Here is a 124,180-nt window from a genome sequence, read left to right on the forward strand (position 1 = left end):
TCAATCTTCTTAAGGATTGGCCCCTTATATTCAATTTTGCCTAAAATGACATACCCAAATCTATCTGCTTGTAGCTCAGGCCCTGAAGCAAGGGTATGCATATTCTTGGTACCGTTTGAAAGGAAACACGTTGCAGTTTGTGGAAATGTGAAAGGTAGGAGAATGTAACAAAGAACCATTGCATTTCTGTTAAAAATGTTGTACCAAGACTGCCCAAATGTGCCTAATTTGTTTATCAATAACTTTTCATGTTCAAAACTGTGCACTTTCCTCAAACAATAGCATGTTATTCTTTCACTGTAATAGCTACTGGAAATTGGACAGTGCAATTATATTTACAAGAATTTACGTTTTCTGCCAATATCGGAAATGTTCTTGTTACTTAGAACCTAATGCTAATCGCATTAGCCTGTTAGCTCAACCGTCCCACAATCCTGGAGAAGTTAAATAGCCATCACTAGCCAGCCACTACCCAGTTACTCAGCCCTGCACCTCAGAAGCGGCTTCCCTATATACATAGACATGGAATCACTGGTCACTTTAATAATTGAACACTAGTCACTTTAGTAATATTTGCATACTGCTTTACTCATTTCATATGTGTATACTCTATTCTACTGTATTTTAGTCAATGCCACTCCAACATTGCTCGTCCCAATATTTATAAACTCCATTATTTTACTTTAGATTTGTGTGTATTGTTGTGAATTGTTTGATATTACTGCACTGTTGGAGCTAGGTGTCACGGCTGGCTGAAGGACTGGACCAAGGTGCAGCATGGTAAGCGTACATTTTCTCTTTATTAAAAAATAACGCCTACAAAACGAAGAACAAAAACCAAACCTTGAAGCTTTGGGCCATGTGCCCTGAACAAAGACAAAGTTAACTTCCCACAAAACAGGTGGGGGAAAATGGTACCTAAGTATGGTTCTCAATCAGAGACAACGATAGACAGCTGCCTCTGATTGAGAACCACACCCAGCCAAAATCATAGAATATAGACTGCCCACCCAAATCACACCCTGACCAATCCAAAATAGAGACATAAACCGCTCTCTACGGTCAGGGCGTGACACTAGGAACACAAACATTTCGCTACACCAACAATAACATCTGCTAAATGTGTATGTGACCAATCAAATTTTATTTCATTTGAAGGTATGCATGGCTGACTAGTCTGAAATTCAAGATGGGGAACTATTGGACAACGTCGCATAATACTGGAGTTCCCGAGCTTTCTGTGAATGCAGGGAAGAGGAGCAGAAACAACCCAGAGAGAGGGTCACCCCACTCAAACATCAAGAGACCCAGATGAACTGAGGTGAACTTCCTGCCATGCTTCCTGAGAGGGAAAACCCAGAGTCTCTCAAGCAGCTTAGACAGCAAAAAAAGTAAATTTAAAAAAAATAAAAATACAAGTTTCAAAGACGGAGAGAAACCTTCCATTTATTGAAAAACTGATACAGATGACTTTTGCCATTCGACCAAAGCGCAGTGTGAATACATACATACACTAAACTAACAAAATAACAAAATAACAAAATAACAAAATAACAAAATAACAAAATAACAAAATAACAAAATAACAAAATAACAAAATAACAAAATAACAAAATAACAAAATAACAAAATAACAAAATAACAAGACGACCGTGACCGCTATCAAAACTGAGTGCAAACATGCAACATCACAGACAATAACCCACAAAATACCCAAAGAAGATGGCTGCCTAAATATGGTTCCCAATCAGAGACAACGATAAACAGCTGCCTCTAATTGAGAACCAATCTAGGCAACTATAGACATACATAAACACCTAGATGGTAAACAACCCCATAAACATACAAAACCCCTAGACAGTACAAAAACACATACATCACCCATGTCACACCCTGACCTAACCAAAATATATAAAGAACACAAAGAATACTCAGGTCAGGGCGTGACACGTGAACACTAGGCGCATTGCTGCCCTTCGTGGTCTCCCCATCTACCTTTGTGAGGAAACCACTGGATACCTCAAGACCTGAAATGTAAGTATTTCCTGCATACAGTCTTAACCTTAACATCTTAAATTTGTTCACTTGTATGGTAAAACACTTACATTTATACATTTATATATATATATTCAGGTGGAGGAAACTGAAGAGCCGGACATTACGGACACACCTGTCGCTCTCCTCACAGTCGTCAGCGACACCTCAACGGATCATGTCCAGTTCAAACCAGCGAGGACTGCTGATGAGCTAGAAGGTGACATTGAAATTGCTGATCTCTCCAGGTTGGCTGATGCAATTATGCTGTTATTTGGTTTGATTTACGCCTTGCACATTGTCCGATCATTGTCTTGTTAATCGCAGTATAGCCTCACACAGACAATGTTTCCAATAGAAAACCCTACCTTCTTTAGAAGTTGTACATTTTTTTCTTTAATTGTCATTGATGTTGGACGTCAACCATGTCCTGTTGGTGTTATTTTTGATCACACAAATATTTTTGCTCTCCTGCCCTTCAATAGAAACAGAGATGGCTCTTTCTGTACGGCTGCTCTCAGTCAGCTGTAAACAATGTGGAGTGCTTGATCAGATATGCGAGGGTTGAGATTTGATATCCACTCAAAATGAAGTTGTAACATACAGTATGTTCTGAAAAATGTAATGGAATTAAGCGAGAGTTCATATGCACTAAAATAAAGCTGCAACATATTTTCTAAAATGTATGTATTACAACGGTTATAAGAGTTAATGGTTTTGATCATGGCTGCAGCTTTAATATGTGGCTCCTTGTTTTCTCGTTATTGTCTAATTGCTGCAGCCTCATATACGGACAATGTTTACAATAGAAAATTCAGTGACACTTTATTTGGATAGTCCATCTGTAGATGGTCCACATATGTTAAATTAACTATCAACACATTTTAAATGACTATCAACTAACCCTAACATATCAGCAGAGATGCTGTTGACCTTTTCTTACTTTCCTGATAGTTTGAGCAACTACGGGGGACTATCCAAGTAGTGTTACCGAAAATTCTAAATTCTTTAGAAGTTCAAAATGTTTTAGCCAGGTTTCCATCCAACCAGAGAACGTTTTTTCTTGGACAACGTCCTAAAAATGTTTTCAGGGAACAAGCTGGGAACTAAAAAAAAACCTCCAGGGGACAATGACAGAATGTTATACGTTTTAAGTCTTGAACACAGGAATTATCCTAGCTCTCAGACAACTGGACACATGAATGTTCTCACATCAGATGTTGGTTAAGGGCGCCGACAGAGATGGCCGCCTCGCTTCGCGTTCCTAGGAAACAATGCAGTTTTTTGGGGTTTTTTTACGTGTTATTTCTTACATTGGTACCCCAGGTCATCTTAGGTTTCATTACATACAGTCGAGAAGAACTACTGAATATAAGAGCAGCGTCAAATCACCATCAGTACGACCAAGAATATGACTTTCGCGAAGCGGATCCTGTGTTCTGCCTTTCACCCAGGACAACGGAATGGATCCCAGCCGGCGACCCAAAAATACGACTTCGTAAAAGGGGGAAACGAAGCGGTCTTCTGGTCAGGATCCGGAGACGGGCACATCGCGCGCCACTCCCTAGCATTCTACTTGCCAATGTCCAGTCTCTTGACAACAAGGTTGATGAAATCCTAGCAAGGGTAGCATTCCAGAGGGACATCAGAGACTGTAACGTTCTTTGCTTCACGGAAACATGGCTCACTGGAGAGACGCTATCGGAGTTGGTGCAGCCAGCTGGTTTCTCCACGCATCGCGCCGACAGAAACAAACATCTTTCTGGTAAGAAGAGGAGTGGGGGCGTATGCCTCATGGTTAACGAGACGTGGTGTGGCCACAACAACATACAGGAACTCAAGTCCTTCTGTTCACCTGATTTAGAATTCCTCACAATCAAATGTCGACCGCATTATCTACCAAGGGAATTCCCTTTGATTATAATCACAACCGTATATATTCCCCCCCAAGCAGACACATCGATGGTTCTGAACTAACTTTATTTGACTCTTTGCAAACTGGAATCCATATATCCTGTGGCTGCATTCATTGTAGCTGGGGATTTTAACAAGGCTAATCTGAAAACAAGACTCCCTAAATTGTATCAGCATATCGATTGCGCAACCAGGGCTGGAAAAACCTTGGATCATTGCTATTCTAACTTCCGCGACGCATATATATAAGGCCCTGCCCCGCTCTCCTTTCGGAAAAGCTGACCACGACTCCATTTTCTTGATCCCTGCCTACAGACAGAAACTAAAACAAGAAGCTCCCGCGCTGAGGTCTGTTCAACGCAGGTCCGACCAATCTGATTCCACACTCCAAGACTGCTTCCATCACGTGGACTGGGATATGTTTCGTATTGCATCAAACAACAACATTGACGAATACGCTGATTCGGTGAGCGAGTTCATTAGAACGTGCATTGAAGATGTCGTTCCCATAGCAACGATTAAAACATTCCCAAACCAGAAACCGTGGATTGATGGCAGCATTCGCGTGAAACTGAAAGCGCGAACCACTGCTTTTAATCAGGGCAAGGTGACCGGAAACATGACCGAATACAAACAGTGTAGCTATTCCCTCCGCAAGGCAATCAAACAAGCTAAGCGTCAGTATAGAGACAAAGTAGAATCTCAATTCAACGGCTCAGACACAAGAGGTATGTGGCAGGGTCTACAGTCAATCACGGATTACAAGAAGAAAACCAGCCCCGTCACGGAACAGGATGTCTTGCTCCCAGGCAGACTAAATAACTTTTTTGAGGACAATACAGTGCCACTGACACGGCCTGCAACCAAAACATGCGGACTCTCCTTCACTGCAGCCGAAGTGAGGAAAACATTTAAACGTGTTAACCCTCGCAAGGCTGCAGGCCCAGACGGCATCCACAGCCGCGCCCTCAGAGCATGCGCAGACCAGCTGGCAGGTGTGTTTACGGACATATTCAATCAATCCCTATCCCAGTCTGTTGTTCCCACATGCTCCAAGAGGGCCACCACTGTGGCCCTCTCACTTCCGTCATCATGAAGTGCTTTGAGAGACTAGTCAAGGACCATATCACCTCCACCCTACCTGACACCCTAGACCCACTCCAATTTGCTTACCGCCCAAATAGGTCCACAGACGATGCAATCTCAACCACACTGCACACTGCCCTAACCCATCTGGACAAGAGGAATACCTATGTGAGAATGCTGTTCATGAACTACAGCTCGGCATTTAACACCAAAGTGCCCTCCAAGCTCGTCATCAAGCTCGAGACCCTGGGTCTCGACCCCGCCCTGTGCAACTGGGTACTGAAATTCCCGACGGGCCGCCCCCAGGTGGTGAGGGTAGGCAACAACATCTCCACCCCGCTGATCCTCAACACTGGGGCCCCACAAGGGTGTATTCTGAGCCCTCTCCTGTACTCCCTGTTCACCCACGACTGCGTGGCCACGCACGCCTCCAACTCAATCATCAAGTTTGCGGACGACACAACAGTGGTAGGCTTGATTACCAACAACGACGAGACGGCCTACAGGGAGGAGGTGAGGGCCCTCGGAGTGTGGTGTCAGGGAAATAACCTCACACTCAACGTCAACAAAACTAAGGAGATGATTGTGGACTTCAGGAAACAGCAGAGGGAACACCCCCCTATCCACATCGATGGAACAGTAGTGGAGAGGGTAGTAAGTTTTAAGTTCCTCGGCGTACACATCACAGAAAAACTGAATTGGTCCACCCACACAGACAGCATCGTGAAGAAGGCGCAGCAGCGCCTCTTCAACCTCAGGAGGCTTAAGAAATGTGGCTTGTCACCAAAAGCACTCACAAACTTCTACAGATGCACAATCGAGAGCATCCTGTCGGGCTGTATCACCGCCTGGTATGGCAACTGCTCCGCCCACAACCGTAAGGCTCTCCAGAGGGTATAAAGATCATCAAGGACAACAACCACCTGAGGTCAGTACAGGTGCATCAAAGCTGGGACCGAGAGACTGAAAAACAGCTTCTATCTCAAGGCCATCAGACTGTTAAACAGCCACCACTAACATTGAGTGGCTGCTGCCAACACACTGACTCAACTCCAGCCACTTTAATAATGGGAATTGATGGGAAATGATGTAAAATATATCACTAGCCACTTTAAACAATGCTACCTAATATAATGTTTACATACCCTACATTATTCATCTCATATGTATACGTATATACTGTACTCTATATCATCTACTGCATCTTTATGTAATACATGTATCACTAGCCACTTTAACTATGCCACTTTGTTTACATACTCATCTCATATGTATATACTGTACTCAATACCATCTACTGTATCTTGCCTATGCCGCTCTGTACCATCACTCATTCATATATCTTTATGTACATATTCTTTATCCCCGTACACTTTTGTCTATAAGGTAGTAGTTTTGGAATTGTTAGCAAGATTACTTATTGGTTATTACTGCATTGTCGGAACTAGAAGCACAAGCATTTCGCTACACTCGCATTAACATCTGCTAACCATGTGTATGTGACAAATAAAATTAGATTTGATTTGATTTGATCATCCCATGAAACGTGTCTTGAACATTAATATGTGATAGTCAGTCCCGCTTTAAATGGCGTTCAGCTTTAAATGGATCCACGTGCCTGTATGACCTTCATACAACGCCTGGGCATGCTCCTGATGAGGTGGCGGATGGTCTCCTGAGGGATCTCCTCCCAGACCTGGACTAAAGCATCCGCCAACTCCTGGACAGTCTGTGGTGCAACGTGCCGTTGGTGGATGGAGCGAGACATGATGTCCCAGATGTGCTCAATTGGATTCAGGTCTGGGGAACGGGCGGGCCAGTCCATAGCATCAATGCCTTCCTCTTGCAGGAACTGCTGACACACTCCAGCCACATGAGGTCTAGCATTGTCTTGCATTAGGAGGAACCCAGGGCCAACCGCACCAGCATATGGTCTCACAAGGGGTCTGAGGATCTCATCTCGGTACCTAATGGCAGTCAGGCTACCTCTGGCGAGCAGATGGAGGGCTGTGCGGCCCCCCAAAGAAATGCCACCCCATGCATTTAAAGTTTGATTAGACTAGATCTTAAACTTAGAATTTTGGTAATACAGTAAGTAGCGTAAAATTAAGGCTATTTTACAAACCAATGTAACAATATTTATTCAACCTTAAAATGAGTAACACATCCATGGCCACATTTTGAGGTTAGCCTATTGTAGCTATGGATGTATTCTTATGTAATCGTAGAAAGCATGCATGTTCAAGATAGCATGCAAAGGTCACAGGTCTGTGGAGATCTTCACATTTGTTCTAATAATCTGTGCAGAATTTTGGACAGCATAATCTCAGCTGCAATTCAGGTCATTTGGTTGTGCTATTAGATGAAGCACAGTGATAACACAATAAGTTGTAGAAATACAAACTATCTGTCATTGTATTCCCATTTGAACTTTGTTGTGCTTTTAAATTACCCACATTTCCACTTTGTGGTGTGCTATGTGGTGTGCCCAGTGGGATGGCTCCTGCGTGACTGCTGAAAATGTCACCAGGTTTGAATCATCCATCATGATTGCAAATACGCCTCTTAATCTACACAACAGGCTAGTTGCACACAGAGGAAGTGAATGGTATCCCGTAGAGTCATTTAACGGCTTGAGATAAAAGCACAACATCACAGCAGAACACTTGATATGATAGCTGGGTGCTTTTCCACCTTCCGGACCACTATTGTTACGAGGCTAGCGTAGGCTAAAGGGACAGGCATTTTATTCCATACCTGTCAATCAAAACTGAATTAATAGAAACTGTGTGGATCTTTGCGTGTCTATTAGGTGTCAAAAGTCTTCCACCACCATGTTTGTTTGATTAAATGTTGGCATGCTACATCTGCTGCTTGTCATGGTGCTCATTGGAATAATCAGATCAGGGAGGGAAAGAAGGTAAACCAATATTATGGACAACAGTGGTAGCATGGAGGAGACGATGCAAATCAAATCAAACAATGCAACGCATTGCAGGAAATCAATTTGTGTATTACATCGGCGATTTACCTATACACTGTATTTCATCAGAGAATTTCTATGTCTGTCAACCCTCTCAAAAATGGCAAGATGGTTCCTGTTCACAATAATTGCTTAAATATGGTAACATGTTGTGTATCACAATATTGAATGATTTGCAAAGGGCAGTGTGCACTCATCAACAGAGGAATTGTTCAAACCTGTACGTTAATAAAACACTGAAAATCTCTCATGTTCATTATGTTGTTTCTGAGGGGGGAAAGAAACATTCAATCACCACTACAGGAAATTGTGTGTGTGCATGTGCGTGTGACTGCATGGGTGTGTTTGTGCGCCATCGTGCCTGCTCGTGTATGTTTGTGTGTCTGTGCGTGCATGTTCTTACTTGTGCCTGTGGATATCAAACTGTCTGAATGTGAAGCGATTACAGAGATTCCCTCCCACTCACTTTTGTTATAATGGATCTGTTCTCCTCTCCTGAAAATGAAAATAACCATAGATATAAGCTTCCAGGCGCAGTGAAACGTATTTCACAACTCTATCATTCATTCTCTTTTGATTCAAGATTTGTATTTTGTTTACTCTAAATGAACATGGTCAGCCAGTATCTCCCAGTAAAAGAAGTCACGTGGAACCATTCCATACATGACATCAGTTTTGCTAACAAGGGTAACTGCTGCTGTGTGAAAATGGCCAGATGGCTATTCTTAGTCATTTTCACATATTTTTTTAGAGCTATGGCATTTCTAATGTCCTCACTGGCCCTGGCTCTTGGCCTCTGCATAGCAGACTGGGTAGTTGGAGTCCTGCCTCTTCTCGCCACTTTTCCATATTAACACATAATTATAAACTGGGTGGTTCGAGCCCTGACAGCCGTGGTATATCAGACCGTATAACTATACAACAGTTTGTGCACAGCAAGAGAGCTCAGTGGTTCCCACCTGATAAATGCTGTCCAAATGGGGCTTCACAGCATCCCTCTTCCTTCCACATGCTCCTGACAGGAAGTGGACGCCATGTCTCAGAGTGACCTCATCCTCCCCAGTCTACCATTGGAGTTTAAAGCTGGGATGAGGTCACACATGGCTGCATTTACACTGTCAACATTTTCACAGCCAGTTTGAACTCCGTAACAAGGGCATCGTGATGTGAAGTTTATGACAATATCATTGTTTGTTTGGATGAATATGACAGAATGTTCTATAGAATACACGTAGACGATTTAAAAGATAGAGAGCATAACGAAACACAAAACAATACCCACAATTCTCTAAGAATCTGTCAGTGGAAGATGTTTGTGTCACGACTCCTACCGAAGGTGGCTTCTCTTCCTGTTCGGGCGGCGCGCGGCGGTCATCGTCACCGGTCTACTAGCTGCCACCGATCCCTTTTCCCTTTTCTGTTGGTTTTGTCTTATTGGTTTCACCTGTTTTTAGTTGGGCTATTTAAGCCGGTAGGCCTGCCTGCTCTTTGTGTGGGCTTATTTTTCCACTGTGTTTATGTGTGGCAGTGTGTTTCGTGTTGGGTTTTTCTCCGGACTAGTTAGGTCCTGTTTTTGGGCAAATCGTGGTTGTGCACCTGGCATTTGGCGTGTACGATTTTCCCCGTGCCGAAATAAAAGCACTATTCTGTACCTTCTGCCTCCTGCGCTTGACTCCGCACCCACTACGCCTGTGTGCGTCACAGTTTGTCTTCATATCTCATATTTATGACCTTAAAAATTAATTATCATCCACCTTGTTCTGCTTCATGTGGAGGCTCGTAAGGTTGCAGTGTAATAAGAAACACATTAAACTCAACCTTGACTCTCTACTCTACATGGTCATACCCTTTGTGTTGTGTCCTACAGTAAATTGTGTTGATTGTGCTCCCTTACAGTAATATCAAAATGAAAGACTTGCACAAAAAATTAAAATACATATAATTCTCAAGGACAGTATGTGCTCATAGTGAAGTACTTTCCTATCAATGTCTTTACGTTGTTGTTGCAGTGGAAAAATTTGAGGGGTAACTCGCGACTGGCGACTTGCTTGCGCCAGGGCCCAGCGTGACGTCTCAATCACAATTTCTGACATTGTTAGGATGGCTGTCCGTTTGTGGCCTGTCACAGGGGTCAAACACACCTTATCTGTAAACATTTCCGGTGAGGGACATTCCCACAGAACCCTGGGAGCTTGGACTCCGTTGGAGGTGTGAAGACAGATGACACGTGGATTCAACTAAATGAATGTTACTGTGTGAATTAAATTGTCATGTTTGGTTTGCTTCAAGAGTTCATAAAGAGCTACACATTTTTGAATGTTTTATTGTACTCCAAGTGCTATGGATTTATTGTCACCGGGAAACTGTGTTATTTTGTTCGTCGCATGGCGGATAGTTCATTTAAATTTGTTGATTAGATTAGAATGTGATTGTGTTTTCCTGTCTGAAAGTACAAAGAACTGCTAATTCAGGTTGGGGGTGAGTTTCCGCTTGAATTTGGTTAAAAGAATAGTCAATTTGTTCATACTTTGAGAACTAGCTACCAAGCTCCTGTGTGTGTATCAGACACACATATTTTTGTGAACTGAAGACACATGTAGCCCCGTTAAGTATTTTTAGTTGATAGTCATTTACTCTGTGTTATTCTGTAATCTATTACGTATTTAATGTACAGTGTAATTGTTTGAGTGTCAATTATTTTGTGACTAATACATTCTATTAGTTAAATTGAATAATTGTGTGATTGACTATAAGCTTAACATTTAGTAGGTATAATGGTAGTTGTTATACTGAACACTATACACATAGCATATACTTGGGTACTATCTCTTATCTGCTTGCCTCAATAAATTAATGCTAGAACATTGGTCGCCAGGATTATATATTTGTATCTAGTCTATAATTAATTACATGATGGTGCAAGTGAGAAACATGTTCACTATAGTCATACTGAGAGATGATGTAAGGCTCGCTATCTTGACTAGAGACGAACAGGGCCTGTTGCACTTATTCACATAATTTTGGAGTCAGATTGATTAATGTAGTATATTATTATGTTCAGCCACTGGAGGCTCCTCCGAGGAGGAAGGAGAGGACCATCCTCCTCAGTGAATTTCATGAAAATAAAAATAGTGAAATAGTGCTAAAACTATACTAACAATATTCACATGCCAACAAATAATTGATTAAAACACAATGTTCTACAATGGAAGTCTAGAGTAGCCTCAACAGTAATCTGTAGGGTAGCACCATGGTGTAGCCAGAGGACAGCTAGTTTCTGTCCTCCTCTGGGTACATTGACTTCAACACAAAACCCAGAGGACTCATGGTTCTCACCCCCTTACATAGACTTACACAGTAATCATGACAACTTCAGGAGGACGTCCTCCAACCTATCAGAGGTCTTGTAGCATGAACTGACATGTTGTCCACCCAATCAAAGGATCAGTGTATCTGAAAGCGTAAGCTACAGCTTGCTAGCACTGCAGTGCATAAAATGTGGGGAGCAGTTGACTCAAAAAGAGAGAAAGGCAATAGTTGAACAGTTTTGAACAAATTAATTTATTCCACAATTAAGGAAAAGCAAGAGAGAGAGAGGGAGATATACTGTATATATATATATATAGCTATATATACACTCAGCAAAAAAAGAAATGTTCTGTTATTGTCAACTGCGTTTATTTTTAGCAAACTTAATATGTGTAAATATTTGTATGAACATAACAAGATTCAACAACTGAGACATAAACTGAACAAGTTCCACAGACATGTGACTAACAGACATTAAATAATGTGTCCCTGAAGACAGGGTGGAGGTCAAAATCAAAAGTAACAGTCAGTATCTGGTGTGACCACCCGCTGCATTAAGTACTTCAGTGCATCTTCTCCTCATGGACTGCACCAGCTTTGCCAGTTCTTGCTGTGAGATGTTACCCCACTCTTCCACCAAGGCACCTGCAAGTTCCCAGACATTTCTTGGGGGAATGGCCCTAGACCTCACCCTCTGATCCAACAAGTCCCAGACGTGCTCAATGGGATTGAGATCCAGGCTCTTAGCTGGCCATGGCAGAACACTGACATTCCTGTCTTGCAGGAAATCACGCACAGAACTAGCTGTATGGCTGATGGCATTGTCATGCTGGAGGGTCATGTCAGGATGAGCCCGCAGGAGGGGTACCACATGAGGGAGGAGGATGTCTTCCCTGTAACGCACAGCGTTGAGATTGTCTGCATTGACAACAAGCTCAGTTCGATGATGCTGTGACACACCACCCGAGATCATGACTCGATCCCTGCTCCAGAGTACAGGCCACGATGTAACGCTCATTCCTTCGATGATAAACATGAATCCAACCATCACCCCTGGTGAGACAAAACTGTGACTTATCAGTGAAGTGCACATTTTGCCAGTCCTGTCTGGTCCAGCGACGGTGGGTTTGTGCACATATGCGATGTTGTTGCCGGTGATGTCTGGTGAGGACCTGCCTTACAACAGGCCTACAAGCCCTCATTCCAGCATTTGTCAGCCTAATGCAGACAGTCTGAGCATTGATGGAGGGATTGTGCATTCCTAGTGTAAATTGGGAAGTTGTTGTTGCCATCCTGTACCTGTCCCGCGGGTGTGATGTTCAGATGTACCGATCCTGTGCAGGTGTTGTTACACGTGGTCTGCAGCTGAGAGGATAATCAGCTGCCCATCCTGTCTCCCTGTAGCGCTGTCTTAGGCGTCTGACAGTGCGGACATTGCAATTTAATTCCCTGGCCACATCTGCAGTCCTCATGCCTCCTTGCAGCATGCCTAAGGCACGTTCACACAAATGAGCAGGGACCCTGGGCATCTTTCTTTTGGTGTTTTTTAGAGTCAGTAGAAAGGCCTCTTTAGTGTCCTAAGTTTTCATAACCGTGACCTTAATTGCCTACCGTCTGTAAGCTGTTAGTGTCTCAACGACTGTTCCACAGAAGCATGTTCATTAATTTCTTATGACTCATTGAACAAGCATGGGGGAAAAAAAAAACTTTACAATGAAGATCTGTGAAGTTATTTAAATTTTTATGAATTATCTTTGAAAGACAGGGTCCTGAAAAATGGACGTTTCTGAGTTAATATACTACTGTTCAAACGTTTGGAGTCACTTATAAATGTCCTTGTTTTTGAAAGAAAAGCACATTTTTTGTCCATTAAAATAACGTTAAATTGATCAGAAATACAGTGTAGACATGACTGTTGTAGCTGGAAATGGCTGATTTTTATGGAACACCTACATAAGCGTACAGAGGCCCTTTGTCAGCAAACGTCAAGTTGTGTTAGCTAATCCAAATTTATAATTTTAAAAGGCTAATGGATCATTAGAAAACCCTTTTGCAGTTATGTTAGCACAGCTGCAAACTGTTGTTCTGATTAAAGAAGCAATAAAACTGGCCTTCTTTAGACTAGTTTAGTATCTGGAGCATCAGCATTTGTGGGTTTGATTACAGGCTCAAAATGGCTAGAAACAAAGACCTTTCTGTTGAAACTTGTCAGTCTATTCTTGTTCTGAGAAATAAAGGCTATTCCCTGCGAGAAATTGCCAAGGAGCTGAAGATCTGGTACAACGCTGTGTACTACTCCCTTCACAGAACAGCACAAACGGACTCTAATCAAAATGGAAAGAGGAGTGGCAGCACAACTGAGCAAGAGGCCAAGTACATTAGAGTGTCTAGTTTGAGAAACAGATGCCTCACAAGTCCTCAACTGGCAGCTTCCTTAAATAGTACCTGCAAAACACCAGTGTCAACATCAACAGTGAAGAGGGGACGCCGGGATGCTGGCCTTCTAGGCAGAGTTCCTCAGTCCAGTGTCTGTGTTCTTTTGCCCATTTTAATCTTTTATTTTTATTGTTCAGTCTGAGATATGGCTTTTTCTTTGCAGCTCTGCCTTGAAGGCAAAGCATCCAGGAGTCGCCTCTTCACTATTGACGTTGAGGCCATGCTCATTAAAACATATAACCATCCTCCCTCATATTCAACAGCACCGACCGCCACTGTGTTCCACATATTTCCTACATAATGGTTAGGTCATTTCCTCCTCCTGTATTGTCTGATCTCATCTCTGATTCATTCTGATTCATACACAACTGAATAGTACAATTTCCAACAAATGCTTCATGTAAACGATGTACAATTGCATACCACTATCACATGTTCTCTCTATTCTGTTGCCTTTCAAATTCAGCTTGCTGAGAACTGCTATAGAATTAGTATTTCATAAGAGGACTGGAACTATACAATTATCCCAGTAGCTGCCAGTGCCTCCACTCCTCAAGCCTCAGTGACCCGACACCTGGTGATGGGTTTTGTTGCCAAATGTTGGAGATTGGTGAGAAAAGGGTGCAGTGATCCTGTAGGAGTGATGTGAGCATGTCAGCAGATGGTGAGGGATCATGGTTTGAGAAATAATGGCTTGACAGACTAGCCTCCTGAAGAAAACACACAGGGAGAGATGTGAATGCGTCAGCCCATGTCATGCTCCCAGTCCACTCGCCCTAGTGTCCATGGAGAAATATCTCTTTTGATTTTGCACCTACTTTCTCTATTAAAGCCATACTCTAGTTGCATCAACTGTGTGTGTGCGACCATCCACAATCATTACACATGTAATGTGCAGCGACATATTAGTGTGCAAACATGCATTCACATTTAACTTCAAAAGATGCATGCTGCTGACAGGAAAGAGTTCCAGGATTTGTGCACAGGAGGTAGTTGCAAAGACACCATGCCTAGTCTTTCTAATCTGTAGAAATACAGGATCTTTAGCAACTATATTAACTATAGCCTTATATCCCACATATACTGTATAAGAATATTTGGCAAAGATGGTATTAGTGGATCTAAGATGCCATTTAGTATGATCCACACATTAAATGTCCTCTTGGCCTTTAGTGATGTCAAGATGTAAGTCTCAGTGACCTACAAATCCCTATTATATATTTTAGGTTCATGAGCACATATTTCTTTATCTATACATAATGTTTCTGTGCCATACACACATAGCAGGAAAGCAGAAGACATGCAGGGTGGAGAAGATGACACAAATGGTATGTGAGCTCACATCAAAAGCATGCGGCTGCTTAGTGACAGCACGACATTCTGCGTCAGCCCGTCCCTGGAGTGGAAAGAGCTGTTGTTGGATATGTGGGGAAAATTCTTGGGAGATTATGATGAGAGGAGAACCAGCAGGGGGCCTCCACGAGGAACAAGCCCCAAGGCAGGGTAGGATCAGTGTACCCTCCTCAACGCCTCTCCCACTCCAACTCATGACTTCCATGGCTTTGAGGTCGATCCCATTTAACTTCAAATGTAAAGGCAAAAGGATCTAATTCCATATCCGTTATAAAGTGTTAACAGATGAAATGCATGCCCAAATTCAACTGCCTGCTACTCATCCCCAGAAGATAAAATATGCATATTATTAGTAGATTTGGATAGAAAACACTCTGAAGTTTCTAAAACTGTTTGAATCATGTCTGTGAATATAACAGAACTTATTTAGCAGGCGAAACCCAGAGGACAAACCATTCAGAATTTTTGTTTGTTTGATGTCACTCTCTTTTCAATGGGGTTTCATTGGGAATCCAGATTTCTAAGGGACCTTCTTGGAGTTCCTATCGCTTCCACTGGATGTCAACAGTCTTTAGAAATTGGTTGAGGTTATTCCTTTGTGTAATGAAGAAGTACAGCCATCTTGAACGAGGGTCATTTGAAGTGTACCGTTAGATAGAGGCGCGTGACCAGAAAGCATGCTTCAGTTTGTTTCTTCCTGTATTGAACACAGATAATCCCGTCTTCAATTTGATTGAATATTTACGTAAAAAATAACTAAAGTTGTATTACAAAAGTAGTTTGAAATGTTTTGGCAAAGTTTACAGGTAACTTTTGAGATATTTTGTAGTCACGTTGAGGAAGTTGGAACCGTTGTTTTTCTGGATCAAACGCGCCAAAGAAATTGACATTTTGGATATATATCGACTGAATTAATCAAACAAAAGGACCATTTGTGATGTTTATGGGACATATTGGAGTGCCAACAAAAGAAGCTCGTCAAAGGTAAGGCATGAATTATATTTTTATTTCTGCGTTTTGTGTCGCGCCTGCAGGGTTGAAATATGGTTTCGCTCTTTGTTTACGGAGGTGCTATCCTCAGATAATAGCATCATTTGCTTTCTCCGAAAAGCCTTTTTGAAATCTGACATGTTGGCTGGATTCACAACAAGTGTAGCTTTAATTTGCTATCTTGCATGTGTGATTTCTATAGTAATTTATTTGAATTTGGTGCTCTGCATTTTCCCTGGCTTTTGGCCAGGAGGGATGCTAGCCTCCCACATATCCCAGAGAGGTCAATGACTCAAACGTATGATGAATGTAAATGTGCTGTTAATGCCTTGAAGTGTGCTATAAATGCAAATACATAGGTTGGATGACTGAACCTGTTTTTCTCTTGTGCTCATCGTGCTTCATAATCTGTACTTAATCAGTACATCTCTCCTATCCACCAGAACAAAAAGATACCTCAGGCAAAAATCATCTACAGCGGGGGTGTCAAAATACATTTGCCCTGGAGTCCGCACTCGGTCTTGATTGAGATCCAGAAGGCCGCACTGAAAATGTTTTATATTTCTTTGCTGTCAAAATGAGCAAAAAATAGTCTAGCTGTCACAGATCCCTCCGGAACTTTCATTACGCACACCTGTCCCCTATTCCCACGGATTAGTACTTGTGTAAGTGTGCCCTTTGGTTTCCATTGGGCTGTCGATTATTGTCACAATGTCCTTTGGTGTGTGTGAGTACCTGTGCTGTGTGTTTATCATTGTGCACGTGTGTTATTTATTCAAAGTACTCCTCGCTCTTTTGTTTTGGCTTTCTAGCCTGTGTTTTGTTACATGTTTGTTTGGTCTTCGTCCCCGTAATTTGGGCACAATTTTAAAAAACTATTACACATTCCTGCGCCTGTCTCCCGAGATAATTTTTTACCATGGTGACAGAATAATCTACCAGTAAGGGAGACTGATATGCATCTGTTTCCAGATTCTGTGAAAAAAAGGTTGGGGCGTGGATCAGAAAACCAGTTGGTTTGGTGTGACCACCATTTGCCTCATTTAGCACAACACATCTCCTTAACATATTGGCTATTGATTGTGGCCTGTGGAATGTTGTCCCACTCTTCAATGGCTGTGCAAAGCTGCTGGATATTGGTAAGAACTGGAACACGTTGTCATACACGTCAATCCAGAGCATCCCAAACATGTTCAATGGGTGACGTGTCTGGTGAGTATGTAGGCCATGGAAGAACTGGGAAATGTTCAGCTCCCCGGAATTGTGCACAGATTCCTGCGACATGGGCCATGCATTGTCATGCTGATTGGACCTACTGCCAAATTCTCTAAAATGATGTTGGTAGAGAAATGAACATTAAATTATAAACTTGAGACTTCTGTGGCATTGTGTTGTGTGACAAAACTGCACATTGTGGGCTTTTATAGTTCCCAGCACAAGTGTATTGATCATGCTGTTTAATCAGCTTCTTACTATGATACACCTGTCAGGTGGACGGATTGTCTTGCCAAAGGAGATATGCTCACTAACATGGATGTAAACTCATTTGTGCACAACATTTGAGAGAAATACGCTGTTTGTGTGTATGGAAAATGTCTGGGATCTTTTATTTCAGCTCATTAAAAATGTGACCAACACTTTGCATTTCTATTTTTGTTCAGTGTATATTGAGTTTGTCGCCCCTTACTATCTATGTCATGTACTGTCATGTTGTGTCTTGTCTCTGTCCTTTCCCTTCACCCTGTCTCCCTCTGCTGGTCGTTGTTAGGTTACCTTTTCTCCCCCTCTTTCCCCCAGCTGTGCCTTGTCTCCTCCTAACCACCTCGTCACCCCTTTTCCCACCTGTTCCCTTTTTCCCTCTGATTAGGTCCCTATATCTCTCTCTGTTCCTGCTCCTGTCCTTGTCGGATTCTTGTTTGTTGTGTTTCATGCCTGAACCAGACTGTCGTCATGTTTGCTGTAACCTTGTCTTGTCCTGTCGGAATCTGCCGGTCCGTCTGAGCCTACCTATGTTTGGTAATTAAAGAAGCTCTGTTTAAGTTAATTCGCTTTTGGGTCCTCATTCACGCACCGTAACAGAAGAATCCGACCAAGAATGGACCCAGCGACTTCGGATCCTCTCCACTCAGCCGTCGGGATCCAGGGAGCGATGCTAGGCAGACACGAGCAGGAATTGTCTGCTGCTCGACATGCCGTTGAGACCCTGGCCACCCAAGTCTCCAACCTCACAGAACAGGTTCACCATCTCCGCCTCGATCCACCGGCCACTTCCAGGGCTTTCGAATCTCCGGAGCCCAGAATCAATAACCCGCCGTGTTACTCTGGGGAGCCCACTGAATGCCGAATGCCGCTCGTTCCTCACCCAGTGTGATATTGTGTTTTCTCTCCAGCCCTACACTTTCTCCAGGAGCACTGCTCGTGTCGCCTACGTCATATCTCTCCTTATTGGACGGGCTCGTGAGTGGGGCACGGCAATCTGGGAGGCAAGGGCTGAGTGTACTAACCAGTATCAGGACTTTAAGGAGGAGATGATACGGGTTTTTGATCGATCTGTTTTTGGGGAGGAGGCTTCCAGGGCCCTGTCTTCCCTATGTCAAGGTAATCGATCCATAACAGACTACTCTATTGAGTTTCGCACTCTTGCTGCCTCCAGTGGCTGGAACGAGCCGGCTTTGCTCGCTCGTTTTCTGGAGGGTCTCCGCGCAGAGGTAAAGGATGAGATTCTCTCCCGGGAGGTTCCTTCCAGCGTGGATTCCTTGATTGAACTCGCTATTCGCATTGAGCGACGGGTTGATCTTCGTCACCGAGCTCGTGGAAAGGAGCTCGCGTTCTCCGTTGCCCCCCTCTCCGCATCACTACCATCTTCCTCTGCCGGCTCGGGTGCTGAGCCCATGCAGCTGGGAGGTATCCGCATCTCGACTAAGGAGAGGGAACGGAGAATCACCAACCGCCTCTGTCTCTATTGCGGTTCCGCTGGTCATTTTGTCACTTCATGTCCAGTAAAAGGCCAGAGCTCATCAGTAAGCGGAGGGCTACTGGTGAGCGCTACTACTCCTGTCTCTCCTTCAAGATCCTGCACTACCTTGGCGGTCCATCTACGCTGGACCGGTTCGTCAGCTTCCTGCAGTGCCTTAATAGACTCTGGGGCGGAGGGCTGTTTTATGGACGAGACCTGGGCTCGGGAACATGACATTCCTCTCAGACAGTTAAAGGAGCCCACGGCCTTGTTCGCCCTGGATGGTAGTCCTCTCCCCAGGATTCAGCGTGAGACGCTACCTTTAACCCTCACTGTTTCTGGTAATCATAGTGAAACCATTTCTTTTTTAATTTTTCGTTCACCTTTTACACCTGTTGTTTTGGGCCATCCCTGGCTAGTTTGTCATAATCCTTCCATTAATTGGTCTAGTAATTCTATCCTCTCCTGGAACGTCTCTTGTCATGTGAAATGTTTAATGTCTGCTATCCCTCCTGTTTCCTCTGTCTCTTCTTCACAGGAGGAGCCTGGTGATTTGACAGGGGTGCCGGAGGAATATCACGATCTGCGCACGGTGTTCAGTCGGTCCAGGGCCACCTCTCTTCCTCCACACCGGTCGTATGATTGTAGTATTGATCTCCTTCCGGGAACCACCCCCCCCCGGGGTAGACATACTCTCTGTCGGCTCCCGAACGTAAGGCTCTCGAAGATTATTTGTCTGTAGCTCTTGACGCCGGTACCATAGTCCCCTCCTCCTCTCCCGCCGGAGCGGGGTTTTTTTTTGTCAAGAAGAAGGACGGGTCTCTGCGCCCCTGCATAGATTATCGAGGGCTGAATGACATAACAGTGAAGAATCGTTATCCGCTTCCTCTTATGTCTTCAGCCTTCGAGATCCTGCAGGGAGCCAGGTTTTTCACTAAGTTGGACCTTCGTAACGCTTACCATCTCGTGCGCATCAGGGAGGGGGACGAGTGGAAGACGGCGTTTAACACTCCGTTAGGGCACTTTGAATACCGGGTTCTTCCTTTCGGCCTCGCTAACGCTCCAGCTGTCTTTCAGGCATTAGTCAATGATGTCCTGAGAGACATGCTGAACATCTTTGTTTTCGTTTACCTTGACGATATCCTGATTTTTTCACCGTCACTCCAGATTCATGTTCAGCACGTTCAACGTGTCCTCCAGCGCCTTTTAGAGAATTGTCTTTTTGTGAAGGCTGTGAAGTGCACTTTTCATGCCTCCTCCGTCACATTTCTCGGTTCTGTTATTTCCGCTGAAGGCATTAAGATGGATCCCGCTAAGGTCCAAGCTGTCATTGATTGGCCCGTCCCTAAGTCACGCGTCGAGCTGCAGCGCTTTCTCGGCTTCGCGAACTTCTATCGTCGTTTCATCCGTAATTTCGGTCAGGTGGCAGCTCCTCTCACAGCCCTTACTTCTGTCAAGACGTGCTTTAAGTGGTCCGTTTCCGCCCAGGGAGCTTTTGATCTCCTCAAGAATCGTTTTACATCCGCTCCTATCCTTGTTACACCTGACGTCTCTAGACAGTTCGTTGTCGAGGTTGACGCGTCAGAGGTGGGCGTGGGAGCCATTCTTTCTCAGCGCTCCCTCTCTGACGACAAGGTCCACCCATGCGCGTATTTTTCTCATCGCCTGTCGCCGTCGGAACGTAACTATGATGTGGGTAACCGCGAACTGCTCGCCATCCGGTTAGCCCTAGGCGAATGGCGACAGTGGTTGGAGGGGGCGACCGTTCCTTTTGTCGTTTGGACTGACCATAGGAACCTTGAGTACATCCGTTCTGCCAAACGACTTAATGCGCGTCAGGCGCGTTGGGCGCTGTTTTTCGCTCGTTTCGAGTTCGTGATTTCTTATCGTCCGGGCTCTAAGAACACCAAGCCTGATGCTTTGTCTCGTCTCTTCAGTTCTTCAGTAGCCTCCACTGACCCCGAGGGGATTCTCCCTGAGGGGCGTGTTGTCGGGTTGACTGTCTGGGGAATTGAGAGGCAGGTAAAGCAAGCGCTCACTCACACTCCGTCGCCGCGCGCTTGTCCTAGGAACCTTCTTTTCGTTCCCGTTCCTACTCGTCTGGCCGTTCTTCAGTGGGCTCACTCTGCCAAGTTAGCCGGCCACCCTGGTGTTCGGGGTACGCTTGCTTCCATTCGCCAGCGTTTTTGGTGGCCCACCCGGGAGCATGACACGCGTCGTTTCGTGGCTGCTTGTTCGGTCTGCGCGCAGACTAAGTCCGGTAACTCTCCTCCTGCCGGCCGTCTCAGGCCGCTTCCTATTCCCTCTCGACCGTGGTCTCACATCGCCTTAGATTTTGTCACCGGACTGCCTTCGTCAGCGGGGAAGACTGTTATTCTTACGGTTGTCGATAGGTTCTCTAAGGCGGCTCATTTCATTCCCCTTGCTAAGCTTCCTTCTGCTAAAGAGACGGCACAAATCATCATCGAGAATGTTTTCAGAATTCATGGCCTTCCGTCAGACGTCGTTTCGGACAGAGGTCCGCAATTCACGTCTCAATTTTGGAGGGAGTTTTGCCGTTTGATTGGGGCTTCCGTCAGTCTCTCTTCCGGCTTTCACCCCCAGTCTAACGGTCAAGCAGAACGGGCCAATCAGACTATTGGTCGCATCTTACGCAGTCTTTCTTTTCGCAACCCTGCGTCTTGGTCAGAACAGCTCCCCTGGGCAGAATACGCCCACAACTCGCTTCCTTCATCTGCGACCGGGCTATCTCCTTTTCAGAGTAGCCTCGGGTACCAGCCTCCGCTGTTCTCATCTCAGTTCGCCGAGTCCAGCGTCCCCTCCGCTCAGGCTTTTGTCCAACGTTGCGAGCGCACCTGGAAGAGGGTCAGGTCTGCACTTTGCCGTTATAGGACGCAGACTGTGAGGGCTGCTAATAAGCGTAGAACTAAGAGTCCTAGATATTGTCGCGGTCAGAGAGTTTGGCTCTCCACTCAGAACCTTCCCCTTAAGACGGCTTCTCGCAAGTTGACCCCGCGGTTCATTGGTCCGTTCCGTATTTCTCGGGTCATTAATCCTGTCGCAGTTCGACTTCTTCTTCCGCGATACCTTCGTCGCGTCCACCCGGTCTTCCATGTCTCCTGCATCAAGCCCGTCCTTCGCGCCCCCACTCGTCTTCCCCCCCCCCCCCCCCCCCCCCATCCTTGTCGAGGGCGCACCCATCTACAGGGTCCGTAGAATTTTGGACATGCGTCCTCGGGGCCGTGGTCACCAGTACCTCGTAGATTGGGAGGGGTACGGTCCTGAGGAGAGGAGTTGGGTTCCCTCTCGGGACGTGCTGGACCGTGCGCTGATCGAGGATTTCCTCCGTTGCCGCCAGGTTTCCTCCTCGAGTGCGCCAGGAGGCGCTCGGTGAGTGGGGGGGTACTGTCATGTACTGTCATGTTGTGTCTTGTCTCTGTCCTTTCCCTTCACCCTGTCTCCCTCTGCTGGTCGTTGTTAGGTTACCTTTTCTCCCCCTCTTTCCCCCAGCTGTGCCTTGTCTCCTCCTAACCACCTCGTCACCCCTTTTCCCACCTGTTCCCTTTTTCCCTCTGATTAGGTCCCTATATCTCTCTCTGTTCCTGCTCCTGTCCTTGTCGGATTCTTGTTTGTTGTGTTTCATGCCTGAACCAGACTGTCGTCATGTTTGCTGTAACCTTGTCTTGTCCTGTCGGAATCTGCCGGTCCGTCTGAGCCTACCTATGTTTGGTAATTAAAGAAGCTCTGTTTAAGTTAATTCGCTTTTGGGTCCTCATTCACGCACCGTAACAATCTATTGTGTGGTTCTTTTGTTCTTTGGCCATGAGGAGTATTCCCTGGAGTTGCAGTGGGTTGAAAGGTTCCCTCAGCCTTGGAAGGAAAACAGCCGTGTAGAGAGTTCAATAGTGTAATTGCTGAGTGTGTCAGGCAGATGGATGTAGCAGGGTGTTTGAGTGAACGCTCCATTTACATCCCTCAGATTGGCATGTTAAACACCTTTCAACCGACACATTACTCAAATTGTGTATGCCTCGACTAACCTGGAAACATTGGATATAATCTTCACCTCCCAAGAGATACTGTAAGTCACTGACTAAGTCCAGTCCATCACTTGTTTCAGCACTGATATTTGACTAAACTTTAGATTGGGAATTTCCTGGAATGAAATATGTAACAGTGAGGAAAGTTTGTATTGTATTTCAACGTACTATGCAATTATATACATTGCTTTTTTAGTTAAAAAACAAACACACGAGGGACATGTAATACTACATAAACTGTACATATCTATTGTAGTAACCGTTGACAGCATAGAAAGTGACTTTCCTTTTCCATGCTGTGAGTTCACAAAGCTTTGTGAAGCCCTAAATCACTAGTAGAGACAGAGCTAGCCAGGCAAGTGAAAATCCTATCTATTATTCAACAGACAAGAGCATGGTTTGAGAATTGTGAAGCACACACACACACACGCATGCACGCACTGTGCAACATGGTCTGTGCCACAGTCAAATGCCTTGCAGAAGATGATATCAAGCCCTCCACCCCATCACTCTCTATTGCACACACGTGTGAATGGACGTACGCACGCACACATACTAATATTTCTCCCTTGTTTGTCTTTTTCGTATCACCTTTGCATCCCTATGTCATTATTCTAACTTCTATCTTCCAGTGGCTGAACCGATACATTCTTCATCAATGGAATTTTGGCTCTGCCTTTGTTTTTTGTCATCCATGCACAACATCCACTACTGTATATGACCTTGCAGCACAAGCTCATACAGTATATCAAGGCACAATGGCCATTCAAGTTAGATTTGCTTTCACGATTGTGGAGGCAGAAATTGAACCCTTGTGCATCTCATTGTTCTAGACCTTCGGTGTGCAGATGAGAAGCCTAAGGGAGAGGAATGGCAGCCCCTGTAGACCAACTCCATACAGCACAGACACGTGTCACTGCATGTGGTAACGCTGGAGACTGCAGCTGCTGAATTTCCACTGAAGGTAGAAAATAGGAGAAATCCGTCAGACAAAAATGTGATGAAACAAAGGAGCAGAGAGAGCGGGAGAGAGAGAAAGAGAATGAGAGAGAGGAGGAACAAGTGAGAGAATCTGAGACAGATAGAGAAAATGAGAGAGAGAGAGAAATATTCATCACATTTCTCTCTGTCTTCAAGCCACTGTTGCTATGCTGGAGTTACAACATATGTGAGAAACCTTTGATTTTCTCACTAGTGGGAGGAAACGTGATCTGCCTGCACATTGCAGCCTGCTCTACACAATGTGACACCTCCCTCCACAGCAATGTGACTAAGGTGGCTCCACACCTCATTAGGAGGCAGTTGAGGGCTACTGTCTCCATGATGCACTGATGATCACTTATATAATATCATCTGGTTATTTGAACAATCTTCACCCGGGGTGCCACACACTCTCACACACACACACACACACACACATACCTCACGAGGCTTCTTCTCTCCAAGAGAGACCTTGCAACTGGGCGTACTGCCAAATTGCAGATACTGAAAGTGAGGATTCGTTCAATATGTCACTTGCATGAACACAGAATTTTTATTTTCTTTTATATTTTTACCTAATTCTTATTTTCAATGACGGCCTAGGAACAGTGGGTTAACTGCCTGTTCAGGGGCAGAACGACAGATTTGTACCTTGTCAGCTCAGGGGTTTGAACTTGCAACCTTCCGGTTACTAGTCCAATGCTCTAAACACTAGGCTACCCTGCCGCCCCAAATTGGTTATTAGACAAACACAAACTTAACATTTTCCATCACAATATACAGTCATATCTTACAATGGCACTTGTAAGTCCAGTTGATCCAGTTGAGGTCATGTTTCTGCTGTAAATGTCAGTATCTGGGTAATTACCCCAGCACCAGATAATGTTCTGGCTGAAAGTATCTGTGCTCTAATCAGAATCTTCATTATTTCGGGGAAAAAGACAGAGCTTTTTGCACTGTTACCAAAAAAAAACTTGTATTTTCCATTGATTATGACCTGCCACCTACATCAGAGATAAGTGTCGTGGGGTGACATTAGTTCTTAATTTTTTGTCTATTGCATTGCACTATAGTTGCGACCAAAATTGCACTATATTCTCTATATAATGTACCACCATTCCCCATATTATAGTGTACCAATATTGTACCAATTTTAACCAGGGCCTATAGGGCTCTGGTCAAAAGTAGTGCAGTACATAGGAAATATGGTGCCATTTGACAAACAGTTTCTCCTGTAGGGAGTCTTTAAAAAGCACTAAAGCAGGCTTTGCCTTGGGTCAGTGGGGGCCAAGCAGACCACATATCAGACATGCTACTAAACAGGTATTACTATAGCATGCCACACACAGTCACACACACAGTCACACGCAAGCATACAGGCACACACACACACACACACACACACACACACACACACACACACACACACACACACACACACACACACACACACACACACACACACACACACACACACACACACACGGGTAAAGTTGCCTCCTCTTCCCAGTGTGTGTCCATCCTCCAGATGACTCCTTTCATGAAAATATTAAGTGTCCTTGTTGTGAGTGAGTCACCCTGCAACAATATCTTCTATATGTTATCTGGGCCCAGCAAACCTTGTTCACATTGTATGTGTAATCTGAAACGCTCAGTACAGTAATCGGGAGCCATGGGCTGTGGGTGATGAGCAGCACAGGAGACCATGCTCGTCATCAGCTCTCCTGCTGTTCCTTTGTGGCCCTGCCAAACCTGCCCACAAATGGGTGTCATGACTCATGTCGTTGTTCGTTCCTTCTCAAGCAACCCATCCACATGTCTAAAGGGACATGGCAAAGTTTCAGCTGACAGCGAGGGCAGATAAAGGTATTCACGTCAGTCCCAGTGTAGTGTCATCATGACACTAGGACACATAACACCATGAGTCTTTGATCTGTCTGACAGGAGAGAGACCTCTTTAGCAACGGTTGTGCTTCCGTAATCTCCAGTTTTAGTGTAAGTTTCACTGGAAAAGATACACAAACATGAGCCAACAACATCCAAGCCACCAGTAACCTTTCCTCGCATAGCCTTAGTGAGTTTAGCTTTGTTTATGGCCTTCAAATAAATTGATGAGACATGATAATACGATCAAGCCATGATTAGATAGGATGAGACCCTAGATCTGAGAACAGAAACTCTCCAAACATACACTATGTCGGGTGCAGAAAGCCCTGCTCAGGTTCAGATGGATCCAAGGTGTTAATATTATTAAATCAGACATGAATGTATTTATGCAATCTAAGTCAACGGGAGTTCCGGAAAATGCTACATCGGAATGCTACGGCAGAATGCTCAATTAGGAGTGCTCTACTGAACACGACTAACTAAGCTGCCTGGGCCCCAGAAGTGGAACGCACATGGGTCTCCCCTCATCCGGGAATCGCCGTCTGGACCAAAAAGCACTCTTCCAGCAGATCTCCACATCCCCTCTCCTCCTCTCCATTTCTCCCCGGTGCTACCTTGCACTGTTATTGTGCACTCATCACATATGTCTTTCACCGGGGCCAAGCTCCAAAGATAAAATATGATTTGTTGGGGTGTGAAAACGGTTTCAGATGCAAAGTTTGGATTGGGATGTATTTCTGAATATAAAAAGGCAGTGAGAGGTTGTGAAAGGGTCTCAGAATGTTCTCACGGGTTGAACTGCTACAACACATCTGGCCTATTTGACATGTTTTACCAAAGCAAATTGACAAGGTTATGTTGAGTTACACCCCTCAGGACTCTCTGCTATGATCTCCAACTCCAGGCAGACGGAATAACTCAAGTTTTTAATACCAATATTCCTATATCCTCTTAAAAATTGTATATATATTAATTACTTCCATGGCATTAAAAGCTACAAAAAACACTGAAAAATAGCTTCTATCTCAAGGCCATCAGACTGTTAAACAGCCATCACTAACACAGAGAGGCTGCTGCCTACATACAGCCTTGAATTCATTGGCCACTTTAATAAATGGATCACTAGTCACTTTATTAATGCCACTTTAATAATAATGTTTACATATGTTGCATTACTCATCCCACATGTACATCTTGTATTTTATATCATCTATTGTAGCTTGTCTATAGCACTCGGTCATTGCTCATCCATATATTTATATGTACATAGTCTTATTCCATCCCCTTACTTAGATTTGTGTGTATTAGGTAGATGCTGGGGAATTATTAGATTACTTGTTAGATACTGCTGCACTGTCGTAACTAGAAGCACAAGCATTTCGCTACACTTGTAATAGCATCTGCTAACCATGTGTATGTGACCAATTACATTCTATTTGATTTTGATTTGATGTTACATTTACATGTGGGTGTGTGGGCATCACCTACATTTTTTCCTAATGGTGTTCTATACCACTGATGAGAATGTAACATGGTGACTGTTACATCTATAGTTACTTAAAGATGCAGTTTGGGATCTTATGAACTTACACATTTCGTAACATATTGTACGAATTGGAATTCCTAACATACGAAATTGATGACGTAGTACACAATTGTGCACAATTTCCGGGGAACCGTTTTGGCTCTGCTTTCAAAACTCCTGGCTGAAATGATACAAAAGCTCTGGAGCATCACTATACTAACCCATTAGAAAGGAGGCTGATCTGATCCTCAAAAGGGAGGAAAAGGTTTTGAGGTTTTTCATGTCAAAGGTTACCCTCTCCAGTCAGGTTTGAATGTACAGCCAGCACCATTCCAACTTTTTTATTGCATTCTAACAAAATACTACAGTCCCCTTAGGCTTCCGGACCACTACACCTTCAAGTGCATCCGGAAAAATCCATAAACTCCGTGGCTACATCATTTTTCCATTCAGACTGAAATGCTGTCTCCCTGTTGCCATTAGGCGTGAACGGGTTCTGTGGGGGATTTCTGGTTCACCAGCTGGGATAGAGCATGTTGACATAAAATACTGTACATACTTCCCCTGATAAAGCTCTTTTCTTTTTCCGTACATAATGATTAAACCCATCATGATATTGCATACATTTCTAACTTACCTCCAAGAGAAAAACATATTTGATACAGAACCATGTTTAGCTCTAAATAACTCATGTGTCTGCTTTAATCTGCACTTGAATTAATCAAGATCGGTTTGAGATTCTAAACATGGTTCTTTATCAAATGTGTTTTTCTCTTGGAGGTAAATTGGAGATGTAAGCAATGTCATGATGGGTTTAATCATTCTGTTAGTCTCCAGTCATTGGGTAAGGTTCAGACTTTGATTCATTGAGTGTTTCCAGAGAAACATACAGTGCCTTGCGAAAGTATTCGGCCCCCTTGAACTTTGCGACCTTTTGCCACATTTCAGGCTTCAAACATAAAGATATAAAACTGTATTTTTTTGTGAAGAATCAACAACAAGTGGGACACAATCATGAAGTGGAACGACATTTATTGGATATTTCAAACTTTTTTAACAAATCAAAAACTGAAAAATTGGGCGTGCAAAATTATTCAGCCCCCTTAAGTTAATACTTTGTAGCGCCACCTTTTGCTGCGATTACAGCTGTAAGTCGCTTGGGGTATGTCTCTATCAGTTTTGCACATCGAGAGACTGACATTTTTGTCCCATTCCTCCTTGCAAAACAGCTCGAGCTCAGCGAGGTTGGATGGAGAGCATTTGTGAACAGCAGTTTTCAGTTCTTTCCACAGATTCTTGATTGGATTCAGGTCTGGACTTTGACTTGGCCATTCTAACACCTGGATATGTTTATTTTTGAACCATTCCATTGTAGATTTTGCTTTATGTTTTGGATCATTGTCTTGTTGGAAGACAAATCTTCGTCCCAGTCTCAGGTCTTTTGCAGACTCCATCAGGTTTTCTTCCAGAATGGTCCTGTATTTGGCTCCATCCATCTTCCCATCAATTTTAACCATCTTCCCTGTCCCTGCTGAAGAAAAGCAGGCCCAAACCATGATGCTGCCACCACCATGTTTGACAGTGGGGATGGTGTGTTCAGCTGTGTTGCTTTTAAGCCAAACATAACGTTTTGCATTGTTGCCAAAAAGTTCAATTTTGGTTTCATCTGACCAGAGCAACTTCTTCCACATGTTTGGTGTGTCTCCCAGGTGGCTTGTGGCAAACTTTAAACAACACTTTTTATGGATATCTTTAAGAAATGTCTTTCTTCTTGCCACTCTTCCATAAAGGCCAGATTTGTGCAATATACGACTGATTTTTGTCCTATGGACAGAGTCTCCCACCTCAGCTGTAGATCTCTGCAGTTCATCCAGAGTGATCATGGGCCTCTTGGCTGCATCTCTGATCAGTATTCTCCTTGTATGAGCTGAAAGTTTAGAGGGACGGCCAGGTCTTGGTAGATTTGCAGTGGTCTGATACTCCTTCCATTTCAATATTATCGCTTGCATAGTGCTCCTTGGGATGTTTAAAGCTTGGGAAATATTTTTGTATCCAAATCCGGCTTTAAACTTCTTCACAACAGTATCTCGGACCTGCCTGGTGTGTTTCTTGTTCTTCATGATGCTCTCTGCGCTTTTAACGGACCTCTGAGACTATCACAGTGCAGGTGCATTTATACGGAGACTTGATTACACACAGGTGGATTGTATTTATCATCATTAGTCATTTAGGTCAACATTGGATCATTCAGAGATCCTCACTGAACTTCTGGAGAGAGTTTGCTGCACTGAAAGTAAAGGGGCTGAATAATTTTGCACGCCCAATTTTTCAGTTTTTGATTTGTTAAAAAAGTTTGAAATATCCAATAAATGTCGTTCCACTTCATGATTGTGTCCCACTTCTTGTTGATTCTTCACAAAAAAATACAGTTTTATATATTTATGTTTGAAGCCTGAAATGTGGCAAAAGGTCGCAAAGTTCAAGGGGGCCGAATACTTTCGCAAGGCACTGTAAATCACGCACATCGTCAAACTGCTTCTATCACTCCAATGAATAGAAAGTAACACTTGGAGGCCTTACCTGCAAACATTTAAAACAGTTTAAATGTAAAATGTGCATCAGACAATTTAAATCGTTGCTTTACTTGCACGTGATAGAAAGCTACATCGTAGCTGCTACTAGTTCTCACAGTCTCACTTCAGAATTAGACGTTCATTCATGTTTCTAAAATGTCAAATGTTGAAGTTGTTCCAAATGTCAAATGTAAGGATACGTTTAGGCATCATCTCCACATTTTTAAGGTTACAGTATGGTTAAGTTCAGGTATTAACCTCAAATGGTTAAGGTAAAGGGTTAAGGTTTAGGATAGGCTTAAAATAAAAAATAGCAAAACCAACTTTCTATCACTGGATTCAAACTTGCAATCGTTGAAGTCAGAGGCAGATGCTTATGCTTTTATGCTCATCTGCCATCCCTCTCCACTGTACTGTAGCAAAACCCAAATCTTCTTCAAGGTAACAGCATTCACTGTTGCCCCTACTGGCCGGTTTCCATGTCAACTCCCGATGTCCTCAGACATGGATGGACATCGAATACTGACTTGTATCATGGGTGACCTGGCTGTGTAGTTGGTCCCGTCAGATAACCTGGCACACGTTAGCCCTATGCAAACCTCGCCAGATGACCGTGATTATTTCCCGGAACAAAATTCTGCATCATCAGCCCTATCAAAGATCTTAGACTTTATATCTGCCAACCAATGACATTTCTTACAATAGGTCAACCCTGGCCACAATATATATATGTTAAACCTATAAATTCAAGATTTACTTTTGATCTGTTGGTCTGTAACACAATGCTGTGTGCCAATATTGCATTGATGCATCCTCGACTAGGCTACTACAGTAACTACAAGTACTACTTTCAGGTTTTCGCATATACACGTATACATTCTCTGCGTATTGGCCCCCTTCCGTCCTTGACTTATCCTAAATAAGTCTGTTTAACACACGTATGTTGTAGGAATTTCGATGTCACAAGCATAATTTGTGCAACATGCAGTTTTAAGAGAACATGGTGAATGTTCTATCAGAAAGAGTAGATTCGGAGGTTTCCAAAACCCTTACAATTGCCAAATATTTCTCAAAATTGAAGAGATGAGCTCTATTGCAAAATATAACTTTTCCCAAGAATTCCCACTGTTCTATGCGTTCCACACGTGAGAGCACGTGGCAACAGGAAGTCTACAGTAACACCAACGAATGAAAATACTATTGTGTTCTTTGAAATGACTAATTTTCAGTATTCCCAAGACCTTCATATCACAACCAAAGGATCATTTTCCCGATAGCATATATATATAATATATTTATTATATATATGTTAGAATGTTTGAGTCAAAATGACTGCTCAAGGGCTCGAAGGGGGGCACTTGAGGCCCGGCTTTTCTAGTGTTAAATAATTCATCCTTAAAGAGGAAAGTTACAAAAGCTATTTAAGACCGGTTTCCCAGAAGATGAAAAACACACTACTCAAATTTCTACATGTAGGAATGTGAGGTTAAACACTACACTTTGGGTACTGATATTAAGCCTTGATTCCAAACTATTCACATGTCTACAGTTGCATCTATAGAGGCTGAGTATGTTTAGCCTCAACATTACATTTTATGTTAAAGGGTGTGTGTGTGTGTAGTTTAGGCAGGTAAAGGGCAAAAGGTAGAAAGCTCACATATAGTAACATGAAAAAGGCATGTAGAGTGGTTCTATAGTGTTTCAAAGGAATCTTTTCATCAAACAATCAAGTGTGCATCTATCGTCTACCGTATGTGTAGCCGATGTGAAATGGCTAGCTAGTTAGCGGTGGTGCGCGCTAGTGGCGTTTCAATCGGTGACGTCACTTGCTCTGAGACCTTGAAGTAGTGGTTCCCCTTGCTCTGCAATTACCGCAGCTTTTGTGGAGCGATGGGTAACGATGCTTCGAGGGTGAGTGTTGACATGTGCAGAGCGTCCCTGGTTTGCGCCCAGGTCGGGGCGAGGGGACGGACGTAAAGTCGATACTGTTACATATGCATGACTCAAATGTGCAATACCATACCACAACTTCACACTGTATATTACAAAATAGGACACAGTACTGACACAGACAGAAGCTTGATTCTAGATTGATGGATGAAAAACAGGAATATGATCGGAAAACCTGCAGAGAAGACAAAGAAGCATGGACAACGTCATAGATTACTTTCAACAGCAGACAATAAACATGTGGATTCATAGATTCAGAACTATATACAATATTTATTGACAATGTTTTTTTCTCTCCATGTGTATTAAAAACAGATAATTCATAGGTTTCAGTACAGATCTTGTTCTGGAGATGCTCTTTGTGAGTGGTACGAAGAGGGAGGGGTTGCTGCTCTCTGGAGTGACAATAGAGGGACCGCCTAGGGCAGGGCAGGAGGCTAAAGCTGTGAGTGTGCGCAAGCACACTGTCACCAAGATGGTTCATTTAGGCTCTGACGTCACTTCTTCCGTATCATTCACCAAGAGGAATCTTTTTTATAGGAGTTTACAAATATAAAAATATATGAAAGCAAATGCGCTGTGAGGTACAAACACGTATTTCAAAGTGAAGCCATTTTATGAAGCAGACATTTTGCCAGTTAGAGATGTGCTTTCAAAACATCCCACTGGCTGACATACGTGCACACACTCTCAGACGGAAACACACACATACATACATTTATAATATACTACAAACAGTTGTACTGTAGCATCACTGGGCAGATTAAGACGGGTCTGTAGCACTTCAGTAGTGAACTGGTTAGTTAGAGTTGTGCGGACCTGAGATGGGTGACTTAACACTAGCTTTTCACTTGACCTGTGTGCATGTGTGTGTGAGGGGTACATGTACGTATGTGTCTTTGTGTGTGTGTGTGTGTGTGTGTGTGTGTGTGTGTGCGCGCGTGTGTGAGCATGTGAGTTTGTGTGTATGTGTGCATATGTACAGTATTTGTTATGTCTTTCTGATCAGCGGAACTAGAAATGCTTATACTCATGCTTACATGTCACAGCTAGCTCAGGCATGTGCTGCAAAAGAATAACAACTACATTCTTGCCTTTGATAATGCTTTAAATTTGGCAAAACTAAAGAAATTGTGATTTGAGTGATTTGGAGCATATTGAAAACAAATCATGTATGTTTTACTACGTGATCGAATGGTACTCTTCAAAATATTTACATTATTGTTGTCACATCAGCTGAAACCATGGAATTGCTTTGCAATCATCTTACAGTAAAGTACAAATCAGGAAGTAAAAATGTATTTTAGTATTTTCTTAAGAAATCCTCAAATATTTACAGGAATATTAGGCTCCAAATGATGTTTACTAACATATTATTTTATACGTACACCTAGAAACAGGTTTTGGAACACAGTATTTTAAGCCCTATCCCAACTCTGTGAAAACTGTACAACACCAATATCAATATATTTTTGTAGAGCAATTTACATATAAATCATATTTAAGCATCTACAAATGTATATGTAGATTCTCTGATAACATCATAAAGTGGATGAAGTTTGAAAGAAAAGAAATGCATGGTCATATGAGAATATATTAGCAAATTGGTGAATGGTCATGTGCTTTACACAAACACAATATGGCGATGATAAGTAAAAAGGACAAATAGCAAAAATAACCAGCCATCATATAGATGTAGATTAGGTTAAATAGCCATAGTTAATATGCATGGTTAGGGGAGTATTCAGTCAACCACAGTGAAGAGTGTGGTGGCAACCTTTGTTTGGATTGTGGAAAAGTAAGTATAAGAGCAGCGGTTAAACTTTATGGGCTCGGGACCAATTTCATGATAGGAAATTAATCATAATTAATGATAATCCACTCAAACTTCCTGAGTGGCACAGTGGTCTAAGGCACTGCATCTCAGTGTAAGAGACATCACTACAGTCTCTGGTTCAAATCCAGGCTGTATCACATCTGGCTGTGATTGGGAGTCCCATAGGGCGGTGCACAATTGGCCCAGCATTATCTGGGTTTGGCCAGGGTAGGCCGTCATTGCAAGTAAGAATGTGCCAAGTTAAATAAAGGTTAAAAAAAACAATCAGAAACTTGAGTGCAATAAAAATAGCATACAGATGTAGGATCTTAATTTGATCAATATTTTGTTGCTGAGAATTTTCCTGCAAAGAAGGAAATGCAAACGTGTAGCGTACTTGTAAAAAAGGTGTAGTCTAAAGTTTTTAATTTCCACTTTGAAATGTCAGACTTGATTTGCCCTAACAAAATCTACCCCTACACATATTTTTATTCATTATAATCCACATAATAATTTGCATTTCCTGTTGCTACAAGATTATTTTCTTGCTGTAGCAAACTGTACAAGGTGTTTTGCTATGATGTCTGCAGTGCATGGCTGGACGAACCAAGTCTTAGGCCCGGTGAAAAAACAGGCCCACTTGGCATCGAAGAGAGAATGTTGCAGTTTTTAAGCTGCCAATCCATACAATTGTACATAATTAGAAAGAAAAATGCTATTAATTTATGTTCAAAACAAGTATTGAGTTGAACTTTGGATAATTGGTATTGTGGATACCATTATCCCTGTGAGCATCCCAGACCCATTTTGCCCATGGTTATTAAGAACATACTGTATGTTATAGATTAATAGAATGACATAGTATTGTACTGTATTACAACCTCTAAATGTATTCCACGACTCTCTTGGCCAAAACATGTTTAATCTGTTGTTGTTAGCAATATTCATAACAAAACTAAAATAAAACATATCTGGCTGCGGACACCATTTTGGGAACCCCCGTGTTAGAGGACCTAATCAAAAGCAAGGAACTGGACACAAGTTGACAGCATTGAGAAAAGAGCATGTAGATGTAATGCAATATGACATATTATGTGAATATCAATGATGTTGAAAACCTGTGCAATTGAACTTGAGGTGAAGTCACTACATCTGCATTTAAGGATAATACAAATGTTCATGGACATGTTTTCTACATTTTATTGTTACCGATCATCTAGGGTTCATCAAACACTAAAATGATCAGAAATCACTAAGGAAAATAATTTATAATATTTGTGCATTTATCCCTGTTTTTGTTTCCATTACTATTCCAAGGAGCATAAGAGAGAAATGGTAATGGTCTAGCCTAATCCTTGAAACTATCTCTGTTTGGAGGGAGTGCCAAGTTATTTTGGAAAACCTGCTATACAGCCACTATGGCTTTTGTATCGGTTTGTGAAAAATTTTGTTTTATAAAGACAGTGGTCAAATATGGGAATTCCAACGTGTACAGTTCTTCACAGGGTTTCACTAATAAGTTAAACAAACAGACAGGAAAGGAGTATTATTACAGTATTGTGTGTTTTGGTGTCAAAAATGTTTGAGGTTTCTTAATTTACAGTGCATTTGGAAAGTATTCAGACCTCTTGACTTTTTCCACAATTTCTTACGTTACAGCCTTATTCTAAAATGAATTGACAAAAAATAATGTATCATCAATCTACAAGCAAAACCCCACAAAGCGAAAACAGGTTTCTAGAAATGTTTGCAAATGTATTAATAATAAAAAATTGAAATGGATTATTTACATAAGTATACAGACCCTTTGCTATGAGGCTCGAAATTGAGCTCAGGTGCATCCTGTTTCCATTGATCATCCTTGAGATGTTTCTACAACTTGATTGGAGTCCAACTGCGGTAAATTCAATTGATTGGAAATGATTTGGAAAGGCACACACCTGTCTATATAAAAGGTCCCACAGTTGACAACGCATGTCAGAGCAAAACCCAAGCCATGAGGTCGACGGAATTGGGGTCCGTAGAGCTCAGAGACAGGATCGTGTCGAGGCACAGATCTGGGGAAGGCTATCAAAAAATGTCTCCAACATTGAAGGTCTTCAAGAACAGTGGCCTACATCATTCTTAAATGGAGGAAGTTTGCAACCACCAAGACTCTTCCTAGAGCTGGCCGACCGGCCAAACTGAGCAATCGGGGGAGAAGGGCCTTGGTCAGGGAGGTGACAAAGACCCCGATGGTCACTCTGACAGAGCTCCAGAGTTCCTCCGTGGAGATGGGAGAACCTTCCAGAAGGACAACCATCTCTGCAGCACTCCACCAATCAGGTCTTTATGTAGAGTGACCAGAAGGAACACACTCCTCAGTAAAAGGCACATGACAGCCCGCTTGGGGTTTGCCAAAAGGCACCTAAAGGACTTTGAACATGAGAAACAAGATTCTCTGGTCTGATGAAACCAAGATTGAACTCTTTGGCCAGAATGCCAAGTGTCACATCTGGAAGAAACCTTGTACCATCCCTACGGTGAAGCATGGTGGTGGCAACATCTTGCTGTGGGGATGTGTTTCAGCAACAGGGAATGGGAGACTAGTCAGGATCGAGGGAATGATGAACAGAGCAAAGTACAGAGAGATCCTTCATGAAAACCTGCTCCAGAGCGAAGGTTCACCTTCCAACAGGACAACGACCCTAAGCACACAGCCAAGACAAAGCAGGAGTGGCTTCGAGACAAGTCTATGCATGTCCTTGAGTGGCCCAGCCAGAACCTGAACGAACATCTCTGGAGAGACCTGAAAATAGCTGTGCAATGACGCTCCCCATCCAACCTGACAGAGCATGAGTAGATCTGCAGAGAAGAATGGGAGAAACTCCCTAAATACAGGTGTGCCAAGCTTGTAACGTAATACCCGAGAAGACTCAAGACTTCAACAAAGTACCGAGTAAAGGGTAAGGAATATTTATGTAAATGTAATTTCAGTTTGAAATAAATTTGAAACATTTTATAAAAAAACAGTTTTTGCTTTGTCATTACGGGGTATTATGTATAGATGAGCTGGGGAAAACGATTTAATCAATTTTAGAATGATGCTGTAACGTAATAAAATGTTGAAAAAGTCAAGGTGTCTGAATACACTACACTGTATGTTGAATGCTGATTCTACTACTGGCAATGCTATACCTAGGCGTGATTCTTTATGGAGTATCACAATTAAGGTAAAAAATTAAGGAAAAGTAGTATTGTTACAGTATACTTATGGTAATGATTTGTCAAAAATGTAGAGTAATGGAATGCACTGATAACCAAAAAAGAAACATATCTTTAAAATAAAAGAGGACAGTCCCTTTTCATTTGAGATTTGGAGCAGTATTGTGCTTTTATGTATTCTAGTTTGTCTTACCAGCTTGCAGGAGCAGGCTTTTCTCTCTTTTGTATGGTTAATATCGAAACCTGGATGTTAGTAATGGCAGTCATGACAATGTATATTTAGTATGTGGAGTTGCTCAAAACCGTCATGCAAACCCTTCCAGCTTCCTGAAGTGAATTATGTCATGGACAAATGCTGGATGGATCCTCTCTGGAACTATGATAGATATCATTCCTTTTTAAACAATCAATCATTTACAGGAGATATTTACACATCATTGTGACAGAAAAGAATGGCTTGTGATGCATCACAAAATGCCCATGATAGACGCCTTAACTGCTGGCTCAATGTCATCAGTCATTAGGACTAGGCATGACATATCTGATGCTATCGGATGTTTCTTAACAAACTAGAGCCAATGTGTGTTTCTGTATATCTATATGAAGAGCAAGCATGAACAAATACATCATTGTATCCTGTAATCTTAAGGATATGTGAACAAAGGACTAAAATGGACAAAAGGACAATATTAAGATACACATTTGTGTATCTATCTTCAAGTTACCTTTTGATCACATACAGCATCTATCCCTGTATCACTGACTGGTGAACTGCATTGATGACTAATGCAGCATTCTCTTTCTTAGTCTCTCTCTCTTCTTCTGTCCCCCTTTTTTTGCAATATATTCAACCTCTCAGTTGACAGGGGGCTTGACATTTTATCAATCAAGTGATACATTTGATACACTTAGTGATACATTTCTCTGTACGGTGTGCTATAGCATTCAATGTGAATCGTCTATACGCTTGAACTTCTAGTTTCTTCGGTCAAGGTTTGGAATGATGTTAGTTTCTGTTGTTTGAAATATCAAATGTTTTCTTAGAATTGAAATAATGCTTAAAAGAAAGCTTATGATTTGTCAACTATATCAACGTAGAAAAGGTTAGTTCATCATAAAACCCTCATGCTATGACTTCATATAGCAATACTATGAAAATGGAAACTTCACAATATAAAGACAAAATCAATTGTAGGATAAATAACATCACATCTGTCTCTTTGAATGAATACACCTTAGAAAAGATTGACCTGAATGTGCTTGTAGCTGTATTAAGGAATGTCTTTGTGGTCTGTGAGTCATTTTAAAATCAATATATCATTAATATTTCTAACTATGTTTTGGCAACAAATTAAATATATATTGTACAAATAAAACAAAAATATATGCAAACAAACACTTAAAAATGATAAAATACTATATTCACTAAATAATCTAAATTATAAACTCTGGTACAGGCACCATATATGTTCTGAATCTTTCTCTCCTCTAAGGTTTTCATGTGTTAGCCAGCAATTAAGGTGTTCCAAGCTCAAATGGAATCGGTCCTGATTTTGTTTCAGTAATTCAGTCTTGTGTTGCAAGAACAAACAGCAAAATACAAATTCAGAGAAAAACAAGCAACATTTTTGCTGTTTGTTTTGTTCTGCCCTTGCTGAAGTCCATTTAGTTAACGTAGTAGAGCCAATAGATAATGTTGAACAAGGAAAATACAGTGGGGAAGATCATTCTCGACCACTTGTCGATAGAGTTTACATCAGTTAAGTCGGGAATGTTAATCTTCAGCTGGGAAGCACGTCTCCGTAGCCGGCTCTTCTTCTGAGTTACATGCCGCTCCAGAGTGTTGCGTCCAAAGTTGTGCCTGGCCTGCAGCCCTGCTTTGCGGTACTGCAGGGTGGAGCTGTCATAAGTTAACATTGTGCTCCTGGGGTCACTGAGACCAAGGGTCAGCTCCGACGCTCCCATCTCATTCTTAATTTCTATTGTGCCCAGCAGAATGTTTTCATGTGGGTCCATCTAAAAGGTGAGAAATGATACAAAGAGTTGAGTTACAAAACGCTATATCCACCAAGTTTTGTTTTTCATCAGAAATGATTGCTTATGGGTACCTTTATGTGTGTGTAAAATATCACTGTTCTCAGATGTTTTATTCGTAGATTTTTAGATTGTGTCGTGTTGTCTGGATGTCCTTTGGGTGGTGGACCATTCTCGATACAAACAGTGAACTGTTAAGCGTGAAAAACCAAGCAGCATTGCAGTTCTTGACACACTCAAACCAGTGCACCTGGCACCTACCATACCCGTTCAAAAGGCACTTAATCTTTGTCTAACCCATTCACCTAAGAATGGCACACATACACAATCCATGTCTCAAGGATTAAAAACCCTAATTTGACCTCTCCTCAACTTCATCTATACTGATTGAAGTGGATTTAACAAGTGACATCAATAAGTGATCATAGCTTTCACCTGGATTCACCTGGTCAGTCTATGTCATCGCTCGCGTAAGGAGAGAGTGTGGGTCACGTTGAACACGAAAGAGGCTGGATAGGGCACGTACACAATACTCCTCTGCCGCTAGGGCTGCACCCTAGGTTGTATGGCCCTTCTTGCCCCCAATCGGGGGGTTCAGGCGGCGGAACCTTGCTGCGGCCGCAGCTTGTTGCCCTTTGCCCACTGTGGGGCAGGTTGCAGTGACCAACGGGTTGCCACATGGCCCGGGTCTGTACAGGTCCCTTACGGAATCCTGGCCCCCAAGGGAGCCGGCCACTCGATGCCGAGTTTGACTGTGGATCGCTAGCAAATGTCAAATAGCCCAAATTTCAGATGGGGGAGATCAAGGTTCCTCCGTCCTGGGGACAGGAGGAATGGGGATTTTCGATGGTGGAAGAGCGGTATCTACACCCTCAATCTCAGATTCAAAGTCGAGGAGATCCACAAGATTAATCCTGCCATCCTCCTCATCATCCCATAGCTCAACCTCCCTGGCACCAAGTTGTCAGACAGTGAGGGGATGGAATTGATGCTATCCATAACGTCGCCCCAACTTGGCTTGACTGTGGGGGACTCAGCCTCCACCTCGGCCAATGACTTAGAGGCGAGGGAGGTGGTAGAGATAGTGGAGCGTTTGAGCCTCCTTCTCAAAACCACTCTAGCAGTAACTATTGTACAGAGCAGGGCTTGCTCATATGAAGACGCCTGTTAGGCATGAGCTAGCTAATTAGAAGCCTTGCGGCTAATGCTAGCTAGGGTGAGCACCGTGTGAAAACTAAGCCGTGAGGCCAGTAATGCGTTAGCTAGCTAGCAGTTACCTTGTAGCTAGTACAGTGCTAGCCAAGGGAACCGCGTTGGGCAGTTTGTTTTTGGGTAGATATAATCGTAGAGCTTGTCAAATTAACACAAATGAGTAAACAAAAGTGAAATTTAGATGAGAGAAGGGATCTAACAATAGTACAATGTTGCAGGTAGTAATGCTGGTGTGGTTAGCCATCTTTCCAGCTAGCTAGCCAAGTTAGCTAAAGCCTTTCGGCGAGGGCTAATAAAGTCTCGATAGCTAGGAGTAGAAAATGAATTCTACTCAAAGCAAAACATTCCTTTCAATTAGTACTCCACACAATCGACAGGAGCTGGAGTCCTACGCTCCTTAGTGTCAACCTCGCAATTGGCCAAAGAACAGAGAATGACTAGAGGCGGGGCACGTCTCGACGTGTCTGTCTCCAACAGGATGCTGTGATTGATACCTCAGAGAATAAGCAAGATATTAAAACTTTATATTTTTTAAATTGAACCTAGCAGTACTAAATTCTCTGAGAGTGAGGCAGATATTGCGTTTTTCCGAAAAAAACATGATTATTTGCCTCTGAAATGAAACCATCAAGTGATAGGTTTCAAATGAATACATGTCTGCCTTGCCATGGTACACCAATCTCTTTCATGTTCTTTAAACAATAAAAGCTCAAATACCAACATTTCTGAAAATGGATATATAGAGTTTTGGATTGAAACTCTTCATATGTATTATTAATTACGCTACATGTAATGAATGAAGAGCCTAAGGCTTAATGCCTTCATTAGAATCCATACCAAGAAATCACTCTTAAAAATTGTGTAACAGCCCCTGCTGTTAAAATAATGTTTGTTTGGTTGAAAGGGAGCTCTGGGTCCCTTTTACCATAGAATGTGAAAGGCATATTGTACTTACTGCTTTTTTCATTGAGTTATACTCCCTGACAATTAAGAGTTGAAGGAACAAAATCGCAGGCACAATTACAAACATATTTTAATAGTTTGATGACAAAAACACTGATACGACAAAGTGTAAACAGCGATAAAGATAGAAGACACTGTCTTTTGTCACCATCATTGCACACTCTTTGTGTCGTAAGTAGTTTTAGTAATCTATTACAAGATTAAAATATGTTTGTAATTGTGCCTGGTATTTTGTTCTTTCAACTCAACACCCCTTGCCTGGACATGCTAGGAATGGAGGAATCTGGGTTTATCAGTGGAGCTGACTCTGGCTGACCACCTCGACCCCACATGCCATGCAGCTAGAGCCATCTCTAATTCCCTCCCTGGAAAGATGAGGTGCTTTTCCGCCTCCATTTTCCAGAAGTTGAACAATAACGTATGGTATAGGGGTGAGGACAGAGAGGGCACGGTGAATGAAACACATTATTGCACAACGAGGCTTATCAGAGGGGATGGGTTAAATGCGTTCAGTTGGACAACTGACTAGGTATCCTCCTTTCATTTCCCATGTATTCACCATCTACTAAAATGGGAAGCTATCAATCACAGTGTTTATTTGCTAGATGTTACTATAGAATACTGCAGATAAGTACATCAAACTAAAATGTGTTTAGAATGTGCAAACCAGCATCTAGAAGTGGAGTTCAGGGGAGGACAATCAATGATGGTGGTGGAAACTATAGGTAAAATGTAACAAGTGGTGTAAAGGAAATACCAAAGTGGTTCTAGTTGGGTTCTTTTTACTATATATTGTCACTCAGTTGTTAATCCAGTACCTTATTCTTTTGATCGCCTAGTCCCATCGCTGCGTCATCCACAAAGATTGGTTCCCACATTGAGTCATGAGCGTCAATATCCCTCTGTTTCATTCTCGCATACAGAGTATCGTCTCTCTGAACTACATTTCCCACCAACCACTGAAAGCATACAAAAACCATTATGGTCACTTGGGTCAGATGCTAGGAGAAGCAACACAAAATAGACAATTCAGGTAAAGGTAACCATGTTCAGAGAGGCAGTACCTGCAAGTATCAAATTTCACTGAAAACCCCCCCAAAAAACGAACACTTTTACTCAAATGTAATACTACAGGAAACTACTATACATCCCTTTATTTAAATGCAGTCCACAACATCCGAATTTCTATCCAAAGCATGTTTTCTCTGTTATACAGTGCCTTTTGGAAAGTATTCAGTATTTTTTCCACATTTTGTTAGCCTTATTCTAAAATGGATTGAATAAATTAATAATCCTTAGCAATCTACACACAGTATCCCATGGCGAAAAAGCGAAAAACAGGTTTCTAGAAAGTTTTGGAAATGTATTCAAAATAAAAAACACATATGTTATTTACATAAGTATTTGGACCCTCTGCTGTGTGCCTCAAAATTGAGCTCAGGTGCATACTGTTTCCATTGATCATCCTGGAGATGTTTCTACAACTTGAGGGTAGGGTACCAAAAAATGTCTGCAGCATAGAAGGTCCCCAAGAACACTGTGGCCTCCATCATTCTTAAATAGAAAAGTTTGTAACCACCAAGACTCTTCCGTGAGCCGGTCGCCCGGCCAAACTGAGCAATCTGGGAGAAAGGTCTTGGTCAGGGAGGTGACTAAGAACCCGATGGTCACTGACAGAGCTCTATAGTTCCTCTGTGGAGATGGGAGAACCTTCCAGACGGACAACCACTCCATCAATCAAGCCTTTATGGTAGAGTGACCAGACAGAAGCCACTCCTCAGTAAAAGGCACATTACATTCTTTGGTCTGAATACCAAGCATCACGTCTGGAGGAAACCTGGCACCATCTTACGATGAAGCACGGTGGTGGCAGCATCATGCAGTGGGGATGTTTGTCTGTGGCAGGGACTGGAAGACTAGTCAGTCAAAGATTAAAGGAGCAAAGCACAGAGAGATCCTTGATGAAACCCTGCTCCAGAGCGCTCAGCACCTCAGACTGGGGCGAAGGTTCACCTTCCAACAGGACGACGACCCTAAGCACATGGCCAAGACAACGCAGGAGTGACAAGTCTCTGAATGTCCTTAAGTGGCCCAGCCAGAGCCTGGACTGGAACGCGATCAAACATCTCTGGAGATACCTGAAAATAGATGTGCAGCAACCAACATGATAGCGATGGAGAGGACCTGCAGAGAAGAATGGAAGAAACTCCCCAAATACAGGTGTGCCAAGCTTGTAGCGTCATACCCAAGGAGACTCGAGGCTGTAGTCGCCACTAAAGGTGCTTCAACAAGGTACTGAGTAAAGGGTCTGAATACTTGTAAATGTGATATTTTAGTAGGTTTTTTTTGTACTGGGGTATTGTGTGTAGATTGATGAGAAAATCATTATTTAATCAATTTTAGAATAATACCTAACGAAATTTGGAAAATGTCAAGGGGTCTGAATACTAAGTGTCAACCTGTAAACAGTACACATTCTGATACACCCTGTTTTCATTGAGTTAACCCACTTAACATGTAGATAAGAGAAGCTTTTACAAAACTTAATCACATTTGCAGGACATAGAAGCCCCGTTTATACCTGGTTTTAAAATGCGTCCTTTGTCTTGATCTTGTCAACATTCTGATTTGCCCACATTTTTTGACAGGTGTAGATGATTAAAATATGCATTGTGATCGGATTGCGATTAGATCTTCCTGACCACCTCCTGAGGTAGTCAAGGATCCATTGTATCTGGACAATAATCAAGTCTAAACAGATCTGGATGGTCAAACCTTTTAAATCATTATACCGGTCTCTAAAATAATTGACAGGTAGCACCACTGACTTATGGCATCAATAGCTTTAAAATGAATTAATTTATGTTATTTTGAAGGAATATCTATCAAATAATCAGCATACAGTGAGGCACCAGGAAATCCGGTCACATGTTATGTCGTGTTCACGTAATTATTGGTACGTACTAATTGGTTGAAGCATCACGTGCATAACTACAGCCTATTAGCAAGTCGGACATTTCCAAGCTTCTTAGTTCCGACTAGCACATGAACGCGGCAATAGCACCAGGTATAAACAAGGCTTAAAACAGGTAAATGTAATAGGAAGAATACTCTTCACAAGCTCCACAGGCTCTCTTACAGGCTTTAAATGTTTCCTGGCCTTTCATTCCATTTCATTTAGGCAAAAGAAATGGAGAAATTCTCTGCCTGTGTGGCAAATTGCCTTATTTGGAATTCACACAAGACTGGTGTAGGCTTATTAAGGCTGGTTCTCCTTGACGGTAAAGCAGAGTAGCATTAATCCAACCCCCCTATTTGAAGTGGTGACATTCTTCATCGTGATTTCCTTACTGGTCGTCACTACATTTTAGCTTCACAGTCAGTTCTTTCAATAATTAAATTCACTTTCATGAGGTGAAGAAAGAGAAAACATCAGCTTCATATACAGTAAGCTCAAGAATCAAGTCATGCCACTGCTTTCATCTGAAACTGTCAGCTCACAGGTGTGTGTGTGTGTGCGTGTGTGTGCGTGTGTGTGTGTGTGTGTGCGTGTGTGTGTGTGCGTGTTCATAGTGAAATTATGAGAATAAGACTGGACAGGAACAATTTGTACAGCGATTCACAATAAAGAAAAGACTAAGCACTCATTTTCATCAAGTATGCATTGTATGAAAAGTAAGAATGTATCTAAATGTGCACGAAGATGATTCACTACCTAAATAATTTGGTTCTTTTCAAGGCTGGGATTACATACAGTAACTTGTATCATCTATCCAGTGGGCTACTCTTTAAAATACTGGGTATTCTATCAAGGTGTTAACAATGTACAGTACATGGTGTGTACTGTACCTTGTTTGGATCCATTCTAATTTTCTCGTTGTTGGCGACAGCTGCTTTCTCAGCCGCCCTCTTCTGGCGCTGGGGTCCCCTGCCGAAGAAGATGTAGTTGACCAAGGCGTACTCCAGCAGGGCCAGAAAAACGAAGACGAAGCAGCCCATCAGGTACATGTCAATGGCCTTGACATAAGGGATTTTAGGAAGGGTCTCCCGCAGGTGAGTGTTGATGGTGGTCATGGTCAGCACAGTGGTGATTCCTGGGAAAATAAACCACCCATTATCATCACAGATCATCACTGGAGACCAACGGTCCGCCTCATTAGCAGAGGACTCCCACAGAGAGAGCTACTCAAGCCTTGACCACAGATCAGATACATCAGGTTTGTTCTGCTTCTCATTTGAATGTGCTAGCAAGCAGACTGCTGTGGCTGACAAGGAATCTCCTGTAGACTTTCACATCCTTTCACAACCATTTCTGTTTAATGATGACAGTCAACTGGGAGGTCGGCTCACTGTTAAAAAAGGGGTCTTGGTGTTTTTCTACGTATATGGTGAAGCTAACTGATGTCATTCAATATGTTCTTGTTATAATTATTTTATGACAGATTAATCTAGCTTTTTTTTGTATCGACTCTGCAATCTGTAATTGACTTCATTTTCCAGCTCTGATTCTGGTCAATGACAAGTTGATAGAAGAAGGGCATTGCATCCATACACAATTGCAATGCACAAAGCTATACGTCTGTTGTTAGTGCCTATAAATGACAAAGCATGACAGAGTCAAACGGTTCCTGAACAGAGGTCTGATTTGGGTTGACCAACCCCCTGTCCAGCTGCCTCCATTATCAAGCCTTACATCTGGTTTTCATTAAATCCCATACATGCCTCCCCTCTCCGATAAATATACGCAGGTCAGTCTACAATCAAGGAGAGTGCTGCTCTTATCGAGGGCGCCAGCGATGTGGACGGGTGAGGGAGAATGGAGCTTTCTATATCCTATGCAGGCAGGCAGCACCACAAGACCTCATGGGCCAGACTTATGCAATGAAGGTTGACAGCGAGAAATTATGACTTCCAAAATACAGGGAACAAAAAAATGCAGAGGCACTCAAATCAGAGTGGAAAGAAATCACTTCAGTCATCCATCACTCTACTTTAGGAAGCATCTCGGTTGTTGTGGTCTGTAAGGCTGCTCCATCATGCTTTTTCTCCAAACCAAATGTACTATTTAGTGACTTTTTTCATACCAAGAATTCATACTATTATCAAATATGACCGCCAAGCACTTTAGTTACTAACCTCGACTTCGACTCTGACTCAGCTGTTCTTTTTGTTCATACAGGAAATTATTTATTTGTTTCATGGGGTACCAAAATTCAGCAGACATAGACGCGGTAGATGGGCTGACATCCTGGTCAGAGAAAATCCACCAGAAATCCCCTCCGTTTCATTGTCCAAATGTCCAGTCACACAAGAAAAGGAGCTTAATTCGAGAGTCTTCGAGACTTAAAAAGCTGCAATAGTATATGCCTCACAGAAACTTGGATAGCCCAATCTATGAACATGGAACAGTGGTTTCTCCATGCAGCAGCACGATCGGTCAACAGCAGCCTCGGGCAAGTCCAAAAGGGGAGGGGTCTGCCTTTTCCTAACACGAACTGGTGGCCTGCTTCCAGTGTGGATATCTCAAGCTTTTGCTTATCTGACATAGAATACCTCATGGTACCAAGAGAGTTCTCATCCATTATTATCATGGCTGTCTACATCCCTCCACATGACAACACCACTTTGGCACTCAAACTATGACTCATGAACAAACAAGAAAGTACACACACCAAGGCAGCGTTTCACTAAAATTCATACAAGGCCCTCCCTCGCCCTCCCTTTGCCAAATCAGACCATGACTCTATCCTACTGCTTCCTGTTTACAATCAAAAGCTCAAACAGGAAGTACCAGTGATTCACTGAATACAGAAGAGATCTAATGAGGCAGATGCGAGCCTACAAGACTGTTTTGCTAGTACAGACTGGGATACGTTCTGGGATTCATCTGATAGCACTGAGGAGTTTACCACATCAATCACAGGCTTCATCAAGAACTACATAGACAACGTTCCCGCACAGCGACTATACATGTACGAATGTATCCAAATCAAAAGCCATGGATTACAGAAAATATCCATTCTGGGCTAAAAGGCTGGAGCTACTGCTTACAAGGAATGGGACACAGACATGGATGCATACAAGAAAGCATGCTATGACCTCCAGCGAGACATCAAACATGCAAAATGACAGTACAGGAGGAAAGTGAAATCCTATTACACCAGCTCCAACTCTTGCCGAATGTGGCAGGGCTTGCAGACGATAACAGATTACAAAGTGAAACCCAGCCGTGAGATGCCCAGTGACCCAGAACTCCCAAACGAGCTAAATGCCTTTTATGCTCGCATCGAGGAAAACAGAGTCCTGCCCCTGTTGTTCCGGATGACTGTATGATCTTGCTCTCCATGGTTGAAGTGAGCAAAACTTTTAAACAGGTTAACACTCGCAAGGACACTGGGCTAGACAAAATACTAGGACGAATTCTAAGAGCATGCGCAGACCAGTTGGCAAGTGTCTTCACTGACATTTTCAATCCCTTTTTGTCCCGGTCTGTAACCCCAACATGTTTCAAGCTGACCACCATTGTCCTTGTTCCCAAGAACTCTGTGGTAACCTGCCTAAATTACTATCGCCCTGTAGTACTCACATCTTTAATTATGAAGTGCTTTGAAAGGCTGGTCATGACACTCATCAACAGCATCATCCCAAACATGCTGGACCCACTCCAATCCGCCCCAACAGACCCACAGATGATGCAATCTCAATTGCACTTTATACTTCCCCCTGCCACCTGGACAAGCTCATCACCAAGCTCGGAACCCTGAGACTGAAAACTTCCCTCTCCCTCGGCCCCTCAGGGGTGGTTCTTAGTCCCCTCATGTACTCCCGGTTCACCCATGACCTCGTGGCTTCGCACGACTCCAACACCATCATCAAGATTGAGGACGACATGACGGTGGTAGGCCTGATTACCGACTGCGATATGAGACAGCATACAGGGAGGAGATCAGAGACTTGGCAGCATGGCGTCAGGACAACAACCTTTCCCTCAACGTCAGTAAGACCAAGGAGCTGAACTACAGGAGGAAGGGGGGAGAGCACGCCCTTATCCACATTGACAGGGCTGTAGTGGAGCGGGTCGAGAGATTCAAGTTTCTTGGCGTCCACATCACTAAGGACTTAAGATGGTCCAAACAGACCCGCACACTTCTTAAGAGTGCTTGGCAGCGACTCTTCATCCTTAGGAGGCTGAAGAGATTTAGCATGGGGATCTTGGATCGTAAAAAAGTTCTAAAACTGCACAATCGAGCGCATCTTGACTGGTTGCATCATGACAAATTCACCGACATCGACTGCAAGGCACTACAGAGTGGGGCAGCAGGTAGCCTAGTGGTTAGAGCGTTGGCGAGTAACCGAAAGGTTGCAAGATCGAATCCCCGAGCTGACAAGGTACAAATCTGTCGTTCTGCCCCTGAACAAGGCAGTTAACCCACTGTTCCTAGGCTGGAATTGAAAATATGAATTTTTCTTAACTGACTTGCCTAGTTAAATAAAGATAAAATAAAAACAGAAAGTGGTGTGGAGGGCCCAGTACATCACTGGGGCAGAGCTCCAGTGCATCGTGTCAAGTTTGTATTAATCTTTCATGTGAACTCAAGAAAATATGTTTTGGCAATACAAGGTGTGACTATTAGAGATTCAAAACCTAGCTAAAAGAAACAGCATACCATCCTGTTAGTATGTGTACTGTATGATGTTGTGTTAAGGCTGTTTTCTATCCATAGCTTTGAAGATCCTCTATTATTGCGCGATTGACAATTAAAGGCAATGTTCCCGTGGTCACGGAGACTGAATTCATGATAAATGCTGCATATGTCTGATCAATCAGAAATTCCCGGAAACATTTTCCACGGATCTTCAGCGATACATCCACGATTACAGATTGAATCCAGCCCTTACACTATGGATTTCCGCTAGCTTAACCATGCCTTAGACTTTTGCTTTGGCTAAGGTTGTTGTGAGCTTAGTCATTGGTCACATGACAAAATCCATGACACACAAGTCCTTACCTAAAGCCACCCTGGCAGCAGAGGCATCATAGTTGATCCAGAAGGAGACCCAGGAGAGGATTGTGATCAGGATAGAGGGCATGTAGGTCTGCAGGATGAAATAGCCAATGTTCCTTTTTAGCTTGAAGCTGAGGGAGAGTCGGGGGTAGGATCCTATATGGAGAGAGATAAACAAATAGACATTGTCAACGTAAGATGACACAAGACTAACATACATACATACAGGTGGTGGGTCTCCTGGGCTTGTTTGACCCTTGTTGTGTAAGACACTGATATTTCCCTCTGTTCTCTCATCCGGATCTGCTTCTACTGACTTTACTTTGCTTTATGCTTGACTCCTGAGGCTCTCTACAGTATACAGCTAACAACCTATGCCTGACAAAGGCTGATTGAATGGTCCCACTCCCTGTTGTCCTCTCCAATAGCTCTGTTGGGGAAATACTCAGCAGAAAAAAATCCTGGTTCTGGCTTTAACTGTGTGGCATCAGCGTTCTCCTGCATTATCAGTTATGCCTATATCTATCTGCATGTAGAGAGGGGTTCTTTGCCTGCCTAGGAGAGCCCTCTATTTTTGCTTATCTAAGCTTTATAAAATAAAATAAACCCAGTAGGCTGTTCTATGGTACTCTAGCATTACTTGAACATGCTCATATTTTTGTGTCCTTGGGGATTGGGTTGTATTTTGATTATGTTGTATTATTCTATTAAAATGGCAGGCGAGGGACCATTAGAGCTTCATATCAAGAAGGACCCACGGTATAAGGAGCTGGGGAGAAGCTACACAGCGGGCGCAGTGAGAGCAGGAGAAGAAAGATGAATGTATTACAGAGTGGGCATAAAAACGCCTCCGGCACACATCTCCAGTGAGTAGTTCACAGTTAGCGTTCGCAAGTTTAGTGTGCAGCGCACGGCACATAGAGACGCAGGAAGGGTCTCCTCGAGGACCAATGATATAGTGGGGTTGTTACGGTTACAGAGGGGAGGTGTTACAATCTTGTCAATAGAGCAACAAGGGCATTTTTCTGTCCTTATCACATCATAGGGGGTTGTATTGGATAAGTGCCAACCATCTCTGCTGATGTGTACTTCTCCATGTGACCTGATGGTCAGTCCTTACTAATCTCAGCATGCTGCTGTAGAAAATGGGAATCCCCCATCCTCAATGCCTAAGCAGTGCAGTAACGGCAAATAAAGAAACAGGTGAGCTATAACTACTGATGGTAGTTCTCTATGCATCAGAAAACATCGGGTTTACCAACATTGGGTTTACCAGCTCTGTAATTGTTTGACTCACTCTGTGTCATTGTATTGCTCCAATTCAATAAAGCAGTTTCCCCGACCCTCTATATACAATACCATTGTGCCTGCTTGCACGGCAAATTCATAAATATGAAAATGTACGAATATGAATAAATCATTCCATCAAACCGGTTCTTTTTTAAATAACACATGAGCATGCTCCGTTTCTGAGGGCAGGAGTGGCCCCCATTCTGCCTGTGGGACTTGTGCCAGTTTGGCTGAAGCGGGAATGTCCCACATCCGTTCCGGCACCACCACGGAGTCTCCCATCCACATCACTCACAGGACCCACCATCACTCCTTCCCCTTCATAGAAGCCTCACTCTCCTCCCACCTCCCCCTATGTGCCAAATGTCCTGGAAATAGAATGCATGTGCCAGCCTGTCAGAGAAGATCCAATGTCAAAGCTATGTGCAATCAGGGAAGATCTGAACCTCTAACTGACCTATAAAGGGATGCACTTTACCAGCTGACCCATTGCTCTACACACTTCCACATGTTCCTTGCACTGCACAGCGGGGGACTCTGGACCGGCCTGTGGCATTACGGGAAACCAGCTAGACTGATGTAACATGGCATTTTTTGGAAATGCTAAGAGCTCTTATTCAGAAACAGGCCAGAGATAACCTTGTGAGATAAGCAGTTTTTGTCTGCTCTGCAGTCCTTTGTATCTGTACCTAGCTATGGTGATAAGTTAATGAGAGAAGCTTCATTTAGGGGCATTTTGGGGCATAAGACATCACCTGTAGAGAAGACAACATTCTTGGAGATGAGTTTGTGGTCCACAATGGAGAACTGGGGGAGTTCTATTCTCTCCACCCCCGTCACAGCGTTGTCACCTCCTCGCCAGTAGAACTCTATGTCATCAGTGGTGTACCCATCTGAGGAAGGGTGAGAGACAGGGCATTTGATGAAGAACAAAGGAGGAAACTGCAAGTTAGTAATGTAATTAATGTGTACACGTCTCGAAGGATTATTAATTCAACATTAACACTTGTAGGCACACAATCATCAATAAGGCATACAAATAATGTGTTGACTGGATCATTACCATTGTAAATACTGTAGTGTAAACCGAACATGTCTACCACTTGGATCGATACAAATACACTCCCCTACGTATTTATTTGGACAGTGAAGGTAAAACATTTCAATTGGTTCTATACTCTAGTATTTGGGGTTTAAGATCAATTTTTTTTATATCAGGCGACGGTACAGAATGTCACCTTTTATTTGAGGGTATTTTTATACATATCTGTTTTACCATTTAGAAATGAAAGTACTTTACTGTATGTATCTCATACCTCCATTTGAAGGTGTCATAAGTATTTGGCCAAATTCACTTATAAAGTATTACATTTAGTCAAACGTTTACTATTTGGTCCCGTATTCTTAGCACAAAATTGCTACATCAAGCGTGTGACTACAAACTTGTTGGATGCATTTGCAGTTTACTTTGGTTGTGTTTCAGATGACGTTGTACCCAATAGAAACTAATGGTAAGTCATGTAACAGTGTCCTTTTGGAGTCACTTATATTGTAAATAAGAATAGAATATGTTTCTGAACACTTCTACATGAATGTGGATGCTACCATGATTATGGACAATACATATCATACCCCCCCCAAAAAATGCTAACCTCCCCTATTATCGGTAATGGTGAGAGGTTAGCTTCTCTTGGGGATGTGATCTTTGTGAATCTGTAACATTCTCACTCATCGTTAGTCATGATTCATTTATGATTATCTGTCATCATGGTAACATTCACATTAATGTATAAGTATTCAGAAACATACTGTGTCTACAAACACAAGTTTGTAGAGTCACAAGCTTGATGTAGCCATTAAGTACTAGGAATATAGGGACCAAATACTACACTTTTGACTCATTTTAATACACTATAATGGAATTTGTCTTTGAATGTCTCTTATGAGACATTCAAATAGGCAGACTAGATACATATAGTACATTTCTTTCAATGAATATATCCTCAAACAAAAAGTTACATTCGGTACTATCGCCTCATAATTATAAAACATTTGATCTGAAATCCAAAATACTGGAGTATAGAGACAAATAAAAAAAATGTAGCTTTACTGTCCAAATAAATATGTAGGGGAGTGTACACTATAAATACAAAAGTATTTGGACGCAGGCGAGACAAAAGTATTTGGATGAGTGGATTTGGATATTTCAGCAACACCCGTTGCTGACAGGTGTAGAAAATTGAGCACGCAGTCATGCATTCTCCATAGACAAATATTGGCAGTAGAACGGCCTTACTGAAGACCTCAGTGACTTTCAACGTGGCACCGTCACAGGATGCCACCTTTCCAACAAGTCAGTTCCCTGCTAGAGCGGCCCCGGTTAGCTGTAAGTGCTGTTATTGTGAAGCGGAAACGGCTCAGCCGCGAAGTGGTAGGCCACACAAGCTCACAGAAAGGGACTACCGAGTGCTGAAGCGCATAACAAAAAAATATCTGTCCTCATTTGCAACACTCACTACCGACTTCTAAACTGCCTCCAGAAGCAATGTCGGCACAATAACTGTTTCTTTGTGAGCTTCATGAAATGGGTCTCCATGGCCGAACAGCCGCACACAAGCCAAAGATCACCCTGTGCAATGCCAAAAGCTGGCTGTAAAGCTCGCCGCCATTGCACTCTGCAGCAGTGGCAATGCGTTCTCTGGAGTGATGAATCATGCTTCACCATCTGGCAGTCCGACGGATGAATCTAAGTTTGGTGGATGCCAGGAGAATGCTTCCTGCCCCAATGCATAGTGCGAATATGTAAAGTTTGGTAGAGGAGCAATAATTTGTTCCAGTGAAGAGAAATATAAAATTACATTCTAGATAATTCTGTGCTTCCGACTTTGTGGCAACAGTTTGGGGAAGGCCCTCTCCTGTTTCAGCATGACAATGCCCCCGTGCACAAAGCGAGGTCCTGTCACGTTCTGACCATAGTTCTGTTATTTTATTATTTGTTTTAGTATGGTCAGGGCGTGAGTTGGGGTGGGCAGTCTGTTTGTTTTTCTATGTTGGTTTTTGTGTTTGGCCTAGTATGGTTCTCAATCAGAGGCAGGTGTCGTTAGTTGTCTCTGATTGAGAATCATACTTAGGTAGCCTGGGTTTCACTTTTGGTTTGTGGTTGTTTGTTTCTGTGTGATTGTTTTGGCCACATAGTACTGTTTCAAAGGCGCATATTGAAGATGTTATAAGAACCGTCATCATTTCCTTTTCATCAACCAACAACCAACAAGATGAGTAGGCCTAACGAACAACAAAAGCACTAGCCTATGTCAATTTACTATCTCCCACATTACAAAAGTTGACCTATTCTACTGGTCAACTTGTCCTTCTGTGCGAGAAAGAAATATTCCAAACACAGTCTGGGTCAGCTGTGGGATGCAATAGATCCCAAATTAATACAACCACTCAAAGTCAATGAGGCTGATGCAACAGAACGTTTAGCTTAAAATGTTGATAAACAATTAAGCTATTTCTTCACATTTTAAGGGCAGCAAAGTGCACAAAATGCAATTAATTATCAAAAGTGATCACAAATGCAATTATTCATGAAATACTTCATTATAAAAGTGCATTTTTATGGTGAAAATGATCTTCCCCAAACCAGTTAGGCTCTACACTGGTTGTAAAGGGGATTAAAGTGCGTCATTTTAAGAAGTTATTTGGCCACTTTAGTTGTGATACAAACCTTATCAAAACATATAGGCCTATGAGCTAGGCTACATGAGGTGTGGAACTATAGTTTGAAAAAGTCTTGCCTAACTGCACAAAAGCTGGGCATCATTCACAGTGATAATATATCATTAACAAGTGATAGACTAATATTGTCACCCATCAGACTATTCTTGATATAATCTTCTTTACATAGACTAAATAATATATGTGTGAAATTAGTTTTGATTTAGAATGGCCCATTATCATGCACCTGTCTCGGAACAGCTGCAGGGGGAAAAAATACATGTGATCCAGGGGCGCAACTGTGGTTTTAGAAGTGGGGGAGGAAATATTTATTTTTTTAATCCAGTCTAATAAACACTCCAAACAGCCTACTAGACAGCTCGGAGGCTGGTGGTCCTAAAGCACACCGTTGCCTCATGTCGTATCATATTCTAATGATAAAACTGGGGGGAGCCTAGTTACCATGACTAAATGGTAATGTGGAAATTAGACTGCGGTCATGACTCGTGACTGCCGGCGTGGCGGTAATACGATCACCATAACAGCCCACATACTTTTGGTCACATAGTGTACTGTATATCACAATAGAGAAGCTGTTCAAATAAAACAACCAGAAGACAAAGTCAACTTACTACTACTGACCACAATTAGAAATAAAGAAATAGAACAGAGGATAAATACTCTCATAAAACAATGTTGTTTTGTCTGCCTTAGTGCTCGCTCAACTGAAACTAGTACAGAAACGAGCATCCAGCCAGTGCACTCCCGGCTATAAATGATTGAGCAACATCTTACAGAATCCCGGTGAAAAAAAGTGATTTTCCATCAGACCATGAAACTGGGCCCTGCATAATCCACTGTCTGCCAGCCTGGGCCAATGCAGTTGTCAAGTCGTCTGACTCCAGGGCACTGTCGGTGCACGCATTGTAACAGAGAGGCAAGAGACAGGGTTAGTGATAGAGGGTTCTGCACCACTCAAAAACACAAAACAAATTCAGGGTAGTGAAATAAATTGTTGTTTTTCTCTTTTCTCTATTAGAGTTACGTCAAAAGCATTTCCTCCTCATATTGTCTGGTAATCAAAATGTGTCTGTATGTGTGACTGTGTGTCTGTGAGCCTGAAATATCACATTTACATAAGTATTCAGACCCTTTACTCAGTACTTTGTTGAAACACCTTTGGCGATTACAGCCCCAAGACTTCTTGGGTACGACGCTACAAGCTTGGCATTCCTCTCTGTACATCCTCTCAAGCTCTGTCAGGCTGGATGGAGAGCATTGCTGCACAGCTATTTTCAGGTATCTCCAGACATGTTTGATCGGCTTCAAGTCCGGCTCTGGCTGGGCACTTCAAGGACATTCAGAGACGTGTCCCGAAGCCACTCCAGCTTTGTCTTGGTTGTGTGCTGTGTCCTGTTGAAAAGTGAACCTTCGCCCCCAGTCTGATGTCCTGAGCGCTCTGGAACAGTTTTTCATCAAGGATCTCTATGTACTGCTCCGTTCATCTTAGCCTCGATCTTGACTAGTCTCCCAGTCCCTGCCGCTGAAAAACATCACCACAGCATGATGCTGCCACCACCATGCTTCACCTTAGGGATGGTGACAAGTTTCCTCCAGACATGGCGCTTGGCATTCAGGCCTAAGAGTTCAATCTTGGTTTCATCAGACCAGATAATCTTGTTTCTCATGGTCTGAGAGTCTTTGGGTGCATTTTTGGCAAACTCCAAGTGGGCTGTCATATGCCTTTTAATGAGGAGTGTCTTCCATCTGAACACTCTACCATAAAGGCCCCATTGATGGAGTGCTGCAGAGACAGTTGTCCTTCTAAAATACTCTCCCATCTCCAGAGGAACTCTAGAGCTCTGTCAGAGTGACCATCTGGTTCTTGGTCACCTTCTCTGACCAAGGCACTTCTCCCCTGATTGCTCAGGTTCTGCCTTTCCAAATCATGTCAAATCAATTAAATTTACCACAGGGTGACTCCAATCAACCAATACATGTTTGTAGAAACATCTAAAGGATGATCAATGGAAACAGGATGCACCTGAGCTCGATTTTGAGTCTAAAAAAAAAGTAAAAACCTGTTTAGAATTTGTCATTATGGGGTATTGTGTGTAGATTGCTGAGGATGTTTTATTTATTTAATCGATTTTAGAATAAGTCTGTAATGTAACAAAATGTGGAAAAAGTGAAGGGGTCTAAATATAGTTGAAGTCGGAAGTTTACATAAACTGATTTTAAATGTATTTGGTGAAGGTGTTTCACAATTCCTGACATTTAATCCTAGTAAAAATTAGTTAGGATCCCCACTGTATTCTACGATTGTGAAATGTAAGAATAATAGTTGAGAGAATGATTTAGTTCAGCTTTTTGTCTTTCATCACATTCACAGTGGGTCAGAAGTTTACATACACTCAATTAGTGTTTGGTAGCATTGCCTTTAAATTGTTTAACTTGGGTCAAACGTTTCAGGTAGCCTTCCACAAGCTTCTCACAATAAGTTGGGTGAATTTTGGTCAGGTGTTTAGGCCTCCTTGCTCACACAAGCTTTATCAGTTCTGCCCACAAATGTTCAATAGGATTGAGGTCAGGGCTTTGTCCTTAAACCATTTTGCCACAACTTTAGAAGTATAATTGGGGTCGACCAAGCCTTAACTTCCTGACTGATGTCTTGAGATGTTGCTTCAATATCTCCACATAATGTTCCTCCCTCATGATGCCATCTATTTTGTGAAGTGCACCAGTCCCTCTTGCAGCAAAGCACCCCCACAACATGATGCTGCCACCCCAGTTCTTCACGGTTGGGATGGTGTTCTTCGGCTTGCAAGCCTCCCCCTTTTTCCTCTAAACATAACGATGGTCATTATGGCCAAACAGTTCTATTTTTGTTTCATCACACCATGTCCCCATGTGCAGTTGCAGCCCGTAGTCTGGCTTTTTTATGGTGGTTATGGAGCAGTGGCTTCTTCCTTTTTGAGCGGCCTACAGGTTTTGTCGTTATAGGACTCGTTTTACTGTGGATATAGATACTTTTGTACCTGTTTCCTTCAGCATCATCACAAGGTCATTTGCTGTTGTTCTGGGATTGATTTGCACTTTTCGCACCAAAGTATGTTAATCTCTAGGAGACAGAATGCGTTTCCTTCCTGAGCGGTATGATGGCTGCGTGGTCCCATGGTGTTTATACTTGCGTACTATTGTTTATACAGCTGAACATGGTACCTTCAGGCGTTTGAAAATTGCTCACAAGGATGAACCAGACTTGTGGAGGTCTACAAATGTTTTTCTGAGGTCTTGGCTGATATCTTTTGATTTTCCCATGATGTCAAGCAAAGAGGCACTGAGTTTGAAGGTAGGCCTTGAAATACATCCACAGGTACACCTCCAATTGACTCAAATGATGTCAATTAGCCTTACTATCAGAAGCTGGAATTTTCCAAGCTGTTTTAAAGTCACAGTCAACTTAGTGTATGTAAACTTCTCACCCCCTGGAATTGTGATTAAGTGAATTATAAATGTAATAATCTGTCTGTAAACAATTATTGGAAAAATTACTTTGCACAAAGTAGATGTCCTCACCGACTTGCCAAAACTATAGTTTGTTAACAAGACATTTGTGGGGTGGTTGAAAACAAGTTTTAATGACTCCAACCTAAGTGTATGTAAACTTCTGACTTCAACTGTACTTTCCGAAGGCACTATACATGTATATGTAAGTGCGAGAGCGTGGTGTGAGCGAGCGGGTAGACCGCTGGGCTGATCTATGACAGGATTATTCAGGAACTCTCCCACTGCCTCATTGATTAGTACCATGCAGGCATTCCCTCTCTCTTCCTCCTCTCTCCTCTCCTCCCTCGGCTTTCTCCTCATAATTACTACTGGTGACCTATTTAGATGCTATAAATAATTAAGTCACTCAGAAACTGGTTTTACCATATTATGTTCAGAGTGTGTTCTAATTTCTGGATCATCCTGCACAAAAAACAATTGGTGCTCATATCCGAGCTTTAAAACAGCAGATACAATGGTATGTGTTTAATTGGAAACATGTGGGATAGGCTATTTCCAAAAGGCTATTAAGAGATATTTGCTTTTAGGATATTTAATTTAGTTAATAAAGCGTACAGCATATTATTACGTGAAGTTTGCAATTATGAAATCAAAGTGCTATTATCGTAGAGCCTACACGATAAATATCCTTTCATCCCTTGCTATAGAAATGTCTAGATCTGGCCGTTGCTTGGTCGGTTGAGCTTATCTGATCCACTTAACTCCATTGTTTCAATGTCATTGAGCCTGACTTTGCTAATTATATTTAGCCTCTATTTTCTGTTACATCACTGCATTTTGCTTGGATGGATCCCAAATCAGAACCGGTGGTGCACAATAACTGAAGGGAGGAAATGGGGGGGAGAGGAGAAAACTCCCTGCCTTTCCACAGAGGCTGGGAATTCCTTGTGCAGGGGAACGCTCCAGACCCGATCCAAGAATTAAACCATGTCCTTGGTTGAAATAAATACAATTCCCTCTTGATAACATAGTTGGAGATATAATAATAATAATACTGAAGCTGTTTAACTAGGGCCGGTCATGTCCTACGCCCATCTGACTGGAGGCATTTTATACAGCTTAAATAAAAGAAAGTTGTACAAGAAAGACATTTCTTATAAAAATGAAGAAAATAAAGAAATTGATTTGTTTTATTGTTCCAAGGAAGGAGGCCTTTGTCAGAGTGTGGTGGGGAAAACTATGTATGGACTTTACTAACAATATACTGTACCTTGACTTCTAAATTAACATTTTGGTTCAAATCAAACATTCAAATGTGTCTCTGTTAGGGGATCAAACTTGAGTAGCATTGAAACAAAGTGACAACTGAATCCTGGGGGTATACTCTCAGGTAAATCCTGGAGGTATACTCTCAGGTAAATCCTGGGGGTATACTCTCAGGTAAATCCTGGGGGTATACTCTCAGGTAAAATCCTAACTTGAGAGATGCGCTTGACTTTGAATTTTGTGTAAATCATGTAAGTCCAAAACGAGGATGGATATCAGTTATTATTAATGGAAAAGCTGTGGCCTGTAATGAATTAAAACTGGCTTTATGCTTGGAGTTATACGTAAGCTTCTTAAAGATCAGTGATACTATCAAGAGCAGTGTGCGGTTTCCTTTTTCCTTCATGCTTGGAGTTATTAACATCCCTTGGTTCATACATGAGTACCTCATCACAATTCAATCGAAAGTAGACAAAAACCAGAGCCCAAGCCTCAGTAAAGTCAGTAAAGTATGCATTGAGTCAACAAAAGTTTCAGACATACCAAACAAAGGTCTACACGGGTAGACTTAAAAGAAAATTCCACACCAAAACTATATTTTGGTATTTATTTCATTAGTCCATTGTTGACACAGTCCCAAAATGTTTTACTTGTCATCAATGAGGTTTTCCAAATATGTTACTTTCAAAACACAGAAATCATCCCTATATGATGCATTTTCATAGACAGAGCTATTTTATAGTGTTTACAATTACTTTGTTTATAAACATTGGAGTAAAACAAGCTTACATGAATACTGAATTTTGAGTTGTGATGGGGTATGAAAGTTGAACTAAGCTCATGAGGCATTTGTAAGCTTTATTCTTCAAGGATCAATGGGTATGCAGTGCTTTTAGAAGGTATTGACTTTTTACACATTTTGTTGTGTTACAAAGTGGGATTAAAATAGATGTATTTGTATTTTTTTGTCAATAATCTACACAAAATACTCAGTCAAAATGGAAGAACAATTCTAACATAAAATAAATAAATAAATAAAAACACTAACATATCTTGATTAGAGAAGTATTCAACCCCCTGAGTCAACACATGTGAGAATCACCTTTGACAGTGAATACTTTGAGTAAATCTCTAAGAGCTTTCCACATGTGGATTATGCAACACATGTCCATTATTCTTTTCAAAATTCTTCAAGCTCTCTCAACTCTCTCAAATTGGCTGTTAATCATTGCTAGACAACCATTTCAGGTTTTGCCATAGATTCTCAAGCAGATTTAAGTTAAAACTGTAACTTGGCCATTCAGGAATATTCACTGTCTTCTTGGTAAGATTTTGCCATGTGTTTAAGGTTATTGTCCTGCTGAAAGGTGAATTAATCTCCCAGTGTCTGGTGGAAAGCAGACCGAGTCAGGTTTCCTCTAGGATTTTGCCTGTGCTTAGCTCAATTATTTTTTATCCTGAAAAACTCCCTAGCGTTAATGATTAAAAGCATACCCATAACATGATGCAGCCACCACTATGCTTGAACATGTGAAGAGTGGTACTCAGTAATGTGTTGTATTGTATTTGCTTCAAACATAACACTTTGTATTCGGGACACATTTTCAGCAGTATTACTTTAGTGCCTTGTTGCAAACAGGATGCATGTTTTGTAATATTTGTATTCTATACAGGCTTCCTTCTTTTCACACTGTCAATTAGGTTAGTATTGTGGATTAACTAGAATGTTGTTGATCCATCCTCAGTTTTCTCCTATCACAGCCATTAAACTATAACTGTTTTAAAGTCACCATTGACATCATGGTGAAATCCCTGTGCGGTTTCCTTCCTCTATGGCAACTGAGTTAGGAAGGACGGCTGTATCTTTGTAGTGACTGGGTGTATTGATACCCCATCCAAAGTGTAATTAATAACGTCACCATGCTCAAATGGATATTCAATGTGTGATTTTTTTTTATTTTTGTTACCCATCGACCAATAGGTGCCCTTCTTCGCCAGGTATTGGAAAACCTCCCTGGTCTTTGTGGTTGAATCTGTGTTTGAAATTCACTGTTTGAGTGAGGGATGTTACAGATAATTGCATGTGTGGGGTACAGATTTAGCCAGATGGTTAAAGCACGTAGCTGTGTTAATTTACATCCACTAGATGGCAGTGTCCCGTTAAGAGACCCATAAATAATGTGTGCAAGCGGTTATGGGATTGCGTCTGAGTAGTGTGTAAGAGTGAGAGCAAGCATTACACTGAAGAGCTGTTTAAAATCCATTATGGGTTCAACATTACTTTAAATAATACTTTTTATTTTGCTCTTGTAGTGGAATATACCATATTACGAATCATCTGCAGTGTGGTTAGGGTATCACGTGGACAGTGTGTTTTTACGTATTCATATTGCTTTATGACAACATGTATTTAGTCCATACAACTTATGTGACTTGTTAAGGACATTTTTACTCCTGAAAAAATGTAGGCTTGCCATAACAAAGGTGTAGAATACTTATTGCCCCAATTTTTATTAATTTGCTAAAATGTTGAAAAAACAGCATAATTCCACTTTGACTACACAATCAATTTCTAATTCAGGCTGTAACACAACATAATGTAGAAAAAGTCAAGGGGTGTGACTTCTTTATGAAGAGCACTGTATATAATACATTTATAAGTCAAAACATGTATCTAGTAACTGCTGATTGCCCCTTTAACTGGACAGGAAAAGTCAAAATCCAAAACAGCTGATGCATATTCCCCCTGTATGTGCTTGGGAGGTTCTTCTTAAACATGACTAAAATTAATGTTTGATACCAATGGTTCAAAGGTACTTTAATCTTATTCCTGGTGCCCAATTAAAAGCTTGGCTCTAAAGTCTGGCAGTGTGCAGTGAGCTATCTATCTTCAGCTCAGCAGGTTGGCAAACGTGCAGGAGCGGCAAAAGGAACATCTAAGGCACGAAATATACTCCAGTGTACAAACTGTTCAGACCCCAGAGGACATTTGTGGTGTCTAAAAGAGGATATCATAGCAGTGCTGCTCTCTATATACGTTGTGCACCGCTGCTGCAGAAAATGTAACTATTACTTGGTGGAACATTGAGATGATCATTTCATAATTTCACACTGACAACAGCGTAAAACCAGCCCAATAATGTGGCATCTCAACTTTTGCCAAGACATCTTAGAAAGAAAAACAGCATGTAGGTGGAGAGATAAGGCTGGCATGTGGGTCTACTTGTGGCATTATCCGCTCGAACACAATATATGTTCTTCAAAATGGTACACAGGCGCAATTTAATCTCTCTTTCTCTCAAAATAGGTCATGTGAATGCCTCAAAGTTGTCAGAGAATAAAGTAATGTACTCAAGGTTGTCTGGACAATGATTACATAATGATATGCATAGATATATTTTAGAAAACGGGGTTCAGAAAGATGCAAGATGTAATCTATTCTACATCACCTACATTTGGCACTGGCAGCTCGATTTAAACTGTGTAGTAGTCCATACAGTATGCTTTAATAACACAGGTCTGTGTATGTACAAAACTATGCAACTACTGTAACATGCCTATACGACTGCAGGAGTTTGACATTGTTCAACAGGGCTGGCTTTAGCCTTCTGGGGGCCCAAAGCAAGATTATTTTTTTTGGACTCTCTTGCACTGGTTCTCTGCACACTCACTGGACTCTACCCATACACTCACACATACTACACTGACACTCCAGCACAATCACACACACACACAAAAACACACACACACACACACACACAAACACACACACACACACACAGCCAAACTAGACACTCTAATGTACTTGTCCTCTTGCTCAGGAAACACTTATCTCCCTCACTAGCTTTAAGCACCAACTGTCAGAGCAGCTCACAGATTACTGCACCTGTACATAGCCCACCTATAATTTAGCCCAAACAACTACCTCTTTCCCTACTGTATTTTATTTATTTATTTATTTTGCTCCTTTGCACCCCCATTATTTTTATTTCTACTTTGCACATTCTCCCATTGCAAATCTACCATTCCAGTGTTTTACTTGCTATATTGTATCTACTTTGCCACCATGGCCTTTTTGCCTTTACCTCCCTTATCTCACCTCATTTGCTCACATCGTATATAGACTTGTTTATACTGTATTATTGACTGTATGTTTGTTTTTACTCCATGTGTAACTCTGTGTCGTTGTATGTGTCGAACTGCTTTGCTTTATCTTGGCCAGGTCGCAATTGTAAATGAGAACTTGTTCTCAACTTGCCTACCTGGTTAAATAAAGGTGAAAGAAAAAAATAAAATAAATAAAAAGTTGTGCACCCGGGCCTCCCACTCCTTTCAGAAGAAACGTATTTGTTTCTGGTCATTTTGAGCCTGTAATCGAACCCACAAATGTTGATGCTCCAGATACTCAACTAGTCTAAAGAAGGCCAGTTTTATTGCTTCTTTAATCAGAACAACAGTTTTCAGCTGTGCTAGCATAATTGCAAAAGTGTTTTCTAATGATCAATTAGTCTTTTAAAATGATAAACTTGAACTAGCTAACACAACGTGCCATTGGAACACAGGAGTGATGGTTACTGATATTGAGCCTCTGTACGCCTATGTAGATATTCCATAAAAAATCTGTCGTTTCTAGGTACAATAGTCCTTTACAACATTAACAAAGTCTACACAGTATTTCTGATCTATTTTATTTTAAATCGACAAAAAATGTACTTTTCTTTCAAAAACAAGGACATTTCTAAGTGACCCCAAACATTTGAATGGTAGTGTACATTTTGGGAGGGGGTTGGAGGCCACCTAGCGGCCTGGGGCCCTAAGCGACCGCTTAAGTCGTTTGTGCCATGTTGTTGAATAATACAGCCCACGGTTATCGCTTCCCAGATATATGTTATGTGGACTACTGCACTTACTACAGCCGAGAGTTACGTACATGCATTATAGAGAAGCCGGGAAGAAACCACTGCCCACCATGAGAACACCAGTCTGTCACACTACTAGTCCCGGGAGAGAACAAGTCTGCGCCAAAGACGTATTTCATTACAATCAAATTAATATGAAGACAGAGGGGCATATTAGTGGAACAATTTATAGAAGGAGAGTAACTAATTGCATCACAATAATTGTATTGTGCATGTTAAGTGCTCTCACAATAATGATTTGAGTAATTAAGTGTTGGATATGTATTATTGCTTGCAGACATATACTGTATCTTGGGCAGTGTACTGTATACAGGTGCCCTGTAATTACCCCTCTCTTTACCCAGTCAAACTATGTTTCTGATGCTTCATCCTCTCTTCCCTTCCACCTTCTGAACCTGACAAAGCTTCCATCTCACAATATGTGATATCTTCAGAAGCCATCTGAACTACCTATATGCATGCATCAGCTCTGACAGGCATGAAGAGAAATACATACAGTGCATTCTGAAAGTATTCAGACCCCTTTACCTTTCCCACATTGTGTTATGTAAAGCCTTATTCTAAAATGAATAAAATATTTTTTTCCCCTCATCAACCTACACAGAATACCCCATAATGACAAAGCAAAAACAGGTTTTAGATATTTTTGCACCAAAGAAAACGGCTACAAGCTTGGCACACCTGTATTTGGAGAGTTTCTCCCGATCTTCTCAAGCTCTGTCAGGTTGGATGGAGAGCATTGCTGCACAGCTATTTTCAGGTCTCTCCAGAGAGGTTCAATCAGGTTCATGTCCGGGCTCTTACTGGGCCACTCAAGGACATTCAGATACTTGTCCTGAAGCCACTCCTGCGTTGTTTGGCTGTGTGTTTAGGGTCATTGTCTTGTTGGAAGGTGAACCTTTGCCCAGTCTGACATCCTGAGCACTCTGGAGCAGGTTTTCATCAAGGATCTCTCTGTACTTTTCTCCGTTCATCTTTCCCTTGATCCTGACTAGTCTCCCATTCCCTGCAGCTGAAAAACATCCCTACAGCATGATGATGCCACCACCATGCTTCACAGTAGGAATGTTGCCAGGTTTCCTCCAGACATGACACTTGGAAATCAGAACAAAGAGTTCAATCTTGGTATCATTAGACCAGATAATCTTATTACTCATGGTCAGAGTCCTTTAGGTGCCTTTTGGCAAACTCCAAGTGAGCTGTCATGTTCCTTTTACTGAGGAGTGGCCACTCTACCAAAAAGGCCTGATTAGTGGAGTGCTGCAGAGATGGTTGTCCTTCTGGAAGGTTCTCCCATCACCACGGAGGAACTCTGGAGCTCTGTCAGAGTGACCATCGGGTTCTTGGTCACCTCCCTGATCAAGGCCCTTCTCCCCCCGATTGCTCAGTTTGGCCTGGAGGCCAGCTCTAGGAAGATTCTTAGTGGTTCTAAACTTCTATTTAAGAATGATGGAGGCCACTGTGTTCTTGGGAACCTTCAATGCTGCAGAAATGTGTGCCTCAACAGAATCCTGTCTCGGAGTTCTACATACTTGACTTTTTGCTCTGACATGCACTGTCAACTGTGGGACCTGATATAGACACGTGTGTGCTTTTCCATGTCCAATCAATTGAATTTACCACAGGAGGACTCCAATCAAGTTGTAGAAGCTCATTTACTGCATTGCTATATAATTTAAAAACTCTAAAATGCTATTTGGAGAACAGGAAAAGCAAGCAAAACTTGCCCAGCTATTATCACATTGGTTGCTATAGCTTCATTCAGCTCAGTCGATCTACACACACATAACCTATTAGCTACACAATTAGCCGCTACACATTAACTCAGCACCGGGTTTAAAAACTATAATATAATTCGTATAGAGAGATCTCTTAGCAAAAAAAAATGTTTATTAAGAAAAGATAAACAAATATATTTTCTTTACAGAACACATTATTTCTTACAGTTTTAAAGCTAATTTCCTGCAATTTTACACATTTTTACATGATATCTGAGTGAGTGAGTGAGTGAGTGACTAACAAAATCAATTGGGGCTCCCTGGAGGTCAGTGCCCTGGGCACATGCCCTGTGTGCCTGGTCGGTAATTCTACAAGTTTAGATAGCTGGCTAGACTAACTACACTAATTTACCAATCACTTTTTTTACTGACATTGACTAATTGAGTGACTGTCAGTGAGTGACATATAACAAGAGGAAAACTGCTGATGCACAACCAATTTTCAAAAATCGCACCTTGTGTATTCTACTATTCTAACTTTCAAGTTGAGACCCCGACTGATAATACTGATATGTAGCTATGGCCCTGGCTGTATGTAATAACACTGCAGACAGAAGAGCTATAGTACTTAATCTGCACCTTATTTCACATTTCCACACTCACTTCCTAGTGGACTTCTAATTGTGATTTACAACATGCCATTTATGTATGTTTTGGTTATGTTCCTTCCCCCGTATTCTGTTTCATTCAATAGGTAGCAGACCTTTTACAAGTTACAAAACAAGAACATTTCAATATTATTCATATTCTATTAACGCTGCTTTCTAAGGTAATTGAATAATTATAATAAATGAATTAACTTCTGAAAAAAAGTTGAAGCCTCGTGTTTTTCCACTTTTATTAGGGAGAGACGCATTACATATTCACTCCACACAGTCGCTGTTGCGCTGGGAAATAAATCAGCCACCAAAATGAAGGAGTAGGCTTTGCGTTTGAGAGCTGAAGTGTTCTGTGAGGCATGTACACTCCCATACGCTCTCTGTCCCTGCCTTTAGCTACTGAGCCATGTCTGAACAGCAGTTGAACAGGACCACACTGGACCTAACATTTGCCTCCACAAAACTACACTCTCGACAAAGGCAAAACAGGTCCCAATTAGATTTGATTAGGTCATTTTTGTTCACTGTATTCCTAATACGGAGAAACAATGGATGCACAATGTTAGTTGGTTCTGTCAAGATAAAGGTCAGCATCATTAGGATAATGCAAATGTAGTGCTGTTGCCCCATGCTCTTGCATTGCGTGACCTTTCAAACTGTCGCTATATTTCCAAAGATGAGAAATCTAGTAGAAAAACATTGATATGCTGTTTGGGAAATGAAGTGATTCAGCAAGAACGAAATAGGCTACTCACTAATGCTCACCAGAAACAAGAATGAATAAAAAGTGGAAGGTGATAATAGATCTTTTTTGATTGAAATGTTTTCTGTTTTGATTTCGTAAAGTGATAAATGTGGGGCAATGAAAGGCCATAAAGCATTTACCAAGCAGTTGAGGAAGGAATACACTTTTCAAACAGCAGCATTTACAGTAGACCATGGCCTCCAAATGAACTGCCTTGTTTGGCTTCCTTTCTTGCACAACGTTGTTATGCGGAAATCCCTGAATTGCTGAAATGATGCAAAATAGTATACTGTCAAATCGGCTGACAGGAAGCACTGTTCATTTCCCCTCCTGGGGCCACATTTACTGTACAGCAACACATTCTTACAGAGATGGTTCATGTCCATGAGTGGTTTCAAGGTTTGAGATATTATTGTGTTATTGTAACTGACTAGAAATTGTATGTCTTACACTGTGGATTGCTTATATGTGCAGTGCTAGTGCAGAACATTGGTTTGGCACATGCTGTTTCCCATTTATGCCAATTCAAATCAAATTGAAATGAGTTGAGAAATATAGAAACTCACAGCTCTCTATCTCCAATGTGCAGTTTTGCTCGTCCAGTGGATATCGTCTCAGGTCCATCATACAAGCTGCTGTAGTGGTGATCCTGAAGAGAAGGGGAGGAAAAATACATTGTCAAGAGTCTGTACAGACCAAGGAGGTCACATTGAAGATTCAAGTGGTACTCAGCACTGCCGATGGGATCCTAACTTCACTCTGTAATTGCTTAATTGCAGCTTTAGGTCCAAGGCCGATTAGTATGAAGACAATTTCCTACAATCAAAATATCAATCAGTATCTGGGCCCTGGGTCTAGCAGATAACTACACCCTAGTAGCAAGGACACATATTGCTACTAAACGGCTTGGCTTTTTATAGCAGCGTCAGGAGGTTCTTCATAATGTTCTGTGTCTTGTCAGTATACAGACAAACTAAATAGTGTGATGAAGTCGACGATAACCATTAGCTAATATTGATCCCCAGTTAAATCAACGTTGGATAAATCTCTAGATTATCTCAACCTTATTTAGCAGCTATAACACTGTAGCAGCACTTCCAGCAAGATTAGACAATTAAAATAAAGAACTCATTTTCAAAGTTTCCCAGACACATGACCAAAGAAAGACAATACAAAACAACGGTTATTTACCAGCAATGGGCATTATCGTCTTTTTCTGCGAACCAGCCCGTCTACAGTGGTGTGTCTATAGAGCAGGTGAGTAAGCCTACAGCTGCACACGCGTAAATATGAACTTTTTTATCTAGCCTGCTCTCAGCATACAGTATGTTGCCAGATAAATAAGCAGTCCATGACTACAGAAACACTAAACAAGCCGTACACGATTCTGTATCTGTAGGTGCAGTCCATGGGGCCACGGATTAAAAGGCCAAACCTAATACTTTTCCTGAAGGTAGCATTCTTGAAATAATCCCACTGTGCACGCTCCAGGTTCCCCTACCTGAGAGGTGAATCACACCCTAGGTAGCTGCAGGCCAGCAAGGCCAACCAGGATAGATACTGGTAACAGTCACACACTGCACTAAATCACTCAGCGACATACTGTATCCTCTGGATACTGCTACGCTACATTTGTAGGATCTTCACATTGATTGGGGGAACTTCTGTTCTGGTCCTGAGGAGCTGGGTGTGCAGGCTTTTATTCCAGCCCATTACTAAACTAAGCCAATTCAAAATATCAACAATGAATATCTTCAGTCGGGACCATGATTAGCTGAATCAGGTGGGCACGGAAGGGCTGCAATAAAGCTCTGACGTTGTCGGATCATAAGTGACCTTGTTGTCTAACCTATGAGGCAAGATTCTCTAGTCTGATGTAACCAAGTTTGAACTCTTTGGCATGAATGCCAAGCGTCACGTCTGGAGGAAACTTGGCACCATCTCTACAGGGAAGCATGGTGGTGGCAGCATCATGCTGTGGGGATGTTTATATAGCAGCAGGGACTGGGAGACTAGTCAGGATCGAGGGAAAGATGAAATGAGCAATGTACATAGAGATCCTAGTCAGGATCGAGGGAAAGATGAAATGAGCAATGTGCATAGAGATCCTTGATGAAATCCTGCTCCAGCATGCTCAGGACCTCAGCCTGGGGCAAAGGTTCACCTTCCAATAGGACAATGACCCTAAGCACACAGCCAAGACAACGTAGGAGTGGCTTCGGGACAAGTCTCTGAATGTCCGTGATTGGCCCAGCAAGAGCCCTGACATGAACCCGATCGAACATCTCTGGAGAAACCTGAAAATAGCTGTGCAGCAATGCTCCCAAACCAACCTGACAGAGCTTGAGAGGATCTGCAAAGAAGAAAGAGAGAAACTCCCCAAATACAGGTGTGCAAAGCTTGTAGCATCGTACCCAAGAAGACTGTAATCGCTGACAAAGGAGCTTCAACAAAATACTGAGTAAAGGGTTTGAATACTTATGGAAATGCAATATATCCTATTTTTATTGTTCATACATTTGCATACATTTCTAAAAACCTGTTTTTGCTTTGGCATTATGGGGAGTTGTGTTTAGATTGATGAGGAAAACAACAATTTAATACATTTTAAAATAAGGCTGTAATGTAACAAAATGTGGAAAAAGTCAAGGGGTCTGAATACTTTCCGAATGTATTGTATATTCTTATTGACACAGAGCCCACTAACAAGACATAGATATCAGGAGAGAAAAGATGAGGGTGATGGTGAGAGACGGTTTGGGAGTATTCAGCTCTGAGTCAAATCTATTTTTATCTCGTAAAGAATCAGCTGTGTAGAGCTAGGGCAAAAAAACTAATCGTGCACCCAGGGAGGGTCCCCAGGACCAATTTTGGTAACCTTGGAAGTCTACTGGCATAACTCAACAAGAACAAAGCAAATGGATGACGTGAATACTTGCGAAAAATCAACTCCTCGTGCCCTCTAGTCAGTGTTGTGTAGGCAACATAATGACTGTGGCAATTAACTCGAAAAACAGAGCCGCATCGTAGAAAATATACAAAAATGTTCTTTGCAAATGTGCAGCCTATTGCAAAAAACTGTCTACAGTGCTTTTTAAATGATATACTACCCTTATCATTCCAATATTATTAACATACCTGCCCATTTATTATCTTGCAGTGTTCATTATCATCAGAATTAAAGCATTAAAATTACTAATGGAAATCATATAGTCCTGGATCTAGTTATAGGTTCTGGCACATCCTGATATTACCCCAGGTGCCAAACAGCCATTAAACCTGAACACTATAATTCTTTATGACAGATACTGGCATAAAGATCATTAAGTGTGTAGATGACAACTCCAGGGTGCTTTTATAGCAGCTTAAATGAACATTGCCAAAGGTCGAAGGATACACAAAGCTGACCTTAAACGTTCCACTGGTTCAATCAAAGTTTGTTTACATGTCATTTCAATGAAATTAGGTTGAACCAACATGGGATAGATGTTGAATTTACTTCTTTGCCCTGTGGGTTCCTTCCCCCTCATCCCAGTAGGCAGAAACAGGACAAACTGATTGAAATGACTGCTGTTTCAACCAGTTTCTTGTTGTGAAGATGTCATTATAACACGTTTTGCCTGATGAGGTGTTTAGCACGCTAGTCTGATCACATAAACAAACTCCCATTTCCCCTGGTCTGTGTTTGTGTTTGGACCTTTTGCAAACATTCCTATTTGTAAGCCAAACGTCTGACTGTGACGTTCTTTTAGAAAACACAATGCATTCAAAACACATTTTATGGGCTTTTAGGGGTCTGAATATTAGGCCACCTTTGTTTACCCCGCAGAATGTGGAGATAAAGGTGTTTCAAATGGTAACCGTGGAGAGTTGAGAAACATTTATGCAAGGTCTTGTGTGACCCAAGGGGGACAGGGCACCTTTAAAACCAAATTACTCTCTGTCTGCGTTTACTGGGGCTTTAAAGGGCACTCACTGAACTGTAACACCTGTATCAGAAACAATGGGAGATTTATTGAGTGCCAACACAGGGGACTGTTTATGTTCGTACAAGAGGTCTGCCGTAGATGAACCCAATGCTATTTTCAACACCAACATGATTCTACATTCTGGATGTAAGACAGAATGATTCCTTTGCCTACTCGTAGGGTCCAGAATTTTTCGTAATCAGGTTGCGTGGTCAGGAAAAACTCTTAGCCCAAACGAAGTCAATCATCCACACAGAGGACAGAGCAGCCTTTATCCCACTGGAACTGTTTCGACACTGTAATACCAGTCATGAGTGACTAGATAAGATCAGCGTATCCATCAGGCAGGAGCAGGAACAGAAGGCGCTCATAGAGAATGAGTAATAGGGCGTAACTCTCCCTGGCTCTGGCCTTGTGCGTGAAGAGGTGGACACCCACAGTCGGTGCTGCCAGCCAGCCACGGACCTGCATGGCAACATGGGCAATCGTCTAAACCCACCTGACGGCGCTGATAAATGCCGGCCAGCGGAGAGGCTCATCTTGGAGCCCAATCCTCTGCGGTATGGCACAGAGATAATCACCTGCTCCCTGCTTTCTACGCACCTGTCTCTCTATCGTCCACCACCGTCCCCATACTACAGCCGAGACGAGGTCAACACATCCTTCAGCTCTGCTCTCCACCACAGGAGTGGTCAGTGTGTACAACACTCTCCATCTCCACTTACAGTCTGGAGATCTGGGCCAATAATCCATTATAAATTGGTATATTGGTCAACCACTAGTTGATTTCAAGTAACAGTAGATGGTCCAACTGGGTGCACTGGGTCTTTGCTTCATATTTCCCATAAATCAGAATGACAGGTATTCTCTCATAGCCTATGTCAGGTAACTACATAGTTGGCAGCAGCGATCAGGTTATTATTAGCTAATCAGGCTCAAATAAAATAAGTAAAATTACCATCTAATTATATGATGTTCTTGAGCACATTCATGGGGCACACTCATATTCATGTCCTTTATGATATCACATTTTAGCACAAACACATTGTTCGTCATCACCATCGGTCTCACTACCAGCGAGAGATAATAGGCAACTTATTTGAGATCATGAAAGCAGACCAGAGAATGGTTGGTTGATGCTCTCACAGTGGTGACAAAGCCAAAATTATTTTTCCATGAGCAATCGGCCGATCACAAGGGTGTCAAGTGTAGAATTAACTGTCTACATGCCACAGACCTTCCCTTTACAGTACCTGTGATGAGCAACACTTCAATGCCCTAAACGCCTTCTGTACTGCACTGTATTGACCCTCAATCCACACTGTGAGAGGGATTGGGGTTCTGTGAAATAGATAATCAGGCAGTGGAATGTCCCATCAGATAATCTCACAAGAAACTGAAAACCAGGCCTACAGATTCTCCATCTGAGCAGGCCCACAAATGATCCATGTCACGTCACTTCACGTCGTACCTGTCAATTATCTGTGTTTATATATAAGATACTGTAGCATTGACCTACAACACAATGGAAAAAAAGGTTCCAGAGATCAATCCCAGTTTGATCCCTTATCTGATCTTGAATCTAATACAGGCACCATCCAGCCAAAAATACATATGCTAAACAGAGGTTAACAGGAGGGAGAAAGGCACTGATTTATGACCACATACAGATTGGGATGCTATTAATGTATTAATCTCATGAACCCAACAAAACGCAATGCTCTATTTCTGTAGGTGTAGTAGTACTTAACAGGCCGAACTCTCGCATGACACAGAGACAGATCTTGTCACAAAGCCAGTTAATATCAATGAAGAAATGGAAAAAAAATACATTTATGGTCGTTTCAAATGACACACTCCAGGGGTTCTGCACCCAGGAGCGGCCTAGTTCTTTGAGCCTCTGAGGTCGAGATGAATGTCCTATTTCTGCCTGTGGTCACCCTGTCTTTGTTAGCAGTCATTTGCCTTCGATGCATCTGCTGCAGCTGATGTGGCTTCTGACTTCCAAGTGTTTAACCAAGGAGCAAATTGGCAGTTCCTTGCCAGCAACTTTCTGATCTCTGTGTCAAGATGGAGTCAATGGAGTAGAATTTGAGCAAGCGCCTTTGGCACAGTCTTCAAAGGAGTGTGTACACATACAGTGGTAGGCCAGTACTGTTACTGTGAGTGTGTGTAGCAGCGTCTGTATATGCTTGTGTATTTGTGTGTGTTTGTGTGCGCGTGCACTCACTTGAGCGTGGTGTGTGTCTCCGTGAATATTTACCTCAAGCATTAATTGATGTACAAAATAATTGTTCACGTTTCCACCACAACCCTCGGTTGCTTGGTTACTGACGACAAGCGGTGCCAAGCGAGCCCCATATGGCTGTCCACCTACTGTGACCTCAAGTGTCAGGCAGCGCGCCTGGACTCTGGCACGGGCTCAGTGCACATTATGGCAGGGGTTTTGGGTCACACTAGGATCCAGCACCCCTCTGGAGCTCCAGAAGTTTGAGGTCAGAACAGCGGCCTCAGGGAGGGGAGGAGGGCACCAGCGCCAGGGGGAAGGAGAGACAGACCAATCAAATCCATCCACATGTCTTAGCAACCCACTTCTACTGCTGTCTGTTCTGGTTTTCACACACAGGCATCAGCACTTCTCCCCTGGACATATTTTCACACAATATTTTGTTCATTATATGTGTGGTCACCTTGGCTTTCCTACTGCTGGTCTTTCCTGATGAATGTTTGGGACATGGGTTTATATATTTTCACATTGATAGGCAATACAATGCTGTTCAATGCTCAAGCATCATTCCCCCCTTTAACAGAGCAAGCACATCATTAATAGTGTCTGTTTATGCATGAAAAACATAGAGTTATAAAAAAACTATTTTCAATTCATGAAAGTCTTCTCACTTGGCATTATCATTTTCTAAGGAGTGAGAGGGGGATCAATTGTACCTCAAGTCACCTCCTGTGCTGGGCACATGCAGTGTAGCAGTCCTATCAATTCTCAATATTTTTCTCTAGAATTCGTCATTGTTTTCTTGGACTAGTTTTCTTTGTGCTCCTTGCAGTGACTCAAGACAACAGCTACTTGAACAAAGAGCAATCATGTCCATAACACAGAGTGTCTGCCTGCAGAAATACAACACAAATACAAACCAAAGCCTTGTTTCATGTGCTGCTCTGTAGCGGATTGAAGCTTGTGCAAACAAAAAGGCATCTTTTTTAACCTAGCTAATTCCATAGTTTCCTCTTTTCAATTGGTTTCCTTCGAAAGGTCAATACAAATCTTTATTGTTGGGTCGAAAAGAATGCCCTTGAATAAGTGAATTTCAATGTTTAATATCAAACCAGGCTGCAAGTTATTGCTTTATCAAAACACGGTCTCAGCATGTCAACAAAAGCACATTTGAATACACACTGGGGCATAAAAGCCTGTATTGTTTGCTTTGTAGTGGACTGTAATCATTCTGCAGGCGAATTGGCAGCTCAATGGCGAATAAATGAGTTTGGCAAATTTGAATATTCATCATGTATTTGTGCACAGTGGCTGTGTCAGCGATCAGGAAACACTACATGCGCGGAATCTAATTAAGATACCAATGAAAGACATGTATGAAAAGATCTAGCAGCACTATTGTAATGCATATTGTGTTTTTATGTGGATGCTGCATGTAGAACAGTCTGACCACTCAACACAGGTAATCTGCATCTCACTGAGGAGGAATAACGAGGTCATGGAAAGAAAGGGCATGATTCCCGGTTACATGACTGGGTCAGCCAACCTACACAGTTATATTGTTACAACAATATGCAAATGTGTGAATTGCATTTTTCAAAACAGATCTGTGAGAAACAACTATTAAAATTCCATGCGGATGCACACCATTTTTGCCTGTCTGATAATAGAAAATCAAATACATTTTGGTTTGTCACATGCGCCAAATACAACAAATGTGTAGACTTTACCGTGAAATGTTAGCTTGAGAAACCTTCCCAACAATACAGAGTTAAAAAAATAAAAATAATAGCACAACCGGAATATATATACACAAGAATGGAGCTAGTATATACAGTGAGTACCAGAACAAGATCACTGTGCAGAGGTGCGAGGTCTTTTTTTTTTATTTTTATTATTATTTAACTAGGCAAGTCAGTTAAGAACAAATTCTCATTTTCACTTTGAGGTAGATATGTACATAAAGGAAGGTTAAAGTGACTAGACATCAGGATAGATAATAATACTATTAAAATAAAGTACAGTATCAGCATATGATGAGTAAAACATGTGTGTATGTGTGTGTGGTATGTGTGTGTGTATGTAGTGTACGTGAATGTGTGTGGGTTTTGTGTGAGAGTGACAGTGAGGTGTTTGTGAGTGCGTGTGTATGTAGTTTGTATAGTCTTGTGAATGTGCATAGACTCAGTCCAAAGTAGGGTCCGTGCAGATTGTCCAGGTAACTGTTTAATTAACTATTTAGCAGTCATGGCTATTTAACAGTTTTAAGGTTTGGAGGTAGAAGCTGTCTAGGAGCCTGTTGGTCCATGAGTTGATGATCTGCTACCGTTTGCCGGACGGCAGCAGAGTGAACAGTCTTTGGCTTGCATGGTTGGAGTCTTTAGTAATGTTTTGGGCCTTTGCCTGATATCTAGGTCTTGGATGGCAGGGAGCTCAGCCCCAGTGATGTACTGGGCTGTCCGCACCACCCTCTGTAGCATTTGCAATAACAAGCGGTGATGCAGCCAGTCAAGATGCTCTCAATGGTGCAGCTGTATACATTTTTGAGGATCCGAGGGCCCCTGCCAAATCTTTTCAGCCTCCTGAGGGGGAAGAGGCCCTGTCGTGCCCTCTTTACGACTGCGCGGGTGTATGTGGACGTACCCTGGTATTTTGTCTGGTCTGGCGGCCTTGCGAGGGTTAACCTGTTTAAAAGATTTACTCACATCATTTTGCTTATTTGGGAGATCAACATTACTGGGCATCTCATGGCTGGGTTTCCCTTTGTAATATGATATCATCTGCAAGCTCCTTAAAAAAGTATATAATGTTAGACACAACCATGCCGGGTGTCAAGGTTGGAGGATTTCAATCAAACCATATTTTCACTGTGACCTCCACCTCCACCTTCACATCCACCTACACCATAAATCTCATTCCTACCATCACTTAAAGATGCACTCTTAAAGATGCACTCTTTGGATCTTAAGATGGATCTTAAGCACAAGAAATGTGTAACATATTGCACAAATTGCATTTGTACCATATCAGACAAAATGGATGACATAGTAAAAAAATTGGATGATTTAGTACACAAAAAAATGGGGACCCGTTTTGGCTCATGAGCGCCACTTTCAAAACTACTGGCTGAAATTATACAAAAGTTTGAGAGTACAGTGGCTTGTGAAAGTATTCACCCCCCTTGGGTTTTTTCCTATTTTGTTACCTTACAACCTGGAATTAAAATAGACTTTTGGGGGGGTTGTATCATGTGATTTACACAACATGTCTACCACTTTGAAAATGCAAAATATTATTTATTGTAAAACAAACAAGAAACAATACAAAAAAACTGAAAACTTGAGCGTGCATAACTATTCACCCTCCCAAAGTCAATACGTTGTAGAGCCACCATTTGCAGCAATACAGCTGCAAGTCTCTTGAGGTGTGTTTCTATAAGCTTGGCACAACTAGCCACTGGGATTTATGCCCATTCTTCAAGGCAAAACTGCTCCAGCTCCTTCAAGTTGGACAGGTTCCACTGGTGTACAGCAATCTTTAAGTCATACCACAGATTCTCAATTGGATTGAGGTCTGAGTTTGACTAGGCCATTACAAGACATTGAAATGTTTCCCCTTCAACCACACGAGTGTTGCTTTAGCAGCATGCTTAGGGGCATTGTCCTGCTGGAAGGTGAACCTCTGTACCAGTCTCAAATCTCTGGAAGACTGAAACAGGTTTCCCTCAAGAATTTCGCTGAATTTAGCGCCATCCATCATTCCTTCAATTCTGATCAGTTTCCCAGTCCCTGCTGATGAAAAACATCCCCACAGCACGATGCTGCCACCACCATACCACCATGATGGTATTCTTGGGGTGATGAGAGGTGTTGCGTTTGCACCAGAGATAGCGTTTTCCTTGATGGCCAAAAAGCTCAATTTTAGTCTCATCTGACCAGAGTACCTTCTTCCAAATGTTTGGGTAGTCTCCCACATGCCTTTTGGCAAACACCAAACGTGTTTGTTTATTTTTTTCTTTCAGCAATGGCTTTTTTTCTGGCCACTCTTCTGTAAAGCCCAGCTCTGCAGAGTGTGCGGCTTAAAGTGGTCCTATGGACAGACACTCCAATCTCCACTGTGGAGCTTTGCAGCTCCTTAAGGGTTATCTTTGGTCTCTTTGTTGCCTCTCTGAATAATGCCCTCCTTGCCTGCTCTGTGAGTTTTGGTGGGCGGCGCTCTCTTGGCAGGTTTGTTGTGGTGCCATATTCTTTCCATTTTTTAATAATGGACTTAATGGTGCTCTGTGGGATGTTCAAAGTTTCTGATATTTTTTTATAACCCAACCCTGATCTGTACTTCTCCACAACTTTGTCCCTGACCTGTTTGGAGAACTCCTTGGTCTTTGTGGTGCCCCTTGCTTAGTGGTGATGCAGACTCTGGTGCCTTTCAGAACAGGTGTATGCATATATACAATAAGATCATGTGACAGATCATGTGACACTTAGATTGAACACAGATGGACTTCATTTAACTAATGTGACTTCTGAAGGTAATTGGTTGCACTAGATCTTATTTAGGGGATTCATAACAAAGGGGGTGAATACATATGCTCCCACCACTTTTCAGTTTTTTAATAAAAACATTTTTTAAATTTCACTTCACCAACTTGGACTATTTTGTGTATGTCCATTACATGAAATCCAAATAAAAATCCATTTAAATTACAGGATGTAATGCAACAAAATAGTAAAAACGCCAAGGGGGATGAATACTTTTGCAAGGCACCGTATGTCTTTATTCCTTAAGTTATGAGCCAAATTTAACCCCTGCTTTCATGTTACAGCTCTCAAAATAAGTGCTTCTGGTCACGTTGGGCTTGACAGCAGCCTGTGAAGGTCATTAGTCTAAACACAAATGCACTGTCAAAGGTCTGTCTCACACTGCTAGTCAGTGTCATCCTCCTCCCCTTCACCCTTCCCTTCGGGCCCCATCTAAATTTGCATCCTGTAATCCTTTAGAAACAAGATGAAAATCAATGTAGAAAGGGGATAAATTCCATTCTACAATCATGACTATAACAATGTACGCTGAGAGTCGGGAAGCAAGTTCAGGGAGTGAGTGTTTTAATAAATTAAACAAACACGCAACACAAACAAAGCACAGACATGACCCAGGAACAGAAACAATGACGACTTGGGGAGAAACCAAAGGGAGTGACATATTAAGGGCAGGTAATCAATGAGGTGATGGAGTCCAGGTGAGTGTCATTATGCGCAGTTGCACACGTGACAGTAACCCCTCCCCGACGAGCGGCTCCGGCCGCAGGACACCGGCCAAGGTGACGATCCCTTGGGATCAGGAGTGGACCGGTCACCTATGCTAAGGCACGGGAACCTGTCGATCCAGCTGAGGCACGGGAGCATGACGATCTAGAGCGCTGGAGAGAGAGCATACTTGACAGTACCCCCTCCTCAGCACGTTCGTCTCCAGCCGCAGGACGTGCCTCGGTCGAGGCACGGGAACCGATTCACCCGGCTGAGGCTTGGGAGCCTATCGAGCCCGCTGAGGCATGGGAGGCTATCGTTCCCACTGAGGTATGGAAACCTGTCGGGCCAACTGAGACATGGGAATCCGACAAACCAGCCGAGACCTCTCAGGTAGCTCCGGCTCCACCACCCAGACCAGACATCACCTCCAACACAAAAAACAAAACAAAAAAATCACTCCCTGATGCTTCCCTTTCAGTCGTCATTCTGTAACGATGTACGCTGAGAGTCAGGAAGCAAGTTCAGGGAGTGTTTTAATAAATTAAAAAAACAAATACGTAACACAAACAACGCACAGACATGACCCAGGAACAGAAACAATGACGACTGCGGGAGAAACCAAAGGGAGTGACATGTAAAGGGCAGGTACTCAAGGAGGTGATGGAGTCCAGGTGAGTATCATTGTGCGCAGATGCGCGTAACGATGGTGACAGGTGTGCGCCATAACGAGCAGCCTGGTGACCTAGAGGCCGGCGAGGGAGCACACTAGACAAATGACTTGACTTCCAAAGCCTCTGCTTAATGTGATTTTTCCACATAGCGGTCGGGGAATAAAATTTAAATTTTCCAGGAGCTAGGTAAAAAATGCATGCTCTCTCTCCATTACACCCAGATTACGAAACTCAGAAAAAAAATAAACGTCCTCTCACTGTCAACTGCGTTTATTTAAAAAAAAAAAGTTTTTATGTGCTAATATTTGTATGAACATAACAACATTCAACAACTGACACAAACTGAACAAGTTCCAAATACATGTGACAAAAATAAATGTAACAATGTGTCCCTGGGGGGGTCAAAATCAAAAGTAACAGTCAGTATCTGGTGTACTGCAGTGAATCTGCTCCTCATGGACTGTTCCAGTTTTGCCAGTTCTTGCTGTGAGATGTTACGTCAATCTTCCACCAAGGCACCTGCAAGTTCCCAGACATTTCTGGGGGGAATGTCCTTAGCCCTCACCCTCTGATCCAACAGGTCAAGGGGATTGAGATCTGGGCTCTTCGCTAGCCATGGCAGAACACTGACATTCCTGTCTTGCAGGAAATCATGCACAGAACGAGCAGTATGACTGGTGGCATTGTCATGCTGGAGGGTCATGTCAGGATGAGCCTGCAAGAAGAGAACCACATGAGGGAGGATGATGTCTTCCCTGTAACGCACAGCTTGGAGATTGCCTGCAATGGCAACAACCTCAGTCCGATGATGTTGCTGTGACACACCGTCCCAGACCATAACGGACTCTCCAACTCCAAATCGATCCCGCTCCAGAGTACAGACCTCTGTGTAACGCTCATTCCTTCGACGATTAACGCAAATCCGACCATCACCCCTGGTGAGATAAAACTGCGACTCATCAGGGAAGAGCACTTTTTGCCAGTCCTGTCTGATCCAGCGACGGTGGGTTTGGCGACATTGTTGCCGGTGATGTCTAGTGAGGACATGCCTTACAACAGGCCTAGAAGCCCTCAGTCCAGCCTCTCTCAGCCTATTGCAGACAGTCTGAGCACTGATGGAGGGACTGTGCGTTCCTGGTGTAACTCGGGGAGTTGTTGTTGCCATCCTGTACCTGTCCCGCAGGTGTAATGTTCGGATGTACCGATCCTGTGCAGGTGTTGTTACACATGATCTGCCACTGCAAAGACGATCAAGTGTCCGTCCTGTCTCCCTGTAGCGCTGTCTTAGGCATCTCACAGTACGGACATTGCCATTTATTGCCCTGGCCACATCTGCAGTCCTCATGCCTCCTTGCAGCATGCCTAAGGCATCTTCACACAGATGAGCAGGGACCCTGGGCATCTTCCTTTTGGTGTTTTTCAGAGTCAGTAGAAAGGCCTCTTTAGTGTCCTAAGTTTTCATAACTATGATTGCCTACCATCTGTTAGTGTCTTAACGACCGTTCCACAGGTGCATGTTCTTGAATTGTTTATTGTTCATTGAATAAGCGTGGGAAACAGTGTTTAAACCCTTTACAATGAAGATCTGGGAAGTTATTTGGATTTTAACAAATTATATTTGAATGACAGGGTCCTGAAAAGGGTCCGTTTCTTTTTTTGCTGAGTATATTTGTTTTGAAGAGATCTTTTCTCAGCGTATGTAGCATATAAAAATCCCCACTAGAACTAGTTATCTTGCCAGGAAAATACAGTGCATTATTCCAAACACTTGTGTATAATAGGACACTTTGCAATACAGTAAGAATTACTTCGCCCACATCTATAATATATGAAGTTCCTAAGGGCCCAATTTCCTATTCTTTGTTTGGCTCAGGCCTATGCAACTGGCTGCATTTAACAAGTGATTCACCTCATTGTTAGCAATATAATAACCATGTAAAATATTTCTGTTGACAACTCAAAGCCCTGGCCTTGCGTCACAAAAGGGGGAGGATATAATGCAGCTTTAGTAGTGCTGTTTGTTATCAGGAAGTAAGATGGGAAGGGGAAATATGATGGGAGACAGGGGAGACAAGGCTTCCAGTTCCCCTCCTCTTTCTCTCGTCTGATAGGACGGCTCAGATCAATGATAGATGGAGAGATTATTCTGGACTCTGACACTCTAATAACTTAAAGTTATCTAGCCTCAGCAATAATGTGGCTTCTATGGTTGACATATTTAATAATCAATGAATCACTCCATGAAACAATCAGCTAATTGCTCTTTGCTGCAGTGGAGGAGAGAGACGGAATTACGTAACATGGAGTGTCGAACACTAAGCCAACATACCAAGTGCTAACTCATAGTGGGGGGGGGGGGGGGGGGGGGGGGGCAGATGGAGTCTAGGGAAAAAAGACAGGGCCTAATGAAAGTATTCATATCCCTTGACTTATTCCACATTTTGGTGTGTTAAAGTCTGAACTCAAAATTGTTAAATATTTTTTCACTAATCTACACACAATAGCCCATAATAACAAAGTGAAAACATGTTTCTTGATTTATTTTTATTTTTTCAAATTTACCATTATTATTTTCAAGATTCTTCAAGCTCTGTCTAGTTGGTTGTTGATCATTGTTAGACTAAATTTTGAAGTAGATTTATGTCAAAACTTTAACCCGGCCACTCAGGAACATTCACTGTCATCTTGGTAAGCAACTTCAGTGTATATTTGGTCTTGTATTTTAGTTTATTGTCCTGCTGAAAGGTGAATTTGTCTCCCAGTGTCTTTTTGAAAGCAGACTGAACTACATTTTCCTCTAGGATTAAGCCTGTGCTTAATTCCATTCTGTTAATGTTTTATCCTGAAAAACACTGCAGTCCTTAATGATTACAAGCATTCCCATAACATGATGCAGACGCCACTATGCTTGAAAATATGGAGAGTGGTATTCAGTAATGTGCTGTATTGGATTGCCCCAAACATAACACTTTGTGGACAAATGTTTGGCCTTGTTGTAAACAGGATGCATGTTTTGGGACATTTTTATTCTGTGCAGGCTGCCTTCTTTTCACTTCGTCAATTAGGTTAGTATTGTGGAATAACGACAATGCTGTTGATCCATCCTCAGTTTTCTCCTATCACAGCCATTAAACTCTGTAAGTGTTTTAAAGTCGCCATTGGCCTCATGGTGAAAATCCCTTAGCGGTTTCCTTCCTCTTTGATAACTGAGTTAAGAAGGACGCCTGTATCTTTTTAGTGACTGGGTATATTGGTACACCATCCAAAGTGTAATGAATATCTTAACCATGCTCAAAGGGATATTTAAATGTCTACTTTTCATTTTATTTTTTACCCATCTACCAATAGGTGCTCTTCTTTGCGAGGCATTGGAAAACCTGCCTGGTCTTTGTGCTTGAATTTGTGCTTGAAATTCACTGCTCGACTGAGGGACCTTAGCGATAGTTGTATGTCTGGGGTACAGAGATGAGCTAGTCATATCCGCCTTATCCGACAAGTCCCCCTGCCCTCCCTCTTCCCATTTTCTGCAACTCAACAATAGCCCGTCAGTTTATTGGATAGGGGGATATCTGCACACAGCGGTGTTGTCATGACGTTTGGATGATGTTCAATAACCTGTGTTTATAAATGGGATGCGAAGGCATTATTCTGGCCCCTTTTCTAAGTAACAGATCCAACTTCCAAAAAGCTACGTAGGTGTATTATCATCCACAGCACTGCAGTCATTATACTCTTCAATACATATCCACCCACCTTACAAATGTGCTATGCAGTGGCTCATCTGATTGAAACCAACAAAAGTACTCCTTAAGAAATGGACTTCAACTGATTTTAAAGAGGTCCCAGCCCATTTGAATATTCCATTGGAAATCCATTCACATTATATAGAGGCCATTAATCAGGAAACAGGTTATAGCATCTCAATATGAACCACCCAAAAATGTCAAACAAGCTTTTCAGTTGACATACTGTTGTCTAAAGTATCCGGTAATTTGTTAATAAAATGACTCTGGGGAATATTCAAGGATATGGATTGTCTGCTCTCATACTGTTGGATAGTTAGAAAGATAACGATGATGGATGACTAAGTCTACCGGCTCACTAAGTAACTTGCCAACAAACATTGTCTTTATTGGGTTGAGATAGGCCTATTCAAGGTGTGGTTTTGTACATGGCTTGGTTACAATATTTACTTATTTCTCCAAAGTAATGTCAAGTCATTGATTTTTTTTTACAATTATGAAACATTACAAACATTACCTCAGGCTATAGAGCACAGTGCCATCTGGATGCAGTCGAATCATTCTGTTTTTCACAGTGACACCATGGACAAAAGACTTCTTGTCATTTAGGAAGTAGGTGTCCGGGACCCACAGCTGATCCGCTACCCGGTTATCCAGGGTGAGATTGAGGGGAATCTCTGAGTAGGATAACCGCTTGTCTCGCCAAGCTTGCTGGAAATACATAGTCAATGTATAGTCCTAAAAAAGAGAAAGAGATAGACAGACAGACAGACAGACAGAGAGAGAGAGAGAGAGAGAGAGAGAGAGAGAGAGAGAGAGAGACAAAGAGAGAGAGAGACAAAGAAAGAGAGAGGCAGAGAGAGAGAGAGGCAGAGAGAGAGAGAGAGAGGCAGAGAGAGAGAGAGAGAGAGGCAGAGAGAGAGAGAGAGAGAGAGAGAGAGAGACAAAGAGAGAGACAAAGAGACAAAGAAAGAGAGAGGCAGAGAGAGAGAGGCAGAGAGAGAGAGAGAGAGAGAGGCAGAGAGAGAGAGAGAGAGAGAGAGAGAGAGAGATATTATTGGGGCCCAGGGATCAGGACGGAAAGTCAAGAAAAAATGTATTAACTCAACATGAGTAGTGTCTAACCATTTGTCTTTGACAGAGTTATAGAGACCCCAAAAACTTTATTTTAGCAAGACATGAATGTTGGTTTTAAGAATGTTGTCTGCAATGGCTTAGTACTACTGCACATGTGAAATGCCAGCATGTCCAAATAAAAAAAACATGTTTTTTATTTCAGTAGCAAGCGTTTCAGACCCTCCCTTGGCATTGTGCATTCGCATCACAACAACTCAAAGAGCTACACTATATTTGCAAAAGTATGTGGACGCCCCTTCAAATGAGTGGATTTGACTATTTCAGCCACAACCGCTGCTGACAGGTGTATAAAATCGAGCACCCAAATCGAGCAATCTTCATAGGCAAACATTGTCAGTAGAATGGCCTTACTGAAGAGCTCAGTGACTTTCCAACAAGTCAGTTCATCAAAATTTCTTCGCTGCTAGAGTGGCCCAGGTCAACTGTAAGTGCTGTTATTGTAAAGTGGAAACGCCTAGGAGCAACAACGTAGGCCACACAAGCTCACAGAACAGGACAACCGAGTGCTGAAGCACATAGTGCGTAGCACGTCATCTGTTCTTGGTTGCAACACTCGCTACCGAGTTCCAATCTGCTTCCGGAAGCAAAATCAGCACAAGAACTGTTCGTAGGGAGCTTCATGAAATATGTTTCCATGGCCGAGCAGCAGCACACAAGCCTAACATCATCATGTGCAATGCCAAGCATCGACTGGAGTGATGTAAAGCTTGCCGCCATTGGACTTTTGAGTAGTGAAAACGCATTCTCTGGAGTGATGAATCACGCTTCACCGTCTGCCAGTCCGACAGACAAATCTGGGTTAGGTGGATGCCAGGAGAACACTACACACCCGAATGCATAGTGCGAAATGTAAAGTTAGGTGGAGGAGAAATAATGGTCTGGGGCTGTTTTTCATGGTTCGGGCTAGGCCCCTTAGTTCTAGTGAAGGGAAATCTTAATGCTACAGTATACAATGACATTGTCAATTATTCTGTGCTTCCAACTTTGTGGCAACAGTTTAGGGAAGGCCCTTTCCTGTTTCAGCATAACAATGCCCCAGTGAACAAAGTGAGGTCGATACAGAAATGGTTTGTTGAGATCGGTGTAGAAGAACTTGACTGGCCTGCACAGAGTCCTGACCTCAACCAATGTTCTAACATCTAGTGGAAAGCCTTCCCAGAAGAGTGGAGGCTGTTATAGCTGCAAAGGGGGACCAACTCCACATTAATGCCCATGATTCTAGAATGAGATGTTCGACGAGCAGGTGCCCACATACCTTTGGTCATGTGGTGCATGTCTGCACTGCACTGTAAAACAGGTATTCTGTTTAACATGTATCTGTGTACTGTAGAGATTACATCATCAATATGTTTAATAGAAAAACAAGCTAAAAAATATCTAAGGAGAGAAAATATGACCCCAATTCATATACTGCATATTGACTACTTCAGGTTTTTTACATCCTTGGTAACTTAGCCCAGTCCTGACTTCATATCGAAATGTATTGACTGAGTCACTGCAAATGATTCCTAATATTCTCTATAAAACAACAATTGACAAAATTAGAGTTGCAGAGCACATTGCATATCAGCTGAATATAATCATTTGTGTGGTTAGCCAGAGAGTATTGCAAAATGTTCAGAGTGAATTTGGAACAAACAGCCAAGCCAGCACACTGCTCCTGCTACGCTAACAATAAGAAGCACAGCAATCCATCCATCCATGAAAAATAAACTTGGGAAACTTGCTGTCTCAGGGCACTTTTGTCCCCACTAGCAGATCCACTTCTCCTAACAGAGGCTGAACATGCATTTTGGATATGTCTGTTGGTTGCAAAGATGATGACATCCCTATATCTACTACACTGAATGGACTGACTGGAAAGAGGGGCATGAAAGCAGAAACAGAGATTGAGTCAGTGAGCTATCGTCACGTGACTCAAGCCCAACATATCCCTCCATTTCTCTCCACATGAACTTCTTGTTTGCAACAAAGTTTGTTGCTAACATTTTTGCTGACCTAACTATGCTATTCCAAGTCCCATCAAACATTGTACATCATAACATTCAAAAACAAACGGCAGAGCCTGGTTGTAACTTTCATAATTTTGAAATGTTTCTATTTCCTTCTCCGGGCTAAGGGTGTTTTTACTGCTTATCAAAAATGTTTATGTTTATGTCAAATGACGTATTTATATTCAATAAAGTGTTAATTGTTGGTCATTGTTATGTCAATTGATCAATAGTATTGCCTGTGAGGTGTATTAATTAACACTGTCTGTTGAAAATACAAATAATACCTGGTCTAGGTGCTAATGGTTTAGGGAATATATTTTTAGCATTCAGAGAGGCTGCTTATGAGGTAACATGCTGTGACAAAGATCTGCCAGTATATAGGCACCTACTCAGCTGTGTGAGTTTTATATACTGAACACAAATATAAAAGCCCCTTACGAAAAAGATTGCAGTCAGAGTGCAGTATTGCCGCAGTGTGCCGCAAGTGCTGTGTCCAAAGTAACCTTTTTTTTTACTGCAGTAATTCTGCAGTATAACTGCAGATGGAGTGCAGTATAACTGCAGTTCAGCTGCGATACACTGCAATTACTACGTCCAAAATACCACAGTCGACTGCAGTTACTGCATTTTTACTGCAGTTTCAAAACTGAAATCTGTTTTTGTAAAGGGATACATGCAACAATTTCAATGATTTTCCCGAGTTACAATTCATATAAGGAAATCAGTCAATTGAAAGGAATTCATTAAGCCCTAATCTATGGATTTCACATGCCTGGGAATACAGATATGCACGTGTTGTTCACAGATACGTTAACAAAAAGTAGGGGCGTGGATCAGAAAACGATAGTTACCGGATTTGAAACTCTAGTTCTATTTTTTATACCTTTACACACACACATGCAGCCAATAGGAGTACAGGTGTCCACATATAACGGGACGCTTCCCCTCAATCGGCCTCCCTAGAAATTATCTTCAGCAAGACTAGGGGTCGGCAGGGTCTTAAGCTGTATGGGGCTCCACTCCACTCATAGAACTGGAGTTATAACTCCGGTAACTACCGTTCTACTTCGTGGAGCTCTGCTCCTAGTGGTTTAAGGCGGAACGCAATGCTCCAAAATGTACTCCGTGCCGAACCTAACACTTCCAAAATTAATGAAAAGGTCGGGCTCAGCTATGGCTGCGACCACATCCTGCAGTACTGTAACATACGGTGTAAACACTGTGTCACAACATACTGCGTCCTCGGTCTTATCCACCCTACTCAGCCTGGAGGCATTCACCAATGACAAGTGGGCAGATAAACAGAATATGAGCCATACTAATCTGTACAAGCAGATAGATGATACTTCAATATTCTGTCAATATTAAAGATTGGTCTAATAGTACCGTAATACCAGTTATAGAACTATACCCCTAATCTGTTATAGACAGTCATTGACTTGTGGGCAGGACATAACATGTGACTCTACTGCACCACACCCTCAGCCAGGAGTCTTGTCATGTAGTCATTCTAATGCAAAAAAAGCAGACATGATGGAAATCCTGTCCATTGGTCCTGGGTTTCTCACCTTAGTTCTACCCCTCCCATCAGCAATGCTGAGTGCAGGCTGAACCAATTTAGAAGACATACTCACTGATTTCTCAGTGTGTAATCCGCCACACTCAATCCATAGGCCAAAACCAATGATTCGTGGGCAGATAGCAGAATATGGGTCATACTAATCTGACTCAGCAGATGGATGGAATATTGAGGTATCATGTATGTTAGTGACCCTTCTAATAGTACAGTAATACCAGTTGCAGTACTATTTCCCTCATCACTCTACCCCAACACAGTGAAACACTGGTGGGCAGTCAAGACATCTACTCTACTGTACTGACAAATTCAGATATGAGTTATGTCACATGTCTCTCTCCTTGAAAAAAGAACGGACCTAATGGGAACCGCGCCCAACGGTCCTGCATCTTTTCCCGTAACTCATGTTCCCCCATCAGCCACGTCGAGTACAGAACGAGCTAGCGAGTTCGAAGACATGTCTAGAAGGTAGAACCGGATAAAAGGAGATGGTGACGACCACGACGCCGCTGCATATGTATCCTCTACCCCTGTTCCTCTGAAAAGGGCCGTAGACGCCGCTACTCCACGAGTGGAGTGGGCCCTTACTCCCTGAGGCAGTGGTTGCCCTGCCGCCTTATAAACCGCCTCAATGGCTTCGCAATGCCAATGAGACAGCTGCTGTTCTGAAAGTGGTCTACCATGTGTACTAGCACCGTGACACACAAACAGCTGAGGTGATGACCTAATCATCGCTGCACCGGGCACATGCGATGAAGCCTCTCCTCTCTCCGCTCCGCATGGGGAGGGGGGGGGGAGAAGGCCCACAGCTCAACGGTCCGTGACCTATATGAGCTTTTAATAACCGGCATAAATTCTGGGTTAGGACGTAACACCGCTCTGCTCAGATCGCCATTGATGGCAAGGCAGTCGGGTCTCGTCGAAAAAGCACACAAATCACTGACGCGCTTGGCCGATGTCAAAGCAAGCAACAGTGCCGTCTTCAGAGAGAGCATCTTGAGGGTGATTTGATTTAATGGCTCAAAAGGCGTCTCGCAGAGCGCCTCGAGTACCAAAGTTAAATCCCACTCGGGCAGCATGGCTTTGGGCATTGGCCTAAGCCGCCGCGTTCCCAATAGAAACCGTTTCACTAGAGGGTGGCTGAAGACGGTGTCTCTGCCAAACCCCTCATGACAAGATGAAATCGCTGCCGCGAACACCTTAATGGTGGCGGGTGAGCGCTGATGTCAAACATGAACTGTAGGAATGAGAGCACGCTCTCAACCTGACAGCACACAGGGTCCACATTCTCTTTGGCACACCATTGTGAAAACATGTTCCATTTGCTGGCATACATCCTGGATGTGGTACTGGCACGCAAACCCTGTATGGTTCTGATTACTGAATCAGATAACCCATGGCGCTCTAATCTGTCCCTCAGGGGCCAGACTCTCAGTGGTTGACCGATTAGAGGCAATTGCACTATTATGCCTCCCGCCTGAGACATCGCGTCCTCTCGATGTGGAATGGGCCATGATGGTGCAACCAACATTTGAGTCATCTCCGCGTACCACTGGGCCCCTGGGCGATCGGACACTATCAATATGATTCACACGCTGGCTAGCAGTGGGAGAAATTTTGACAGCGGTGGAAATGCGTCCAGGAAAACATCCGGCAATGGTTGGTGAGCAAAAGCGTCTATCACTAGTGGTGGTTTGTCCTGGGCTCGTAGGGAGAACCATAGGGGGCTCCACAGCCACAATTCCTCCGCCAGCCGGTGAAGTGCAGTGACTTCTTCTTGGCGATTTATGTAGACTACTGTGGTTCGGTTGTCACCAGCACCAGCACTACACCAGCACGTCATGGGTCATAGGGTAGAAACGAAGTAAGTCAGAACCAGTAGAACGGTCTCCAACTCCAGCAGGTTGATGTGGCGTCCCGAGGGAGGCTTGATATGTCCCTCTCCATCCAGTCAGACAAGCATCTGTAAACACTGGAATGTAGGAGGACACTTTTGCTATTGGGAACCCTTGCGTCAAAACGCACGGGTCTCTCCAATAGTTCAGGTCCGCTATGAGCGAGATGGGAACCACCAACAACCGATGACGGTGATTCACTGGGTTCAGTCGTAGTTTGGCAAACCATTGCTGCGTTCTGCACATGTGCAGAAGTCCCAGCGGAAACACGGAGTGGGTAGACAACATGAGACCCAGCAACAAGGCAGCCCGTCGAGGATCGGAAATTTTAGTCTTCATAGTCACAGTGTCTAGCTGTAAACCCAGGTAGACAATCTGATGACTGGGCTCTTTCCCAATTCACAGTGAACCCCAGACGTGTGAGATGAATCACTGTCTGTGTCGTGTATGCGATCGCCAGCTCTGCTGATGGGGCGAGAACCAGTAGGTCGTCTAGGTAGGCTAATAGCCTTATGACGACGCAACGGTACCAACGCCGCCTCCACGCATTTGGAAAAGGTGTGGGGTTCAAGGGCGTATCCGAATGGCATCCTTGCATACTCGTAAGCCACTCCTTGGAAGGCGAAATGCAGAAACTTCCTGTGACGAGGATGTACCAGCATATGAAAGTATTCGTCCTTTAGGTCTATGCTTACACAAAAGTCTCTGTTGTGGATACATTCCAGCAGACGTTTTGTCGTAAGCATTCGGAAGGGCCATTTGGCTAAGTTCTCATTGAGAGTGCGTAAATCCAATATTGGCCTCATTCCCACTGTCTTTTTTGGCACTAGGAAGTAGGAACTACTGTAACCGCCTCCTTCACCAAAAGGTGCGTAATTTCTTAGTTACTTAGTAGTTACTTAGTAGTTACTTTCTCTGGTGTCTTCATCGCCGTCTGTATCATGCCCAAAAATGGGAGAGGCGTTCGGTAGAATTGGATGGGACAGTTCAAGGGGGGCCACCTTTGAAAGGGAGAGGAAATATTGGCGCGTTCTGTGAGAAACAGGGGCGACGACACGTTGGTTTTACACATACGCAGCACACCTGCCTGAGTTAGTGTGCCGTCTCCCAACAGTGATTGCGTCAACAACGAGCTGTTCTTTAGACCCTGAGCCACATTACTCATAGGAGTGTGTGGCGTAGGGTTTTTACGAGGTATAAGAGACTCTCATCAAGAGCGTCTCTTGGTGCACCGGATGCTGTCGTCCGGTGGAGTGAGGGAGGTCTTTTGAAGCTGCTCTAGACCCTCCTACTAAAGGCAGGTGTCTCGATAGGCAGCTCCAAAGAGCCTGCTGTCAGAGATGGGGGCGTTTAGCAGGGTGGCTTTGTAGGTCTCCTTCATAGCCATCATAGACAGCCAATGGTGTCGCTCCGCGACCACCGAAGTGGCCATGGATCTCCCCGCCCATACAGCCAATGCTTGTGTGAGATGGAGGTTGGCACCATAAATCTTCAATGCTTCCTCTATCTCCTCTTCGGACAGCTCAGTCTTACCCGTGGTGAGACGGGACAGAGAGGCTGCTAGGAGGGCAATATTATTTGCTGCTGCTACAGCCTATTCACCTAGGATAAAGGACTCTGACGAATGGGGTGTCCACATTTTCCGACGCTCTGACCGTTAAAGGCGACCCCCATGCACCCTCCACGTATTTTCAGAGCGAGGGTACAGCCAGTGTCAAAGGCACGGCCGCCCTTCTTGGTCTTGAGGATGGGCCGCCCACCATCATATCCACTTCCGGGTTGGAGGGAATGGGGGGCAATGTAATCTCCAGACGGCTCGCAGCCCGCTCAATGAGCCCTGTAAAGTCAGAGCACAGAGAGGCCGTTGCGTAGTAGGGGGCTGTGAAATTCCCCTTGCTCTCCCTAGGGATGGGGGTCATTTCAGTCTCGGTCAGTAGGGTGGATTTTCCGGAGGAAAACCCAAACACTTCCCAACATCCTCACCGTTGTCATATGACACCTCAGAATCTGAGGCTAACACAGTCATGGCATCTTCTAGAGTGAAATCTACCCTGAAAAATGCCCACTGCTGCTTCCTCTCATTTAAAGAAAGGATGGAGTAGCTAGGGCATTCCGGGGGATCTGGGAGGCCTAAGCACAGCAATACTGGTGGAGCAGCGACACTGAGCTCTTAAAAGAGCTTTTGGGTTGAATAGAAAAGGCGTGTTCATTCAGCACGACACACCTCCTTTGCATAGAGTTGATCAGGCTGTTGATTCTGGCCTGTGGAATGTTGTCTCACTTCCCTTCAAAGGCTGTGTGAAGTTGCTGGATGTTGGTGGAAACTAGAACACACTGTCATTCATTCATGCTCAATGGGTGACATGTCTGGTGAGTATGCAGGCCATGGAAGAACTGGGCCATTTTCAGCTTCCAGAAATTATGTGCAGATCCTTATGACATGGGGCTGTGCATTATCATGCTGAAACATGAGGTGATGGGGGTGGATGAATGTCACGACAATGTCACGATGTTCATTGGTCGTAGCTTATGCCTGCCCATACCATACCACCACCGCCACCATGGGACAGGACAGTCTGTTCATAACGTTGACATCAGCAAAACGCTCGCCCACACGACACCATACACATAGTTTGCGGTTGTGAGGCCATGGGTTATCTTCTCAAAAATTACGTTGTTGGCTTTTGGTAGAGTAATTTACATTAAATGGCCTGGAAACAGCTCTGGTGGAAATTCCTGCAGTCAGCATGCCAATTGCATGATCCCTCAAAACTTGAGAAATCTGTGGCATTGTGTCGTGTGACAAAACTGTACATTTTCGAGTGGCCTTTTATTGTCCCCAGCACACACAGTGCACCTGTGTAATGCTCATGCTGTATAATAAACTTCTTGACATGCCACACCTGTCAATGCTCATGCTGTATAATCAACTTCTTGACATGCCACACCTGTCAATGCTCATGCTGTATAATCAACTTCTTGACATGCCACACCTGTCAGGTGGATGGATTATCTTGGCAAAGGTGAAATGCTCACTAACAGGGATGTAAACAAATTTGTGCACAACATTTTAGAAAAATAAGGTTTTTGTGCATATGGAACATTTCTGGGATCTTTTATTTCAGCTTATTAAACATGGGAAGAACATTTTACATTATGCGTTTCTTAAATTATTTTCCTGCATCTGTATTTAGTAAATAACCTCTGTATCCAGTCTTCTTCATCATCTGCACTGACTTCTTAGGGCTAGGGTCTTTTTTTCAGAATTTCCGCCTTACTGACATGCCCAAAGTAAACTGCATGTTACTCCGGCCCAGAAGCCAGGATATGTATATGATTGGTATCATTGGATAGAAATGTTAAAATAATGTATGAGACTACAACACAATTGATATGGTAGCCGAAAATCCAAAGAAAAGCCAACCGGAAATTATTTATTTTTTTAGATCCCATGCACTTTCAATGGAATGCTATGGGTTCTATGTAATTCCAGCTGCCATATTGCAATTCCTATGGCTTCCACTAGAAGTTAACAGTCTTTGATCAAGGTTTCAGGACAGTTTCTTCCAAAACGAGGAAGAATTTAGAGTTTTGGTACCAGGAGTCACAGTTGGAAATCAGTCTGTGGCCGTGTGACGAAGAGGACGCGCACTTGCTCATTTGACTTTCTATTGAAAATACTCCTTTCTGTATGAAGTATTACAGTTTATTTACATTTTAGGGTACCTGAGCATTGAATATAAATGTAGTTTGACTTGTTTTAACAAAGTTTTGGGGTAGCTTTTTTGGATTCCTTTGTCTGCATGTTGAACGAGTGGATTACTCAAATCGATGGCGCCAACTAAAGATACTTTTTGGGATATAAAGAAGGATTTTATCTAACAAAACGACCATGCATGTTGTAGCTGGGACCATTTGGATAGCAGACAGAGGAATATTTTCACAAAGTAGGTGATTATTTAATCGCTATTTGTGATTTTATGAAGCCTGTGCTGGCTGAAAAATATGTGGATGTGCGGCGCGGTCCTCAAACAATTGCATGGTATGCTTTCGCTGTAGAGCCTATTGTAAATCGGACAATGCAGTTAGATTAACAAGAATTTAAGATTTTAACCGATATAAGATACTTGTATGTTCATACATGTTTAATATTACGATTATTTATTTGAATTGCGCACCCTCCAATTTCACCAGATGTTGTCGACAGGTGTCCCGCTGACGGGCGCCTAGCCCTAATTATTTTCAAATAAATTGAATCTATTTTTTGCACCTGATCCTCTGACGAATCAACTGCTGCTCCAAGACTAAGTAACTAGGCTGCCGAGTCCCCTATGTTAACAGTCCAGACAGAAGGTAAGTGTGGGCACAGGAAATGGAGAAACCGTTTAGTCTGCTGTTGGTTAGTGGTGGTTGAGGATATGTACAGATGTGCTTTCTTAACTTGATCACTCTGTTGTCGCAGATCATTTTCCTGCACAACAGGAAATGCTAACTTGTAGTATATTTAAGGTTTAAAAGGCTTCTAAATTGTGCAATTTTGAATGTCAGGCTTGATTTGCACAAACGCACAATTTATCAACCATTACAAAAATGTCCATTATTACAATCCACATAATAATTCACGTTTCCTGTTGCTGCAGGATTATTTGACTTGAGTGAGAATCTGGTCAAATTAAGATAGTATATCTGTAGGCCTACTTAGAGCACTTTACTGTACTAACCAGGCCCCTTCCTGCACGTGCAGCCTCCCAACACTTGAGATACATCCCAGTTGATCTTTATGTAATCACTCTCGCTGCGCTCACTCTCGCAATCTTAACAACACATGCTGGGCTTTGTTTCCATGGAGGCTTCACAACCTAGTTCCCTCTCCACTCATCACTCATCACTACACACTACAGATCTGCTATCTTAATTTGATCACTCTGTCGTCGCAAAGCATTTTCCTGCGTAGCAGGAAATTCAACTTTGTAGTGTATTCAATGTTTAAAAAGGCTTCATAAGCTTGTCATTTCCTCTTAAAAATGTCAAACTTGATTTGCCCTAACAAAACATGTATCACCCCTAACAATAAATGTCCATTCATTATAATCCACATAATAAATCATGTCCTTTTACTGCAGGATTATTTGAATGTTGTGAGAAACTAGTCAAATTAAGGTAGTATATCTGTAGCATCTACTAGGCATGGGGTCCTTCTCTCTTTCTGATGAGAAAGTCTCAAGGCCGTTGTGCATTGTAGTATGAGCTCTCCCTTTGGCTTTGGTTACATTGATCTATCATATCAATCTGTCTGTGGTCCATGTACTGTGTACACAACACTCCACAGTGAACTATTGTGAGTATTGTATGTATTGATGTTGTCACTAGAGTCTGCATTTGGTAGACCACAGTACCAACATTGGCAAAATAACTTGTTAGAATTACCACAGTATTCACTATGAAAGTCATAGAGTAGAAGAGATAGGAGATGATAGGAACAGAGTGGAGTGTGTGCGTGAGAGAGAGAGAGTGTGTGTGTTTGTGTGTATATGTGTTTACGTGTTTGGGTGTGCAACCGTGTGTGTTTCCATGCACGTTACATGTGTGTTTTTATTCAGGCAGAGAAATTTGAACATTTATAGATCCATGTACGATCACAAATAGTTTGCCATGACTGCTCACTGTGTGTGTCTGGGGAATAGTCCCTTGGGGTAAGAGTAAACTGCATCTGTTTTCGCCTGGCAGAAGGATTACACCTGCAATTTAGGATTACTATTATTATTATTATTATTATTATTATCTATGATTATAAATGTGTGTACTGTACAATTCAGTCTGACTGCCAATTTGCCAATAAAGCCTACTATCATCTATACCCGCGGTATTCACATCATTATGAAATCTCATGCAATTTGAAGCATGTTTTCGTTAGCGATTAGATAATCACTGGAGGCATTTCCTGTGAGGCTTTTCCTGTTTTCACACAGAGGAGTTTTCACAGCTGTCCAAAGTTTGGACAGACGCCACACTTGAATAAAGACTGCATTATGGCTGTGGCTTGTTATGCAGAGGGTTAGAGAGTCCCCCTTGTCATCCCATTGCTGCTATTGTCTTGAACCAGCTTCACCTGATAGGGAAGGCTTGCTTAGCAGGATGGCCCTGCTAATGGGCCACTGTGCCAAAGTTACTGGGACTGGAGTAAAACATGGAGCTCCTCAAAGGTGTGTTATAGCCTCCATCTCTCTGTAAGGAGAGGAGAGGGTGATGGGGAACTGCTGCTGAGAATCAACAGAATCGCAGTGCTAGCCAGTGTCCGTGTGGAGGAGTCTGTCATAACACCAGTGGTAATGAGCATCACTAAGTAATCTAAGTCAGAGGAGAGAAAAAGAGACGGCTAGATTTATGAGAGCTGGGCTGCCAGTGAGGACGACAATAGAGTAATTATTTTTCTCCAACCTCTCCCACAGCTGTTGGCTTCATATTAACAAATCCCTTTAATAAATGGCTGCATCCAATGGCTCAGTTTGGCCACTTATCGCAGTCACAAAACCAAACCTCCACACCATCAAAACCTAGATTATATGACTATGCATTATTAAGGTAGATCTAAAGGTTTCATTTTCTTTCTACCTTTTGAGAGTTTCCAAAATCCTTTTTCTCCTTCTCAGACTCAGGGCAAGTGCCACTGCAGCCTAAGAGGCTTTCACAGAATTCTAACTGAAGAGAAGTGCTGAAACATTGGTCAGGTCTGAGTACCAAAGAGTGTTGTGCAATTACTCAGCTGCTGACAGGAAAGTAAGGATTCATTAGCAATACTATATTCAACAGGGAATAATCACGTGTCCACATTTTGTATCCATTGTATAACCTTGATCCTTATCGCGGGAAATGGTATTTCAGATATATCCTCTCTCCATGCCATTGCATGTCTTTAGTTTCTGATACACACAGAGATTGAAAACAACAATGACTAAAACAAAAAAAACATGTTGAGTAGCCCTGGCATGACTGACCCGTGTTGGGCCAAAAACGCTGCAGGCACGATTTGTGGATAAAACACAGCCTCGGGTTAGAGATGCTGCCTCACTAGGCGGGCTCCTATCAAATGTATCCTGGCAGTGGCAATAGCAGGGCCTGGGCAGAGCATGCAACAAGGCCACCTTTTCGTTACTATTCCCCCCAGTAACCAGTAACCAGTCCCCCACCCTAAGTGGACCGAGGCAGTGCGGGATGGTGGTGGGGGGGAGCGGGTTGGTAGGGGGGCGACTATAGGTTATATTTCTGCTTCCTCATCACCCACTACCCTTTGAAGTGAGTTATCAATTTCAATGGCAGTGGTGTGTTTGCTGGAAGGGATGGAATATGAAAGGTAAGGAAAGCTCAGTGGAGCAGTGATGCAAATTGCTTTTTGTCTCGCCACACTTTCAACCTCCCCTCCCTCCTTTCTTTCTTTATATCTCCTTCCCCCTTCTCCCTCTGTGACTTTCCATCTCAATCTCTGAGGAGGCGCCTCTTGCGTCAAATCCACGTGCCTCTGTTGAATAATAAAAATAAAAAATGTCCTGACACTTTCACACCAAGCGTGTGAACACATCTGATCATTACTACTGAACAAATGCCGCCGAGTAAGCTACTCTATCCATAAAACATAGCTGGTGTTGGGCCCTATTAGAAGGTGCAAGATGGCTTTAAAGAGTTTACGACAAGAGCTGAACTGGAATGCCTCGCACACGGAATGGCAGCAAAAGTCTGCTGACGCCTGAATCCCAAAGCAACTTCACACTTTCCTCCTGTCTTTTGAATAGATTGAGTGAGAAGACCTGATCCACCCAGCATTCAACCAGATGTCCACAGTACGGTCTGATGTTAACCCACTTCAGTCACTGGAAAAGCGCTCAGAAAAGACGCATCCCTTGTTCCACTCACATAGCCTACCTAGAGTACACAGCACTTCTACAGAACGTTTCCTAATAATAATAGACAACAGATGTATATCCACAGCTGTATAACGTATCTATCCACCCAGTACCCTGGTATACTTGTATCTGGGTATATGTAGAATCCTTTGAACAGCTTGTCCACACTGCACAGAATATCTGAAATGGAACGCCATATTTTGCTCCAATGCCCTGTGAAATAAAAACACAATACAAATGTTGCTTTTGTATGACAGGGTGAAGTGGAGAAACCAACCACGACAAATTACAATGTCTAGAAATGGCATAGCAGCCAGTAAACAGGCACAGCAGTCTCAATGCAGTGTGTGTCATGTTCATTTACAGGAGGTTTCACTCCTCAGATACTGAGACTCAAGCAACAAAAAAGCATTTTCTGGTTGGATGATTGGATTTCCCAGAGGGCATTGTTCTTCTCTGAGGACTTACAGGGTTTGTCATCATTTTGTCTTTTGCTCATCATTTCCTAAGTATAGCCTGTTGCAGAGTTGATGAGCGTTTCAATGGGGCACTATCTCTTGGGCTGTATAGCCTAAATACCTTCCACTCTCTCTCGGTCCTCTCTACTCCTTCATTATTTAGCTTGTCCCGGACATAACATTCCGGGCTTGTGAAGGGGAAATGAATTTAGGCAGCCCTTTTTGTGATCCCCGAGCACAAGCCAATAGCTCCGTGGTTGGCATCAGTGCAGTTAACTGACTGTATGCAATTTATTTGATATGATTGGTGCATCTGCAGGCCTTTTTGTGTCCCAGAATGACGTTGACTTGAGTGGCAATTTATCTGTATAGGGAGGCATCGGAAGAGGGGATAAGATTATTAGGGCTCTTTTTAGCTCGAGGGGAAGAGGGGAAGTTGACAAGAGTTTCTATCTCCGCCGTGGACGTCAGAATGTAAACCAGTCTAACATTAGAGATGAGTCTCTTTCTCTCCATGCCATTTCTCCCACTTTACTTGCCTCTCCTCCTCTTCCTCCGTGTGCCTGTGTTGATGTGTGTGTGTGTGTGTCTGTGTATGTGTGTGTGCACGGGCATTGGCGTAGTCACGAGCCTACGTTTGTGCGCGCATGCTGTGTGTGAGTAAGTGTGTGCCAGAGTTAGTATGTAGCTTAGTGCCGCTGTGTGTATGGCTGTGTGTGGGTATGTCATGCTCTGACCTTTAATATCTCTGTTATCTTTATATTTAGGTTAGGTCAGGGTGTGACGAGGATGGGTATGCTAGTTTTTGTCTAGGGTTTTTGTATGTTTAGGCGCTTTGTAGGTCTAGGTATATATCAGTCTATGGTGGCCTGATATGGTTCCCAATCAGAGTCAGCTGTTTATCGTTGTCTCTGATTGGGGATTATACAGTATTTAGGTGGCCCTTTTCCCTTTTGTGTTTGTGGGTTCTTGTGCTATGTTTAGTTGCCTGTCTGCACTACTCATATTAGCATCACGGTTTGTTATTTTGTTAAATAAAGAAGAACGTACGTATACCACGCTACACCTTGGTCTCCTTCATATGACGAATGTGACAGGGTATGTGTAGTATGTTTCAGAGGGATGTTCTGCCAAGCTTCTGCCTTTCCATAGCCTTTCAAATTCCTCTGACTCCACCACACAGAAAATAATATATTCTAAGCAAACAGAGCTAGGAGTCTCAATTCCTCATGCATTATGTAGGTCTGAGAAGCAGCCTTATTGCTATTGCAGTAGTGTAGCGAAAACATACCCAAATCTCATATTGTCAACAATGAGATCATGTAATACATTGACATTTAGAGATCGATGTCAGGCAACCACAATTCAGGAAGCGAGTTCTCATCTTGGAAAAAGCCTCCTGCTGTTCCTGACCCACAATTGTCAGTCAGTGTGGAGGTTTGCACATACATTCTTGACCAGGGACACACTTAAATAAGCAATACCTCCTCTCACTTGGTGTGACTTACAGGAGAGAGTGTGTGTGTGTGTGTGGGGGGGGTATTTATTTCAATGCATTTGGGTACATCTTCACATTATAAATCAACTGATATGGTAGCTTAATGACTTTAAATCATTTTGGGATATCCAAGGAGTCATGTTATTTCTGAGAGAGATTGAATCTTTCCTCACAAGCATATTTCAAGCCAAACTGGGAGAAGGATCGTTCTTGAATTATGGTGGCATTTGGGCATGGCATTTTGGGAAAAATGAATTACATTTTTCTAGATGTATTTGAATAAAATCTAAATCAACTAATATGGTAGCTTAACGACTTTAAATATTTTTTACCATTATGATAACTTGTACCACCAGTTGGAGTAGTAACACCAATGATGGTAACGCCAATGAGAAATGTTATGTAAATCAGGATCTGAAATAGAGGCCACAAATGCTTCAAAGTAAGGTCATGAATTCTTTCAAAATAATTGACTAAAGTGATATGATTAATTATTTTGCTCACAATGTTATTTCCCTTCACTTAAATTGACTAACACCAAGTGACACTTTGGATTTAGACACCCCAAATGAATATTTAGTCAGCCACCAATTGTGCAAGTTCTCCCACTTAAAAAGATGAGAGAGGCCTGTAATTTCCATCATAGGTACACTTCAACTATGACAGACAAAATGAGAAAAAAAATCCAGAAAATCACATTGTAGGATTTTGAATGAATTTATTTGCAAATTATGGTGGAAAATAAGTATTTGGTCACCTACAAACAAGCAAGATTTCTGGCTCTCACAGACTTGTAACTTCTTCTTTAAGAGGCTCCTCTGTCCTCCACTCGTTACCTGTATTAAAGGCACCAGTTCAAACAGTCACACTCCAAACTCCACTATGGCCAAGACCAAAGAGCTGTCAAAGGACACCAGAAACAAAATTGTAGACCTGCACCAGGCTGGGAAGACTGAATCTGCAATAGGTAAGCAGCTTGGTTTGAAGAAATCAACTGTGGGAGCAATTATTAGGAAATGGAAGACATACAAGACCACTGATAATCTCCCTTGATCTGGGGCTCCACTCAAGATCTCACCCCGTGGGGTCAAAATGATCACAAAAACGGTGAGCAAAAATCCCAGAACCACACGGGGGGACCTAGTGAATGACCTGCAGAGAGCTGGGACCAAAGTAACAAAGCCTACCATCAGTAACACACTACGCCGCCAGGGACTCAAATCCTGCAGTACCAGACGTGTCCCCCTGCTTAAGCCAGTACATGTCCAGGCCCATCTGAAGTTTGCTAGAGAACATTTGGATGATCCAGAAGAAGATCGAGAGAATGTCATATGGTCAGATGAAACCAAAATATAACTTTTTGGTAAAAACTCAACTCGTCGTGTTTGGAGGACAAAGAATTCTGAGTTGCATCCAAAGAACACCATACCTACTGTGAAGCATGGGGGTGGAAACATCATGCTTTGGGGCTGTTTTTCTGCAAAAGGACCAGAACGACTGATCCGTGTAAAGGAAAGAATGAATGAGGCCATGTATCGTCAGATTTTGAGTGAAAGCCTCCTTCCATCAGCAAGGGCATTGAAAATGAAACTGGGTCTTTCAGCATAATAATGATCCCAAACACACCGCCCAGGCAACGAAGGAGTGGCTTCGTAAGAAGCATTTCAAGGTCCTGGAGTGGCCTAGCCAGTGTCCAGATCTCAACCCCATAGAAAATCTTTGGAGGGAGTTGAAAGTCCCTGTTGCCCAGCAACAGCCCCAAAACATCACTTCTCTAGAGGAGATCTGCATGTAGGAATGGGCCAAAATACCAGCAACAGTGTGTGAAAACCTTGTGAAGACTTACTGAAAACGTTTGACCTCTGTCATTGCCAACAAAGGGTATATAACAAAGTATTGAGATAAACTTTTGTTATTGACCAAATACTTATTTTCCACCATAATTTGCAAATAAATTCATTCAAAATCCTACAATGTGATTTTCTGGATGTTTTTCTTCTCATTTTGTCTGTCATAGTTGAAGTGTACCTATGATGAAAATTACAGGCCTCTCTCATATTTTTAAGTGGGAGAACTTGCACAATTGGTGGCTGACTAAATACTTTTTTGCCCCACTGTATATCTATATATACTGATACTTTGGAGGGAAATACACACTGTTGCATGTGATAGAGCAGAACTGGACAAGTAGTTGTCAGATGGGGCTTCATTTGACTACAACACAAGTACACTGGCTGAGAATATTTCAGGGGGAATAATGCCCCACGCATGCTGGATTTTTGCTGGCAAACCGTAATACATAGAGGATATAAAATTGACTACCCCTTTCAACAACATCCAGTTCCCTGAATTTAATCCATTACGTGAAATAAACCCTGTTGTTCTCCTTCCATTTCTCTGTATTTCCCATCCCACTGAATTCAATCTGGGATGTTACAGTGGGTATTTCAGAGAGAGAGAGAGAGAGAGCGAAAGAGAGAGAGTGAGAGCGAGAGGAGGCAGAAATCCGTCCGCTCCCACATGCAACAGCCCACATCCTCCTCGGAATGAAGGGAAGGGAATAATGAAGACGGGCATTGGGCAACCCTGACATGCACCCACTAATCCTCCTCCCTTCATGCCACCCTCTGTTTCCCCTCCTTTTAGTTAGCTCCCTTAGCCACTGTTGTCGGCCTGCATAATTAAAAGCTCAGGAATTGTTTTGGGGATCAGCTTTAGCATAACTGCTGATGCAAACCGCTTGGCCTAGAAAGCACCTTACTTGTTCTTGGGTTAATTTTCCTCTCTGCTTCCTCTCTTTCCTCTCTGCGGGAACTCTTATGTAAGGCAGCGAGACAGCACAGGGAGGATAGACAGTGAGCCCAGTATTTTTGGTTTAAAATCTGAGTTCTTAAGCTGAATTGTCTAAGATCTTCCATGGTTACAGGGTTTCTCATTGAATGCAATCATCCCTGCTGAAGAGCAACACAGTGATTTGACAAGTGTCTTTCGATACAGTATGTTTGACCATTGACAACTCGCTATACTTTTCTCAATTCTTTTCTCAGATAAAACTCAGTGAGGGGAAAAAACGAACAGATATACTGTAGCTTGCAGGATAGCCAATTAGAGTCCTCGATGACATGATGCATTGGGAGAGCAGAATGATGACACTCCATCTCTAGTCAGCATGAGCAGCGACACCTATTCTCACCTCTGTACCTCCCACTGTGGCTTGCTGAAATGACTCACTGTCCAGTCACAGGCACACGGCGCTAACACTTCATGTATGAAATAACTGTGAGCGGCTCCTTCACACTCAAGCCTGTAGACGTAGCTTGATTAATCTTCTAATCATACACGGTGTCAGTGGAGTGGAGTGGCTATCTCTGCTCTCCACCACGAAGGTAGCGGGACAGGCCAGTAGCTCACTGCAGAGCATTTCTTATTCCAGCTTCAGCTTTTTACTGTTAGAACCTTTTGAGACTTATCCAGAGGTCAGAGTTGATTGGCTTTTGATATGTTCTAGTGGAGGTATTGATCTTACATCACTACAGTGCTAAAAGTGTACTGTGTAGCAAGGTGAACAGAAATACATCAGTCAAACATCCACACATAATTGCCACTCAGCTATTTATCTAACAGAGACAAATCTAGGTTTGTGTGTTCATTTCCCAGTGCACAATATTCACATCAGATAGGAGAGCACAGTGTTCAGTGTCCTTTGCCCAACATCCAGCTGGGCCCATCAGTGACAGAGAGACAGCACCATGAGACGGCCACATGAGACAGCCACATGTGACCACTACAAATAAATAAATAGAGCAAGCTCCGTCGGTGCTGCATCCCGAACAGCACACCGAGAGTAGCACTGGCGGCGATTAAACCCACTCATTTCTCACTCCGCCTCATCCGTTGCGTCGGCCATTTTTGAACGCTGTGAAAGAACAGGTGGGGAGATTATCGCTCCACAATGAGCGGGCAGAAGACAATATGTTGTCAATTCCCAACGCTTCCCTGTGACAAGCAGACAAGATGCAGCAGCCTATGTGTATGTGCATAGGGCTGCGGCTATGGCCTGAAGGCTATACATGCCGGCTCATTGTTCACTGTCGACGACACCACTGAATCAGTGCATAACTACTGTAGTCTAACCACAGGGAATTCATTACATGCCTGCCTTCCCTTGACATTTGGAGCACTATCCCTAATTGCATGATAAGTAATATCTGCATCATTAATAACAGTGTAAGCAGTAAATCGTTAGTGTTTGTCACTGTGTGTGTGATTGCTGTTAAATGAGCATGAGGGTATAGATCAGCTAGAGTCCCCCCAGCCATGCTATGCTAGGCTATGGAAGGTGCCTATCCAGTATACAGTAATAGCAGCACTCTGTCAGACTGTCTGTGTTCCCTTAAGGCTCGGCACCCTCTTCTGCTCACCCACTTCCCCCAGCTAGGCCAATCTCACACTTAGTAACCATGGGTACGCCCCATAGGAATTCGTTTATCATCCTTACACATTTCTTGGGTACAAAATGCTGTAAAACCTGTTTGTTTTTTGCTGGGTTTCAAAACAACTTCCCATACTTTGTGGTTTTCCAAAAATGAGCCCTGAAATTAGTTCTAGGGCCAGCTGATTTTTACAGCTGTGAATCCAAGGGTTTTCAGCTGGTTCTCATCAAAGACATATCAAGAGTGGAGGGAATGAGGTGGTGAGAGAGAGAACGAGAGATAGAGAGGGGAAAGGAGAGACGTAGCGTGAGCATGGGGCAAAAACTGAGAGGTGGAGTGGGAAGGAGAGATTGCAGAGGAGGTACAGCAAGCAATGCATGATAAACAAGACAGGATATATGTGATGTGGAGGAGGGTGAGAGAGAGAGCAATTAGGATGTGCAGACTGTGGCGGATAAGTGATGCATAAGTCTTTGAGAAAGCAACAAAAAAAATGAAAGAACTTGTACAGACAGTGTCGAAACTTGGCAGAGAAGCATGATTCAGCAGACGTGAGTTTTACTGGCGAAGAACAGGTTTAATTCTGGTACTATAAAGTCTCACTCAACTCCAGCCCAACTACCTCAGCACACAGGCTTAGGGAATTGACACTGAGACTGGCTGGAGCCAGGGTTTATCAAAAGTGATTCTAGAGCAGGTTGAAGTTCTATGAACAAATGTTAATAGATTGACAGACATTATATATTTCAATCCCCCTGTCTAAATGCAAGCGAGAGAAAAATAATTCCCATGTTCACATGCCTGATAATAGTGACTGATAATGACAGATAATGGTTGATAATGACAGCCATTATCATCTATAGCCAAGGTAGGAGCACAGCTAAGTCACATTTTTTAACACATGCTAGTTAACTAGGCTCACGTCTTGGCAGTTGTTCAGATTCTCCATAGCAGCCTCTTCAAAGTCCCAAATACAGTGACTTGCGAAAGTATTCATCCCCCTTGGCATTTTTACTATTTTATTACCTTAGAACCTGGAATTAAAATATATTTTGGGGGGGATTTATATAATTTGATTTGTACAAAATGCCTACCTCTTTGAAAATGCAAAATATTTTTTATTGTGAAACAAACAAGAAATAAGACAAAAAAAACGGAAAAGTTGAGCGTGCATAACTATTCACCCCCCAAAGTCAATACTTTGTAGAGCCACCTTTTGCAGCAATACAGCTGCAGGTTTCTTGGGGTATGTCTCTATAAGCTTGGCACATCTAGCCACCAGGATTTTTGTCCATTCGTCAAGGCAAAACTGCTCCATCTCCTTCAAGTTGGATGGGTTCCGCTGGTGTACAGAAATCTTTCAGTCAAACCACAGATTCTCAATTGGACTGAGGTCAGGGCTTTGACTAGGCCATTCCAGGACATTTAAATATTTCCCCTTAAACCACTCGAGTGTTGCTTTAGCAGTATGCTAAAGGGTCATTGTCCAGCTGGAAGGTGAACCTCTGTCCCAGACTCAAATCTCTGGAAGACTGAAACAGGTTTCCCTCAAGAATGTCCCTGTATTTAGCACTATCCATCATTCCTTCAATTCTGACAAGCTTCCCAGTCCCTGCCGATGAAAACCTTCCCCACAGTATAATGTTGCCAACACCCATGGGGGTGAATGCATTTTTTTTTTTCACTTCACCAATTTGGACTATTTTGTGTTTGTCCATTAGATGATTAAATAAAAATCAATTTAAATTGCAGGTTATAATGCAACCAAATAGGAAAAATGCCAAGGGGGATGAATATTTTGGAAGGCACTGTAGGACCAACAAGAGGTACACCAAATGTTTTAGTGGTCCCCACTACTAACAGTGTGTGCAACACTAGTCACAAGTCACATGACTGTAATGGGCAAGCAGGTGGACCTCTGGTGCTGCACTGTATAATGATATTCCTGCCACACAGACTGTACTGTACAGTGGATATGACAGCCTGCACTTCTAATGAGCCATGACAGGCCTTTTTGAGCAGAGCAGACAAGTGGGAGCCTCCAACCATTAGAAGTCAAGTTGGTAAAGTCCTGTTGAGTCTGCAGTGTGAACTTACTGCCATTGGTGCTAGGGACATTAATATGTATGCTCCAGTTTAACTGTGGAATACCCCTCTTGATCCGTCTAATTAAAAGCAGAATGCCATTGTTAACTTATGTGGCAATAACGTGGCCACTTACATACACCAAGGGTGCCCCAGAAAATGATGAATGTTTGATGATTTAGTTCATGTGTGACATCATATGTGACTGACAATTGTATTAACCCAGTGTTTCCAAATCCAGCCAATCAATAAAAGATGCAGACAAAGTGCAAAAGCAATTAGGTGTTACAGTATGGTCCTCGAAGGACAAAACACAACAACCACGTGTGTCTGTGTGTCCAGAAAGACTGTCAATACCTTGTTCTATAAGATGAATACAAAAAAAAATGTTTTAGGATGAGAGTGAGGGTCGAGATAGAAACACAGGATGACCTCATTTGCTTTCAAACAGATTTCAAGAATAGTGCTTGCTGAAAGCCTGTGTGTGCTGGAATCTCCAACCAATGCAATTAATCCACTAAGGCAAATGATTAAAAACACTGACATTTCCAATCTGAACCGCAATTGCCTTTGAAATGGAACGTGCCGCCATTTGTTTCATTTACTTTAATAATGAAAGAGGGCGTGCTGCATGTACATGGAAGAGGTTTCTCGCTTTATTGCAAAGTTGCCGAAATTAAAACTGGGCATATCAAAGCTCAGAGGCAGCCATTAAGACAATTACTGGCTGACTAAACATGACAAAGCTCCCCTTAGCTTGTGACTCATTTGCGTAATGGAGGAGATGGTCATGTGACATGGCCCGCCACATGTCTCTTCGCTGGTACAAAATCAACATGGCAGCGTTATGGGTTGTAACAGACAGGAACTCCCCACCCACTCACTTAAGCTGCCACATAAAGTGTGCAGTGTACAAAACATTAGGAACACCTGCTCTTTCCATAACATAAGACTGACAAAGTGAATCTAGGTGAAAGCTATGATCCCTTATTGATGTCACTTGTTAAATCCATGTCAATCAGTGTAGATGGGAAGGAGACAGGTTAAAGAAGGATTTTTAAGCCGTGAGACAATTGAGACATGGATTGTGTATGTGTGTCATTGGGAGGGTGAATGTGCAAGACAAAATATTGAAATGTCTTTGATTGGGGTATGGTACAGTAGTTGGTGCCAGGAGCACCGGTTTGTGTCAAGAATTGCAACGCTGTTGGGTTTTTCACACTCTATAGTTTCCAGTGTGTATCAAGAATGGTCCACCACCCAAAGGACATCCAGCCAACTGGACACAACTGTGGAAAGCATTGGAGTCAACATGGCCAGCATCCCTATGGAACGCTTTGACACCTTGTAGTCCCTGCCCCAACGAATTGAGGCTGCACTGATGGAAAAATGGTGTGCAGCTCAATGTTAGGAAGGTGTTCCTAATGTTTTGTACACTCAGTGTATCCAATAATAATACACTTCACTAGAATTAATTAGGTAAAGCGCAGAGGGTAATCTTCAACATTGTCATACCGAACATGCAAGAGCCTCACCGTAAAAAAAAAGGTAATATACCAATATGTGGAGGGTAATATAACCACAGAGATTATTACGTAAGAGACCCATAATTGACTCTCCCCTGAGTTTCACATACTGAGGAAGTCAGCAAATTGGTTTCAATTTCACTTTTCAATTAATGTATGAGTCCAGTGTCTTTTCGACACAATCAGCAAAATAGTTTTCTCTGAGTCAAACACAGCGTGTGCGGAACAGAAGTTCCCCTGAGAACCATGTCTGGAATACACAGAGGCAGTGGGCCATTCTTGTTCTATCATCACCAAGGCTCCTGAGAATACACACTCCAGAGAGTATTGACATCAAGCCCACTGTAGTTTGTTGATCACAACATCACCAGAAAACAACAGTGCCTAGAGCAGCCACAGACCTTGGAGAGCGAGATGTAAGCGCGTGAAATGATCTAAAACGTTTGTTGTCTCCACGCCAGTCATGTCCATCAGCCACACATCCAAAAAGGCAAGGAACCAATCCTCACCATTACCATCACCACCGCCATCATCACCTCTATTAGATGTCCTTCACATTTGCATTGATAGTCAACTCATTATTAGCATACATATAAACAATCTAATTGATATTCTACTTTCTTAGTAAATGTAATATTAAGGCGTATGACTGGATATACGATTGATCCCAAACTCTACAGGGACGTACATAACGAATGATGTAGAATGCAGTGTGCGTTGCTGTTGATCTCTGGTGTCTACCCACACTCTCATGTGAATTCCCTCCGCATATACTTGTCCCTGAATGATGCATGAACCGAGCATATGCAATGTATACAAAGCCAGTGGGTCTGCCTGTGTCTGTACTCTGTTTGTTGATGGGCCCAGAGCAGTTAGTTCCCATGGCTGTCAGTTGGAACAGGCAGGTTAAATAGGTCAAAGGGACCCAAGAGACCATTACAGGGCAACTGAACTGAAAATGAAACAATTTGCCATGTAACAGGCCACATGGCAAAGCCTGACTAATGAAAAAAAAAAAAAACATTTTTCCAGGAAATGTAATTCATGGCAGTTTCGGTTTTTGCATGTTGCTGTATAAAGGATTACTTAGTATTATTACAACTTTCAACAGCCGTAGGAGAAAAATGTATGTCATGTCTCAGGCAAGGTTACCTGCTAATCACGTGAATAATGTTAATGGAATAGATTAAGGGGATAGAAGCCAAATCTATTTGGCCTTCCTGTGAAACTGCTCTTCCACTTAGTTGTTCATTTCTAAAAGACACTGCTTGACAAACAATTAGCGTTACACTAGCCTGTGAAGATCGGCATTTGCTCGCTTAGTCACGTCAATGAGACAGGATTTGAGAGGATGGCTTCGTGAGATTGTACACGCGTGTCACATTTCCAGGGCACAGACTCGCCCAGCCAGGATGGATGATCAAGCATCAACATGCATGGCATCTATTATTTCATTGTATCTCAAATCTATTAAAATGACAAGACTGGTTTCCCCGTCATACATAGCACTTTACAACAGCATCTAGTTTCAGCTGTCTTCTACATCCCTTAGGGAGATAACATATATTGCATTTTGTCCAGTACTTAGCGCAGTCATTTCTCAGGGGAAAATTTCACACACATTACTGTGCTAAGCTAGCTAATATATGCTAACTAACCTTAGGGGGATATTAACTCTGCATTCTTAAAGGTTAGGCATTGACTCAGAATGGTTGGAACCAGAGACAACATGCAACCTTTAGAAGGAGAGGCAGACGCTTACAGTCATCCACCATCCCCTTCCACAATGCCCTAGCAAAACCAACAGTGCTCACTATTGTCCCTAGAGGCCCATTTCCACGTCACCTCCCGATGTCCCCAGACATGGATGGACGTTGAATACTGACTAGTCCTGTGCCAGTGGTTGATGGTGCTGGTCAAAGTTAAATGGAATTGGGGGTGTGGTACAGTATATTGTATATCTTAACTGTATGCCCACATTCAGATATAGATATCTCTGTTCAATATCACTTACCCTTCCATTTCATGACCAGTTGTCTGGGACAGGGATGTTGTCTCGATGTGCCAAATAGTAGGCAGGTTCTCTGCATTTGAGGCTACTAAGCCCATTAAACTGGCCCACGAGGTTATTGATATGTTTAGCAAGCTCAGACTCCGGGTCATCAGGTAAGACCTTGTGTGTCTCTGCTACTCTGCCAGAGCCTCTCTTTCGGACAGGTACATGTTCATTTTCTTCTTTGTCAATGTACCGCTTCAGTGTCATTCAGTCCATGTCTTCATCCATTACTGCTGCTCAAATGGACTTCTTCCCTTCTCTCACTTCCTTGGCTACTCTCTCAAGAACCTGTTTTAAGTGTGTATACACGGGGCACAATACTATCTGCTCTGTAACGATAAAAATGCACTTGAGTTCATATGCATGACACATTGCTAAAATACTATGCGTATTAGACATAAAACTGAGAAAACGTATTCATTATTTGTACGGGGTATGGTGGACATTGGCTCAACATACCCCATGGCCATAACCTCAACTTACCCCAAGACAAACATTTTGACTACATTAGCCCACAGAGCTAGAAATATGCACTTTCATACTAGGTTTAGGACATCATACTGTAGCTTATATTGTACATAACTGATGTACAAAACAATCTTATAACGATCTACTTTGGTTTAGATACAAGCATCATGAAACCTAGGGGACACTGGGGTAAATTAAGCCATTTTCTATATTCGGCATCACCCCATCAAGGGAAATATAGTATTGTTTCTAAGAAATATATCTACATATACACTGAGTGTATAAAACATTAAGAACACCGGCTCTTTTCATGACATAGACTGACCAGGTGAATCCAGGTGAAAGCTCTGATCCCATATGTATATAAATTGTTAAATCCAGTTCAATCAGTGTAGATGAAGGGGAGGAGACAGGTTAAAGAAGGATTTTTAAGCCTCGAGACAATTGAGACATTGTGTATGTGTGCCATTCAGATTGTGAATGGATTTAAGTGCCTATGAACGAGGTATGGTAGTAGGTGCCAGGCACACCAGTTTCAGTGTGTCAAGAACTGCAATGCAGCTGGGTTTTTCACACTCAACAGTTTCCCGTGTGTATCAAGAATGATACACCATCCAAAGGACCTTCAACCACCTTGACACAACTGTGGGAAGCATTGGAGTCAACATGGGCCAGCATCCCTGTGGAACGCGTCCATGTCCCGATGAATTGAGGCTGTTCTGAGAGCAAAAGGGGATGCAACTCAATATTAGGAAGGCCTTCCTAATGTTTTGTACACTCAGTGTATTTCAGGATGTTGTGTATCCCTGGAAATAATCAGTTACAGTTTTGAAAACATAGCTTGTCCAAAGAAATGAACATCACAGTTTTGAATACATAGCTTGTCAAGGGACAAAGTGGTCTCTTGGCACAACTTAGCCAGGGTATGGGGTAAATAGAGCCAATGGGACAGGGTAAGTTGAGGCGCCTCCAAATTTCTGTACTGAATGAAATATTACCCCTATCTTTTAAAAAACATGTCTATCTTGATTTCCCAAACACAATTCAAAACAATCACAATCACTTTTTCTATTTGAATCATTTTAAGCATAGTTTAACACATGCTTAACACCTAACAAATGCTTTGTAACAATTTGTAATTTTTTAAACATAGGCCAGGCCCTGGTGTTACCTCATATCCCAGCGATAAGGCCTTGCATTACACCTGGGTAGAAAACACCTCAATTTGCTCAACTTGCTATTGGCTCAACAATTGGCTCAACTTTACCCATGGCCAATGGCTCGATTTATCCTAAGACAAACATTTTGACTATATTAGCCCACACAGCTACAAGGATGCACTATCATGCTAGATTTAGGACCTCATATTGAAAATTATAAAGAACCCAACTGATGTATGGAACAATCTGTAAATTACCTACTTTGGTTTAGATACCAGAATCATATAACCTCTAACACAATATATTCATTTGATTTGGTTTCTTCCTTTACCGACTGCACAAAATGATGACCTCTTCCTAAATACTTGGTGACATGATTCATGTTTTGTATGGTTGCTTAGAAACAATGGGTGGCTCAATTAACCCTTTGGTTCAACTTAACCCACTCTCCCCTTTCAGCTTCATGTGTCATCTCAGGGACAGTCAATATTTTAAACTTATTGCAATAAATGTGTCCAACTGCCAACATAAACACGCCTTGGGTAAATTTTGCTCCACGTTGTATCTCTCAATCACTTAATCATACAGTATAGTAATCCTTTGATACAGGACAGTCTGTTCTTCACAGTTTTCTACAGATATGCCTGTGATATCTTGATCTCCACAGCTGCCATGAATCAACTGTGCTGAGTTTCAAAATGGAGGGCTCTGCATTCTGAGCACCTTCTCCAGCAATCAATAAGCTCCTCTTGACCTTTGTCTACATCAATAATGGTATTTCTGATTTTTGGAATAGGAGAAGAAGTTTGTCTCATCCTCAACACAGAGTATTTCTTTCCCTGAGGACTCTGTTGGCATAGTCTTTTACAATAAAAATGGCTCATTCAACAGTAATATTACTCAACTAGGAAAGAAAGAAAGAAAGAAAGAAAGAAAGAAAGAAAGAAAGAAAGAAAGAAAGAAAGAAAGAAAGAAAGAAAGAAAGAAAGAAAGAAAGAAAGAAAGAAAGAAAGAAAGAAAAAGCGAGAAATAGAGAAAGAACCTAGTTTAAATGTAGGAAAACACTGCAGTAGATTCTTCCATGAAAAAAGATTAACTAGCTGCATGGAGTTAAAGTTGCTCTATTTCATTTGTATTATGTGTGTGTCTATCTCTGAATCATATGAACCCCAAGCAACATTAGGTGCATGACCTTCCCTCCAACCTAACGGACACTGCCTCTCCAAATAGCAGGTTGTTAATGTTAGGACACTTTCTCGCGCGCTGGGCCTGACGCCAAGGATTTACTTCGCCCAGCCTCACATCTAACCTTTTCTCTCCTCCCAGGGCTCTGGATGGAAGAACATCCAGGAGCAGAAGACCTTTTCGGGGAATGTGCATTCAAACACAGGCCTATTAAATACCTGGCACGCTGGATCAACATACGTTACGTGACTCAGTAACCACGGCGAATTCAAACCAGAGGACAGACGGCACCTGGGGCCTTTGTTCCACAGACCAAGCACATCACCACGGAGCTCCCTTCCCTGGCTCTAATGAGTTAACATTGTCCGAGGCAGGTAGAGTAGCTGCTAAAGACATGGTGCTGCTGGAGTACAGTGGAGGAGGGTGGGAGAGGATGAGTTGTCGGTAGACTTTAAAAAACGTCACCCTCACTCAGCCTCTTGTTAAAAGGGGTCCATTAGGAAACACTACTGTCCCATCCCCTCCTTCCAGTCCACTATGTGGGCTTCTCTGGGGAAGTAGTGAGGCTTATGCATTCAACCAACTATGTGGCCTGAATCTAAACAGAAGAAGAAACGTGAAGCGCAACGTGCTAATAGTCGCTGAGCATATTTGTTGAAAGCATTAAAGGTCAAATCAATATCTAAAACAATAACCCAGGTGGAGATTAAACATGCAGACGCATAACAAAGGCCAACGTCTTGTTATCACATAGGGGTCGTCCACATTGCCACAGGCAGTAGCCTTCAGTTCATGGTGCGTTGGCCACTCGCTTTGTGGCGACACAGTGAAAAGCACTGTTTAATCTGGATGAAGGCATGCAGGAGTCAGAGCCAGACAAATCGAAATGTGGAGGGCACTAGACCAGTGATCCATGTGTTTACTGTCTCTGGCTTTCCTTCTGACATCATGCAAATGCATGCTAATATGGATGACAGGGGCAACGTCCACGAGTAACATCTTGTAAATCATACATCTTGTTTTATACAATAAACCCAACTGGAATTACAGTTGGTGTGGGGGATGACTATGATGACAACAGTTTAAACTAAAGCCTATGGGTATTTGTGCCGAAAAACAGTCAATTGTGTGTTCTTAACCTCGTATCACGATGAGTCCCATTACCACTGGAAAACATCATTTCAACAACCAGTAGAGTTGAAACGTACCTGAGCAAAGCTAGACCTTTGTGTGTGTCTGCTATTTCATCACAAATGCAGTCGTTGTACGCGAACTCAGCAGTAATCTAAATACATGCATTTATAATATTATTTATATTTATTATAATAATAGCAGTTTCAGTGTCATGTAAAAAAAAAAAGGCCTTTATTGGTCTATTGGTTTCTCGTAACACGTGTCAAATCTGAGAAATGATATTGATATGACTGGAAGCATAACCACGGATTTTTTATCCAAAAGATACCCAAAGGTTTGGTGGAGGGACCTTTCCTCTCAGTCAAAGCCTGGAAAACCTGTCACCCTTTACATTGATGTGCAGTTCTGACTAAGTAGCACTAGGGGATGCTCTTGCATGAAGCAAAACTTCTCTCCAGCAGTATGCACTTCGTAAATTCCTTGAAAGATTAGTATTTCCAGGCTACCACTACATGTAAACACATTACAAAGACTCAAACCACCTTGTTCACTCTTCTCAAACACAGGTAAGTGACATGTCAACCAACCCCTTGTGTTCATCCCATAAGGCAGGAGCTTCCATAATCAACTGACATAAATTGAAATTCAGGTTACATCCTGAAACATGTTTTTAGGAAACATTCACATTTGTGAAACTCTGTTATGGGTGGATTAGCAACAACATTGTAGGCCTATAGGTGTGAATTTAAAAACGTCAATAGTCATAGTAAAATGGGTTGTTGCCATTGAGATGACTTCTGAAGGTTTTTGGATTGTTCCTACCCTATTATGCAAGCAATCACCGTAGGTGCATTGACAATATCCAGCAGATCAATACAGCTGTGAGAAGACGAAATATTTTTGATAGCATCGGTTAGACTGGTAGCCTATTCCTTGCAGTGCGCTGGGGGGTTTCCTTTGGGAAAGACCGTGCGTGGAATATCAGAGCAATACCCACAAATCATTAGGAGAGGGTGATAATCGAGTACTTACCATATTGACTTCCGATACCATGTCTATGCTGGCTATGTCTATATTCATCCCCACTCCCACAGGGGGACCTGCAACAAATCAACAAAATGGACCGTAATGTTAACCATTTCATTATTTTTTTTATACCATAAACCACAAATGTGTGATAACACTTTGAATTATAGCAACTGCGTGCCATCAACACACGAGAGCAATCATTCATTGACTTGCTGTCAGCCAGATAACACCAAACACTATGGGCATTAAAAAAAAACAGGTGCGCACGGTGCCTTTGATGTCCATCGCAAAACACCGTGCATGGTGTTTATTTCGTCTAAGTGCTTCCGAGGAAATTGAAAGTGTGTACCTATGTCGACCGCTTTTACACCTGAATAGAGAGATGAGCGCGTTCGTAAGGTAGCCTCGGCAAGACACAAATCGCCGACATAACACTGGGTTGGGGAATTGAAAATCACGTTTCATGACACTACAGTCAAAATGTGTATCGTCGATTGAGCCTACAATGTAAAATACCCTTCTGGTATTGTGTTATAAAGTGTTCCTAATCCGTGTCGTTTAGCACATGTGGAACGAGGTGGCCAAATGTATCTATCTATAGGCTACCTGGACAACCGGTGGGTAAACTATGTGCGTTTAACTTTTATAAAATGAGAAGGGATTTGCGCGATCCACCCAATTAGAGCAACAACTGGGTGTTATAGGGCTGACAACAGAAACGTCAATTAGAGTTTGTATTAAATTATTTCAATTACCTCCGAAATCCGGCCTCAAGCGAATGTCATATCCTTTCAACAGTCTATCCACAGTTTCTTTTACGATTGACATATTGCTAGGGTCATTGACACTAGAGAAAGAGAAGGAATACATTATTATATTTACAGGCTTCTGAAGGCATTATTTAACTGTTTTCTACAGTTTTTCTACAGTACAGTGTAAAGCACAGCCATACAAAGTGAAGAGCATCTAAACTGACCACTTACCTTTGCGCACAGACCACGGCCACTATTACAGGAAAGGTCCAAACCCCAAAGCAGCTCATTTTTCTTATTTTCAACACCGCCATAGTTTTGATATGATTTTGGATTTCAGTGAAGACAGACGAGATCCAACTTATTCTGGCCAGTGCAGTAATTCCAGTGTGGGACGCATGCGCATTTCTTACCACAACATCAAGAAGCAGTGGCTGCTGATGCTGGTGGTAGAGCAATTTCCCTGCCAGAGAAAATGTTTTAATGGGCAAGCGAAGCCTACAAGTTAGTTAGAGGCAAACGGATGGATCTCACTCGCCCTTCATGATTTTCTAAAACGTGTGAAACAAACGTAATATAGATAACACTTTACGTTCTTATTTTCCGTTCATATCGATGTTTTATCCCACTTAGAAGGAATGTTTAAATACTACAACAATAGCAATTAGGATGAGGTGTTGCATCGGCTACTTTATCTAACATCAATGTATGCTTCAACAGATTTGTGGTTGTTGCATGCTTCGACAGAACATTGGGAGGGACAACTATTTAACAGTGTGTGTGAGTGTGTGTACATAATATGCGCGCACTCTGAGCTGTAGCTACACACGTTCTCTTATCTTTCACGTTTTCTCTCTTTCACGGGCGAGAGAAGCACTTACAGCTCAGAGTGCGCGTGATCCAGGATGTTTTGAGGCGCAGAATGATGAGCAGTAATAGGTAATAATCGGATTATTTGTTAGTGGTGTGTTTAGAGGGGCAGGGCAGCGACGGAACATATGATTCGTTCCTTTGGAATTGATCAATATTCAGAATATGTAGGCCTAGATTGAAATCATTCGAACACAACATGTATAGGCTATATAAACCTATAATGTCAGAGCATTCGTGAAATAGTCAACGCCAGTTTGGACTGGGCTGGGCTGGATGTGCTCGCTCGCTTGCGCTCTCTCTCTCTTTCAAGGTGGGATGCTCCTCAAAGTTTTTATGACATGACTCAACTTCCCAATCAATTTCACCCATTGCACCTCTCCTACGGGTTCGGGTTTTTGACGCAAACTTGCAAAGGCGTGTTCAAATTGGTTTCATTACCACTCGCTGTTGCTCTTGCGTCAATAATGCGCCTCGAGGCCGATAGAATACATGAACAATAGAAAGTATGCTATACATTTCAAATCAAGCGCTACCCACTCCTGAAACTGACATATGCCACTTTGTAAAAGTGGACAAGCGTTGGTGGAATACAAATGCAATGGCGCACCGCACTGGGCAGAGAGCGCACGAGACCCCTGGACAATAGTCACAATTAATCAACATCCCTCTCATCTGTCATTCCTTAACAACCCACAATTAAGATGTGTATCATTGAGCTACTAGCTGCCACATGTGTAGACAGACCTACATCAACATGATATTAGTGGACATTATTGGACAATTGAATGTTGAAGTCCCCTCTTGGGGTATATTTTGTTTCATATCGGTTTACTTGTAGCCTGGTTACTTGATTTGCTATGCATGAGATTATGTTTTTGGAAAGTAGCTGAATAACCCAGCTATTCTGAGATTGTAATTAGACCATGTAGAGAGAGAGAAACCTCAGTTAGACAAATAACCATTAGAACATCTGTCATTAAAACCATAGTGGACAAACTTGTAAATAAACAACAAGGTCAAATTCAAAAGCTTTATTGTCCATTTGCTAAAAACTGACATGTGTATTTGGCTTCCATCGTGGTTTACATCAGATACATAAAAACACACCATGCACAATACAATAAAAATGGTTTGTTAAATTGTCACTAGTTCATTCATTCACTCACCTGTCGTTTGTTATCCATCATGAATGCACATAAACCCCTGTCTCAGCCACTACCCCTTCTAATAATTGTTCATTTGCTCTACACTTCTTAATAACATCTCAAGTATTCAACACTTGATCATGTTGCTTTCAGAGAGTTTATTTTCACATGTTTCCTCTCCAAGGTCACACAGACTTCCTCTCAGCACTAAAACTGAAGAGCATAGGTTTACAAGTGACTGATAGGCTACTGACTCTTCGTAATCAAACACTAGTCATATTTTCTCCCTCATGTCCAGTCAAACTGCATCACACCATGTATTGGAATACAGCGTTTTTGGATGTGTTTAAGTACAGGGTTTGTTTGCTGGCATGAAGGGTATTGATGGAGAGAGACGCCAGTCTAGTCTGTTTGTGCAGAGAGCCTGTGGACACAGATAGCACACCACAGCGTATCATCTGCCACGACTTTGGGTCGCACTGTTACCACAAGCAAGGAAAAAGAGGAAGAAAGTAAACATTAGCAGTCCTCCCACAATGGTACACACTCTGTGATGTGCTATGTTTGCCGGTTAAACTAATACACTGGAAAGGTCAAAGCTCAAATACTGAATACTGAAATGCTGTACATTAGTCGTAAAAATAATGTACAGACACATTCCCGGACTCATTTCAAAATGATAAATACTAAAGTTACATGATGTTTGAGTTCTTCTTTTTACTTGAGTGTTGACAAGTATTGCAATCTCCTTACTGAAGTCAATGTTATTTTTGTTGTCTCTGGTGTCTGATTTAATATTACGTTTCAGATGAAAGGAAACGTATACCGATGTAGGATCTTCATTTGAGACAGTTTTTGGCTACCGTACAGCTGTAAAATAAGCCTGCAGCAACAGGAAATTAGAATTATTGTGTGGATTATAATTATTATTAATGGACATTTTTATAGGTGTTGATGCATTTTTCGTAAAGGAAAATCACATTTAAAATGTCTAAGTGTAAATTACAAATTTCAGAAGCCTTTTTAAATCTCTAAATACGCCACAAGTTTTCCATTTCCTGCAACAGGGCGATCAAATTATGATTGCACATCTGCATGATAGAGAAATAGCTTGGGCAGGACACTGAGTGCATCCCTCAGTGTACTCAAAGCAAAATTACACGCACGTACACACATGCACTACATACGCAGGCACACATAACACACACACATAGTGTCCACGCACACACACAGTGTTGCCTCTATACCTAGCCTGTGTTGCCTCTATACCTAGCCTGTGTTGCCTCCATACCTAGCCTGTGTTGCCTCTATACCTAGCCTGTGTTGCCTCTATACCTAGCCTGTGTTGCCTCTATACCTAGCCTGTGTTGCCTCTATACCTAGCCTGTGTTGCCTCTATACCTAGCCTGTGTTGCCTCTATACCTAGCCTGTGTTGCCTCTATACCTAGCCTGTGTTGCCTCTATACCTAGCCTGTGTTGCCTCTATACCTAGCCTGTGTTGCCTCTATACCTAGCCTGTGTTGCCTCTATACCTAGCCTGTGTTGCCTCTATACCTAGCCTGTGTTGCCTCTATACCTAGCCTGTGTTGCCTAACTACAACAATATTATTTCTTAGGAACTGCTATATAATTACTGTTTATCAGTATAGGTTGTTACACAATGGAACATGGACTGTGTGTTTACAGATCCACTTGCTGAAGTTAATTCCATGTGTTGTATATTGAATCAAATGTTATGTAAGTATGTTGCTGTTGGAAAGGATACACTTGTAATTATGATGTACCTACTCCTGAACAAAGCAACATATTGTAAATTGGAGCACGATAGGTTTAATCTTTTTAATTATTAGCTAGCTATGAAATTACAATAGCATTCTTTGCAGACTATTCATTCTAACCAGGGGTGTATTCACGCACGAACGCACGCATGCACACACACACACAGTAGCCTACGTAAAGTGTAATACATGAAAACAACATCATCACATGATTATTGAAAGCAGTATCCATATGTGTGGACAGACTGGATTATTTTTGATAAACCTAATGTGGGGAGTTTGCACCTGGTCACAGATCTGTGTATAGACCCCCTGTGGACGTCTGACATGGCCAGGTACCAAAGTGAGATGGCGACGTGGCAGGATGCCGGGGTGGCACATTGAAGCTGTATGGGACTCATATCTTTTGAGGCATAGTTTTTCAAAACCCATCTTTTGGATTATAATTTTGATGTTTGGTGTATATACCTGTAGTACGTACAGTGTGTCATGTATCAAAATTGCAATCACATTTGGTTTTTGTGTATTTAACATGCAGTGAAATGATGACTGCACTTACAGTGTTTGAGTAGCCCTTTCTTGCAGTCAATGACCAAAAGCACCCCATTTGGCCTCTTGGGTGGAATGTTATTCATATTTTTCTGAATTTCCAAATTAATATATATATATTTATTTATTTTTGATAATCGGGTGTTTCTATGTCAAACACTTTTTGTTATATTTCAGTCTTCTGTGGTGTGTATATAAAGTGTAATATTGGGAGGCAATCTCAAAATGGAATACATTTTAACTCTCTATATCTGACATGGGACAGGTGTTTTATTTTTTGTTGTTGTTCACGACCATGTGTGTGAGGTATATACTTTTCTTTCAAATTATATCAGTTAAGACTACCAAGAATCACTCTGTGTGACCTTGATTTAGCCCTTTGAAGTAAAAGGTTAAATGGAGGATCACAATTAAACGGCCCTAAAAGGTACATTTTAATGATGCCTCTCTTGACAAGATGTTTCGTCAAAGTAGTCTTATAGTGATGAAATAAAAGAGCTTTGCCAATTAAAATAGATAATCAAAGCATAAAAACTCAAAAAGGACACATCTGGTACTCGAAGGACCGATCATAGCTGACTCATTGAACAAAGTCTGATTTCCAAAGCAAGCTGTATTTCAACATGAACTTGATGTTTCTCAGAACTGTTTCTCATGCCAAAAGATACACGGCATAGAGTAGCATATACTGTATATACATTTACGTGCTGTTTCTAAAGTTGTTGTGAAACCATTTGAAGAACTTAAGTTATTGACGTCAAAAGCTTTTGATATCTATAATGTACATGCAATACGTCATAGCTTCTCCAAAATGGAAATTATAACGCCAATCTTTACATTTGTTTATGTTCTTCAGCAGACTTGTGGTTTCCCCACACTGTGACACCAGGTTGCTTTGGCCATGACTATCAACAGTTTCCTTGCCAATGCCAGGAGTGAGCTACGTTTTGAAACTGTAGATAACCAGTAAAAACAGAGACCATCAGCCATCCTCTATGCCTCATTAACTGCCACCAACAGGAGGAGGCGCCACCTGCTGTTTCTCAAGGTCACAGCGCCCTTCACACGACACGACAATGGACACCATCGCCAAATCCGGGGTGAGTGTCTTGGGGTGAGTGTCAGCTTTCAGCCACAGTTGGGAAGAATATCCGAGTGACCTTGCCAAACAGTGCCTTTTGGTGTCTTGGCTTCAAATATGGAGATTCCAACGGAGTAACTGGAGCTCTTCCACCAGCAGACCTCCCACGTGAGACCCTCATGTCAACATCTGCTCCTCACTCCTCCTATCTCTCCTCTTTTGCCCCCTTCTCTGCCCCCTCACAGAAGAGCCCTGCTAGGCTTACCTCAGAGCAACCACTGCCCACCCACACCACCTCTGCAGGCTCTCTGACTTTGACTTGACTCACTGAGTTTCTTTTTTTGTAACAGCGAGCCGTTACCATAGATACTGTATAATAAAGCAGAATTGCCACATCCACTGTTGGCGGTATGTTAAATATAACACAGCACTACAGAATTGCTTCAGATTTTGCTAAGTATTGAACACATTTACTTTATACATTTGGACTAATATGTCATTGAATACAAACTTGGATTAAAAGTAGACATTGATCTCATCGAATTAGAGAAAGGATGTAATCTGGTGTTTACCCAGAGTTGATGTTAATAATTAAAGAGGTTATGCAGTAAACAGGGGATATAATTAGTATTGAAAGAGACTGACACTCAATGACAACAACATGTTCCAGATCAGTTGGCTGTAAAATAGGACATTCACTGGGTCACAAGCTGGTGTCTGTATTTTAGTGGAGGAGGGCCTGCTCCTCAGCCTGATCTTTTACTAGCTTTTTTTTATCATGAAATGCTTTGACTGCCTCTTAGTACACCACAGCATTAGCTAACCTTCTGCTGCTGTCCATGGTGCTGAAGTTTTAAGACCGCCTAACCTAGGTCTGGTAGGATTATGCCACTGTCCATAGAGCTGAAGTTTCAATTGCAGTTGGTTGCCTTACAAGGGTCTATTGGGAGTTGTGTTGCTGACCATGCTGTTGAAATGTACACTACTAAAGTTGGTGGGGTGAATAAAGTTAACTTTCCTTCATTCCATGTCAATGCACAATTATGAACAATAACATTTCATTGCATAAATAATATGTGCTTTTTTTCTGCTGGAGATGCTGAGTATGCCCAGAAGTTGTTGAACTGACCAAAACAAAGTACCAAATGTTCTATGTTCCCAGGCAATTTGGTAAAGGTCTCTTTTACAAAGGTCAGGGAGTTAGAAAAAGGTTTCTATGAAGCAAGTAACTGCAAGGCACTGAGAAAGCTGCTTGATTGAATTATAATACTTGAAAATCAAGAGTTATTTGCGAACACTCAGACGTCGTCAGAGGCTTAATCAAGTTTTAGTTTGTCATCTCTGGAGTGACTTAGTTATGACACAAAATCATGTAAAATATTTTGTATCTTAAAAAATGGAATGGAAAACCCTCACCGTTAATGTGTGTGATATCCTGGCTCAAAATGTCTACAGTGCAGAAATAAACATTGGTGATGAGTGTAGTTAGCCCTCAAGTTACCCCTGTGCAATATGAAGTGCTTTGAGAGCTGTATAATGCACAATGTTAATGTAATCCATTATTATCATTGTTAACATGTACGCAGTTCAACTCTTAAGATTCAAGTGATCTGTTCAACGATCCAGAGATACCTTTAATTCAAACACTGCATATTGAATGTAATGAACCAGAATGAATGCTTCCCAGAGTAGGATATGTTGTATCTGGACAATTAGCAATTAGGCTCCACTTGTGGGCCAAAATGCCTTTCAGCGACACTATCTTTGACCATTTGGCACTTTATGACATAGATGATGCTCCAAAGAACAGCAAAGCTTAAAAATCACCATATCTATCTCTGCATCAGTGCACTCTGGGACACCATCATGGATTTGTGTGTGTGTGTCAGTCAGGGAGCACACCTCGGCCGCTTCAACAGAGATGTGATGGTCATGGTTCTACCTCTTCTTAATGATCTGTGGTTGAAGCCCCTGCTGTATTGCCTTCTGAACGGACCCCTATTCCCATAATGGATGGCACGGCTCATGTGATGAATAATGCTGTGCCCATTGCACGGTGCTTAAACCTCACTGCCATGGAGGTGGATTAGGGTAATGGCCCTGTGTCATTTCAATGGTGGCATTACATAGCATGCCAAGCAGATTCACACCAGTGAAATCTGAAATAAGCTCCCTTCCTAAAGGGCATCTTGGCTCAGAGCATGGCTTCCATTAATGCTAAATGAATCATATTACACAGTAATGTTTACTATAATGTTAATTCAACCACTGCCCTTGCTACCATCTTTTTTTTACAGATGTTGTCATCCAGAGCAACTTACAGTAGTGAGTGCATCATTTTTCCTACTGCCAGCCCTCTATGGGACATGAACCCACAACCTTGACATTGGAAGCATCATGCTCTAACAACTGAGCTACACAGAACCGCAATCATTATCACTACCATCGCTATCAGTGCCTGCTGCTGCTATCACCAGGGCTGACCATGTGACCTTCCTAGGGTCAAACTCAGGTCTCCTGCAGGCCACAACACTGTGTTAGCCCGTGGTGTACAAAACATTAGGAACACCTGCTCTTTCCATGACATAGACTGAATCCAGGTGAAGCTGTGTATGATCCCTTATTGATGTCACCTGTTAAATTCACTTCAATCCGTGTAGATTAAGGGGAGGAGACAAGTTAAAAGAAGGATTGTTTAGTATTGAGACAATAGAGATATGGATTGTGCATGTGTGCATTTCAGATTGTGAATGGCCATGACAAAGATTTAAGTGCCTTTGAACAGGGTATGGTGGTAGGTGCCAGGCGCAATAGTTTGAGTGTGTCAAGAATTGCAACACTGCTGGGTTTTCACGCTTTACAGTTTCTCATGTGCATCAAGAATGGTCCACCACCCAAAGGACATCCAGCCAACTTGACACAACTGTGGAAATCATTGGAGTCAACATGGGCCAGCATCCCTGTGTAATGCTTTTGAAACCTTGCAGTCAATGCCCCGACAAATTGAGGCTGTTCTGAGGGCAAAGGGCGGTGCAACTCAATATTAGGAAGATGTTCCTAATGTTTTGTACACTCAGTGTATATTTTCATGACTATTCCCTTGACCGCCTACATTTAACACATTTTCTATAACGTAGACACAGCATTACCCACTGCACCACATCTTGAAGGAGAAGAGGTGGGTGTACACTGTTCAAAGTGCATTTATAACATTATATAACTTACACATTGAGTACAATAACACTATGATTGTGGTATATCATTGCATAAATCATTTATAACACTTTTAGAAAACATGTATCTCCGTTAGATAAATTATAAATATGGTGAATATGTTATACCCTTAATTTAAAGGATATGTAAAAGTTACAATTAAAAGTGGTCTACCATGTTTTGTACTGACTAACACAGTAGAAGAAAAGCACAAAATATGAATCAAATATTAACAGAAAATCAAAGTAGAGATTGTGGCAGAGAACTTATTTGAACTAAATAGCATATAATATTTGACTGCACAAAGCACTTTGCTCTCACATTT

The 124,180-nt window shown here is 42.4% G+C and overlaps 1 protein-coding gene across 1 annotated transcript; it reads right to left on the reverse strand.

Annotated features, from left to right (window-relative positions):
* Positions 1–36,638: 36,638 nt before the first annotated feature.
* On the reverse strand, positions 36,639–115,811 carry LOC110537751 (gamma-aminobutyric acid receptor subunit beta-2). The gene is made up of 10 exons (XM_036937769.1): positions 115,447–115,811; positions 115,219–115,310; positions 114,467–114,534; positions 83,449–83,669; positions 67,643–67,725; positions 51,298–51,435; positions 49,256–49,408; positions 45,096–45,340; positions 42,065–42,205; positions 36,639–39,053 (listed from the first exon to the last, which is right to left on the reverse strand). The coding sequence occupies exons 1-10, from the start codon at positions 115,527–115,529 to the stop codon at positions 38,703–38,705; spliced, it is 1,575 nt and encodes a 524-aa protein (XP_036793664.1). The 5' UTR covers positions 115,530–115,811; the 3' UTR covers positions 36,639–38,702.
* Between the last annotated feature and the right edge of the window lie 8,369 nt (positions 115,812–124,180).

Source organism: Oncorhynchus mykiss, chromosome 12, assembly GCF_013265735.2.
Source record: "Oncorhynchus mykiss isolate Arlee chromosome 12, USDA_OmykA_1.1, whole genome shotgun sequence".
NCBI classification, from domain to species: Eukaryota; Metazoa; Chordata; class Actinopteri; order Salmoniformes; family Salmonidae; genus Oncorhynchus; species Oncorhynchus mykiss.

Bases quoted from the DNA above. Each gene is read 5' to 3' on its own strand.
- LOC110537751 (XM_036937769.1), bottom strand. From the start codon at position 115,529: ATGGCGGTGTTGAAAATAAGAAAAATGAGCTGCTTTGGGGTTTGGACC. The intron at 83,670-114,466 runs GTAAGTACTCGA...TCTCTTTTTTAG, and splicing joins TGGTATCGGAAGTCAATATG to GACTATACATTGACTATGTA. The intron at 51,436-67,642 runs GTGAGTTTCTAT...ACCCTTCCTCAG, and splicing joins CACATTGGAGATAGAGAGCT to ATGGGTACACCACTGATGAC.